This window comes from Tetrao urogallus (assembly GCF_951394365.1).
Source record: "Tetrao urogallus genome assembly, chromosome: 21".
Classification (NCBI taxonomy): Eukaryota; Metazoa; Chordata; class Aves; order Galliformes; family Phasianidae; genus Tetrao; species Tetrao urogallus.
In genome coordinates this window covers 4,140,020-4,282,080 of record NC_136834.1, presented here as the reverse complement: position 1 = coordinate 4,282,080, position 142,061 = coordinate 4,140,020, and the positions used below count along the sequence as shown (strand labels likewise).

The 142,061-nt window shown below is 52.9% G+C and overlaps 3 protein-coding genes across 3 annotated transcripts; 1 reads left to right on the top strand and 2 right to left on the bottom strand.

The window, feature by feature from the left end:
* Positions 1-45,413: 45,413 nt before the first annotated feature.
* Positions 45,414-46,644, top strand: RNF223 (ring finger protein 223; the record flags this gene model as incomplete). The annotated part of the gene is made up of 2 exons (XM_079545617.1): positions 45,414-45,465; positions 45,797-46,644. The coding sequence occupies 2 exons, from the start codon at positions 45,414-45,416 to the stop codon at positions 46,642-46,644; spliced, it is 900 nt and encodes a 299-aa protein (XP_079401743.1).
* A 3,458-nt stretch (positions 46,645-50,102) lies between these two features.
* Positions 50,103-75,073, bottom strand: LOC306954464 (tyrosine-protein phosphatase non-receptor type 11-like; the record flags this gene model as incomplete). Its single annotated transcript, XM_079545556.1, has 15 exons — positions 50,103-50,187; positions 50,549-50,649; positions 50,864-51,015; positions 51,329-51,396; positions 51,558-51,712; positions 51,973-52,104; positions 52,568-52,723; positions 53,346-53,425; positions 53,944-54,040; positions 54,419-54,532; positions 54,681-54,800; positions 54,893-55,085; positions 56,059-56,253; positions 61,266-61,388; positions 75,060-75,073. The coding sequence occupies 15 exons, from the start codon at positions 75,071-75,073 to the stop codon at positions 50,103-50,105; spliced, it is 1,785 nt and encodes a 594-aa protein (XP_079401682.1).
* Positions 75,074-80,060: 4,987 nt separating this feature from the next.
* Positions 80,061-141,036, bottom strand: AGRN (agrin; the record flags this gene model as incomplete). The annotated part of the gene is made up of 39 exons (XM_079545478.1): positions 80,061-80,218; positions 80,731-80,834; positions 81,213-81,437; positions 82,244-82,276; positions 83,775-83,862; positions 84,216-84,405; positions 84,556-84,672; positions 85,130-85,141; positions 85,446-85,557; positions 85,796-85,960; positions 86,293-86,389; positions 86,512-86,646; positions 87,076-87,305; positions 87,414-87,629; positions 88,017-88,209; positions 89,017-89,376; positions 89,567-89,686; positions 89,924-90,038; positions 91,525-91,652; positions 92,395-92,529; positions 92,642-93,025; positions 93,147-93,252; positions 93,528-93,652; positions 93,819-93,962; positions 94,102-94,266; positions 95,248-95,361; positions 95,556-95,661; positions 95,790-95,935; positions 97,228-97,428; positions 97,940-98,134; positions 98,851-99,072; positions 102,615-102,821; positions 102,947-103,171; positions 104,193-104,417; positions 105,300-105,515; positions 113,051-113,098; positions 119,514-119,534; positions 136,251-136,512; positions 140,851-141,036. 39 exons carry the CDS (start codon positions 141,034-141,036, stop codon positions 80,061-80,063), a joined length of 6,231 nt encoding a protein of 2,076 aa, XP_079401604.1.
* Positions 141,037-142,061: the final 1,025 nt, after the last annotated feature.

Sequence of the window (142,061 nt, the reverse complement as noted above, 5' to 3'; positions counted from 1 at the left end):
CAAGTGCTTCGCAGCGCTGTTATCTCCGCCTTGGCTAAGCGGAATGCTGGTGAAAATCTTTGCCTGGTACAGTGCGGAGCCTCTGGTTCACAGGCCAGGAATTCTACGCTGAATAATTTTTAACTTCGGCTCTGGGAGGAAAAGCAGAGTCTCGTACATTCTGCCCGCTTGAGTCGGCTTTGTCTTTTTATTGCACGGAAGGAGAGCTCCTAATTTTCGGGGGAGGTGGGGGACGGGGACGGACAGGCAGCGTGCCCTGAGCTGGGGGACACGGGGGGACAGGGGCAGAGCGAAGCCGGGGGGCTTTTCAGAGGAAATAAGAGGGCTGAGAGCGGCCTTTCGAGAGCCGTAGGCAGTGATTTCCCAGTTCTTTTTTCTCACTTAAAGACAACAATTTTACCGACGTGCAGCGAATACCATCTAACCCACCCGGAACCGCTGAGACAGCAGCAGTTAGCGATTCTGATGGACCGGTTTGTTCTCTGAGTTGTCTTCCCTCGTTAGAGGGCTGGCTGAAATTGGGGACGCCCCAAGAAGCAGGAGAGCCTGCCTGAAGCCACGGAGTCAATGTGCAAAGATCCGGGGCGAGAAATAAACGCAGGAGCGAGCCGCTTTGGCTCTGCAGGAATTACATCACCCACTGGGAGTGCCGGGAACGAACCGCATCTCCTGAGCTGCACCCAGGCACGCCGAGTTGGACTCAATGACCCTGACAGGTCCTTCCATCTCGGGTTATTCTGTGAAATAAGAGATCCGATTTCTGAGCAGAGCATTCCTCACGGCCTCTTCCCACCTGGAGACGCGGGCCAGGACGTTGGGAGCGAGGCGCCGCCCAGCGTCACCCCACGAGAGCCACCAAACCTACGTCTGCCGGGCTCCAGGCCCGCGCTCGTTCCTCGTGCCCACGGTGCTTCCATCCGTGGTATTTCCAAATGCTGCTTTTCTCCTTCAGGGTTGGTGGGATCCTCAGCCCGCAGCGACCACCGTGCGGAGCACAGCTGCCCCCTTCCACCACGAAAAGAGAAGGGGGAAGGCTCTCTGGAAGCAACACTTGGCTCCAGCGGCTGCGTGCGGAACCGGCTGTCGCATACATCTGTAGGATACGCAAACAGCCACGCGTGTGGCTGTAATGCAGATGCGTTCACCCACACCGAAAGCAAAAAGCGAGAACCGAGGCGAAGGAAAACCCCACGGAACCACACAGGTGGATGATGGGGCAGGTCTGGAAAGCGAGCAGCGAGGAACGCATTCAACACCATTCAAGAAGGGTTTTTGTGTGCGTGTCTCTACCGAAGTGTGACTTCAGAGACTCTCTCAGTGCACGTACAGGCGAAGGCTCCCCACCAGCAGTGCCCTCCTTGACAAACGCGTGCAAATCCTCCCATGCTCCTCAAGAGAAACCTTCCCCCGGACCCCCCTCCGTCAGCAGCAAGCCTCCCGGGGCTGCGTTGGTACAACACTGCTGCTTCCAAAGCAAACAGACACCCCCAAACCGCAGCGGCTATTCCATATTGAGATGCATCAATAAAATGTGATTTATGGCATTGTCACTGGAACGTTTTGTCCTTATCGAGCTCGAGATAAGATAGGAGGCATTGAGAAAGGCTCGTTAAAGCGCAGTCTGGCCGTCAGCACATTAACGAACTTGCTTTTCAAAGCTTATTAGCAAAGAGGCAACCGGTATAAAGGAACAGCTTGCAGGAGCGGGCGTGAGCTGGGAGAGGGAGAGCGGCGGTTACACCATCGCTTCTACCTTCAAGAAGCCCACTTGTTTCATGATCCTGAATTATTCCAGAGCTCCCGTGCGGACGAAGAGCTCGCTGGGCTCCTCCCATCCCTATCTTTCTCTGATTCAAAGTGCAACGGGAGTATTTCAGAAGCTGCCGGGAGTTTTTCCTCCTCTAGGAGCGCCCTGAAGCGGTACTTGTTTGTCAGGGGGAGGTTCGCAGGGCAGAAAGCCCGGCGATATCGATAGGGAAGGCCTTGTGCAAGGAAGCACCAAACCGTGCGGCGCAAGGAGACGGCTTTGCAGCACGCAGCCTCACAACCCTCGGTGCGCAGCAAAGTTTTCAGCCTCTGCGCCCCTCCGGCACCAACGCCGAGTTACATCCTTCAGGTTCGGGACGTCCCCTTTGGAGTGGCTTTGCCCTCATCCCCGTGCCCTCCGGCTTCTGCCCCCCGCCGTTTTCCCCACCTCGATGAGCCGTCCTTATCGTCCTCTTCCTATTTTTGAGTGTGTGTTAAGATAAGGCAAACAGATAAGCGATCTCTCCCACAGAGATTTACTTGCATAATCGGAACATTTACTCCAATTAGAGCACAAAAGACCTCAGTCTCTCCATCCCCTTTAACTCCATTGGTAAGGTCAATATTTGCCCGGCGGTCGCTCCCACCGCCCAGGCAGCGGGACAGACAGACAGAGCAGACATCAGGAGACAGATCGCTTTTCATCTCGCGGTCTGCAAACGGACAAGCATTGCAGAAGTCACCACGAGAGAAACGACAGCACGGGGGCCGTCGACCCAAGGGCACGGGGAATTCCCCCGCTTGAAATGTTAAACACCGAGGCCAGGCGTCTTCGAGGAAGGCACGTCTCCACGTACGGACGGCGGCTCTTTAGTCCCCAGCGCCCTGAGCGTGAGATGCGTTTTACACGCGCCGCTTCCCCTCTCCTTCCCCACATCCCCAGATCCCCCCCGTCCTCCCCACCAGCCTCCCGTGTCTCTCCATTCATCTGCCGCCAGCGGAGTTCTTAGAACCAGCTTTCCCCATCCCAGCAGGACGCGGTCAACAAAGCCCTCAGCTTCGCGTGGAGGGCACAACGCGAAAGGGCAAGGCGCTCCTACGGCCAAAGCCATCCCAAATGTTGGGTCTGAAGGAGAGCGCTCCGTAAAGGAGAGGGAGGCACGGCCTCCCGAGAGCCATTTTCCGCTCTCCACGGGCGTCGCAGGACCTCGGGCTCGTCGGCCGACCCAGATCAAAACCCCACAGGCTTGAGCGCGGCGAACGGCTGCTGACACCTGGCGGTGAGGTCCAGGGCCAAGCCGGACGCACCTGTAGGGGTTCTTACGGGCAACATCTGCAGAGAGATGGGGTACGGAGAAAGACCGCGGCTGCAAATCAGGAGTTCAGAACTGCCACACGAAGCGGCTCGGGGAGAAGTGACGCGACGGCTTTAGGAGTCGTCCGCACACTGAACGCCGCCGCAGCTGCTTGGGACGGGAGAAAGCATCCAGCAGCCAAAGCGCTTGGGGAAAAGGAGGCGGCTCCAGACAAAGCATCTCTTCTGAGGCTTTAAAGTCCATTTGATGTCTGCTTGCAAATGGGAGGAACCATTAGGAATGCATGCGAAGCGATTAGCGAACATCCACATCTATTAGGCAGAAAGGAAAAATAACCAGTCCCAAATAGCTGTCGGAATGGCTCCCTTTGCTCCTTTATGTCATTTGAGCTCATCGTTCGCAGAAACTCAATCTCGGCTCTTTAAACGAGCATATGGTGGGGAAACAAGAGGGAAAGGCAAAACGTTTCTGCCCGGCTTTAGGCGCAGAGCAGGCTTTGTGCGATCAGAGCAGGGAGGTTGCGGAACGTAAACACAGTAATTAAGGCACTCATTCTAATTGCAAGCAGTTTATTGTGCCGCACGCCGCATAACCGCGCCACCCTAGGCACCGCATCGTCGGAAATCCCCAAGCCCGACTTCGGAGGCCTTCCGTACCCACGCTGGCTTTTCATCCTTGCTCAGCTCTTCGGTCGTAGAATCGGGTCGTGGATCTTCGTTTTCTTACAGCGAAACGGATTCACATGAGGTGTACTTACGCTTTCCAACCCAACCTTCGGATCCATCCGAGCAGCTCTGCCCACCCGTCTCCCTTCGGCTGCAGGGTGAGATAAAAATCTCCCCGCCGAACACGAAGACAAGTCCAGGAATGACGAGCGCCCATCCCGCACTCGCGGCACCCGGCGGGGCTGCGCGGGTACCGCTAGGTGTCACCCCCCGCCCGCCGACGGTCCCGGCGCCGCCGCAGGGTCACCTCGCGGGGCGGTGACCGTCGCTTGCTTTCAAGCGCTGCCTCGCGTTGCCCCGAGGGAGGCTCAAGTCGGATATTAGGAAGAATTTCTTTTCCGACCGAGCGGCGACGCGTCGGCCGCCCGGGGAGGGGGGGCCGTTCCCATCCCCGGAGGCGTCCGACGCGGAGACGCGGCCCGGAGGGACGCGGGCAGCGTTGGCGGTAGGTGGGCTGGTGGACTGGATGACCCTCGAGGTCATTTCCTGCCTCCAGGATTCGACGGTGCCACGATTCTAAGCACGAGGGTTGGGTTTGTCTCCGAGCAGCGTGCTGGACTCTGCACCTCCCAGGGAAAGCAGAAGCTCCAGCGCGGGGCTGGGAATTAGAAAAGCCTCGTTACGTGCTGCAGAACAAAGGGAACATCGAGGAAAAAGCAGCCTCTGCTTCGCAGCGCTGCTGCTCCAGCTCCAGCTGCTCGGTGCCCGGGGGAGCGCCGGCACAGAGCCCTCCCTGGTCCTGCAGAGCTGTAAAAGAGCGAGAGCGACTGGTGTGGACAACGCGCAGACAGGGAGGAGGAGACACCAGAGCCGGACTGCAGGCTGTCAGACAGAGCCCCCATCCCATGACGTTACGGTCGCAGAGATGCTGATGCTGATGCCTCAGGTCTTCTGCCACCTCAGGCCGACGCTTTGCTCGGGCACACGAATCTAATAGATGCAACCCCCCCCCCCCCCTCCAACTCGTCGTGCTTTGAAACACACCCAGCAACACTTGTCCCCAGCAAAGCCAGCTGCCGCCCCGCGCCCGAGCTGGGTTCCATCAGACGAAGTCATGGGCGCTGGTTAGCATCCCCGCACGGCAGCGAGCCTGAGAAGCTAATTAGCGCCCGTTTGCTGCTTTCAGGGAGGAGATTCTGAGCGTCGCTGGTAAACTCATTTCGTGGAGTCGCACTTAATTTGCAGCGATGGCCGTTTGTAAGGGCTTTGTTCCGGCATCTCCAAAGAGCGGCGCTACAGAGGGGCTTTGATGATCCCTCTCGTTCTGACAGCCCGCGGAGAGCAGAACGCATGCAGGAATAGAAAGGCGCATCGGAGCCGCGCCGAGAGGCTGAGTGCCTTTAAGTGAGGGATGTGGGGGGTTTTCCCCTTAAGGCACGACTGGAAAGCGGAAGCTCTCCAAGAAATCTGCTTTGCGTCTTGAAGCAGTGACACGCGAAGTCCTGCCTGCATTGTGCAACCTGCATCGTGCATCGTGCAACCTGCATCGTGCAACCTGCACACCACGGCTCTCGGGAGCCCGACGTAGGGTTGCTTGTTCTGCTGCTGGGCTCCTCCAGCCCTTTGGGGTCAGCGTGGCATCGCACACGCACAGGGACAGGGTTGTCAGGGCGAGCCAAGCACAGCGTTGTTAGCATAGCTGTCAGAGCCCAGGCCGGCCCTAACGAGGCCCCCAGGTGCCACAGGGCTGGGCCGCCCCAGCACAGCTGCACCTCGTTGGCAGCTTAGGGCAGGGCCCACCCTCAACGCCTTTTAAACCCCTCCGGAGGCTACTGGGAGCTACTGGGGGCTGCTGGGAGGTCCTGAGTTCATTCAGAGCCTGCTCAGCATGCTGCAGGGCTGTGGTGCTGCTCTCTCTTTTTGGGAGGTGGTGCTGGGCTTCTGCTGGGCTCCTTTTCATTTGGGGCGCTGCTTTCTGCTGGGCTCCTTTTCTTTTCATTTGGGGCACTGCTTTCTGCTGGGCTCCTTTTCTTTTCATTTTGGGCGCTGCTTTCTGCTGGGCTCCTTTTCTTTTCATTTTGGGCGCTGCTTTCTGCTGGGCTCCTCTTCATTTGGGGCGCTGCTTTTTGCTGGGCTCCTTTTCTTTTCATTTTGGGTTTTCTTTTCTTTTTGGGCGCTGTTTTCTGCTGGGCTCTGACCATGTTTCCTTCTTTTCAGAGTGGCAAGGCATTGCTGTTGCTGCCCCTGCCTGCTTTGGATCCAGCTCTTTGGATTGCTGCTGCTGGATTCTCTCTGCTCCTTAAAGCCTATGCAGGGCTTTTGTAAAGAGGCTCTCACGGTGCCTTTGTGGGGGGGAGCCGAGGGCATTTTGCAGGGGGGGAAGGGAGCAGGATGGGAGGAGGTGAGCGGGGTGGAGCCGCGCCCCTCAGCCTGGAGGTGAGAAGCATCGCGAGGGGCTGCTTTCAAAAAAGGCAACGCAGGAGATATCCATTAACTTTGTTTGTTCTGTCTCTGTTTTGTCTGGTCTTGCAGGGCGAAGCTCCAGTGAGGATCAGCCCAAAGAACTGAGGGGCTGCGGAAGCGACGGGACCAGCAGAGGCGAGCTCCGGGGGTCCGGGCCAGCAAGCTCCCTCAACCCCAGGCCCCAGGGGCTCCTGGCCTGCAGCAGGAGGATCCTTCTGCTCTTCTCTTGGGGTCAACGCGATGCTGCTGCTGGACACCCCATCTTCTTTTTCTGGGCGCTAGAACAGGGCTGCTCCCTAAGAGCAGGCACAGCCCTGGGGGTGCCCACAGCCCCCCGTGGGTTTGTAGGGACCTCATCCCCTCCGGGTTGCAGCAGCAGGGTTGAGCAAGATGGGACCACGGTCCCCCCCCCAGCCCTACTGCTGCTGGGGGTGAGGAGCAACACCAGGGGCAGCTAAGATGAAAGCAGTGCCCGAGGTGTGTGTGTGTGCTTTATTGCACTTGATCTGCTTTTTTCTTTCCAGTTCCCAGCTGCAGGATGAGGCGCTTTGCAGGAGGGATCAGCCTGGAGCTGCGAGGTTCCCTCAGCACTGGGACGGCAGAGGTGAGCGCCGTGGGGTGGTGGTGGGATATTTCCTTAAGTTTTGCACGCGGATTTTTATTTTTTGCAGAATCGCAGGACTGTAGGTGTGGGAAGTGACCTCTGGAGATCATTTAAGCCTAACCCCTCTGCAAAGCCTTTCGTCAGAAGAGATGCTCCAGGCCCTGTATCATCTTAGCGGCCTTCTGCTGGACTCCTTCCGGGAGATAGATATATATATATATATTTTAATGAGCCCAGAATGGGGCACAGTACTGCAGGTGAGACCCGAGGAGGGCAGAGCAGAGGGGGAGGATCAGCTCCCCACATTCCTTTTAATGCACTCCAGGATCCCCCTTGGCTCTTTCCGCCCCTCCAGCAGCTAATGCCTGACCCTGTACTGACACTGATGGTTATTTTTTTTCCCAGGTTCCCAGCTCTCCAGCCCATCCAGGTCCCGCCGGCGGGCAGCACAGCCTTCAGGTTCATCAGCAGTTCTTCCAGGCTTTGTACCATCGGCGTAGTTGCTGCACAGTCCCCTCATCAGGGTCACCGATGAAGATTTTGCATCAGCTCCAACCGGACTCCGTGCTGCCCATCAGCCAGTTGTCAGCCCACTGCCTCATCTACTCGTCTATTGGGATGTCGTGGGAGGAGAAAGTTCTGCAGGGCTTCTGATAAGAGATAGATGGCATCCACTGCTCTTTATCTATGCAGCTGGCGATGCCATCATAGAAGGCTGTGAGGTTGGTAGAGCACGAGTTCCCCTCGGGGAGCGCCTGCTGAGAACTGCCGCTAACCTTTTTGTTTTGTCTTTCTAAGGCCTCGATGCGGGGGTCCCTCACCAACAGCTCCTCAGAGGAGGTTTGAGGAGCCGTTCTTCCCGCAGGGGCAGGAAGCTCTCGGAGCTCCGCAGAGCGAGGTGAGCATTCCGCTAGAGTCCCCAAGCCGTTCACGGCACCCTCCGAGCGGAGTTCAGGGCTTCTTACAGCAGGGCAGCCTTAAGTTTGTTCTTCTTCCCCAAGTCCCAGCGCAGCCGGCGTCAGGGAGGAAGGCCAGCAGCTCCGTCCTCATCCCCCATCAGGGAGGTGGGGTGACAGAGCTGGGCGTTGCAGGCAGTTGCGGAAAGAGCACAGCCTCCACGAGGAGCTGAGAGGACCCAACTGCCATCTGTGGGATAATTTTCGGCGAGCGGTGTCGGTGGTGGGTAACCCCAGCTCCCCTGAGTCCCTGCGGAGTGTTTTACGCTTGTCCTCTTCCTTTCCAGACCATAATAGGAGCAGCAGAGGCAGCGCTGATGGGTGGCTTCGGCGACAGGCGCCGGTCTTCCAGGGCGGTCCCCGCACATCTCGGGCTGCGGAGCTGCAGCAGGACCGGTGAGTAGGTGCTTTTATTTTCCTCTCTCGGCGCACTTGGCGAGCATTGGGGCTGTGGCAGGTCGATAGCAGAGCGCAGCGTCCTGGAAGGGTCTCCCCCTTCCCAGGAAAGCGCTTTGGTGACAGGGCGATTGTAGGAAGTGTTTTTTGTGAGCTTTGTTGTTGGTGACGGTGAATAGAGGCGCTTGTGAGGGTAGCGGGCAGGCAACGTGTTGTTAGCTAGGCGTTGTTATCAAAGACTGGGTTGGAAGTTGTAGTTGGTAGCTTTGCTCTCGGAAGAGGTCTGTTTGGGTTTCAAGCGTTCTTGGTGCTGTCCGGAATGTTTTCCGAGTATTTATTTTTAATGGAAGCGGCTAGTTGGAGATAGCTTAGGAAAGCTGAGAGTTGGTGTTTGGGATGGTTTTGAAGCTGAGGAATTGTAAGCAGGCGTCGTTGCGAGAGGCCGGGTTGGAGTCGCAATGTAGCTGCGCGCTTTTTGTCTTGCGAGAGGTCTGGGTTTCAGGCGCGTTAAGCGTTCGGTTTTGGTGGCGTCTGGAACGTTCTCAGAGTATTTCGTTTAATCGAAGCGGCTAGTTGGAGATGGTTTTGAAGCTGAGCAATTGCAAGGGGGTAGTCATCCGCCTTGTTAAGTAGTTGCGTGCTTTTGTCTCGCAACGGGTCAGTTTGGGTTTGAAGCGTTTAGCGTTTTCTTGGTTTTTGGTGGCATCTGGATCGTTTTCAGAGTATTTCTCTTTGTAATGGAAGCGGCTAGTTAGAGGTTCGTTAGAGCAGAGAGTCGATGCGGTGATGTTACAATGTAGTTGCGCGCTTTTGTCTCGCAAGAGGCCCGTTTGGGTTTCAAGCGTTTTCGGTTTCGGTGGCGTCCGGGATGTTTTCAGAGTATCTTTTTAATGGAATCTTTTTAATGGAAGCGGCTAGTTGGAGACGTTTTTGAAGCTGAGCAATTGCGAGAGGGTGGTCATCGGCGTTAGTGACTCGGTTTGAATCGCAATGCAGTTGCGTGCTTTTTGCAAGGGGTCTGAGTTCTTGTTTGGTTTTGTTTTGGAGTTGTCTCGGTTGTTTTCGGAGTATATATATTTTTTTTTTTAATTGAAGCGGGTAGTTGGAGTCTCGATAGAGGCGAGCAATTGCGAGAGGGTGGTCATCTTTGCGTTGTTGCAATGTAGTTGCGCGCTTTTGTCTCGCAAGATGTCTGTTTGGATTTCAAGCGTGTTTTGTCGTCTGGAGTGTTTTTAGAGTATTTTTTTTTTTTGTCGAATTGGTTAGTTTGGCATTTTTTTTTGAGCTGGGTGGTTGTGTGGGGTTTGGAAAAAATTTGATTGCTAGAGTGCCGCGTGTGCACTATCTCTAAAGAGATTATTTTTTTTTTTTTGGTGGGTGGGTGGGTTTTGCTGACTGTCTGTTTCGCTGCCTGTGGCTGGCGGCCCTGCTGGGACCCTCCGCCGGGGGGGCGAGGAGGGGGCCCCACCTATTGGGGGGAGCCCTGGTGAGGGTCCTCCCCTCCCAGGGGAGGAGTCTCCCATGGGGGGGTTGAGGGGGGCTCCAGTCTGTGGGAGTCCCCCTGGGTGGGGGGTCAGCTCCTCCCAGGGGAGAGGTCTCCCCTGGGGGGGGCTGAGGGGGGCTCCCGCCAGTGGGGAGTCCCCCTGGGGGGAGGTCGGTCCCTCCCAGGGGAGAAGTCTCCCCTGGGGGGGCTGAGGGGGACTCCTGCCTGTGGGGAGTCCCCCGGAATTGGGGGTCAGCTCCTCTTTGAGGAGGGGGGTTCTGAGGAAGTACCTTTGAGCTGTGATGTTGCTCTTAGTCTGTGGCTGCGAGGCAGGAGTTGAGGCTTGGAGGAGTGGGGTCCGGTGTTCAGCCTGCGGAGAGAATTCGATTGGTTTTCAAGCATAAGTAAAATAAAACTGTCCTGAAAGGCGCCTTGGCGTCTCTTAGTTAAGAGGTCGCTGAGCTATTAAAGTTAGTGTTATGCTAGCAAGCTATGGGTGCTGACTTTTGCTGACAAACAACTTGCATCTCTATTTGCTCGGACTTAAGCGTTTGCTAATCTCCTTCTTGCAGGGGCTCCCTGCGTGAGTACGAGGACTTAAGCTGCTGCTGCTTGGAGTGGTGTGGTTCTCCTTCTGCTGCTGCCTCGAGCTTACCGTGGACGAGTGGTCGATTTTTTTGTCTGTGGGAAGATGTGCTTGTGAATACCTCCTGTCTCCAGTTGCTGGCGGTGTCTTAATGGTGGTTTGAGGCTTTCCGGTTCCTGGGGAAAGCTGCTCTGTTCCAGCTTGAAGTCGTGTTCTGGAATGGGAAGGTTTCTTTGCTCTATGGAGAGAAAGAAGCAAAAAACAGAATGGGCGAGTCAGTTTAAGGGGAAAAAATTAGAAGAAGGGCTTCAAAAGCTGATCTGAATGTAATGTATAAAGAATTGAGTGTATTTATCTGTATGTGCGAGATGTATAAAGAATTAAGTGTATTTATCTGTATGTGCCTCTGTAACAGTCAGCTATGACAAATGACACTGAGATTCTGCAGCAGAACTATGCTATGTGAGCGAGTGCTTCTTAACGAGCTAACTAGCTGTTTGTTAGTGTGGTCTTTACCTTTTGCTGAGCCCTGTTCCTTTACTTTGACTCTGTCTCTGAAAAATTTCACCTGAGGAGATGGGATGTTCTCTAATGGATGAAGCTGAGCTGCAACTTCTCATTTCATTGTGAAAATATATATATATATAGCTGCATTACCAGCTTGCTGTAACTGTTGCTTGCTAACTGCCAATAAAGTTTCTGCTAATCCTAAGTAAAAGTAGCAAGAGTCTATTCTGTGCCGTTAACATACAAATGCAGAAAGAACTTAGCTGCTCACAAAAACAAGCTATTGACAAAGATGTTGTATTACATACTAAGTATAACTAATTGTGTCTAAAATATCTAACAAAGCTAAACAAAGTTAATCGTTTGGTAAACAATACAATGCTTTAAGGCATCTTATGAGATTGGCCACATAGAGGAAGAAAGTCTGGTGCTTACCCTCTCACGCTTAGAAATCTGGTCTTCCTCCTCTTAGAAATCTGGTCTTCCTTCTCCTAGCTTCCTTGGAGCTGCTTTGTTTCAGGTCATCTGAAAGAAAAAGCGAGGAGCTGTGTTGGAAAAAGTTTTCTGTTATGTATGAGTTTGCGTTGATATTGATGGTTAAGCATTCACAATAAAGGTGAAAGAATAAATATTTGTTACAGTTTACTGCCACCATTGCAATCTGTCTTCAGTGTATGTCCTTCTGTTTCTTTCAGAAGAACGCAAGTAAATAACAAGCTGAATGCTGCTGAAGCTGCAGGTGGGCCTGGGAGCTCTGAAGAGTCCCTTCCACCACAAGCAATTCTAGAACTTGCAAACAGTTCTAGAACTGGCCTTGTTCAGCAGGGAGAAGAAAAAGCTCTGACGGGACCTTGGTGTGTCCTTCACTACCTGAAGGGAGTGTATAAAAAGGAGGGGGAACGGCTGTTTACATGGGGAGATAGGAGATGGGGGAAATAGTTTTAAACTAACACGGGGGAGATTGAGGTAGATAGTAGGGGAAGTTTTTCACCCAGAGGGTGGTGATGTTTTCACCCAGAGGGTGGTGATGCACCGGAACAGGGGCCCAAGGAGGGGCTGTGGATGCCCCATCCCTGGAGGCGTTCAAGGCCGGGCTGGATGTGGCTCTGGGTGGCCTGGACTGCTGGTCGGTGGCCCTGCATGTAGCGAGGAGCATTGCAGTCCTTTTTGACCCAGGCCATTCTATCCTTCTATTCTACAACTCTTTCTTCAGTGGTATTTCAACATTCCTTTGCTACAGCAGTACTCAGCTATGTCAAGGAGAGCGGGAGCTCACAAACAGAGCTCTCAGAAGATGCACGAACGGCTGAAGTAGCTCCCATTCACTTCTCCCTCCCTGAGTTCTGAAGTAGCCCTGGAATGCTCTATTTGCAACGCACCTTCTAATGCTGTATAACTAAACTAGAAAGTCTCGATCCCACGCTTATGGCGCAGAGCCTGAGCACTTACAGCCCTCGGCGCGCTCTCTGTGAGCCTGAAGGTCGCTCTGCCTTTTTGTTCCAGCAGCTGGCCTGACCTCAACCAGCAAAGCCTGAAGGAAAGCCTCTCGCGTGGCAGCGCCGTCCCTCCCCTCCTCTCACTCATTCTGCAGAGCTCTAATGCTGAGGTGTGAAGGAGGGGATGTGAGAACACAAGGCTAAGATCGCAGGCCGCGTTTCCCAGCCCTGACCTGCGGGCATCCACTACAACACAACACTGGCATCAGCAGACGTGCAGGCTCTGATGGAAGCTGCTGGAAACTTGCACCGAGGCCGCACGAGCACAGCCTGATTTGGTGCTATTCATTACTTCCACGTTTCTCGCCCAACCTAAACCCTTGTTCATTGGGATGGTAAAACCATAACAATTAGCTGATAGCAACAGCAGCAACAGTAGTGTTCTGAGCACAGCTCAGCTGATGCCTGCTGGGAGATGCGACAAAAACTTTGCCCCGTTACTAAAGCAGAGCTGCAGAAGCTCTCTTAGGAGGCTGGAATGTCAGCTTCCATTGGGAAACTGCTGGTTTCCCTGGGAAAGCTGAATTCTTTACTATAAAATAAAAATAATAGCGCCTCTCTCACACTGTGTTAAAGTTTGCTTTATTCCATCTGAAGAAAAAAAAAAAGCTGACGATCCAAATGTTGTCAGCGGTGAAACACCCCGCGTGGTTCAGAGCTCGCCCTAATCTATCGTGCAATTAACTTCGTTAGGATCTTTGCCATCCTCCTCGGAAACTGATGGAAAAGTAATTAACAACGGATGCTCGCTTGCAGTTGCTAGAGGCTGCCAGAATGATTGACAGCCTGGAAAGAAGGGAGGGTTTGGGCCGGGACTTCGCACCATCCGTCGCTGCCTGCCGTTTGTCGGTGTAAAACGTGATGCAAAGCGCTCCTTTCTACCCCACGTCTCCAATTCCTTGCAGGGCGGGCAGAACCACCGGCCGACAAGCAAACGCCCCCATGGGAGAAGAAGTAATAACAGAATCCAGAATAACTAGAATTAGACAGCGTTAAATTAACTCCCCTTTCCCAGACACCTCGCCTTCATCCAATTTGAAGAGCGAGGATATCGACGGCTGCGGTGCTGGCTGACAGAAGCGCCGGCACCGGGGAGCAGGGCTGTTTTCTGCCTGACCGAAATGAGTTTGGGCAGTGAAAACGAAAAGCAACCTCTCCTGCAGTGGTATCTTTACAGGAGGAAATTCTCCTCTTGTAAGTTAAGACTCCTTGCTCTTTTCTCCACTTCCTGCCTCCAAGACGGAGAACGTTAAACCTGGAACCTCACCCTTCCACTCAGGCTCTGTTTCTACCAGAAGCGTAAGACAATCGTTGGCACTGAGTTGACTGCGTTTCCAAGGGTGTTCCTTAATAAAATAACCAACTATTTCCATCCGCTGAAAGCAACCTTCCTAATTCTGCGCACCAGAAAGGAAGTCTAAGCGAAAAACAGCAAGCCTTTCAGATTCGGGACCGCCAAAGTAAATAAAGAGGAAAAAGGGGTTATGCAAACCCAGAGCCCCTCCCGGCCTCACGCCGCGGCGTTCCCCACAAAGAATTCTCCACAAAGTCCTTCCGAGGCTCCGGTCAGCCCCTGGAAACTCGGGACAAAAGCTATTTGTCTGGTTTATCTTGCTCGGGGATCTAAGAGACAATGGCCCGAAGCGTCAAAACAAAACAAAACCTCTCCACGACAAAATTCAGAAACCTGCTGAAGTTCACACCTCGTCAATAAATAACGCTGACAAACACCTACGGGGAGATCAGCGCTTGGCCCGCGGCACCAGCCGCTGAAAGAAGGGAACCCTGCTGGAGATCGGGGCAAAAGCAGAGCCGAGAAACGACGTTTCATCTCATTCCGAACTGCAGCGTGTGATGCCAGACTCCGCCTAGATAACTCTCTTTATCACTGCAGCGACAGAAGCCTAGCTAACTACGTGGCCTGAGCAAAAGCCTGACCTCTCCTGCTTCTGTAGAATCACAGAATGGCCTGGGTTGAAAAGGACCACAACGATCATCCGGCTTCAACCCCCCTGCTGCGTGCAGGGCCGCCAACCACCAGACCGGGCTGCCCAGAGCCGCATCCAGCCTGGCCTCGAGCGACTGCTTTCGCTGCTTCTTCTCTTAAGATGCAGCCCTTCGGCTCTCCTCAGCTTAGCTCCCAGCAGCTCCCAGCCGGCTGGACCAAAGTCTGCTCTGACGGAGGAGTTGTTTACACACAGAGCTCAGAAGGGCTCTCGCCTCTCCGGTGGATGCGTGACCGTGGGCACGCTGCCACGCCACCAAGGCCGCAGGGTTTTCTGAAGGAGAATCGAGTCCTGCTAACTTAGAACAAGGACAAAGGCAAAGCTGCCGAAGGACTGTTTGCACCTAACTGTGTAAACCTGCTTTATCAGACAAGGTCGGGCTAAAAATAATTCTGTGCTGATAGGGGTCCCTCGAACTGAAGAATCTTCTGTCTCGTCTGTAATTTCCTGTGCCGCCACGGCCGATTCGTGGTTTGGTTCTAATGTTAAAGGTCACAGCCCGCCACCAAAATCAGACTGAAGGGCGTTTTTAGCTTTTCCTACCTTCTTTTGCCTCGTCTGCCAGCTGTGATGCGCGCTCAGTTTTCACGTAGAAACCTGGGGACGCTGATGGGGAACGCAAGTCGTATCTTCTGGGATGCGAGACGCAGATCTCGTGCGAGGCCAGCGGCGTGCTAAAGAAAAGGTACAGAAAGCAAACAGGTGGATTGCAGGCATCTGTCACCCCAGATCTCTCTCTTGGTGATGCTGTGTTAGCCCACACCAGTATGCTACCCGGCACAAACAGTAAGCGTATAGCCAAAGGATATTAGGACGTTATAATCACAAAACAAACAAGAGAGTTAGGCACAGCAGACCGTGACAACAAAAGACAACAAATAGAAGGCTTACCCCTATCCTGGGCTCACTCACAAAACACCAGCGGAGGCCATCTGCAGAAGAGCTCCTTCCCCTCTGGTAGCCAGCTCTTAAATAGGCCTAGGAGGGGGGGAGCCAGGCTCCACCCCTTCCGGCAGCACAGGTGAATTGCCTTCACCTGTGCTCCTCTGGCTGGCTCATGGCTCCACTCAGGTGATCCATCAGAGCTTCAGGCCGTGACGCAGCAGTTCCCATACAGCAAGCACGACTCTTTGTAAGAAATCAAACCAACTGAAGCTGCTGTCACATCCCTGCTGGCACCACCTCGCCACGGCACAGCCACGCTTTCCTGCTGCGCTCAGCCCTTCGGAGCAGGCAGCGTTTCCACACTGCCATACGCAGCTGGATCTCACCACCCAGCACCTACAGAGCTCAAGGTGAGGACAGCAGTTGTCCTCGCAACAGCAACATCCCTGAGCTTTGATTAATGCCTAAACGAAGGCGGGTCGGGCTTTGGTCATTCTGGTTGCACAAAGCAAAACCACGCAGTTTGTACCTATCAGCCATTCAGCAAAACACTTCAGTGTGCCTGCATGCAACATCATTCCTGCTTTGTTCTTTGTACACATGACACCAGCCTGCTGAAGTGCCTGTAACTGCTATAATGCTGTAACACAATGCAGAGCACAGCGATGACAGCAGAGCAGCAAAGCTCCAGGCTACGGCAGTCGAGGACTCGACTGACAACTGAGGCCCAAATGCAACAGCCATAGGCGCAGAAACAAAGGAAAAGAAGCTGCTTGCCTTCAGAAGGCCTCAGGTACGCAGGGATCTCGAGGGAGATGTTCTCCCCTTCGCTGCCAGCCCTTCAATGAGGGCTGGGAAGGGGTGGATCCTGGCTCCAGCCCTTCCTGCCACTCAGGTACATTGCATGCACCTGAGCTCCCCTGGCCCTGCCTTCCCACCAGGTGCTCAATCACTGGTGCAAGCTGTGACTTAGCATTTCTGCTATGACTGCATGTCAGATTGTAACGGAACACGAGGTTTGAGGCTTACAAGGAGTGATGGTCGTTGCCTTTCATCTACGGTGCACTCACCTTCAGACAGTGTCACATCACTAAGGGAGACGGCTCCTCTGGGGCTGCAAAATGCATCTCCGATTGTTCCCAGTTGTTACGACGTCCCCGCTTACAGTCCTCCCCCCTTCGCCTGCTGCCAGTTTTGTCTGAATTCAGTCAGACGGTTGATGGCAAGGAGGAAAGGATGCTGGGCACTTTCTCCTCCTGAAACCTGCTGTATTTTGGGCTCGCCGGCGGTCGGAGTCCATTTAACTGACAAAGCCACTTTGAAGTCTTCTTCCACGGGGATAATTTTCCAGGTCAGTTTCTCCTTAGATGTTACGCTGTCACCTTGGCTTTGACAGCCGAGCTTTGACTCTTCACAGCACACGTGTGGCAGACGTTAAGGCGTTTGGCTTCGCCTTCCTTGTCAGCATACTTAACTAAAGGCAGCATCTCACACGTGAGGCCGTGCAGCCTCATAGGACTCCAGGCTCCGCGGCTCAGCACCTCAATTTCTTTCGGCTCAGCTCTTGTTATTACAGGTGATTTTGGCAGCTGCGGCTGAGAACACAAAGTGGTTGCTACAAAAAGCGAGGTTTGCGCAAAGAAGGAAGTCAGAAAGAGAAGCACAGTGAGAGCATCAAATTCCCAGGGAGGAAAGGGACGGGAAGAACGCTTTCTCCGAGGGGACGATTCCAAAAGTCCCCACATCCAAGTTCGTAACCCCCTGTGAAACAGGTAGCGCCGTTTGGACTTTACTTTCCTTCCAGCACCAGTTTTAGAGGAGGTAACGAGACACATGAGCTGACACGTGGCTCTGCTTTGGGTGCTCTTTTGGGCGCCCCCTTCGTTCTCTGCTTGAAAAGGAACGTATGAACGACCTCCGGAGTCATTAGAAAAGCTCAGAGACGTTTATTTTGGCACAGTTGAAAAAATACACAAATACATTAAATATCATGGTTTGTTAAAGCCCATTCTACATATTATATCCGGTATTACGGTGGAGGGAGACCGAAACCAAACCACATTCTATGCTTAAACTGACAGTGCAAATGAATAAAGAACCGTTTGGATCAGGAGCCCACTGCGTCGGAGAGCAATTACAAAAGGTGAAGAGATCCTGAAACAGACAGGAACAAGCATTCACTGCACTTGGACAGCGTGCTGGGGAGAAGCAGCAGAAAGGAGGAGAGATGCTGTGGTTGAGGAAGGACTTGGCGGCGCAGAGGTTGGACGCAACCGAAGTCACAGTGCGCACTTGAGGATAAGACAACGCTGCGACACGAACGATCCCTCAATAATTTATGTGCAGAAACAGTACATCTTGCAACTAAGCAACGCATGGATGCGCTATCACTGACAGGCTTGCAAGCAGAAGCTCCCTGCTTTCAAAAGGTGCCTTTTCTTGGCGTTCTGGTATTTGCATAGTTACTCCTTTTCCTCAAAAGGTTAAGAAAATATTCAGCAACTGAGGTCAGGGAAACACCTATAAGCTCCCAACGATTTCTCAGTGTGGGGAAAAAAGAAATAAAAGTTGGTTGCAGCGGCACAAACATAAAAAACCATGGAAATCACAGCCAAAACTGCCGCTTCCTGAACAGGGAAGGTAAGAACTGTAAGCGTATTTCGGATTGAAAGCCGAAGTGTCTCAAATGGCATCCTCTGCTGTCCTTAGTTTTGTCTGCCAGAACAAAAGCGTTTTACACCCTTTTGACAGAAAGACGATCTGCTGTTTCTATGTCAGCAAGTCAAGGGTGGTGTGGGGTTGTTTTTTGGTTTTGTTTTTCCCCTCACTCGGGGGCAGGCTGCTTCTTTGAGGGTTTTTCTTTATCCCCAGCCTTCGCCCTCGCTTGTTTGGATGCTAGAGGAGATCTTGTTTGCCTCGTAAGGAGAGAGATGCGAGGACATGCAGCTGCACTGAAACTTGCATAAAAAGAGGCCTATTCAGTAAGATATCCCTGCCCAGCTCTGTGCCTACCACTCTGGATAAGCTCTTAACCTCAGGGAGAAGGAATCCGGATAAAAAGGTCTGCGCTCTCCATACGGGCATGGCATCAGCTCATGACACTTACGTTCCCATTTTTTGAAGAGAACTGACTGTTCCAGTTCCCGACCATTATGTTCATGGCAGTGGCTGATGATAAAAAGCTTCAAAGTAATTTATTTTAGGAGCACAGACCCGTAACCGAGCTCCAGCTAAACTAAGACAGGCAATAGCAGCACAGGTAGGTGGGAATGCACAGGCTGCTTAGAGATAATTTCACATATGGTGACAGTGACGCTTCCACCAATTTAGCAACCTCAAGTCTTCCAGTCATTTCCCTGTCACCCACTCTCACGCCCGTACCGTTGTGCCCACCGTGCCAATCCCAACGTTCGCATGGCAACAGTCAGCCGTGCCAGGAACCAATTTGATGCAAGGTAGCCTAGCCTAAGCAAGGAAGATTTTTCAGCTACTTCAATTTCCAGAGTGGCTACTCATCTGGCATCAGATGGGCAAAAGCGGGCCTCTGAGGTGCTATTTAGGCTGGTGCTTTCAACAAGGACTCTGCCCTAAGGTGCTGGCCTGCACAAGTCAGGCACGTTAAGGAAAGGCTTGAGAAAAGAAACCGTTTATTGCATCCATGAAAATTCACCCGACCCCTCAAGTTCATCTTGACACTCATTGGCACGTCTAACAGGTGCAAAGAGCCCCTGCAGGAATTTTGGTTTCTTTTCACCTGCTGTGTACAAGGAAGATACTAGAGACTGTCTTTGCGGGACAGGCGTAGCAGCCTACCAACTGCAAAGCCAGAGCGAATGGTTCTTCACTCAAGGACTGAGCTGAAGCTAGCTGAGAAGCTGCCAAAGCGTACGAATCCGTTGGGATCCAACCCCTACCAGCCAGTTGTCAAAAGTACTAGCAGTATTTGAACGGTGGGCCTGTAATTAGAGTTAAAAACCAGGGTCAGCTACTTCAGAAGCGGAAGGGGACGTTTCAGGAGGTGTTTTTGTGTTCGTTTGCTTTTTAATATCACAATTTAAGTATTGTTACATTGTCCTAGAACATTAAAGCAGTGGCACTTAGTGTTTGCTGTTACAAACGGGCCCTTCAAACAACCCCGCATCCTTGGTTTCCCCCAGTTCCGCTCTGGGGCCACAGAACGTATCGCGACACAGGAAGAACTTGCCGAAACTGAAAGCGTACCAAAGAAAGGCAGATACTGTCAAGATTAAACGCGGCCTCTGTGGGAGACAAAGGAAACCACAGAGCTGGAATAGTGCATTTCGAGATGACGAAAGCAGTTCACAGAACTGGACGCGGCCCGCCGCTCAGCATCTTTACGCGAGCTCATTGCCCCGGTCGCTTTTGGCACAAACTCTTTCGACGCAGTAATTTGGCTCCCATTTAGGTCAGCCCTGGCACTTCAGTGGATTCAGAAGAAGTTTCTTCAACGCTGCGTACAGTTACAGAGTCCTCGGGCGGGAGCGAAGGCTAAACATTGCTGACCCTGGTTTCGGAAGATGATATCATAGCAGCGGATGCAGATGTCACTAGTGACCGTTCTCGTCTGACGTATCGCGGCTTCCGAACTGAAACGGTGGGCACAGAAACATCATCATTAGCACCTGCTGCTTTGTCATTCATTCATAGCAACATGCGCCCCCCAGCAACCCCCGGGCTGCCAAACTCATTCTGCCCTTTAAATAAGCCAGAAAACCCCGCGCCCCTGCGCAGAGCTGAGGAAACAAAGGCCACAAATACAGTATGCGTGTCCTATTGCCCTATTTAATATGTTTGGTGAGAGTCATGCTTAGACACTTCAAGCTTTATTAGGTTCTCATTGACTCGCTGATCGCATAAGAACAGTATGTACTATTTCCCACAAGTAGCACAAATTTGGATGTCCACCAAAAAGCAAGTTTGGATTCCAAAGATTTGGCCTAAACCGGTGCATTACAGTGCGAATCTCAAACAGCCATGTTCATCGGCTGAAACGTGGAAGAACTGTGGAGAAAACTGAGATGAGAACTGTATTTCTGATCGATTTTCACGCCAATTAAAATCCCACCTTGTCAAAACAGCCAACGTACAAACAACCCACTCGCCACACGCACGCCAAACGCTACATCCCAAACAGTCTGTGTCACTTGATTCAAGAAACTGATGTGCTTCAGATCAGCGAGCCTGAAAACCAGCCAGCCTGCCACTGGAAAGAAGATTCCAGTCCTGAAACTGGGCTCCAGACTGCACTGTTCTTCAAAACCCATTTCTTCCACCTACTTTCCTCTCAATTAGAATAAAAATAGATCTTTGATTTCTCTACAGCACAGTGCTGCATCAATACTGCATGGCGGCGTTAATTAAAGCAATAAATCCCACCCAAAAGGGCTTCTGGACATCAGATTTCTGTGCTCTTGACAGATTCCACAGTTCTATTCCACTAGGCCTAAAAGTAATTGTTTTCACTTGCTGAGTATCCTTAGCGTAACTGCTTTGAGACATTGCTTTCCAGCAATGAAACGTGCAAGAGGGAAGCTAACATTGTGTTTGTAGCAGCGTGCCCCATAGCACAGTCTCTCACCTGAAGTAGCTGGGGGAGGTATCATGGATGCCTGTGTAACAGGAGAAGAACAATTGTGTCAAAGAAAGCACCTTGTTTCTTCAGTCTTATTAAAACAAACACAGGAACCTTGCGGGGTTCCAATTCTGTTTACTGCGAGCGCCGTCTTAGAGAAAGCAACCCATAATCCACACGGCCAGTATTCAGCTGTCACATTTTTTCTAGCTCAAAGAACCCAAACCATTTCGTTTTGTCTTGTTTCTCATAACAGATCAAGCAGCTCGCAAATGACTTGTTACTGTTTACTTGATGTTTTAGGCATGCTTACTCTCAGTGGAAAAACAAATCTTACTTACTGTTTCACTAGGCTGGAGAACTGACGCTAAAAGAGAGAAAAACCATCATTAATCTAGACCTGCTAGTGGTTTTATGTTAAATACATGTGTGCAGCAGAATAGTTCCACTGATAAAAATTTCTGTCACAAAGACCCCCAGAACAGATCAGGACATCAGCAGACCACCCACGAGTAGGACATATTGCAGTACTCTTTTCAAGGTTACAGGGTTGCAAAGGTTTCCCAGAACGGCTCATTTTCCTCTCTTAGAAGGCAGCCCCGGCTGCATCTCTTTATGCTACAGAAGCTCCAACAGCAGAACAGCACCTTCAGCCAGCTACCAGAAGAGCCTGGCACAGTGACACGCCGTTGACTCGCCACGGCTACGTGAGACATTCTGAGCCAAATAACTGAACCAATTGCTCCAGTCACCCCTCTCTTTTCTCCTCTTTTGAAAAATAAGAGGAAGCCTACTTGCTTAGTTGACCTAAACCAGAAACCGGCTTTCTGTTCAACAGAAGGAGCTCTAACATAGCAAACGCAGAGCTGGAGTTTGTCGTAAGGAAGATTCAAAGAGTTTGTGCCAAACAGGCGAGACGGAGGCGGCCCTTTTGAGTCCCACCAGATCCTGCATTCAGAGGGCAAACAGGTGACTGAGAAGCACAATACCGAGAAACCTCTCACACTGTTCCCTTTCTCCTGCTGCTGACACATCCTCGGTAAACAGGATACCTTCAGCGCTACGGCTCAAGAACAAACAACTGCTTTTTGCACGGCTTGAAGCACCTGACATTGTGCATACTGAAATACACACGCTGTGCTAAAATGCTCTGTGTGCAAAAAGTCCCCACTGGACGCCTAACATTCAGTGACAGCTAACGCCTAGTACAACACTGAGTCTTTGCACGCTACAGAAAGCAACAGCTAGGTTAGTGAGACACTGTGTAATGTGCACCTAAGCACGCTCAGACTGAAGAGCTGTGAGCACACACCCTCTGCTCTGCAGTGAAAAACACGATGCTGTAAGCACACAGCAGGGAAAAGTTGTTATTCTGCATTGTCTCGGAGGAGCAAACCTTTTGAGATGTTTCTGGAGACAATTACTTAGAAGTATTTTTTACCTTTGTTCCTTCTGTAGAAAACATCAGGAAGTTTATTGGCACGTTTGAGGTAGAAGAAAGAAGCGACAGACAGAATCAGGAATAAGCTGATGAAAAACGTCCCTAAGATGAGAGAAGCTGCCACTTCCGGACCCCCTGTAAAACACAAAGACAACACCAAAACAAGTGCTCAGAGGAAAGCCCAATATCCACTACAAATCTCTTCTAACAGAAGGGTTAAACGAAGATAGGGCAAGATGAAAGAACCATTCAGTGAGATACAGTTACCTCAAAATTCAGCTCTGAGGCTTACAAAAGATTCCCGATGAAAGCTAGGCAGAACAAGTAAAAGGAGCTGCCACCTTTGGGATTAAATCTGTCTTCCAGGGGAAAAAAAAGTACCACTTGCTCCAAATGCCACGTTTTGAAGGGCTTCGTATACAGCAAGGAGTCGTGAGGCCTACATCCCATCATCATTCTCAAGTACTCACCTATGTTCTGTATGAAAGGAGTTACAGTGCTTATATTCATCTGGAAATTCATCCCTCTGATACCAGCTGTAATTAAAAAAAAAAGCTGTTCAAATGAAATCTGACGATGCATTCGTTGAAAAACTTTGGGAGAACGTATTTATCAGCACTTATTTGAAATTATACAAGAATCCCAGTTTCTCCAATAAGTAAATCAGTTTTGAAAGCATTCTTACGACCACCTTGAGGAACTCCCAGAAAGGAAGCAAAAACCATTCGCCAGCGCATTTCTCATACCTTAGATCAAGTTTCTTATCTCCTTCACTACAATATTTGCAAGGGATCGGATGAATCTCACCTCTCAAAAGCCACAGGCACAAAACGAATCTGTCCTTCACAGTACAGACTTTCAGGAGCTCGAGCAGTGCCTGAGCTGTTTTGTCCCCTGGAAAAGCCCCCAGCGAGTGTCTTTTTTGACAGGAGAGATTAAAGCAAGCACAAAACTCAGTATCAAACAAGCATAGTCGATACAGGTCCTAGCCTGTAGGATTAATCATTTTCATGTTTCAAACTTAATTTTAAGATCTTACATCGGGCCAAATTATCTTTTTTCTTCCTCTAAGCGTTGCGTTTTGTTTGACAAATTAGGTATTCCAATACAACATTTTGCATTCTTTTCCCTTCTAGGTTCTGGAACGGTTCCACAGCACTGCATAGTTTCTGTCAACTCAATTCCAAAGCTTCTGCAGCTTTTACTGCATGTTCAAAACCCCTGAGGTGCGTTAGGGCTTCGGAAAAGGATCAAGTTTTACAAATGGTGCAAGAGACTTGGCAACACCTGATGTCTTCCTGAACGGTCTTCGTGGGACCGCATAAGCAAGGAGAAATCTTGTTAGCTAGAATAGCAGTATGAGAAGTGACTCACTGTTTCTGCAATCAGTCAGATTGTAAACAGTAGCAACAGGAAGAGTTTCATTTTTGCACTTAATGCAGCTGCTACTCCCATCCTCGTTCCATCGTCTGTAACAACCTGCAGAAGAATAAGATGCACAGCAATGTGAAAACAAGACAAACACACCAGAGACATTTCCTGATCTTCAGAAAGGGGCAGAGGTAACAAATCCCACACACCATGCAGGCTGCATTTCAGAGCACTTCTTCCAGAAAAGACACAACCCCTTAAGGAGCAAAAAAGAGAAAGTTACATTCCAGAAAAGCTCCAAGAAGGAAATTTCAACGTAGCTCAGTTCACTGCTTCATTAGCTTGAAGATAAAAGGGATCCATCTGACAGCCTGCAAGTACCTTCCACAACACTAAAAACGCAGCATCGTTCAGCCATTTCTTTTTAGAGGTCGTGCGCTGCTACAACAGAACTTAATGCCACTGTTGCATAGAGCACAGCAAACAGAAACCAGCAGGGGCAAAGATGCTAAGGACCTGGCTGTGCTTGGACGAAAGAAGATGCTGGAGTTTCCACAGTCAATCAACTGAAGAATGACAAGCTCAAGGTACGAGTGCTGCTGCGATCTAGCCCTTCTCCATGCCTCAGTGATCTCAGGTATTGCACTCTTTCACTTTTAGAAGAACCCCAGCCTGTTTCAACTCTCCCGCAGCAGATGGTGAGTGTTTTATATCCGTCACCCCGCCACGCGGGCTGGAAACTGATTAAACTTTCATCTTCTATGACTTCAGTGTTCCAGCCTCTCAATTTATGTTTAAACACACGTCCTGCTATCTCTTTCATAAGAGGAAAAAAAAAATACATAAAAAAATTTAGGGCGCATCTTCAATAACAACTTCATTTCATAAAATAAAGCTGCGGCGGTTTCACTTGAGGCTTAGACTCGAGACAGGAAGATTAGAAAGATATTCCTCCTGGATCATATTACAGTCTACATTTTAAAGCAAAAAACTTACTAGGCTGGCTAAAATCCAGCTCTCCAGAGCCTTGAGCCAAACTGGTATCAATTATCCCATAAAGCAAACCATTAGTACGGCGCTGATTTGAAAACAGCTTTGCTACTACGGTTTCCTTAGAGGGAAACAGCACATTTGATGCCCACAGCAATAAATTACATCTGACATTTAATCTAAATACAAACGGACCCAACGTAAGGGCAAAGCCTTTCCATAGTAATAGGAAGGAAACATCAAAGTCTTCATCTGACACCAAAGATTTTGGTAGGTTATCAGTTTACAGTAAGACTTCAGAGATTGCAATCCCATAGCTTGGAGACTATGCTCATACCACGTCTAAAATCATTTAGGAGCAGAAATGAAGGCAGCAATGAAGCAACAGTTTAAGAACCTAACGAGGCAGTGAAATGAGATAGGCTTATAGAGCTTTAACAACCATCTGAACAGCCCAGAAAGGCACCCCAATTTTTAAATCACCAATTCTCTCGTTGCTGTGGGCTCTGAAGCCGTTTTCTGTCTTTTACTCTGATTTTAAACACAGAGTATGCAGTATTAATAAAAAAAACAAAACTCAATTTAGGGAAAAACATTAACCTAAATGGGACGAGAAGAACGAGGCATTTTGTGCTAACAAGGCAACACCAAAACTGTTCTTAAACGCTACAACACACCGCAGCATTTTTGCTTTTCATGCCCCTTTTATGGACCTCTAAGTATCCAAAATAGCTCTTGCATAATCCAATTGCATGCTAAATAAAAAAGAAAGCATAAAACCTTCTAGTCGCCTATTCTACTTACCGTGCAAGGACATTTCGTGCTTCTTATGACTCATATCCTGTACACATAAGGAGAAAGTTCACCTCGTTGTTTATTCTCTTTCCATTCCCCACTAAATCGGACGCTGTATGTTCACTGTCAAAAATAATCTGGGATTTAATTAAGGAAAACCACACTGTACCTGGGCTGCACTGGTTGGCTACTGGGCAGGAACTGTTTGATTCCAACATATCCACACAACATTCCGTTTCTGAAACCTAAGAAAAAGAAAAATAATCGCAATGTATTTCCCCACGGTTTTCAAGTTTATACAAATACTGCAGTAAACATCCACAGAGAACACAGGGGACCAAACTTTTGCACGAAGAAGCCATTTCAAAGCCCTTTTTCTCAGGACGTAGCGCTTGTTACACAAGTCTCAAACCAGCCGTGAGGACACAGGGTTGGTGGGAAGCAGCAGAACAAGAGAAATATTCACAGTGACTGCTGCCATCGTAGCTGATCACATGGCACTGCTACAACTTCCTGTAACACAAGTGTTGAAGATCCACTTCTAGACAGTTCCCAGATCGCAACAGCCCACTGAGTTGCCCTTGTGCTGAAAGCAGAGGGAACGAGGCTGCTAAAAGTTGAGACAACAGGACACATTTTGAGCGACAGTTCTTAAGTCCCCTCGTCCCGCTTTGTTGGCCAGAGACCCACACAAAGTCCGAGCAGCCATGCTGTGCCTCCTCTCCCTCGATCTTGGAGAGTTTGATACTGAAACCCTTCACCAAAGTTCTTTAGGACGTTGCCAACATTTCTAACTACAACAGACCCATGGAAGAGAAATGCACCGTGTCAGCATTAGGCTGCCACTGCTGTTAGTAAAGCGGCAAAGGCGTTCTCGCACACATGGGAAATCCCAAAAAGAACTCAAAATAGAGACACGCTGTTAGCAACACGGCTGGCAAAAACCAGTTTTCACTGAACGCCCATATCGCAGCTGAAGATAACATCTACATATGGCAAAGCAATCAGCAGAGATGCAAAAGCTTCTTCCTTCAACATTTAGCGTAAGAGTAACTTCACATATCCCGAAGGCAAGAAGAGCTTATTTTTTTCCTGTTGCTTTATATAAAAGCCAATTTCAAAATGATTTACAAATTACAACAAGCTGTGACATAAGCTTAGAGATAGATGGCTGTTATCAGCTCTGCAGTTCTTTTGGCAGAACGTTACTGACACTCTGTATAGGCTTGGGCACATCCACTCTCCGAGTCTGCGCAAGGAAAATAAGTCCAGTGCCTCTTCAACTTGTGTGGATACATTCCCCTAAAGCATACAGCAAGGCTAATCGGTCTTAAGAAGAGATGAAGTATTCTTGGTCAAAAGTAACTGGATCCGATCTGTATTCACACATACAAATAATCTGGATGCACCTAACGTAGAACAGTCAGCATTATTCTGCTAATGGGCAAAAATCCATCAAATCCAGGGGTGGCAAAGATCAAAGCTGTCAGCAGAAACGTTCGGGACATGAAAGTGTAATTAGAAGGCTGACTTAAAACTGTCAGCGCATCACAAGGGAGGTGAAGAGCCAGAAAACCTACAGATAACCTCCTGGAGACCAGTTTCCTACAAGGCTCTGCTGATAAAAATTCCCCCAAAAGCAGAATTTTGTGTCTGACCTTTTTCTGTGAAACAGAACTGGCTTCACAGCTCCACAGTCATTAGAAAACTTCTTGGTATCCGTAGTTTGGAGTTTCTGCAGTGGAACTACCTACCGTGCAGCTTGAAAAGTGTTGTCTCAATCATGGAGGTGTTTTTTTTCCTCACAGTGCAAAGCTTTGCCAGTTGCATTCCTGTGAGCCTACGGGCACACGACTAGCATGAATTTAACAGGCACTCACAGCAAAGTCAACCCACTGTCAACGCTTCAGTTAATGACCGCCTGCATCACTCATTTCTGTTTAATTACAAAGCCTTCAATAAACCACAACAGGAAGGGAAAATACACTGTTTCTTCTCGGTTTGACAGTCCCCAGGATGACAAAAATGCAAAGTACCTACCGAACTTTCAGTCGATTTGCTGGCAACTTCTGCTACAAATCTGGTTAAGAGAAGGATGTACGGCACCTCCATGCCCAGGAAAGACAACAGTCTAAATAAGAACAAGGAAATGGATCGTTAATGACAGAAGTTAGGCTTTCCCTTTACTAAGGAACTTTTGCCAACACGCTCCTTTTATTCAAATACAAAGGCCTTTAAATTAAATATGCCAAGGGGAACGACTTACCTTGGTGCAAGACAGAGATTTGAGACATTCAGAATTTTCCCTCCAGCTGCAGAAGGGCAGGCTCCTGGCTATGGCAGATCGTGGTTGCTAAGAAACAAGGAGCCTTATCAGTCTGCTCCAAACTGGGCCACGCAGAGACTGTTCCACACCCAGCATCTGAAAATCAACGTGATTGCAATAGAACAGTTACTGCCTGGCACCACTGCTGATAAGCCTCCCCGCAGTCACAGGCTCCTCTGCCTGCAGCACTGAGCTGTGATGGATCTGTATCAGGGCAGAGAGCACACGCCACTCGAGAAGGCAACGCTGCAATTAATTTTTCCCATGACAGAGCAATCACGAAGCGTTACTGAAGTCTATCTGCTAATAAGTCTTATTTCTCAACTGCCTAAAATCAGACCTCCGTGAGCAGACTGTGCCATCGGCTATCAGCCTTCCTCCCTCCCCCCCCCTCCATCCTCCTCATCCAACTCCACACAGCCTAAGCAAAGTCCACACTTCTCAGGTTGGGTTGTTAGGCTGAACTGCTGAGCCCTACGCCATCCGCATTGCTCAGACACTTCCTCTGTCGGTGCTACAGTGTCTGCCTGGTTTTTGCTCAATAGTGTGGGAAGCCACACCTCACAGCCAGCCTACCTGCAGCCTGGTGCCTTCAGAGTCTTTCCTGTTATAAATAAAACATGGAAGCAGACGAGCTCCTCTAGCTAGAGCATAACACGAGGAAAGAAAGCCTTTGGCTGTAGGGAAAAGCTCTCCAGTGAGTCATTTCCCCAACTATTTTTGCTAAATAAAACTCCGGTGGATGAATTTCAAATTACTCTAAAATACATTATCACAACCCTTGGCAAGCTGCTTCTCTGAAAAACAAAATCACTGAATGGTTCCTACGATTAACTTCCACTCTGCTCCCGGAAAAAAGCGTGTGCACAGAACCTGCTGCCTCAAATTCACAGCAAAAACAGTTCAGCTTAGTGGGAAAACGTATGGCTACCCTCTGTTATCAGCTCAAAGCTCCAAGACCAAGGGCTGACAATCCCAAAAACCACACTCCAGTGTTACTGCTACAAGTCATTTGTGTGGCTAATGAGGATTTGGACAGAGCAGGAAGAGCTCGCGCTGCCACGGATCCTTTTCCATTTAAGCATAACAAGGATGGAGATACGACTCCCAGATCAGTGCCCCGAAGCACAGATGTTACCTTTCTAAGCAGTTCCAGTGGTGACAAGACACCTCACACCAACACCTGCCTTAACAAAAAAGGTGAATTCACCTCGGAAGATGAAAGCAGAAGCTTTCCACAGCGCAGCACGTAGCTCTAGAAGCCAAGAACACCTTGCTCACAGCTCTGTAGGGAACACTCTCTTCCTCAGCGCATTTCAACTGAACAGAAGCTACTTGTGACCCAGCGAAGGTCTAACATCAAGGCAGTCTTGAGGACGTGCGTGTGGATGGACGTATTTTAAACAAGCACGCTCACAAAGCTTGCCTGACTGCCTCTCTTCAAAAATTAGACGTTGCTGCTTCTCTTCTGGGGAGGATCATCACAGTCAGTAAAGACATTTGTTGATGAATTTGTCATGCCTTTGGAAACTGCACGGATTTTTTTGTCAATACCTGATCTGTAAGCACTAGAGAAACAGAGATGAACAAGGCATTTGTTTAAACAAGTATATTCTTGTTATCTAGAAAAACACTTAACTTCAGGAACACCTTGTGCTAAACAAGAAAACATTTGGGAAACTGGCCACTGCTAAGAGCCTGATCCTCCTCTTCACAAAAGCTCGACACTGCATCTCCACTCCTCCAATAAATTAAGATGATAATCAACAACACTGTTGCATTTACGGGCAGTCACTCCCAGCCACTACCGAATGTAACAAACTGGAACATATGTCCTGCAGCTGTTCCAGCAGAACTAGGTCACTGGATCTATTTGCTCTCAAATCATCAGCAACTTAATTTCTTTCATTACATGTCTGTGAGAGAGACACACGCTATGTGAACTTTATATACACACCACTGAACCAGCTTTGGAGGCGTGAAAGCAGATGAGCAAATTGCTTTCAAACTCCCAAACGCATCAGACTTCCATTGACTCAATTTACGTTTCGCTCCGAGCTCCAGAACCACTTGTTCACATCCTGCAGGGCTCTTTTTCTGCCAGCGAAATATTAAAGAACATCTGTCTGAATGTGGAGGGGTGGAAATCAAGCCACGAAGGCAATACTGGATATCTACTTGTTGGTTTAGGTTTGCGCCCATCGACGGTGCCAAGCATCCTTATTCTTCACTTGTAATAATGTGGAAAAAAAAGCATACAGCTTTTCTGAAGAACAAAGTAAGTGCAGTACTTCCAATCGAGACAGCAACGTTCAGCAGGGATTTGGACTGTTCATTGGTCTTCACCTGCAAAACTGCAGAACTAATAACTCATTTTCTTGCTTTCCAGCCACCAGTCAATCAGAACTGCTCCGTTAGCAACCTGAACAGCATCTTGTGCCACAACTTTATTCTTTTTAGAAAGGGAAAAGCCCTACAGATTTTAAGACTTCCAGCACACACTATGACTAACCGTGTCTCAGGATGAGGTAGCTGTGTATTTAAATTAAATGAGAGCTTGATCAGGACGTGACACCCACAGCAAAACAATTTACAAGCTCAAGGAATACGTTTTACGTTTGGCAGCGTTTTCTCTTTGGAGTAAGGAAAAAAAAAAAGATAATGTCACGCACAAGCTGGAGCCCAAATTAGAATGTATTTATGCTTGAGACGCCAACACAGCTAGGAGAACACAGACATTTTAATTAAAACTAGTATTTCACACCAGAACTCCACGTTTGAAAGAAATCTCAAGTTGCTGTCAGCTCGGATCTCAAGTGACACAACACGCATAAGCAGAACGCGTCAACATTCACTGAGTAAATTCTTCCTCTCACTGCCTTTACAAAAAAAAAGGCAAGCAACTCACGATAAATACTACGCACTTGAATGCTTTCCTCCCACTCCTGGAATCGAGCGCCCTTTAATTGAACTTTAAGTCTACATTCTGCATACAGCTTTGCATCTCTCACCTCTGTTGCCCCGCCTGCTGCTGGAGCACTGCGTCAGGGTATTCCTTCAGCTACATGGAAAAAACCTGCAGCAACACATTGCTAAATTTCAGGTAGTTTTACAATTAGATCAACAGATGGGAGCGGAAAACAACATCACCCCCATTCCACCGCTTGTTACGCTCTGCCAGGACCTCGATTTGGCCGCAATCAAAGTGGTAACAGAGAGAAATTAAAAGGCAGACTCACGGAGCACAGCCTGCAGACTCCTGGGCTCCTCTCAGCAGCACTGCAGCTCCCCAGGGCCACGCTGGAGGCGGACGGTGTGCAGCTGACTGCTAATTTCCCATTGACACCGTCTCACAAAGGATCTGAGCAGTAGAACAGCTGCCAGTTAGGGTTAGAAAATACCTCGTGGAAACGAGAGCTGAAGTGGGACTTGTTTTTCCAGCTCTCTTAGCATACACCTGCAAAGAGACCCACCACCCCTGCCCAAGTAAATGACTTTACAGCAATTAACGCCACACGCTGCACGAGGCAGCGAGGCTCTCCGCTCCAGCCTCGGCTCCCTTACACCTCTACGAGCACCCGGAGCACGCCGACACCGTTGTTTACGGCCGTTCGGCCAGCAGACAGGATCGCAGCCTGTTATTATAGCGGGCTTTACGGTCTCCCCGCGTAAAGAAACGACGACAGGAGCAATTCGGCCCCGCGGCCCGCAGCACGCAGCGCACACAGGCAGGGCCGGGCCTGGGCCGCGCCCCGGGGCCTCTCCCCCCACACCTGCCCGAGCAACGCGGCTCCTCCCGCGGGCTCCCCTCGCCCTCAGCCGCCGATCCCGCGCCCTCCCGCCCCAGAGGAACCCCGTCACCCCCTGCAGATCTCTCCCCACCTGAGGAAGCGTCCTCCGGCAGCACCGCCGGCAGGTTCCCGTTCGTACCCCCCGCCCTCAGGCGGCGCCCTGCCCGCTCCTTCCCGCGGCGCCCTGGGACTTGTAGTTCTCCCGACTCTCGCCGGCCCTAGGGGTGCGGCGAACGCACCGCCGCTCCGAACTACAGGTCCCAGCATGCACCGCGCCGCGCCCTACCTGAGCCCTCCTCCCCTCAGGTAAATCCCCTCCCTCAGCCCGCTCCCGCAGCGCCTTCGCCGGCGCCGCTCTGCTGCGCGCGGTGCCTCATGGGAAAGGGAGTCCCGCGCCTCCCGTCACGCCGAGGAAAGGGCGGGTTCCGGCACTACAACTCCCAGCGTGCACCGCGCGGGCGCCGCCATTTTGGGCGTTGCTGGGCGACGCGGACGCCCCAGGAGGAATGGCGGGGGGAGGGGACTGAGGCGCTGAGAGGGGAGTTGGTCACCGAGGGAGCCTTCGTCCACGTCCACCTGAGCCTTCTGCTCTACGGGAGTTACTGTGACAAAACGACTGAATGAAGTAGATCTAGTCCCTACTTGTTGCCATTGCAGTCCTCCCAAATGAGTTTCTGCTCACGAGCACCTATTTCTCCGGCAAGAATGAGGACATAAATGTGGCTCAGGCACATGTGGCTCAGGCAGATTTCTGTACTGACTCTTCCAATCTGACAGCAGGGAAAAAGTGGGAGATTGTGGAAACTTTCATTGCTTGCGTGAGAAAATGTGAGCTACCGTGACAATTAACGACATCCAGACACACGATTCATAAATTCTTCTCAGATGCTGTCTCCTGTACCTCAGTACTGCTTTTAATTCAACACAGTGGGAATTAATTCAGTGCAGTAAGAATTATTTTAATCCAATGTCGCTAGTGATTGCCTGGCTTTCAGCTGTCGGTTGAGGCAGCCACCAAGATTTCCCCTATTGGGCGAAGAAGCAAGCTGGCCCAGCTGCTCGACGAAGGATGCTTTGGTAGCTTTGGTGATGGGGACGAGGCCAAAGGTTACTGTAGAAAGCTTCAGTCCTTGGAGCACAGTCTATTTCTTATTGACCAGCGACATTCCTCAGTGAATATCCTATCCTTAAGGAGGAGCTTGAAAAATGGAATCGTATGGAGCAAACACAGTCTGTGCCCATACTGACAAGTTTCCCCAGATCTGCACTATTCTACTTCTAGTAAATTAAAGCATTGCTTCTTATGTGTACTCGATTCTATTCAAACTTCCCCACATTAGTTGTAATCTTTAATCTCCTTCTCTGGAATGGCACTTTTCAGCTGCCTGAAAACTTTTCAGCTTGCCTCTGTCCCACATATCAGGGTTTCTCTTTACTAAGCAAGAAGTGCTCATTTCACAGTGATGGTTTTGAAGGTCTGGTTCTGATCAAAGCAGTAACAGGATGGCTTAAGCATTTTCTCTTTCACGTCAGCTTTAAAGCGTAGAAGTCTACTGCTAGATTTGCATTAATATTAAGGACAAGCCTAAAAGCTTTCTGCCTTTAAGAAGAATATACATGTTCTTTGTAAAAAATTTAACAGGATTCAAACAATTCGTACCAGATGGTAAACAATACTCCATTCCACAAATACATTTGCTCATCTGTACTTTTCCTGGAAGATTACCTGGGTGAGACACAGCAAGGCACTCAAGCAGAAGCTTATAGCTGCGGAGCGGATCTGACCTACATAACAGAAGTAGAAACATCAGTTGGCTTGTCGGGAGAATCACAGCCAGCAATTGACACGATTTCATGGTCTGCTAATCCAGTGGCAATATTTCTGTTAAGTGGGAAAACAGCTTGATGTATCACCGATATATATGGCAGCCCTTTGGGAGAGCTGTGTTACCAATGGTATCGGATGGATCGGGCAGGTTTTACAGTTAGCACCCTGGGCATACCCAGCCGTTCTTTAAGCAAGAAATACAAAAAGGACTCCCTTCTCATCGTCTGGGTCGTGGGAGGAAAGACCTTTTGAGAAACACCTCTCAGCCAAGCCAAGAGATATTCAAATGTTGGCCATCTGAACTAAAATACATGGGGGTATCTGCTGCCATGCGTGGTGCTCCTATCCAGCAAAAGTCTTTGAGTGGGTAAATTGAAAGGGGGTTATTCCAGGGCAGTTTTCATGGATAGCTTGAATTGAATGTACTACCACCAAAACAGCGTGTTCTACTTTTAAGGAGGGATTTCAATACCACCAGAACAAACACGTGCAGCGCTTCACTTACCAGCTTTGTTTTAATTGTAAATTCCCTTTCCACGTTTTTTCCCCTCGAGGTTGTGCTCTGGGATGGAAACTGAAATCGCTTTTTATGAAAAACCCTGAAAGTCCATGCAGGAGATTGTGGGAATACAAGAAAAACTGTTCAGAGCGGAAGCTGTGGAGCAAGATAAACAGCAGGAGATGTTCCAGATTTCAGAACAGCAGAACAGATGGGCACGATGGCTCTTTGGTTTAGAGCAGGGGATAAGAGAAATGCTTCACACACAGCCTGATGATGATCAGAAGACATTACAGATGATGGGATGGTTCTTCTGGCCAAGCTTGCTACCGATTCTGATAGAAGAACTCGCATCCAAATTCACCCCATATTATTTTCCTGCCTATGCTGTCTTAAAAGTACTTTAGATGTGCAATTGAAAAGAGAATTGGGATGATTTCTGACGTTTCTATTAGCTAAACCTTTCAGTGCTCTGCAAATTGCATTTGTGCAATTGTAGATGTGGTTCTTCTCTCCCTAGGTGTTCGTCCTTTGTAATGTAACAAAGCCTTCCTTTGCAAGAAGTGGGAAGTGGAAAAACATAAATATTCATCATTCTTAATGAACCATTTATTTCCTCACGCTTAGTGGAAGGTAAATTTACCAAATATGCATAGCTAAATGAATTAGTCCTAATAAGGTTTAAATCTTGTTCAATTTCTGAGGCTTAGTCAACATTTTCCATACATTTCTCAGCCGAGAGCAACGGAGGGAGGGCAAAGAGGTTGAAGAGGGAGAAACCAAAATGACTCCCGAGGCTGTTGGTGTGAGAACAAAGATCCAGCATCGACTGTATAAATAAACATGAGAGCATATGAAAGTGGTAATGATTCTCGTAATATACAGCTTTAATTACTACCACATTGGGAAGAAATCCTCAGCAATGGATTCTTCTTCTCGGGCTTTATTAAAAAGTGAATTGCATTCCGCAGTGCAGAGCTCGTATTCCTGAGCAATCCTCCCTTTTTGAACACACAGCGTCGTAAAAACACATCTACAAAAAGCAGGAAAAAATCGGTCCTTCCAGTTGGTGAAGTGTGTGGTCACACACACGGAGAAACTCATCTTTCCTTTTGCACCGCGGAATGAGATGCTGGGCAGCCCAGGCACATCTGAGCCCTTATCACAGCAGCACAACCTAAGAAGTGCTGGGGGAAATCCGCTCTCCTCACCTGGAGAGCTTCATTATCTGGGAGATGCGAGCGGCTGCGTTTCCTCGCTGCCGTGTGCGTGGGCACAGCTCAGTGCAGTCCTCCTTTATCGGGGCCTTTTTCAGGTTTTCCGTTCACAGAAGGATTGCTGAGCCACGGAATTATCAGCTCCCAGCTCAGTACTTACAGAGCGTGCAAGGACAGCACCGAGCAAGCGTGGCTGTGGCGTTCATCGCCAGAGCCCAAGAGAAAAGCCAAGCAAAGGATAAACCAAGAAACAACAAAACCCCCGCTTCCTCAGTGTTCAAGAGATGGATTGTTTCTGAGAGAAGGAAAAAAAAAATAAGTTACAGCAAAGGAAGCAACAAGGAAACAGCTTTGCGCAACAGGATTTCCTGCCAGGACCTTTGGGTCACAGCCACTGGATGGGGTGGTCCTGGGGCTCCCTGCTCGCTGACTGTGGGGTTTCTTGCCATTTATGGGGCTGTCCCTGGGGGCTCAGGTTGGCAATTTAGTAAATATCTTTCTCATACTCAGGAAATTCACGGCATACTTCAAAAGGCACGCACGGATCTGCAGGAGGAGGAAGGAGCCTGGTGTGGTTTTTTATTGCTTTTATGAAAGTAAATAGCTGCCATAGTTTGGGGGACTGGCAGCGCATGACCCACAGCCTCATGTCTCTATCTCTGGATCTCTCCATGAACGCCGAGGGCAATTTTCTCTTGGCTGTTCTCACAGCTGAAAGCTTAGCAGAACTCGCCTAGTAAAAGCTATTACCACTTTGCACAAAGCCTTGCTTTTGTGTTCCCTACAAATTCAACTTCAAGCTGTCATCTTGAATAACAGGGGAAATCCATTGGCTACTGTAAAACTTATATTTTGATTTTAAATGAGTCCAGCTTGTGGCAAGAAAGGCTCAGAGAGAACGACCAGCTCGCCAGGTCCAGCCGCACAACACACATGCCAGCCTGTCAGGTAACACGTCCACGGGTACCTAAATTGTAATTCCAACTGTCCTTCTCCCAGCTTCCACAATATCAATGGCATATCTCCATCTCACCAAGGAAAAAGCATGAAGAAAGAAGAAAAAGAAACCCTTGCTAGCATTGGGCTTGCCTATTTATACTGCAGTCCTCCCAAATTAACACCTACTCAGCGGGCAGGGCTCCAGCAGCACGCTGATCAGAGCTCTGATCTGGAGTGGGTTTAACTCTATGCTTCCCTTATATTAAGCAGAAGATAGAACAACTTCTTTCCTTTTCCCTCCTTCACTTTTATTTAGCAGCTATTTCACGTCATTCCGTGCCTCCAGTTTTCTGGGTCCAGAAGCAATGTGTCATCCAACACAGAGGCATCCAAGGCCAGGTTGGATGGGATCCTGGGCAGCTTGATTTAGTGGTTGGCAAACCTGCCCGTGGCAGTGAGGTTGGAACTGGGTGATCTTTAAGGACCCCTCCAACCTAAGCTACCCTGTGATGCTATGATCCTTTCAGAGTCCAGAAGCAGTGTGCCATCGTTAATGGGTTGATGGCTGGACTGACGGGTTAATGGTCAGACTGGATGATCTTAGTGATCTTTTCCAACCTTAACGATTCTCTGATTCAATCCTCGAATGTAGCAGTGTTTAAATTGGATTTAGTTCACAGTAAAGACAAATGAACAAGGGAAAGAAACTAAAAAGGTCATACAGTAAAAAGAGGAACACCAGACCCAGTCAAAAGCATCAACAAGAAGATGGCACATCGGCATAAAGCAACAAAAATTTAAGGAATTCATCTGCCTGCTTACAAAAACAGGTTTTAACCCTTCGGTCAATGAGCAGAATGCTTACCATGGTGTAATTGTCAGCATTCTGCATTCGGTGTATGAGTGACCTGGAATGCAAGCTCTAATCACAGCTGTGCCCAAAGTTCTTCTGTGCCCAAGGCCATCAGATTCCCAGGTGGACCTCAGCACCTCCTGGACCTTCTGGACCTCGGCACCTCCTGGACCTCCTGTTGTGCCACTGTGCCTGATGTGCTCCTGGCACCCTGCTCCATCAATGCCTGGGAACAGGGTGGGGTGAGGCCCTGTGTTTACCCAGGGCTTCATAATGCACAGGAAGTCAGCAGAGGAACCAGCAATTTTCCCAACGTCCACTCATGGCTGTAAAATCTCCACTGCATAAGCCTGGAGGGCGGTGTTTGCGAGCTCCCGCTTGCTGGAGGCACATCTCGAGCAGTGGCATGGTGCCTCAACGCTGGCTCACTGGGACCTCTTGCAGTGGGGTTTACTTTGCTCTCAGGATGAAGTGAGCTCGGTTTTCGTTTCTTGGGGGTGGGTGTTTGGGGGAGAGTGAGCACAGGATCGAAATCTCCAGACCTATGATCTCACGCAAAAAGGAATTTCCTAAACAGAAGATGCACGGAGCCATCGTGTTTGATCTCTCTGTTTATACCCTGGATGGTACTTCTCTTTTCCTTTCTCCTTTGGTGCAAATACTGCAGGGACAAACCAAGACTTTCTGCGTGTTGCACAGACCAACAGACCACCTCTCTGAGCACTACAAAAGTGAAGCTACTGCGCTTTCTCCCTGTTACTAATAATAAGACTAAGTAGGATGTTCTGTAGTTTAAAGAGAAACCATGGAGATGACCTGCCTCTTCTGTCAGATCCTCATCCCTCCTTTCTTAAGCAATGCAGCCAGGCAGTGGGATCTCATCTTTATGACATGGCAGCCTGTTTCCAGGACTGTAGTTCTCCAGGGCTGTGATAGCACAGCGTTGAAGTGCGAAGGAGGAGGTGAGGAGTGCCAGTGTCTGTCATCTGCACTGTGTCGAGAACACTTAAATATAAACGATGCAGGAAGTAAGAAGTACATCACAAACATTTGTCCCAGTAAGTTTTGTTGTAGCTTTCTTTGGTGGCAGAAGAAAGCAAAGAAGCAAGGCTGGAGGCACAGGCTCAATCAGCATCCCTGTGCCCAGAGTTGCTGTGCATGAAAGGTCCTCGGAAGAGTTCAAATATATTCACTGACGTCTTTCAGAGAGACAGAGCAGCGATGGGAGGAATCTCTGGGGCACTCAGTTCCACTGGTATATTCAGCAACCAGCGTCCACACGACGTCCCTGCAAACTGAGCGCTGCCCATGAATTCAGAATCAGGTCTCTGGGGGCCGCTACCTAAACTAGAACTCAATCTTTCATCCCGCTAACTAGCTGGAGGTTTTCTATGGAGAATACGCAGCAATTATATTCCTTTACTTCCTAACTTTAAAAGATTTCATTCTTCTGTTGGAGTGCAGTTTGCTTTGAAAGAGAGGCAGGGCATGAGATGTTGAATTTTTCACGGAGCTAAAGGTCTGCTCCTGGAAGCTGCAGAGCATCCTCGGTTTCTTCTGAAGTCAGTGTAAGTAGTGCTGTGTAGCACAGGATTAGGCTTGAAGGAAGCGAGTGTCAAAAAAAACAATTTGCATTTTCTATGTAAACTAGAGGCAATATCTGTATTGACAGATGGAAAGCGGTCTGCACTGAGAATACAAATACTGTAATGCACTCTGTGTTTTTGCAAGCATAAAAGATTCTGCAATTCCACTCTGTGGAGAGGGACAAATCCTACAATGCTTGTCAGAGTTCCTTCTCACACTGCGCTGGGACAAAGCTCCTGTCCACAGAAGCACAGGGACATCACACACTGAAGGCAGGAGAGCTGCTAACCCCCAGGGATTTTGGATCCTCATTGATAGGAATGGTGAAACCAACTTGTGTCCACTGCACATCTGGGGAGATTCTGCCCAGGTTTGGTCTTTCTGGATGCGCTATTATGAAACAGCAGCCCTTGTGTTCTACCCGTCCCCGGAGGGAACATCAACAGACTCCGGGCCTGAGGACAGAGATGCTCAGATGTCCTACTTTGCTAAAATAGGATAATGAATACATATGTGGAAAGTGGTGGCAGTGTATTAAAGGACATCCCTCGTGATGGCCCCTTCCCTTCAGATCACAAGCTGAACTGGTGCCTCTCATTGGAGTGCAAAACACAGGAGTGTCTCTGCAGCTCAAATCCACGTGTCAGAAAGGATTTGGGGGCAGTCAGGCCTAGAGATGAAACTGTAAATTAAAGTTCTACGAAGTCATAAAAAGCACCCTGATGTTCTTTTTATATCTCCATATGCAGGTAATGGTGATAACATGCCTGATGCATCAGAAGGGCGTTTTACCCCCGTGCCAACTTTGCCTTATCGCATCGGGCCTCGGCACACATCTCCACGTCTACTGAGGGCACGTTTTGCATTCTTGCCCCACCACATTCTTTGGGATCAAAGTACAAATCATTCTCTTCAGCCCGGGCAAACACAGTTATTTTGTTTACAATATTTCCAATCACACCTGGGAGACGGTCCTACACCCCTCCTATACTCCCTTAAGCAGTGGAATGATTAACTGCATACAGTAGCAAGACAAATAAATATCCAACTGGAAATACCATTGTGAGAACTAAACCTACGGATCCTCCTGAGTTACATGCTGGCTGTCGTTGATGTGCAAAAAAGCACTCAGCCACCACGTGGAGCTATCAAACCTCCATCAATACTTGAGATACTAAAGGAGTGCAAAGGAAATACAGACCCCATCTCTAAAATACGGATACAAAATGATCACTCTTTAAAAAGGACAGCTGTGATATCACGTCTTAAGTGCGTCCATTGCACTCGTCATCTCTACGTTGGGTGGGAAGGTGGAAGATAAGGAACTATTTCTTTCTAGGGCTTTACAGATATTTCACTTCTGCTGTTGCAGGATTACGATAAAGCTCAGGGAGGTGTAATTAAGCTTCTGGGATGGGAAAGGGGACGGTAGGTGGAGTCCTACGGCTGTTCAGTGCAGAAGAATAGAGTGTCATTGAGGCCAAAGAGCACTAGCGCCCAACCCCAGTGGGGAGTGACAGATTGCCATGTCTGTCGTTCTGTTTGCCTTGCTGAGCCCTATGGAGAAGCTCTATTGACTTCTGAGGTTATAAAAAGGGACTGCAGGATTTCATCTGTGAAGATATCAGCACAGATCTCCGAGGGCATCAGCATTCACCGCCTGTCCCTCACCACCATCGGCCCCTTCCTGCAGTGGCCTGTTGGGGTCCAACATGCTGAAACTCAGCTCTGGCATGGCGGGACGTCCCTGATCAGGTGCATCAGCCATCTGACAGCTTCTCCTGCTCTGATGGGCACCCGTAGCCCGATGCAGGGTGAGGCATCTCTTCTGCTGTGTGTGTGCAAGTCTGAGCGCAGCTGCGGTGCGGAAAGGAAGGATCCAGGCAGCAGAGGGCAGGAGGTTTATTACATAAGCAAAAGTCATCAGGGAATCGAGATATCCCCGCAAACACTCTGACGTCACACCCTGTTTCCCAAATTCAGCACGTCCCCGTGCAGGGTGGGAAGTGAGTAACCGCAGCACCATCACCTGTGTGGGACAACATGGGGGTGACTCATGGTGCAGCACTGAGAGCACACTGCAGCTGCTCCTCACCTTGTTCCCCCTGGCACCTCTCTCGTCCTGCAGTGGTCCCTCTTCTCTGCTACACGGGGACTGTGGCTGCCTCTAGGCTTGCGACAGCAGCCACAACCCTGGGTTGATCCCTTTCATCTTCTCCAACAGCATGCCCCCCCTGGCAGCAGGCTGAAACCTGGAGCAGCTCAGCCAGACTTTCCATGCAAATTTCTGTAGGAGGACACAGACATTTGGGACAGCCACAGACTTTGCAGCACGGCATCATGGATCACTAGTGATCCTCAAACCACAGTTTATCCATTGATCCCAGTCACTTACCCCTTTAGAATTAAGGGGTGGAACAGAGGACCTGACGTTATGTGCAGGGAATGGTTGCTATTCCTGCTATTCGAGAGTGGCCATGAGTGCCTGAATCACACAGCCCCGAGCTGCTGATCAGCAATGGTCACATGAGGTGTGGGCTATCAGGAAAATTACCACGTTGCCTGTGTGCCTTGTAATGATTATCTAATCGTGGCGCTTTCCTGGTGACTACAGGAAGTGAAGGACGGTGCTAGGGTAGGTGCCAGGTGGATCCAGTGTTTGAGTGTTTGAGTGAGATAAACTATGGGGCAGCTGGTTCCAGAGCTGGGCAACTCGAGAAGGGCACTGCTTATAGAACTCTGATGGTGTTTCCTATTCCAGCTCCTGTTTAAAGGCTTCTCCCTGTGCTCTGCCATGCTAAGGTGCATGGCTTCCCCCCGGAGATGCTTCCAATGCATTTCTCAATGCCTTCCGGGCTCCTGTGCACCAGAAAGCTTCCCCTGCAGATAACATCCCTGATAACCATAGTTGCTGGAAGGCTTAGTTACATCCCTAAAGCATCTTGAGACAGCTTGATAGAAGCAGTTACAGAAGGACAAAATATAATCACATCAGAACTATCCCACGGTGAGGTCCTGTCTCATTTATCTGATGATTCACCAAGCTTGTTCCCGACGGGATGGATGACATGCTTTGGAATTCCAATAGCCACAGGTACAACCTGCTGCTGCTGAGGCTCCATCGAATGCCTGGCCAGGCAGCTGGCTACACGTTGATCCAGGGAAACAGCGCTTCTTCAAGCTGTTTACCACTCTGCAGCAATAATTGTAGGAACACTGTAGGATCACAGAGCGAACCTCACAGGGATGGGTTTTCAGGCAGGAATAATGCTGCACACCTTGGAGCTGTGTCCTGCAAGGTTAAGTCCAATAATTTCTCAGCCATAATTATTGAGTGGCTTTGATTTATCTAAAGCACTGATAACAAGCCAAGGAAACCAGCTGAAGCCACGCTCAGCAGCCTCTTTTCACCAATCTATGCTATGATTGCTTCTTTTTGCAGCAAGGAGCCCAGCTTGCAAGTCTCTCAAAGGCCACATCCCCATCTAGCTGGCTTCTTACATCCCCTGGAAAGAGTACACCCTCAGCACTTCACCTGGCATGAGAAGGGCTGGTGAATGGAGGAGAGCCAACAACAGAAAGCTGCAGTGTTTCGATCAGTACTATTGGGGTGCTGCATGGGTAGGCTTCTGGCTGTGGACACGGTGATGCTGTGTGACAAGGCACACGGTGTGTCCCAGCCCAGGGAGGGGCTGCAGGGCTGGATTGCTGCACATCACGCACACAGAGGGTGATGGGAAAGCAAAGGCAGAGAAAATGAGGCTGTGACACAGTCAGAAGGATAAAGGGCTTAAAGTGGGCTTGGGGCTGCCTTGAGAGCATGAAAGAGCATTGATCTCCCTCCTGATGATCAAAGAGGGAATTGCTGTAGCTGCACCGAGTGCATAAGGAGAGATCTTGGCTGTATCCAACCCAGAGGGCTGAATGCAAAGCACCTCTGTGCGTACAGCAGGCCTGAACATCACTAACCTCGAGCCCAGTGCACCGAAATGCCTGTGCAGGTGACTCAGTGGGCAAGACCTCCATGAGCCTGACACACAGCCCTGCTGCTGCATCCTGCCAGGCAGCCACACGCCGTGCTGCCAGCACAGCAGCAATACAAACAGGGGGGCACCACGAGGGGCTGCGACCCTCCTGCTGTGCAGACCCCCTTGCGGATCTGGGAAAGCCCCATCTTCACCCGCTCTCTATTTCTCAACCATTTTTTAAGGGACTCCCTAAATACCTCCCCGAAAAAATCCAGTCTTTTTTTTTTTTTAAGGAATTGAGCCGAGCAAATAATTATTTGCAACAAATGAGAACTAAACCAAACCGTGAAGGTTTTCCCATCCCTCCTTTCCCCATCTGTTTCCTTATCTGCATGCGAATTTAAAGTTGTTGGCTTGTTTCTCCGAGCCACAAATCAGTGCCCTTTGAACCACAAAGGCTCTGCACTCTGAACAGCATTTCTCTGTGTTAATTACTGCCAAAAGCTGCAAAGAATGAAATCCCTCCTCTTGCATCCCATGCAGTATTATTTCAAAAATCTCTATAGGAAGCAGAGTTATACAGTGCACTGAAAACAAGGTGGCATTGCAAAGAATTATTTTAAAAGGTCCAATCTGGGCAAAAAAAACTATCAGGACTAACTGGAAAAGGAAGGTGTTCCCCCCTACAGGGGAGATGACCAAAGCAACACCTCCCACCCGCCCTCGGCGTGCCGTCACCACTTATCAGGGCTTCCCAAGAGCTGGCTGCAGTGGAAGAGTGCTGGGAGCCAATGGGTGACGCATGGCTGTGGGCAGGACGGGCGGAGCAGGGAACTCACCTGCAGCCAGGAAGGTATAAGAGGCTGCGGCGTGCGGCCGCGCGGCCACTGATGCGGAGCTGCTCAAACCCAAAGGGAGCCAACGCAACAGGAGAAGGCTGGGAGATACAGAGCCCAGCTGGAGAGAAGACTCGTTGGGGTAGCAAGCAAGAGCCCAGAACATGCTTTTCTCCTTCTACGCTGCTCTTTGAACAGGTATTTATAGCGTTTGACCTGCTGTTCACCTCCTTGATGTCTGCTGCAAGGCACAGCTACGTTGGGAACGGTGTAGTAGGGCTGGCACTGAGCTGTACGGACTCTCAAGTCTGGTTTTATGGGGTGGGAGGAAGCTTTTCTAGAAGCATAAAATACTTGGTGGATTTGAGGGAAGCAAAAAGCACTTATCTTGGTAGATTTGAGGCTGGGTGGATGGCTGCCAGTGGGACGGCTGAGCTCAGCTATGGAACGGTTTAGTTGTGGTGCTCCAAAGTTCTGGTTGGCAGTGGTGGAAACAGCTGCAAGGGCTGAGGAAGAGCGCTGTGACCGCAGAGGTCTGAATTGTTTGTGTTAAAATGACCACACGTAGTGAGAGAAATTTGCTGCCAAAACAAAAGCAAGGTTGGGCAGTGCAGCGGTGGCATCCAGGAGAAACTTGGTGCTGGCTTCCCCACAAAGCAAACCCAGCAAGCATCACCATCACCTCGAGCAAAGGGAAGATGGGGGCACAGAAGCTCGTATGGTCATCTAAAAGTACCCATTGCAAGCAAACTTCCTCAAGTTTACTCTCAAGACACTGCTGCTCTGCTATGGCTGCGTTAGAGAAAAGTACCAAGCAGCATCTGCCAGCTTCAGTCAGTCTGTCATTCTGTGATCTTTTTCAGATAGGTTATGGAACAGATATTTGTGGAAGTGTAGGGGAGGGGATCTGCAAAACAGAGGATTTGGTAAAAGCAAAAAGAGAAAAGAAAAAAAAAAAAAGAAAAAAGAAAAAAAAAGCACCAAAAAGAAAACAACAGAGCGAGGGCTTTCCTGTCTTTGTGCCAGCTGGGTTTGGATTTGTAGTTCTGCAATTCATCAGCATCTGCCAGATAGTGCTAAAATATGCAGGCTGAGCTGCAGCCAGGGAAAGACAGACAACAAATATTACAACTTGCTGAAAAGCTCAGATAAAAAAAGCAGACTGAAGATTAACTTGCGGAGAGGCTCCGGTGAGCACCAGAGAAGCAATAGAGGAAGTATTTAAGCCAACACACTGCATCGAAGGCAAAGTTTCCTCCCGTAGGTGCAGCCTGGCAACTTAAGATTGCTTTTGGTTATGGCAATCAAAAGCTAACCATGATGGGAGATGATGTTCATGCATCACGGAGATACTTCTGTGCAACGTTAGGAAAAGGCAGGTCTTTCCTATCCCTTACATCAGCCTTCTTGCTAAGACACGGAGTCTGCAGCCCGCGTTGTCGAACCACTGCAGGACAGACTGCAGGCCTATAATTACCGTTTCTGACTTGTCACTGGTAAATCTCCCAGCACAAAGAATCAAGCCCAGCCAGTTCAGTGATACGCCCTCAAAAAATGCTCCCCAGGCACACAGCAGTGCGGCCGGCGCTGAGAACTTCCTCCAGCCAAACACTTGCTTTCAGGGATAAGCACTCCGTATCTGGAAAGCCATACACCTGGTATCAGAGTGTGCTCAGAGCCGCGTTCCCAGCCCCAGATAACTGGGATTCAAGGTAATACCCAGATTGCTGGAAGGCTGGGGGAGCTCGGTTGTAAATCAATTTGCTGGAGCTGCCGTATCAGCCGCTTAGCTCAGGGCTCTGCTTGCACAAGGAGAGAAAGCAGAAAGCAGATGGCAGCACACAGCAAGGCTTGGGCTGCGCTGGCGCTCCTCCAGCGCTGAGAATAGGGAAGAGCTGCACTTCCCTGGGGAAAGCAGAGCAATAAGGAAACAGTGGCGAATTCCCCCTTGTTCTGGCACAAAAGCCATTTCCTCCAACGATTCGTTTCTTGCTGTGTCACGGTGACAGGATCGAACAGACTTTGTGAGATAACAGTGTTTCCTCACTCCCTCGGTCCCGCTGCCGCATGGAAGCGTTCAGCTCCCACTGTGCACCCACAGCCCCATTGGTGCCACCTGGCAGCCCCAGCGCACAGAGCACCCCGAAGAGCTTCACCCTGCTTGCTGCTCCACCACTGAACAGTGTTATCTGTCTCTTAGGCCTCACCATAGTATCTGAGCATACCTCCCAGCCCAATAGACTGCTTTAGGGAGGTCCCTGCTTGACCCCATGGAGTCCTCTGCTCTGCTCCCTGCTCAGGTATTGGGCAGCACCACCCAGGGTAGGTCCTTTATGTTTTCTCTGCCCAGAGCGAGGTTTGGGGAAAGGCTGCAGCCATCTTTAGTGCCAGGGTGACTGTGGTGGAAAGGCTTTGGCTGGATGGCGGATCTCTGGATGGTGGATCTCTGGTGGCTGCTCGCTTTGCAGGTTGGTTACCTTCATCTTCATCGTGCGGCTTCGAACAGGCAGCTCTAGCAGCGGTTTTCCAGCCTCTGGAGGCACTGCAAGCCATGAGCTTGCTCTTCAGTCCTCTTGTGGGGTTAAAGATAGGCCTGGTGATGGGTATCTTCGCACTCTTTAAAGCTAAAGCTGTGGTTGCCCTTCTCTTGCAGAGTCTCCCAGGGCTCTATTCATCTCCTCGAGCTCCGTCATGTCGTGCTTCACCCAGCTGTGGCACTCCAGCACACCGGACTCTCCCACCAGCCCGGTCCCTGCATCTCCACATGAAATCCCCATTCCCATCAGCCCTATCGTTATCACCTCTCCGGTGGAGAGCAAGAGGAAAGCAAGGTCCCCCACTGACAAACCAGGCTCTCCAAACCCAACATCCCCAAAGCCAGCCTCCCCCGTTGAATGCTCCATCTGCTTCAACACATACGACAACACCTTTAAGACCCCCAAGCTGCTCCAATGCTCGCATGTTTTCTGCCTGGAGTGTGTGGCCCGTCTGAGCAAAGGGCTGCCCCCCAACCACCCCGAGGACCAGCTCCCCTGCCCCTTCTGCAGGCAGCTGACCAGCATCCCGCTGGAAGGTGCCCCAGCCCTGGAGACCAGCAAGGAGCTGCTGGCCACTCTGCCCCCCGAGCTCCAGCAGGAGAAGGTGCTCTGGATGGAAGGCACCAAGCTGTGCTGCCGGCAGGCCTCTGACGACCCCGAGAACCCAGACTCGTGCATCTCCATCGACGTTGCCATGAGCAAACCCGAAAGCCCAGAGGTCCCCCCGACGGGGCTGGCAGGGAGGCTGTCCCGCTGTGACGTGTGCGACGACTGGAAGCGCATCGTCCTGCTCTCTGCTCTCATCATCATCCTCTTCTGCATCATCCTATGGCCGGTGCAGTGCGCGCTGAAGACGGGGAACCTCCGCTGCTTCACCAGGACTGTTGCAATGAGCAGGCCAGAATATCTCCCCTCGAAACACACCACAGCAGCCACGCCTGTGACACAGCTCCCATTCCTGTAGCACCAGGCATAACGTGGCACACCCCCCAAGAGCATCCCTCGGTGTGCTTGCAGACCCCACGGTCCCCCCTCCCGTTCTGTGCCCACACCTGGACGCACGCACTCACCTCCAGCAGCCCAGGAATGCTCCCAGGAGCTGCCTCAGTTTCCTGCTGCCAAACTCCATGGAAACCTGAGTCTTCAAAGCTGCTGCAAAGGTGTGACGGGCGACAGATGAGCTTCTGGGACTGTTTGCCCACAGGCTGATACCAGGTGACGGTGGCTGTAGCTCCTTCCAGCTCCTTTGGGGAATAAAGGGCTATCCTCGTGGCTATTCCTAAGAGGAGCTGAGCTTAGGAAGGTAAGGACATGTTGAAGCTGCAGAAGCAGATGAGAATTAACCTTATTCCACATGCTCAAAACGTTTCCGTTGTGGATTCAGCACAGGAGGTGTGAAATTCTGCCTCCTGCTGACAACACATCGATCCACCCCTGCTCCTCAGCTGAGCCGAGCGCTGCTGAATTTCCAACGGAAAATAAAAGCCACCCTATTGCCGCTTTGTTTTTCTCTCTAAGAAGGTGCTTAAAAAAGAGTAAGCACTCATCCTTAACCTGGAAAGGAGAGCAAACTCGCCCTGAGCACGGCATCACACTGTCCTCCGTGAGCTTCCTTCCCACTGCTCCCAGGCCAACTGTTACTGAAGCGGCAGAAGTTCCACTTTCTGACAGCTCTACCCTCCTCATCTTCCAAGGTGTCAGTATTAAGACACAGGCCAGTTGCTTACACTCTCTTTTTATTTAACCCAGTGATCTTCTGACAGTGGTTAATAATGGTCTTCGTGAAGAAGGCGGCTTACAATTAAATCTTGTTTATTCAAGCACATGGATGTGAGACAGGATTGTACACAAGTACCATGGATGTATTAAATTATGTTTTATACAATGCAAGGTGTCAGTGTGTAACATTTACTCCCTGTTTCCCCCCTTAAAGGACGCAGCAGCAGCACAGCTGTACTCTTTATCCACTGCCTTCATACTTACTGCCATCCCAGTGATGCTGTCCCAAGCACAACCACCCCTGAAAAAGGAGAAGCTGCAAAGACTGCTCATCTTTTGCTTCTTCTCAGCTGGGTCAAAGATGTTTTCAGTCTCCCTTTGCAGCAAATCTGATCTGAAATACAAAAGGCTGAAGCAACAGCAGAAGTACCCCAAGTCCGTTGCTATGCAAAACTTCTGTAAAGCTTCTGAGTGTGTTCTGTATCCGCACCACCTTTGTTGTTGAGCTGCAGGCTGCTATTATCTGTGCCAGCCACATGGCTGCAGAAATTAGTCCAGAAACTGCAACAGCTTCTGCCAAAGGCCCTGGGCTCGACAGGGATTCTCCCTTGCAGCATCCCATCGCTTGCTGCTGTGAAGGATATCTTCACAGCACCAGCTTAAGTGCGTTCTTGGAAAAAGTGGCTCACTGAGACTTAGGGCAGAGAAGGCACTTTCATCCTAAAAGGTGCATTTGAGATTAAGCCCAGCAAACTGGCACTAGCAGGGATGAAGTGTTCTGTCACGTGCAACTCCATGACTGCTCAATCCCACTGATGAGACCTAAGGGCAGGGGGGAGGGAAACAGCATCTTCAGCCTCATCACACCCATTGTTATGGCTGCTAAACAGTGAGCACAGAGGTCTCACAGCTCACAGATGCTCAGGAGGCCCCTTGTCCACCCTGATTGTCAGTCACTTTCCCAAACTACTTAAAAAGAGAGGGGGGAAAAGAATAAGAAAAGCTTTGAGAATATTCAACGTTTATTAAAAGTGCAATAAAAATAAAACAGTTTTCCTGTCCTGTGAGAAGGGACCAGGAAGACCAGTCAGGAAATACAGCCAAGGGATGCCATCGTGCTTTCATTCAGCCCCTCCTGCTCATTGCTGGCTCTTGGGCACCAAGGTCCCTGACCAGGCAGAGGGGCAGCGACCCAGGAGCACATCAGCACCCTGCATGCTCCAGAAGTCAACACTGGCACTCTGACCCCAATGAATCCTGCAAAAAGGGGGGGGTTCTATTTGCAGACCGAAGGGCTGGAACAGCAGGAAGCCCCAAACAGTCACAAGTCAAGATTCGTCAACAGAGCTGGAACACTCCACTCAGTAACACACTCATCTTCGTGGCACTGGTCAAATCCTAAGTGCTCCTACAGCACCCAATGCAGCACACACAGCACTTGTCATATAGTTGTGGGGGGAAGGAGAGGTCATACAGCAAGGAAACAGCAGAGCTGCATCAAGCTTAGAGGGACCCAGCTCTACAAGTTCAGCTCAGCCCAGCATCCTAGGGTGTGTTATTCACCCAGGGGGGCTGAAAGCACAGTGCACAGTCAAAGCTGCTTTCCTGCTCGTCAGCACACTCCAGCTAGATGGGCTTTCAGGGCTCAATACTCACACCAAAGTGAGGGTGCTCACCTCTGCCTCCCAGCCCTGCCATGACGCTCACACGCAGCTCCAAGCACACGCACACACACACACACCTCACCTGTTGTACAGCAGGGTTGCATAGAAAGCTATAACTGCAACAGCCAGAAGTGTGAGGAGAAGAATCAACAGAGGCACAGATACCTGGGTTCCAGGCAGTGCTACTTCCCACCTTCAAGGCAGCAAAGTTAGCCTGGAAATTAGCCTAGAAGCAAACACTTCTAGCTCGGAAATGATTGACCTAACGAATAGACTGAAGTGCACTAATACTTGACTAATGCCCTCCGTGGGCAACCCTGGGAAAGCTCCTAAGCAAATAGGCGTTTCCATTCTTAACCATTTACATGTAAAAAATAACAATCTTAAATTAAAAAAGAAAACACAAACACCAACAACAATTAAAACAGCTTCGATGCCCAACGAATGTCCAGAGGCACTTCCACATAAATATCAACCTACTGATACAGGGGAGAGCAGGAGAAGGTCCTTCTTGAGAATAAGTTAGCTCCAGGCGTGTTCTTAAGGCTCTGCTTGCTTCTTAGCTCCTCGCTGAATCCAAGGTGCTCGGGGAAGGCAAAATGGGCAAAAAGCACTGTCCGCAGTTGCAGCATGTGAAAAGGGTGGACGTAAACACTGTAAGTCCAGCAGTCCTAAGCAAGAGGGACAAAAGGGCATGGCTTACGACTGGGAGAAAAGTGCACTGATGGGACACAGAGCTGAGCTACTCCCAGCATCCAAAATCTCTCCTGGTTTATGTAGTTTCTTCCCTACAGCACCGGGCGCACTTTAAAACAAGCATGATCCCATTAACACAGTTCTCCCCGTTCTGCCACACAGCCACATCTTTAGGCTCTGCCCCGTTTCATTACAGCCTATTTGGCTTCCCTGATGCAAGCAGAGCCGTGGAGATCTGCATGCACTGAAGCACACAGGATAAACGCAACGTAAACAGACAGTGGTGACACTCAGCCTAACCGAAGGAAGCATTCCTACCTGCACAGCCTCACCTCCAGCTCCTCTATCGCCCCGTGTTACTCATCCCTGAAACCTTTGGGCTTTTGATGTTGAGGTTCTCATAGACGGAAGCTGACTCATCATCAGCCCTGTCAAGAAACAAAGCCTTGTTGTGAACAGCCTCGCTGCTCTGGATGTGCTCCCAGAGGCAGCTGGCCGGTCGGAAGCAGGCAGTGGCCTGGCCAAGTTTCCTTTACCCTTCCCCATAGCCTGTAGGGCTCGAGATACCGCAGGCCAGGATCTATTTGCCCTTCCCACAAGAGGAAGGTGGGCTACCGTCACAGTGCTGGCAGCGTGGTGGGATCACCTGCTTATTTTGAGCCATTCCCATCCAACAGCCAGGAACTGGTGAGGTTTCGGGAATGGGAGAGGAAGGATAAGTGCTGGGGACCAGGCTCCAGCCGTCCTCCTGCTGCTACAGAAAGTCCTGTTCCCAGCAGACAGACTTACACAGGCTGGGCTCGTGGCGAAGGGGGCTGCCCTTTGGCTCTGCCTTTTTCCACAGGAGGGTATCCAATATTCAAGTAGTCTCGCTCTTTCCTTTTACTTCTCTGAAATAGGAAGCAAATACATTAAAACCCCACTCAGGGCTGACGCAGAAGGAAGCCTTGCAGGACCCCGTATGCCAGCAGGGAGCAGTGGCTGTGGGTTCATTCCCATATGTTCAGGGCAGCATTTGGGTTCCAGAATAAAGGAAGTGGTTGCGGCGCCTGGTGTGGGGCAAGATGCGCCCTTGCTCCTCCAACCAAGCTGAACAGGACTCACCTGCTCCTCCTCCAACCTCTTCTGCTCCGCTTCAATGAACTGCTGGACAGCCATGTAAACGAATTTGTACTGGGCCTCTGTCTGCACCATGCCAGAGCGCTGCCTGCGTACCATCTGGATCGTTTTGGGGATGTCAATGTCGCAGTCCAAACCTGCTCGAAAGCCAGAAAGTGGGAAGTGGCGATGAGGTTGAGAAATTATTCTTGCTTATCACTCCTTCTGCGGCTTGAGAAATAAACACAACCACTGCTGAAAAGGGTCCGCCTGCCTAAATGCTCCCACTAAGAGAACTGAGGGTCCAGACATGCTACAAAAGTCACTCTAACCCCAGGTTTAGGATCAAGCCTGAACCCAAAATGAGATGAACCCACTGCTGGGAGATCATGGACCACTGCTTGCACCTGAGCAGGCTTATCTCATAACAAGGCAAACAGTGAGAGTCACAAGACTGACATGGAGACATACCTTGCCTGTGAATAATATCCACCAGAATGTCTATCACTATGATGGTGCCTGTGCGTCCTATTCCAGCACTGGAGAAAGAGAAGGAAGGCTATATTTCCCTATGTGCATACCTGTATCACCTCTGTTTCCCAATTGCCCTCCACCAGACCGTGTGATGAGCCAGTTGTAGGTAACAAAGGGAAGAGACTCCGTTTTTGTTCCCCGTCCCCACGGCAGAGCTGGTTCCTACCTGCAGTGCACTATGATCGGCCCCGTGTCTGGAATGCTTCGCTGCGTGCGGTTCACTTGGTCCAGAAAGCTGAGAACCCCTCCTGGTTCATTGGGCACCCCGTGGTCTGGCCAGCTGAAATACTGGTAGTGCTTCACCACCCTGGGACGCTCATCCTACGTGGAGCAGAGACCCAGCACCCATCAGAAGGAGCACCAGGCTTCCCCTTCGTATATAAAACCATTAAGGTTGGAAAAGACCACTAAGACCAAGTCCAACTGCCAACCCATCACCCGGCGTACCACATCTCCATTCCTTTCCCATCAACAAAACTGGAACAAAACAGCCCAGAACTTCAGCAATGGAACCACGAGGTAAAAAGCAAGAGATGCTCCAGATCCCATTCCCCAGGGCCGCGGAACCACCATCAGCTCACCCTGTCTACGTGCAGAATCTCCAGCTCCCGGAGGTAGTAGCCCTGCGCCTCGCGCTCGCTGATGTTTCGCACGCAGATGCACCCATACTCCTTGGCACAGCCCTTGTCTGGCCAGTAGCGGAAACACTTGTTCTGTAGCAACACAGGAGAGCTGCTGTGAGCCAAGAGAGGGGAGCTGGGGGACGGACGCCAGATGTATTCAGCCAGGGATGCTCTGTGGTCAAAGGACGAGCAGCAATAGTGCAAAAAATTTAAGGAGAACCACACATGCAGAGCGTTTCCTTGAGCTGGGGCTTGGATAGGTTCTGCAATTACTTTCCTGCTTCCCAGCAGCTTGCAACCTCCTGCTCTGCTTCCCAGCTTGCTGCAAGAAGCCCCTGCCATCGTGGGCAAGGACCTGCAGTTGTCCAAGCAGGGTAACACAGTTAGGTTGGTTGCCCAGATTAATTCATCACTGATTCCACTTCACATTTTAACACAAGCCCCTACCGACTACCCAGCCTTTCACTTCTGAAGGCTTTAAAACCGGTTTGCATCCAGCCTCCCAGGTTGGCACAGGATGCAGGGGACACTGGGGCTTGGCAGCAGCTCTCACCCTGCCCCGCTCCACTTCCTTGGTCGTCATGACAATGACGTGACTGTTCTCCTGGTACACCATGGTCCAGAAGTCATTCACTGTTGTCTGCAGGCAGCCCTGGGTGGCTATGTAGATCTTGCAGTGCTCCGAGTTCCTTCCATCCTCAGGGATGCTCTGAGGAGAGCAAGGGATTGAGAATTGCTTTAGTGCACCCTAAAAGTCTCGCTGTGCAGTGTTTGGGAGCCAGCCGATTTTCCCCTGCTCATCACCCATGGACATGAACTGCTCCCATCACCAGCTTCAACAGAAGCCAACACCACCAGCAAAATCTGCTTGCTTCCAGGGACCTCTGTAGCACACAGTACTGAGTACAGGCCATGAGGTACCTGCAGAAGTTGCCTGTAAGAAAGCAAGCTTGAAGGTTTTTCTAGAGGTTGGTGTGTAAATGCCAGAGTAGCACTGATGGAAACGCAGCTTTGGGCAGCTCTCAGCTTACAGATGGCAATTATAATTTGACCCCTGTGATAATGGGCAATGACAGAGAGACCAGGTCAGTCCCCTGGGACTCCCTGAACAGCTGAGAAAAGCAGGAGATTGAGATAAACTCTTAGATCAAGGCAAACAGAACGTGTCAGAATGATGAGATTCCTGAGGATACAGCAGAAAAAGCCAGTGCTTGGTCTGCAGACGGAGAAACAGAATGGCTCCTGAACTGCTGTTCCCTCAGGGCTGGTCCCATTACTGCACACCCCCACCACAAACACAGCCCCACGTGCCGCCTTCCCTTCCCAAGTACCTTGATGTAGTTGGCATTGATGTAGTCTGAGCCAGGCACGCTCTCATCCACATCTCGGAGTGCCACCCGCGTGGTGTCAACTGAGGGAGAGGAACACAGAGTGAGCCCAGAAGGGCAGTGCCGTGCACAGGGCCACCCGTGGGCTCCCACGAGGCTCTCAGAGGGAAGAGACACGAGGAGGTACTGCAGAAAAGGGGGCACGATGCTCTCCTAGTGACACATTCTGCCTGGTTCACAGCCACGTTGCCACTCCGGTCACTTGGGTGGATGTTGGTGATAGGCAGCGCTACAGACTGAGCTCACCAATATTTCCTTTGGAGTTGTGGCTCCGTGTCAGTTCTAAACTACGCTTGAGCATATGTGGATTTTCAGCACAAGGAGAGGATAGCAGTGAACCCGTTTGCTAAGCAAAGGGGAAGGACCAGGTTAAAAAGGGAACAGAGGAGGGCATGAATGAACTGGATCATTCCAACAGGACAGAGTACTCCTCCCTCCAGTTAAGCTGTGATCAGAGAGCTCTTCAAGGTTACCCAGCCTCACACAAGGCTGTAAAAGTCACAGTGAGAAAAAAAGCCCACGATATTCAGCATCTCCTTACAGGGAAGGATGTTCTTGTAGCGATTCTTCGCCTTGTTCTCAGGTCGCTGCCCCTCCTTCCTGGGGTACAGGAGCTTGCACTCCTGCTGTTGCAGCATCTGTGGGCAAAGCACACAAAAACAAACTGTTCTGGGCACACAAGAGGACGTGGAGGCTCTTACAACAAATTGCTTGGCTTCCCAAGGCTGAAGGAGTGCTGGCAGGATGGGAAGGTGGCAGAGATACAGTTTGGTGAGGGACCTAATTGGTTCCTAATTGGGGGAGAAGGCAAAGAGCCCTGCAGGGAACAACAGGCACAAAACAGGCTGGAGGATGAAGGAGAAATACAAGAAAAGACAATGAAAGACGACCAACACAGAAAGCAGGGAAAGGAACGACAGCATTGCAAGGAGATGGAAAACCATGGTGCTCTCATGCAGGGATGATATTGTTCACTTGCAGACACAAGTGGGACAGAGCAGGGCGGCCTCCCATACCTCAAACTCTTCCCAGAACCCTTGCTTGGCCTTCTCGCTGTGATCTGCCATTTTGTTCAGCTCCCTCACTCTGTTCTCAATGTTGGCTGCGTTGATGCGCGTGGCGTTGAACGGCTGAAGGGCAGAGACAGAGCAGAAATCACTTTCAACAGCAGAGAGGCTTCCTTTTCCCTTGAAAAATGTGTTCTCTGGGGGTACTGGCAGAAGTTGGATCCGCTTTGGAGGGCCGAACCGATCAGCTGTGCTCAACAGCGGATCCTACCTGCTTCAGGTGAACCACAGCTCCAGATTTCTCCACCATGGGGTTTTTCTTGTAGTGCTCCACCAGGTCTGTGAGCGTGTCAAACCTCTCTCCTCCCCCCACGTCGTACTTCCCATCTGGCTGCAGGAGAGCGACAGAGGCACGGTGAGGCTCAATGCACAGCTCCCAGCTGGGGCAGCATGGCAGGTGAGCAGGGGCAGCACGTTGCCCACCTGGTAGTGGATCATCACGTGGGTCACGTGCGGTTTGCGGTCCCCCGTCTCCATCTTATCCTCGTTTGTCAGCACTGACAACACGAAATCTCCCGGTTTGCTCTGGCTCTCCCTCACCAAAAAGCTGCCTGGCTTCCCCTTCTCCGTCAGGAGCTTCTCTGCCTCCTTGCCAGTGAGGTGCCCATGGTACCATCTGCAGAAGAAGGCGCAGAGCATCACGTTTCGACAAGAGCTGCACTTCCTGCTTGGGATGATGCTCACAGAGCACTCATCTTTGGGTTCCCAAAACGAGAGGCTTTGGGAATCATTTTTGGAAAGGACTTTGATTTTGGACCTTGCTGTGGTCACTGCTGCCCACTTCCCAGGTCACCTGGAGAGAGCAGGGGGCTGTTCTCAGCTCTTCCAAGCCCTTCTGTGAACAGGAACAAGCTGTTCCACCTTCCATGGTAGCATATGGCTTGCACTCACACACTCGTGTCCTCCATCTCATCTCTCCTAATCCATCCCCTTACACTTACACCGCAGCCTTAGAGAAATGTAGGCTGCCTTTGAAGATGCTGGCCTGCCAGCCAGGAGCTCAAAACACTTTTCTAGGGGCAGTGAGGTGGCATCTCAGATACTCTGGCCTAGAGAACCAAGCCGAGGCTTTTAAATCCCCCTCCCAGCCACTCCAAGCCATACTGGGAAGACGTCTAAAGAGCAAAATCCCTTCCTCCAGGCTGGAGAAGAAACCAGCATCACAGGTCTGTGTGAGCTACAGTGGAAAGCAGGACAGGGCAGCACGGAGAAGCTCAGCACTGCTTACAGCACTGCTGCTCAAGGCCGGGTCCCAGAAATGCTGCGATCCTGACGCACCCTGCTATATTCTGACACCACCGTCATTTCTTATATTTAGAGGACCTGGGCCCTTTTCCCTCTCCTCTCCCTGGTGCAGCTAGATGTGTGGTCTGGAACACAGGCTCTTGCAGAACTCCTCTGCCAAGCCAGACTGTTCTTGGCGGCAGAGCAGGGGGAAACCCAGCCGGAGGGGCTTTCCACTTCTCCAGAAATGCTAACAGGAGCGGCCGCTCATCCCGTGCTGCAATGTGGTACGAGTGGCAAAACCTCACTAGAGGGGCTTCCCAGAGCTGCAGCTGGCACAGCAGCACCCATTGGGCTCAGCTTACCTCTCCGAGGTCGGGTCCTGGCAGTTCAGGGGGTATTTCAGCTCGATGACATTGCTGTTCTTCTCCCGCAGCAGCCCCTGCTGCTCAGTGTAGTACTGCACCAGCTCTGCGAGGGTGGCAAACTTCTCCCCTCCATACAAGTCATAGTAATCCCCTGTGTTCTGGATCTTAATGTGCGTCACCTCATCGTTCCTCCTGGGGAAGAAAGGCAGATGGGACTGTCAGTGGGGCAGAATGGGCACTCAGCTAGCCTCCCTATCCAGGACGCCTGGATGGGTAATTGCATTTTAAATGCACTCAGCAGCAGCTCCACCAAGCCTAGCAGATGTGGCTGGAAGTCCAAGGCTTGGTAGACAGCTGGGTCAGAGAGATTTGTAAATCTGGGCAAATTTCTCTCTCTTTTTGTTTTTGTTTTTGTTTTTTACTGTGCTGAGCTGCTCCCAGCCTCTCTCAATTTGTTGCTAAAGCAACCACGACAGCGAGATGCAGGAGACCCAAGATGCTGCAAAGCTGCATATCAGGTCAGACAAAAAAGCCATTTCACGGAGCGTGAAATTAGAAATGCTACATTGCTCTGTGCATGAGGTTAAGTGGGAGGAAGAGCTCTCAGCTGCGGTGCTGCTCCATTCCCAAAGCAAGGTACAGCCCTAAGCAGGACAGGCAATCATAGAAAAACATTTCTGATTCATCAGGCTAGTCCCAGCTCCACAAAACTACCTCCTGATAGATAGCAGGACTGTGGGATGAATGGGGAGGGACACAGCAGCCCCTGGCAGTGATGGAATGGCCAAACCACCCCTGGGATACACTCACATCACCCAGAGCTGTGGTAACCTCTAGGTAAAACCTGCAGTTGTAGATACCTGCCTTGGGGATTTTAACAGCAACCACTTTGGGCTTTTGAGAGGTTTGGGGGGAGGACATGAGGACAAGCAGCCGGCCGTCCAATGAGGTGTGCTAGAGTAAAGCCATCAGTCTGTGGGTGTGGATGAGACAAGAGGAGGGCAGACCAGAGCTGGGCAATGAGGTCTACGTGTGCCACACCTCCAGGAGCCCCCAGAAGCTGGGCAGCAGTGGGCCAACAGCCTTGTGTACCCTCTTCTGGGCTTCCTTTAGCAGAGATTCTGCCTCAGTGCCCACATGCCGTGAGGTGCTGCCCAAAGCGCTGCCCTGACAGATGGCTGCAACCCTGCACGCTCCATCCCAGCTGCTGGCAGGGAGCTCGTCAAGGCAGAATCCATAATTGCAGGTTGTGCTCACACAGCTCTTCTCGGATGCTCCGCCTGGCTTGGGTCGGGCACTGAGCTGATTTCCAATTAGAGCCAACCCAGAGGAAACAACCACGGCATCCACTGCCATCCCCCTGCACCAACAGGGGAGCACGAGGCTGACTGCCAGGCCTGAGCCGTGGAAACCTGCTGCTGCCATTCCAGCCACCCCAAGGGCAGCGTTCATTTTGGGGGCACGAGCAGAGATGGAAATGAGAGCGGGGCTGTGAGCAAAGCTGGGCCCCGATGGCCGTGCCCCTGCAAGCTGGTGCCAGCAGCTGGACACGAGGAGCCCTCCCACCCCAGGGAAGGCAGAGGATGAAGCTGTGCTTTGGCCATTTGGCTCGAGGCTCCGCAGCTCCCTTCTCCCCGCACGTCTCAGTCTCTAAGCCTACAAAAGGCTCCGTTGACGGAGCCACTGCCATCCCATCGAGCTCTTTGGGGATGAAAAGCAGCGAAATAATGGGGATCATTCATCCCCTCGGCCCCCAAGGTCAGGCTGAACATAAAGGGCATTGATCCATTCCTTTCTCCCTTCTTTTCTTCTCACAGAGTTTGCGTCACCTCGGCAGCACATTGCTGGGGCAGGGCTGGGTTCCATGCGAGCCCATCCATGGAGCTGTGCCCTCAGCACGCTGGCTGCTGACATAAAGCACAAAGAGGCACCCAAAGAGGCTCTGTAGCCCCATGCCTGAGGGCTCAGCTTCACTCTTCATGCAAAAGGCAATCTCTGACCCCAGAGAGAGACAGGAGGGCTCGTGCGAGGTCCCAGTGAGCAGCAAGAAAAAATGGAACCTGGAAAAACCCAGGGACAACTTGAGTATTCAGGAGCGAGTTTGCATTGCATTCGGGATAATTCAGAAAAAGCAATTTGCTGCCAGGCAGCATCACGATTTCTGAAATGAATACTGATCCCCAACCCACCCAGAGCACAATTTAAATACAAAATGAGGATGTTTGTTGAATTGTTGCCTTTCGTTTACGGCAAGCATCGCAGCGGTTATTCCTGGCGCTGTGAAAAACAGTTCTTATTTCCACGAACAGCACGGCTGCCTCGCTGGATAGACAGCAGGGTTTCCTGATCCAAAATAACCCAACTTGTGAATCTCAGCCCCATGTTTTCAGTCCACACTGCACTGACAGCCAACGCGGATACAACCTGCTCTTCTTTGCAATGGAGATGAGAAGAGCATGCAAAAAAAACCCACCACACACACAGCAAAATAACCAAACCCAATAAAATCCAACTCAGCTCCAGAAAACAAGACAGACCCTTTCTTTTTTTTGTCATTGAAAGCAAAGATCTGCTTTAAACATCAGAAATACAGTTCTCCCTTGCATCCCATAGAGTCTTCTTAAGTTATGTGCTTTTCCTGCTTGCATCAGACAGAAAAAACCTGGAGTTTCACAGCGTGCATGTATGACCCCTCTGACAAGCTGCAAAAAGCAACCCCAAAAACCCCCAGAGGCTCTCGATGCAAAGCTGGAAGGTTTTCCCACGGGGCTTAGAAACTTTGCTGAACGTTTGATTTCAATCAGATGACAGCTTGGGCTCTCGGATGAAACTCACTACCCTCCAACAAGTGACATTTCCACGCTATCTCAGAGATGCAGCCAAGTGGATTTCAGGGATGAGGTACGGTTTTGAGCTCTGCACACCTGCATCAGCCCTGCTGAAGGTCTGCATTCCCTACAGCACAGCAGCAACATCCAGGCATCAAGCTTGGAAAAAGCAGGACTAGACCTATCCTTCACTACCAGCTTGTATTCAGGGCCTTACAAAGGCTGGGAGGTGTTATTACAGTGACCCAAGGTCTTGAAAAAGAGGCTGAAAGGATATGCAGAGGTAAAGAAAGGAATGGGGAGCAGAAATAGAATTTCATGGAAAACTTGTAACTTCTGCAGTGTTATTTCCTAGCTCCTCTTCAGGGAAATGGATCTGGATGCACACCAGCATGTAGGTCACCTGGTGTGTGGTCTGGTCAGCCAGAACTCCATCGCTTGCTTTCCTCGCATCCCACATCCTCTCTGTAATTAAACAGAGCTGCCTTTCCTTTCACTGTCTCTCAGAAACCCTAGAAGAAGCTGGAAGGAGGGCAAGAGAAGAGAAATAGGTTTCGCTTGTTCTAAAGGAACCTATTCATCGTGTGTTCTAATTCCCAAAAGCATTTATGGCCACGGTTTGGGGGGGACAAGAGCATGCTGTTCAGATAAAGTAGAAGCAGAACCCAACCAGGGACCACATCTGAGCAAATCTTCCATGCTCTGGAATCCTATAGAGACAGAGAGACGGGACGAAGCAGGCGGAGATGAGGACCGATAGATAAAAGCAGTCCATGCGGAGGATTCTTCCCCTGTCTTCAGTTCAAGATGCCTCTCTGCTGGTGTGTCATGGCTCATGTGCTTTCCTGGAAACACGGTACATGTCACAGCCTTGGTTTCCTTTTGGTCAGACTTTCCACTGAGTGGGCTGTGCGGTGCTGCTCGGCACCATCACACCAAGGCACGCCGTGCTGCTCTGCTCTTGACACACAGAGCACTGCTCATGATTGAAGGGCATTTCCAGACCTTACGAGCAAAATAATGCTTACTGCACTCGATGCTGGAGGCAGCGGTTCAGCCCCCTCCAATAAACTGCTGCAGAGAGGGGCACAGAGGTAACAGCAATGACAAAACTGCCCTGGGACCACGCAGGGCAGGCAGGGAACCAGGAGACAGCGAAGGCACCGAACTGCAAACAGCAGCAGAGCACAGGGCAGAGCCAAGGCAGGGAAACGACACCAAATCTCAGCGTGACTCCGCAGCCCGAGTGCAGTAATGCAGGTGTGGGCACGACTCTCATAGCAAAGCCATTCCCTGCTAATTCAGGGCGATGACACTGCAGGTTGGGCATCTTTCCACATCACGACACTGCTGCACAGACACGACCTGCGTCTGCTTGCACAGTGCCCGGCTCAGCAGGTGCTGCCAGGACTTTGCTGTACAACAGGCAACATCCTGACTCACAGCACTACGTGAGAAGAGACACTGAGCTCACGTGAAGCCCAACCCTGTCTCACATGCATCCCCTCGTTGTCATTGCTTGCTCCAGGCAGCTCTCTGGCTTTATTTCCCGTTCTAATTAGGCAGCACTTCCACCTCCCTCATTAACTCTCAGCCACTTCTTATTGCGAGAGGATGGATGAGCTAGTGGAGTTGGATCCCTGCCCTGCCAGAACACCATAAAAGCTGCAAAGCTCCGTGCCCCAATGGCCAGAGCTGGGAGAAACAGGCAGCATTCCCTGCCACAAAAGGCAGCATGTACAAAGCAAGGCAGCTGCAAATTCCTGCAGGAGGAGGAATGCAGGTTCAAGCACAGAGAGGTCTGCAAGGGGGGGAAGAAATAAAGAAATTCTCATTCCTTCTGTCATTTGCACAAAGTTTCTCTAAACACAGCGCTGGTGCGAGGATGTATAAAGTCACTGGAGTTTCCTAAACAAAATGAGAGTTGTTTAAACTGAACAGAAATCACTATTTCTACACTACAAGTGCCTGCAGGAAGCTCTGCTGAGCTCTCCCCCTGCAGGGCACCAGCTGGGTGGTTCTCATGGGAGGGGGTCACAGCACATCCTCCTCCCCTTTTCCTCTTATAAGGGGACTTTAAGGGGACTTGCTGGGTCAACGTCACTCTTTCCCTCTTCTTCCCCTATGGACCCAAACTGAATCCCTCCCACAGGCAGCTTCATGATGTTCCACTGAAGTAGGGATGAGATGACTCACATTCAGGCTGGGATGGAAGATGCTCTCCCTAGAAACTCACGTCATCTTCCTGCTCTGCACCAATGGCTCTGGCAGGATGTGCCATGAGTGGTACCCAGAGAGGTCAGCTCCGTGCAGAGCCACCTCCTGCCAACTGGAGCAGGACGGACAGCCCCCTCCTCACACCTTCTGCTTCCTTACCTGACAGAGAGAGTAAAGTCTCCAGGGTTGCTCTTGCTGGGGCGAGCCAGAAAGCTGCCATGGACCCCCCTGGTCAGGAGCAGCTTCTCTGCCTCGATGCCACTGATGTTGGGATGAAACCACCTGCAAAGTGCAAATGTGACATGTGAAAGGGCAACGACAGCCCCTGGGTGCCAGTTCTGACCCCCACCCAGCATGCTGCAGGGGCAGCTCTCGCTCAGAAGCCCCCACCTATATGTTACTGTGGCAAAAGGAAAGCTCCACTACCAAAGCACTAAGCCTCTCATTCTCTCAAGCAAGAATACAAGCCTCAGCCCTTCACCGTCTCCACTTAACTCCTCTCCCAAAGGAGGTCCTGCCCTGGCTGGATGGCAGAAAGATGTCCCTTTCAAACCCCATCAGGAGGGAAAGCCACGCTCTGGTTTGCAACATGAAGCAATTAGTGTACTGACGTAATGGGACGTATAAGGACAGGGAAAGAGAGGCAGCTGACCCACAGGGAAAGATGTTTCATCATATAGCACACTGCTTCAATGCAATCTTTGTGTTTTAAGTGACATCAAACTACCCATTGATCTCATTTCTGATGCTATCACTTTTTGATCAAGAGCTTTTGATGAAATCACAAGAACTGGTGTTTCTCCAGGCTTTACCATGTGCTAAATATGCATACCAGGCTAACAATTTCCCTCGTGGTGCCACTTCTATGGCTCAACGTTTCAGAAGCCACCGAAAAATCCACTTTCTAAATGCCAGGCTCTTTTGAGTAATCTCAGGCATCACACAAAGAGCATCCCTAGTGAGAGCCACGGTAAATGCTCTCCCATTTTAGCTCATGCACCAGCAGACATCACGGCACGAAACTGCACAAGCCAGCATCTCGCTGAGAGCCTGCCTTGGGAAACACAACCAAAGACCGAATCTACAAACATGAGAGCGTGTTTGTCTCAGAGATACACACTGAAAAGGTCAAGAAATGTCACCGTCTCCTCCACAATTCGAGATTTCCTCCCTCACACCACAACCCAAACAGTTTTGTTTAAAGTTCTGCAGGAAGGCGGCTCTATTAGGAAAGGGCCACGCAAACAAATGGTAAACAGGAATCCCAACGTTTCCAAGCCTCGTATTCCTGACATCACCAGTGACACCCTTTTATAAACCCACCCTGTGCAGGGCCAGCACTTAGCTGTTGTGCAGAACTCCTCCTGGCATGAGGACCGAGCCTCTAATGGAGCTTAATGGAGCTCAGGGACAAGGCGAAGCCGCCAAGGGCCACGCATCGTGGTTTGTTCTGAATGCCTAATAGTGGCAATAAAAACAGCCGAGAACGCAGCAGGAGAAAACAAAGACAACATCTTGGGGACCAGGAGCAGTGGGCTGTGCGTCCCACGTCTCTCCAAATTGATGGTTGGGTGGATGGCAACAGAGGGAAGTGACCCACAGCACTCTTCCTTCTTTCGCGCAGCTGCTCTGAGCAGAGCTGCTAAATCAACTCGCGCCAACCCCACCCAGCATCTTTTTCTCTGCAAAGCACTGCATGGGAATAAGCAGGATTCCCCCTGCAGACAACAAGGAGTGGGACAGCACAGCCCGACGAGAGGCAGGGAAAGAGCCTACAGGATCACATCTGAGGGCCCATCGACTCTGCTGCTCTGTTTGTGCCACCCAACAGAAAGCCAAACGCTAAGTGCCTTTTCCCTCATCACTCCCACTGCTTGGACACGAACCAATTCACACAAGCACACACAGGCTGCTTGTTATTTCGCTTGCAAAAAAGCACAGACAACGAGCTGGGGAGGAAACCTCCACAGCCCTCACAAGCAGGAGAAAGCAGGCAGGCAACTGCCAAACTCAGAAGTGAAATAAGAAAGGGGGGGAGAGGGGGGAAGAGAAAAAGCCCTTTGCAAACAGAAGTTTGCACCTCTCCCATGGATTCCTACACCAAAACAAACCTCACCACATTGGGCTTGGACTGCAAGGGAGGTCACAGCCATCACTGCTGGAGGACCTTCACCAACACAACTGACTTCACTCCAACCTGGAACAAGTTGTGCTTGCACAAGGCATCTTCAGAGCTGTTTTTCACGCTAGGCTTTTACTGAAGTACGTTTGTTGGTAAGCAGAACCAACCCACAACACAGCAGGGGAGAAGAAAGCACCCACCCACACATCCCTCACTGCACCAGGGCATCACAGCCTGCAAACTGCCTCCCACAAACCAGCCTGGAGGAGCAGCACTGTGTGCTCACAGCTGTTTATTGGGAGGTCTGCAGTATTTACAGGAGGAAAGCAAATAAAGAGAATCCAGACTAGATCTCTAGCCTAGGAGAGAGGGAAAAAAAAACCCAATCATTATTGAAATCATGCTGTTGTTTCATGCTCATTCCCATGTACTGCTATGCTTTTTCTGCTGGAAATGCATCCTCGTGCCTTGGGATAAAAATGAAATGTGGCAGTTGGGATGCTGGCACCCAGCATCCTGCCCCATCAGCAGATGGGCCACTGGAAATGCCTGAGGGACCTGAGGGACAGAGCTCTGCCCCGGCACTGCTCACCACCTTAAAGCCATTGCTGTGAGCTGGGATGTGCTCTTCCACTGCACTCATTTTGGGGCATCCCCAGGGAAAGCACCTCCTGTCTGCGATGTCCATTGGGTCTGAAGGGCAGTTATGCCACTGCGAGTAGGAGAAAGTGGAGTGTTTTAATGGTAACTTGCCTCTGTCAGGCTTGGAGAGGATCAGAGCTGATCTGGCTCAAGAGACAACGCCTACACACATGGTGTGCGGCGAGGTTCAAGGAGATGGAGAAGGGGGACAAAGGGACAAAGGCCACCAACCCTGGGCACCTGCCAAAGCCACCCACCTCCCGGCCCGCATCCAGGGCAGGATGCACTCTGCTCTCAGGAGCCAAGCGAATAAACAGAGGCTTCTTACAGAAGAGAAATAAGCGAGGTGTGTGTTAACTCTACAGCAAAACTGCTTTTGTTTCCATGATGCTTCCATGCTAAAATCATTAGTGTTTACATCTTCGTTGAAGGCTGTTCTACACAGGCACGCCTGCACGTACAGCATCTCAAACCCACAGCAGCATCCTTTGTTGTCTCTAGCCTGGTTCGATGCAAATCCCATCAGAAGAGTCATTACAGCAGGCACAGCCCCAAGGGAATGTTCTAAATAAACACCCCCTGCAAACCTCCTCAGCTCCACATACAGGTAAACATTTTCATTTTCCCAAAGCAATTAGCACCATGACAGCTCGCCCCCACCGTGCCCAACATCTAATATCCCCCAGGACTTCTGTTAACAACTGGAAAACAACTCCCAAAAACTTACTGCGTTCTAAAAATCAGCATAACCATTCCCATAGAAGGTACACAACCTGCCTTGTGTTCTCTGGGGTGCAACTCCTATAGAAACCTGCTTGCTGTCAATCTCACGCTCAGGTGAGAATCACAGAATGGTTGGGTTCACCCATTCCCAACCCCTAATGGTTTCTTACTCTCTCTGAGTGAGTACACACACAGACTTTGCCAAATTCCACCCCTCGCATGGGCAGGACAGGGCACTTTTGGGCTCTTCCATGCCCCTTTGCCAACAGCCATCCCAAAGAAAGCCTCCAGTAGACGTGGGATGGAGAAGCGCAGAAGCAACCACACTTCTTCACGGGATATCACTGAGGTTCCTAATGAACCCTTCAGCACCAGCAGCAGAGGAACTGCTGGACCTTTGGGCAATTGGATAAGCAAGATAAAATGGCTTTGGCATGGATACCCAGCTCCTTGCACCATAGCTGGAGAGTGGTTGAATGACCAAAAAAGCAAAACACAAAGCAGGCAAGAGGACAAGACACGCTGCTTTGGAAGAAGACAAACAGCCTTCTGCTGCAAAGCAGAAGTCAAGCTGTGTTTCAGAAGGAGCAGATCACGAACCACCAGCAACCCCAGCTTCTAGCAGGCGGCCAGGCTGAGGATGCACATCTCCAGCTAAAACCTCCTCGAGAAAGGCCAGCTTTCCACCAACGCCCTGCACAAAGAGCTTGGCTTTTGTTCAACGTTTTGTCGCTTTTTCTTTTTTTCCATTCAGTTTTAAGGCACACAGTCAGTGAGAGTGTGCACACACAGGGACTTCCCCAGAGAAAACCCCAGCAGAACAACGCAGACACTGTGCCAGAAGAGGAGAGAGGGGGCAAAGCAACCCAGCAGGGGCTCAGCAATTGGACACAGATGGCTTTGCACCGTAAGGATGGGGTGCTGATTGCTCTGACCACCTGCAGCTCACAGGGGGTCTCATCCTGCCCCTGTGCAGCAGCCCAGCAATGAACCCACAGCGCTGTGCTGGGCGCTGCAACAAAAGCCTGGCAGTGGTTTCCATAGACGTCATCACAAGACAGAGCACAGGGCAGAGCGGTTTCAGGCAAAGAAATTGACTGGCGCTGGAGCCTCATTAAGTGTTAATTAATATAAATCCACATCTGTCCTATCTCCCTGACACATGCAGGAGTCTGTGCTCATCTACTCTGTCTGATTCAATCCCTTTATCTGCATTATTCAGTCCCCATTATTCCAGTCCATGCTTGCTGTTGGCACATCCTCCTTCCCTCCCCCCCAAACCCCACACACACCATCCCATTCTTTCTCCTTCCATACCACCTCCTAAAAGCAGCATCACAGCTCACCAGCTGCAACAGCCTCTCAACAGAGAGTTTCAAGTCGGTTAGGTTGGTTTAGGTGCCTGAAGCAACCCAGCAGCTCCTTGAATCTGCCCAAACACCAGGACACAGAGACATCACACCGTGCAGCTGAGGCACAGATGTCACAGGAAGGTCCCAGAGGGGCGAGCCCTGCACCAAGAGCTCATGATGTGACGTCTGGAAAGGAGAATGTGGGAGAGGACCCAGGGCAGTGTGGGCTGCTGACGTCCGCCCAGCGCTTTGCTCTCTTTTCAAATGCTATCTTCAAAGATGAGAAGGGTCCAAATGCAATTATGTGGTCACCTGTTCACTCCCTGAGGGAAATCCAAGGCTGTTGCTCAGCTCAGCAGCTCAGAAATAGCGGTTTCCAGAAGGAAAGCCAGAAGAGAAATTAAAAAAGAAGCAGAAAAGCCTGCAAATGCAGACCCTCCTTTTGTGATGGATGCGTTTTTCATCACTGGGTGATCCTTATGGACCAAAGGCCTTGCTCTGCTCCTAGAAGCAAAGTGTGACAGCATTGCTATGGGGACTGAGAATGAAAAGGAAGAGTCACGCTCACGCTCTGCCCTTTGACCCAAGCAGAGGATGGGACACGGAGCAGCACAGCCCCTCCCACACATGGAAAACATCCTTCAGCATCCAGCCTGGCACCCTGCAGATAAAGGCTGACAGCGAGCAGGAGAGGAAACCACGGATAAAATTAAGACCCGTGGCACAACAATACATCCTCTGCAGACGAAGATGAGGGTCTGCTCTGCAGGGTGAGAGTGCATGAGCCCGTGACAGGGCCTTCCCCTGCAGCCAGAAGCAGGGTTGCCTCAGCACTGCATGGCTGCGTAGGGGATGTGAGAGAGACCAGCACCTGCTGCCTTCTCCTCGCCTCACTGCAGCGAGCAGCTCTGACCATGAGCACAGCAGCTTGCACAGACCTGAGCGCATGCATTGCTTGAGCTCAGGGATATTTATTGCACAGTGAGCATCGGGTCAAAGCAGGGGGGTATAGGGGATAAGTAGTGTGCACCAAGCATCTTCCCATCTTGCCATCCCCTTCCCAGCATTCCACTGATCTCACTGTGGGATGAGGGCCCAATGCCCCGAGGACACTTGAGATAGTTTGGGTTTGCCTTTAAAGAAAGCAGAAAAACCCCTTACGGGATCCACACAGCAAGAGAGGAATCACAACACGGGACCGAAACTGCTGGGAAAAAAAAGGTACAAATTGTGCTTCTTCCCCATTTCCAGAGTGGGAGAGGCAGACCTGGCTCCATCTGGCCAGCACGCATTCCCACACCCAGCTCTGCTCCCCGCAGGAAGCTGGGGCTCTTCCAACTTGCCCAGAGGACTTTTACACCCATGTTCCCTTAATTAAAAAAGGTGTAGCGAGTGCCTGGAGCTCCTTTGAATCCATCAGTCCCAAAGGTGTGGGAGGGTATTATTCTCAGCTGCAGTTTCCACTCTTTCTGAATTAACTCTCCAAACTGAACTTACGGTTGGATCAGCCTCAGTGTGCATTCTGCTGTTGGGACCACCAGAAACTGCACAGTTTAACCACGGCCAGGCACTGCCTGTTGGTCTCCAAGAGTTCATGAGAGCTTTCTGCTGTCTATTGCAGATGTTTCTGTTCTCATTAAACAAGCTAAAATTACACCGCTGCCCACCTGCCAGACTGCTGGGGCATTACAAATAAATACGTCGCAGCAGGCAGGAAAGAAAGCAGCCCAGCTGCTGTCTGAGCAATGGGTTTCCTCCTGGAGCAGCAGAGCCATTGGTTAGGTCTGTGCCACGATCCCACAAAGCACAACACATCGAGGGCAGAGGCAAGGGAAGGAGAAACCATCACTCCTATAAGATGGGATGGAGCAACGTTGGAAGGAGAGTGAGCAGAAAGGCCTTGGGATGCTCGTTATCAGCATGGCAAAGCGTGCTCTGCTAAGCAAACGGGGAGATAAGCAGCCATTAATGCAGCACTGCTAACAAAGTAATGCGAGATACAGATCTAATAACAAGCCATAAATAACATTCTGTTCCCAGCAGGGATAACCCCTCCTGGGCTGTGCTCAGCACTGCCAGCCTCACCGTAGCCACTTTAATAATCACATTAATGAAACTGCCAACACAGTGTTTCCCAGCGCAAGGAGAAAGTCACCGTCATCACTGCAGAGGCAGGTGAGGGCTAATTTCCACTGGAGAATGTTACACTTCTGCAGAAATACTGCTAATAAGCATTGCTAATCACTATTCCCACTCCAACAGCACCCACACCTTTGTAGCTCACATCTCCCATCGCAGCAACAGAACCTTTCTTGGCCTCTGTGCCTTCTCCCCTTTGTCAAAGGCAGAGCAGACGTCCTACCTCACCATCACTTCTCGGTGCTCCTGGGTGTGCAGAGAGGTTCGTTAGTCCACGGAAACCACAGGAGAGCTCGAAGGCAGCAAGGTCTGTAGGATGCAGGAGGTGGGAGCTTGTTCTAGGACGTGGCAGGCAGCGTGGTGCCCAGTAGGAACATCCCTACCCAAAGTGGTGGAGCATGGGACGCTCCGAGCGGAGAGGTGACAGCTGGTTCTGTACCAAAAAGCACAGTTATTGTGGACGGGAGAGGGGGTGGAGAGAAGAAAAGGAAGTCATCTCATCCTCTTATCGACACAGCCCCAGCAGCTGTGAGCTGGGTGTAGAGAAGGGGACCAGCAGGGTAAGCACGGCGCAGTGTGCGCTGCCAGGGACAGAGCAGCCATCCGGCTCATGGCAACGTTACATGCCACGGGGCTCCTGCATCCCAACCATGCTCCCCATTAAGTCTTCCTCCTCCAGAATTCTGCTCCAGAGCTGAGTGAGGGCTGAAGCAGCGATTGCCCTTGGGAAGAACGAGGTTTTCAAGTGCTCCAAAGCATCTCTTGCTTTTGGGGTTTTCTAAGGTATCCTTAAGCAGTCATCCCCAAGTTGGTTCTGCAATCGAAAGTGGGATTCACAATGCTGGTGTGCCCCATTTCTGCCCTGGTCCCTCGCCAAGCAACACATCCTGCTTGGAACCAAAGGTGGCTGAGCCTCCACGAGGAGCACAACCCAAGCCAACCCTTGGACAGCTGGAAGGACATGGAAACCCCATCCCTGCACATCAGCTGGAGTCCTGCATCCTTACCCATGGAGAGAAACAGGCACTTCCTGAGGGCGGTGCAGAGCAGAGCCTAATTCTCCCCACTGACTGCAGGAAGAAGAGCACAAACCCAATCCCAGCAAACCCAAGACCACGACAGCCCTGCAGCTGGACAGCTGGCCACAGCATCCCTGCACAAGCAGCCTCCTACAGCAGGAGGAGCGAAACCTCAGAAGGCTGTGGGCTGGCACAAAGCTGCACACACATCAATCAAGGCATTAAATGGCTGGGAATGCGGCTGCTGCTGCAATCCGGAGTATTTAGTCCATTACCCCGCAGACACTCAGCACAATTATGGTTGCTTTGTGGCTAGCCCTTAATGTGCCAGCAGAGCAGCTGAGGCACAGAGGAGATTAGGGATCAGCAACAGGCTCAGTGTGGAGCACTGCCTTCTTTAACCCAGTTCAATCCTGGCCCCATCTGTTGTAACGGCCAACACGAGGCACCCAGGCCGGGGAATCGTGGAGGCATCATTCCATGGCTGAAGGCAACGTTGGAAATCCAACCACACCGCCAGGAAAGGGCTGAACTGTTGGCTAACAACCCAGAGCACCTCCATCTCCAGTACAGGGCTTTCCTTCGGTTGCTACCAGCACTTCTGTGCAAACCTGTGCTTTGTAATAACCACCACTTCCCTACTTGCACTCAATGCTCCGTGCTCAGTGCTGCAGGTGGGCGGACAGCAGCATGGGTGAGAACTAGAGATGCTGGAGATAAAAGCTGTGATGACACAGCAAAAAAGAGGGCAACAGGAGGTTGTGTCAGCCCTCCTTGGAGCTGTGCCTTCCCTTCCCCCAGGACCATCCCTGAACGTGGTTAGGAACATCAACCAAACTTGAGGTCTAAGATTTGGAGAAGCCTCTTCAAATCGTAGATGTACCACATCCCTCTTCTTCCTTTCTTCAGGAGGGACACCGAAACCTGCTGATTTCCAACCTGAACGCTTCAAAGTCATGACTTCCTCACTAATTGTGATTCTCAAAGCGTGCCAGTTTCTATTATCGTTGAATACCGAGGCGACAACACCGAAAGTTTCCACTGCTGCAACAGCAACAAGCTCTGGCCCCAACCCCCATGGGAGCACAACTGAAACTCCTTGCTGAGCTACAGGTGCAGCTCAAACCCCACTGCTGGTGCAGCACAAGTTGGAGAAAGCTCCAATTAAAAACACTCCACAGGGTAGGAAAACTGCAATCTGTTGGGAACTCAATGGCCAATGGGTGAGGAGTGGGTTCATGGCGAATGCATGCTTGCAGCCCCCTCTCACCACGCCACACCAGGACAACCCCATGCTCTGCCCTGCAGGGGGAGGTTGGGGGAAGGAAGCAACACAGTGTGAGGCATAGGGACTGCACAACAGTGGTGGCCCAATAGCACACCCTGGCCAAAGTGTTGGCCAAGTTGTTCAGAGGTCCTTTGCTCCATCTGGTGGCAAGAAGGTTTTCAGAAGCTTTATGATGCACTGCCTCTGTGTGCTGCGTGTTTGGGGTCCAGCACCCACTGCTCGATGGGAGGAAGTTGATGCTTTCCTAAGCTTAAGCATCCAAACCCAAACAGTGGGAAAACCAACATGCTCCATTCACCCAGGAGTGAGAAAAGGCTCCTTGTTCGGATCATCATAATTAAAAAAGACCTCTCAGATCCCCCCATGACCAACCCACCCACCTATGCCCACTGACCACGTCCCTCAGTGCCACATCTACATGGCTCTGTTCAACCTCCAAGGCAACCCAGACGGCCAAGGAGTTCTCACTCAACAGGTTCCTCCCCAGGTACCAAAAAAAAAAGTCAAGGCAATGAGGAAGAAAGGCAAGAGCAGAGCCCAGGGAAGAAGAACCAGGTGATGGCCTCATCTTGTCTTCCCCACTTGGCACCAAGGCTGCTCCGTCCCCACCGCGACATCACGCGTGCTTCTGCTGAGCCCTGAAATCCTCAGCTTTCAGGATTATATAACCTGGCGAGCTAATTAAAAACGAGGAGGTCTATTTTGGACCCGGGCAGGGTGTCAAGATGAAAATATAGCCCATAACAGGCCCACGTCCCCTTTGAAGAGTCGCCAGGGCTATTTTTTACCTTGATACATCATGAAGAATTGGAGGGAGAAAAAATACCAGGGCTATATTTAGAATTTAATCAGTGGCGGGGCTCGTTACACTTCTTAGAGAGGAGAGAGATGGAAATAGTTCAGGAGGGTGGGAGGAAGGATGGGGGAGAACAACGACAACAAAAAAACACCCCCGCTTCCAAGTAAACCAAACAAAAAACCACGAAAGCAAATAAATTAATAAACAAACCAAGGCCAAAACCAGCCTTGGAATCCCCCTTACATAGAAAGGATGTGGCTCAGAGGTATGAAGGGGCTCGGTCTGTTCAGTCCCCATCAGCTCACAGCTCTTCCACCAGCTCAGGGCCAGGAGGAGAAGAAGGGGGATACGAGCAGGGACCAAAGCCGTGTGTCACCCTGCACAGAAAGGGAACCAACCACCTCCACCAGCCCTCAGCCCAGAGATGGAAGGAGCAGCAGTTCTCTTGATAGCCAACTGGAACCTCCAGCTGACCAAAAAGGGAACTTTCAAACCTATCTTTTCGCAGAGAGGAAGGAGAAAAACAAACGAAAAACCCCAACACTGTGGCACTGCAGGCAAGAGCTGCAGCACTGAAAGGAAACCCCATGGGCAGCATGGGCACGGTGATGGCAGCAGCTCTGGTCCTGTTCAGGCTGTGCAGGAGCTGTGCACCAGGCTGTGTGCATCTCTCCTCATCGCTTGGTGCCTTTTTTCTCCCAGGCCAGCCAGTAGCCTGTGGATCAGCTTGCATTTCACTGGGGAAGATGAAGAGCAGAGGCCAAGCAGCACGCAGCCAGCTGGTGTGCAGGAAGCCTCGGGCAGACACTTGCCATGACATGGGCTCTTTGCCTGATAATGCAATCAGGGCAGTCACAGCGAGCCCCAGCCCAGCACAAAGCTCAGCTCACCTCTTCCTCCCCCACTGTTGCTTTCACCACTGAGATAAGCAGTGCTGCTTGCTGAGCTGCTCCAGCTCCTGCGTATGGATAGCAGGGATCACTGCTGCCCTGTGCGTGCACACTGCTGCACCAGGGGCCATTCTGCTCCAGGATGGAGGCACCAAGCCCATCCTATCCGCACCTCAAAGATGCAGCAGGTGCCTGGGAACATCTGCAAGTGGATGCAGAAAACCTCCTCCAGCAGATCCCAAACTCACAGTCACCCCCTGGCAGACCACCTGCTGCAGCTGGAGCAGCACCTGCACATGGGGACATGTGTGCAGCACCAGCTGAGGAGGAGATGCTGAAGTGCACATCTCCGCCAGCTACACCCACTGCGAGCAACCGAGACCTTTGGAAAGCACTATGGATACAACAGCAGCAGGAGCTATTTGCACGAACAGAACACATATACAGGAAAGGCACAGTTCCTGCTTTCCAGCTTGGGTTAATGTGAAGAATTTCCTCCTTCCCCTCAGCCCTGTGCAGGAAGCCTGCAAGCACAGCAGCCCCATCATCTGATTAGGCCCCGTCCTATGCATGCTTCCTGAAGCACAGCACAGGGCTATAGGGGCTGTGCTCATCCCTCCCAGTGCATCCCACGGGGCAGAGGTGCCCAAGCACTGCTTCTGCCCAGGGTGCTGCCAAAGCAATGGGACAACTCCATGCTGACTGCAGGGAGAGGACTGAAGCAGTGCTTGCAGAGCCACTCGTGTGCACACCTGGAATGCCCAGCAGCTCCTGGAGCACAAAGCTGCCATTCATCCCATCCCTGGAAGAAACACCTCCTAGGAGCCCAGTAATTCGAACCTCATAGAAGGAGCTGCGAGCAGCTCCAGAACCGCAGAGGAAGCTCACCCTGAGCCTGCAGGAGCTGGAACACTGGCTTCCCCACTGCAGACGGCGAGGAATTCTGCTTGGCAGCCCACAGGAGATACAGCTGCATCCCGGGAACGTGTTTCAGGGCTGAGAGCACCACATTTGTCTTGGGACCATAACAAGAACAGCTCGCTGCCCTGGGGAAGCCATGGGATGCTGGAAAATCACCCAGGGCCCAATCCAAAGCCCTCTGCTTGGCAACGGCAGCTCTGCTTCTCTGAGCTGGGCCATTAACTGTTCTTATTCCCTTGCTGGAAAAGGCATAGGAATCAGAATGTTTGTGCTTCCTGCACCAGGAATCACCACCTCCCTCCTGCATGCAAAGGCCAAAGTAAGCAGCTCTTGCAAATACTTCAGCTTAATATTGACATTTGCAGTCGGGGCAGGAAGCATGCGTTTTCTCACTGGTAATGGCAGCAGATGAAGGAGGCTGGGCAGCATGAAAGCTTTCGGGATGCAGCTGATGCACAACGCTGAAACCACAGCATCAGGACTGAGGAGCAGGGACCTCTGCAGCTCACAGCATAGGTACCACCAAGCAGCCAGTCCTGCAGACCCAGGGCAAGCCCTACTCTGGAAGAAGACGCCAGAAAGTGACATTTCCTCATTTCCTCCAGACTTTTCCTTCCTCCCAGCCACAGCATCTCAGGAAACATGGCCCTGCAGACAAGGGCAAGGCACCAGCTGCCATTCAGCCCATGCTCCAGATGCCGCGTTGCTGATGGCACTGCTGCAGCAGGGCTTGGTTCTCCCTCCCTCACTCACCAACACCGATACAAGGCCCTAAGAAGGCCATAAGGATGGGACAGTCATAGCAAACGGGGCACCCAGGCTCACAGCAGCTCCACGCCATCCATCAGCCTATAATGCCAAAGCGCCCTTAATTCCAAGGGATCCCACATGAGCCTGGAGGAAAGGATGGAGGTGCAATGCTGACAGTGCACAAAGGATTGATGCCAGCACTTTGGCTGGGCCTTGTAGAGAGCATTCCTTTCCAGGAGCCGCTCCCAACTGCCCAGCAGCACAGGTGGAAGCTCAGAGGGTGCACCTGGGTTCAACCAGAGGGAGAAGGGCATTGTCCAAATGCAAAAAGAGAACGATTCCATCCCACTAGGGCTGGTACACGATGTGATGCTGCTGGGAGAAAGGACCCGAGCGGGGCTGCAGGCCCAGGAGCAACACATTCAGCATGTGGGTGGGAGGAACAGGGGCAAAAGATGATGGCAACAGCACAAGAGCTGCTCCACACAGCTCCAAGCCCTTGACAGAGCAGGGATGCTCACAAAACACCACTCAGCACCTGTTGCATCCAAAGCTGGATGGCAGAGAGACCCAAAAATCCCATAAATCAGCCAAGACCCTGAATCACAGCGCTGTATAAATATGCCCAAGGAGGACCCGGGGTTATCAGATGTTCCAGAGACCCCCAGCTCATGTCCTGCCCAAATCCCATCCCCAAACAAGCACTCCCTGCCTGTAAGCGACCCTCACTGCGAGGCGCCCATCAGCTCTACTCCCATCCCAGGGCTCTCCAAACCACAGTTGACTTCTGACAGCAGAATCGGTCCCTGCAGGTCACCCTGTGCCACGAGAGCTAACGAGAAGGACCGGCCCCATGGCAGCAATAGGGAACCACGTCCTGCTGCTCTCAGCTCCTATGGCAAAGGGACAATAGAGCAGACGACGCATCGGGTGGGTGGGTGCCCTTCCCGGAGGCAGAGCAGGGAGGGAGAAACCGGGGACTGATGCCCTCGTGCTGTATGGGCTCCTGCTGCCACCGCAGAAAAGAGAGCAAAGCTATGAAACAGAAACGCCGGCACCGTTCCGGATGCCCCAAGTGCCTCATTGCAAACTAACACCCCTCCCAAAGCAAGTCACTAAGTTTGCTCCCACCACCGCACAGCACCACGCGCTACAAGGCAACGGCACGCGGGACAGGAGCAGGAAAAGGGAGAAAACACTTCATATGGGGCATCGGGGCAGCAAAGCCTCACTCCCAACACCGACCCCCAAACTGCCCGGCAACGAAGGGGGAGAAAAGGAGGGCCGGGGGCAGCCGTCAGCCCTTACCTGCGGGAGGTCATGGCTCCGCACGGCTCCGCACCGACTGCCGCGCTGCCACCGCACCCGGCGGGCGGGAGCCCCGCGAGCGGGGAAACCCCTCCCAGTGACATCCCGCTGGCCACGCCCCCCCCTTTAGCCACGCCCCCTTTAGCCACGCCCGCGCGTTGACCACGCCCCCTCATCTGACCACGCCCCCTCATCTGACCACGCCCCCCCCCAGCTTCCCCCTACGGGCAGCGATCTCAGCTCGGCGCTGCTTTGGGGCTGAAGCCATCGAGATGAAGAGCTGCTGGGCAGACTTTAACACCGCCCAGTGCCAGCACTGAGCTGCTCCCCAACCCCAATTCCAGGGGTCTCTTCCCCCCTCCCACCCCGTGTCCGTGGTGATGGATGCACACAAAACCACGACGTCCGAATTTTCGGCTGGGCTGACCCAGGTGTGCCGTGGGATTTGTGCCCGTTTCGCCGTCGGAAGCGTCAGTTTGGGTCTTTGAGGAGCTCGTGTCAAATAATTGGCATCACTTCTCACAAAAGGCAGCGACCAACCCGAACGAATGATCTGAATCTGGCACCTCCCATGAATGCAGGGTGAGGAAACAAAGCCAGCTGTCCCCTCCCGCTCCCCCCCCCCCCTTCCTCCCCCCAAACCCAGCCCGCTCACGGTGGCAAAAATAGCACTTTTATAACTATAATAAGACTCAGCGAATTCCGTGTCTATTCGGGGAATACCCGGCAGCTGGTGGAGCAGCAGCTCATGGCTCAGTGGGGTCACACAGATGCGCTGCGGGGCAATGGGGGCCAAGCAGCAACCCCAGTAACAGTGCGCCCTGTGCTCTCCTTCCTCGTTCCTCCCCCTTTGCCCAGGATGTAGTGGCTGCCACAGCACTGAGACTGCACTGTGAGGGACCACATTGTGGCTTCTGTGTGTGTGAGATGGCTGTGACCCCCCTGCTCCGTCCCGTGCTCTGTCTCAGTTGGAGTTTTTCGTGCCCTGTGTCATAGAAACATAGAATGTGGCTCAGGCTGTCCAGAGCAGCATGGGTCACTCATCCCTGGAGGTGCCCAAGCCCGGGCTGGATGGGGCCCTGAGCAGCATGGTGTGATGGGGTGCACTCAGCCCACAGCAGGGGTTGGGACTGGGTGGGCTGTAAGGTCCCTTCCAACCCCAGCCATCCTGTGATTCTATGGAAGGGACCTTAAAAATCACACAGTGCCCGGGTTGCCCTCTGGGTTAGGGCACTGATTCTGCAGCAAGCATCTCTGGGTTTGTCCTGAGAACCAAAGCCCCTTTCCAAGCACGACAGTTAACTAGAGGAGCACTGAGTGCTGCTCAAAGCCATCTGAGCTTCACTCCTGACTCCAGGTGCCACCGGCTGGACACAGTGGCACCCAAGTCCCCTCACTCCCACTACAGGCTGGGTGTTGGCTAGGGGGCTGCCAGAAGCACAGCCAAGCCCTTCCCTGAATCACGCCTGCTGCCTGCCCAAGCGTGCCCCCAACTCGGCTCTTCCCCTTCTTTCCTTCCTCTTTCCACTCCCAAAGAGTTTTTCCAGCATGCAGTTAAAAAAAAAAAACAAAAAAAACAGAACAGAAAACCAACACATCCAGCTGTCAGAGCTCAGCTTTTCATTCTGGCCAAGACAATGACAGCTTTTTCTCCTATTGCTTTGCAGCGAGCTGGCAGAGAGCCCGCGAAAGAGGTACTGACTTTGCAAGCCCGTGCCTGTTGTAGCATAATAAGGTCATTGTCAAGAAGACGCGGCACCGGGAGGCTGATCTTGAGCAAAACATGGCCCCGGTTGTGCGTTGTGCAACCCCTGTGGCTGCTCCAACAGTGGCCCCATTGTTTCCCATTGTGGGGCCACGGCGTCTCGTTATCCAGCGCAGAGCCGGCTCACGCTGGGCTGGCGCAGACGCTGCTCCATCGTGCATCACTGCTGAGTGTCAGAAGGACGGCGTGTGCTGAATTAGCTGCCTCCCGAACGGCACGACGCGATGTTCTCACTTTGCACCACCCATGTGAGCTCTTGGCTGAATAGATTTCTTCCCTACCAGCCGCCTTATCTTGCAGAACAGCTCAACGTGGAAAGGCTTTGGGAGGAAAACCCGTTTGGAGCAGGAAATCAGGCTGTGGAACGTCTCCCCGACCACATCCACGGCTCCCATGTTGGAGAAGATGAACTGCTGCCCCTGGTGAGATGCAGGGCATGGGGTATCACGTAGGTTGTGCTGATATGGTGCCAATGGGATGCAGAGCTGCTGCTGAAAGCCAGGAGGAAGTGATGGCAAGGAAGGAAAAGAAATGGATCGTCCTGAGAAGAGGGGAAGCAAAGACACCAAGTCTTCCATGTACGAGGTTGGCATCCATAGGAAAATATAACACCCGCATGAGCCACTATGGGAGAGCTTGGTTGGATTCCACCCAGGAGGCAAATGGAAACCAGTGGGCAAGTGAGGCACGCAGCAGCAGAAAGAATAAAGAAAGCAACAGGCCCCTTAAAAACATACTTAATCGTTTCCAAACTTTATTTCATGGTGATTGACGAAAGACACAAGTTAGTAATGGTTATATCATGCTGCTCCTCTACTGTGCATTGCCCTTCAGAATTCATACAGCAGTTCACAACAGTCATTAATTTACCCTATAAATGAAGCCACATGGACGTTATTTAAAAAAAAAAAAAAGAAAAAAAAAAGAAAAAAAAAAGAAAACCCAAACCTCAATGTCATTATTTTTTGTTGTTGTACACACATGTTATAAATGCTATTAAAAATAAAGCCGAGGTTGAGTGCACGGCCCCTAGGGAGCACTGCAGGATCCGACCCAGGCTCGACAATGAGGACACAGCGTCCTGTTTTAAGGCATTTCCAAGCCCCAGCAAAAGCAGACAGAGTTCTTGTTGCGTTTTTTTTTTTCCTCTTTTTTTTTTTTTTTCCTTTTTTTTTCTTTTTCTTTTTTTTTGCAGTGACCCTGGCTTCATTTCAGTGGCATTCTGGAAATTGAGCAGCTTCCTCCATGGTGCCCTTTTCCCACTGGAGCTGGCACACTCCCTGTTGGTCTCCGTGGGGTGGCCGTGTCATCCAGCTGAAAGCCCCAACGCAGTCATCATCCCAGGACCCACACTTTATATACAGCAGCCACTCAACACGTGCTGTTGCCACACACACAAACACTGGAGCCTCCAATTCTCAACAGTCTTCCCTGAAATGTGTAACCATTGGGATTTTAGGTTCATGACAATAGATCAAGCATCGACTTGCATGGGTGGAGGTGGGCAATGGGGCTCTTCTTGGCTTGGCAAGAAGCAAAAAGCAGCCCGAGTGGTTTGCCACGGTGCTCTCCCCATTATTAGGTCTGCATTCAGGGCTTGCTCTCAGAAAAGCCCTCTGACTTCTCTGAAAGCATCTTGGAAGGGAAGGGTACACCAGAAGGTGAGATAGGAATCGGGGCAAAACCACCAACCGACAGCCCCTGGGATACCAGGGAACCTTCCAACCCATTCTGCATGCTCCGTAAGGCAGCTGGCCACAAAGCACTGCCAGCTGCCTTCACAGGGTGGGATGGGGACACTGCGGTGGCCCAGTGGTGACAGATGCCACGTGGCAGCAGGGAGCTCTTCCCATGGAGAAGGAACCTGAGTCACGGCGCTCAGAGCTGCGATCCCTTTGTTTTTGCTTCGGGGAGCCCCAGTGTTTGCACACATCCACACACACACACACACACGCACACAGTGGCTGCACAGCTGGCACTTTGCTTTCAAGACTCAAATGGAGGAAGACGAGACTTCAAAGACGGTAAAGACAACACTTTAAAAAACCCCCCTCCCCAGCTCTCCCATCTGGCCACTTGGTTCCCAGCCCAGCCCATCCTGCTGGAGCCATTGCTGATGGCACTGGAGGAGCTCTGATTGTGGCATGGAAGACCCTGCGTTGCACCGGGTGCTGCAAAAGCTTGAAGACAAAGGTAAAACGGTGAGCACTTGCCATGGCATGGGTTCTAACATCAGCTTACAGAGATGCGCTGCAACCGTCCTCACGGTAGGCAGAGGGCAGGTCGTGCCAGGAGGCTGGAAAACGGATGTGGGTCAAGGCAGGACAGGTCCAAGAGGTTTCTTTAAAGCAGAAGAAGACCCAATCCCATGCCCTTGTAGCCAGTGCTGGAAGGAGGGGACCCCCAGCTCCCGAGGACGTGTTGCAAGTTGTCAGTGGTGCACGGTTTGGGGCACAGAAGCTCTCACAAGAGCAGCCAGGGTAAGCAGGTGGTGAGGACAAGTCTGGGTCAACACAAAGCATGGAAATGAGGTTTCACAGCTGCTTCTGCATGTGTCCAAGAGGAGGAGGAGGAGGAGAGCCAACACAGAAACCGACACTTCTCCCCTCCCCTCCTGCCCCTCTCAGTCCAGCAAACAGGCATAAGACAACCAAAGAGCAATGCTTTTCTGCCTGCTCAGAGCAGACCTTGGTCTCTCTTCCAGTGCATGGCATCCCTGATTTAACAGAGCACAAAGGAGAAAAGCACTTGAGATCCTTACACACATAAATTATAGTGAGAGGAAGGGGGGAGGAGGGAGACGGGGTGAACACAGGGGCCTGAGATAGGCGAGTGGTGAACCCACAAAGGCCACAGGGCTTGCCAGCACCAGCATCCTTTATCCCCCCACAGTGTGAATGGCAACCCAAGAACACAAGTAAGGAGGGGAAAATAAACAAACCCCAAAAGAAGCTTCAAGTATGAGTGAGATTTACAACACGGGTGCAATGGGGAAGTTCTTCTGTCACTTCTTGGAGACTTGGTTCAAGGTTTGTTCTTTGTTGCTGCTGCTCGATTAGAGTCTGACTGACCTGGATATACTGCAACCGAACAAAATAACCCAACAGAAACGGTGGTTCCTCCCCTCCCTTTCCCCCCTCCCCCCAAAATATAAAAAGCAATAAGTTTACAAAAATAGAAAATAATTACAGCAATAGGCAGGAGGAAGGGAAGGAGAAGGAAGGGTCCCTGGGGGTCTATTTGGCTGAGCAGTGTAATATCGTGGGGTTGTTTAAAGCGTCCTCCACCAGATGCAGTTCCTGGCGGTCGACAATCACGTCCCTTATACAGCCAATAAAGCCAGTGCTGTAGGCCTTGGGCAGCTTGTGAGCCACGCTGAGCCGCTCCATTCCCCCTGCAACAGAGAACAGGGATGTCAAAAGACACATTGCCGTGCTCCGGCACCCTGCCCGCCAGCATTGCGCACACATCCTTACTCAGAAACCTCTTTCCTGGCCAGAATTGGTGTTAGATGTTTGCAATTAATTTACACAGAGGGTACAGAGGCAGCAGAACAGGTTGCCTGAAGAAGTCGTGGCTGCCCCGTCCTTGGAAGTGTTCAAGGATGGGGCATTGGGCAGCCTGACCTGGTGGGTGGCAACCCACTCCATGGCATGGGGTTGGAACCTGATGGTCTTTAAGATCCCTTCCAACCTAAGCCATACTGCGATTCTTTGTCTTCTCAGAGGCAAAATGACGTTACTTGGATGTGAAGTCTTTGTAAGATGGGTTAGACCTGAAGCTACCAGCTTAGAGAAGGAAGAGATGCTTCTGGGAGGCCAAACTTGTCCGAAGCACTTGCATGCAAAGGCATTGCACATCCCCAGCCACGGGTGCATGAGGTTTTCACTCTGCCCAAGCCCTTACCCAGCCACAGGGCCCCGTCCGTGTCCAGCTGTGTGGCACCCAGCGGCGAGGAGCCAGTGATGGGAGCTTCGTTGCCGACCTGGAGGGAGCCTTCTCTCTGTACTCTGCTCCATCGGGGAAGGAGGAAGGGATAGAATTAAAACCCTTGGAGGAGACGCCCAGGGCTGCCCCCACGGCAATCCACGGCACGCCAACCACGCCGCTCTCGCCGCTCCCTGACCGCCCAAACGCGGGGACAGCAGAATGTCAAACCTTCTGCTGGCCAAACTAAAAGGCATGAACCTTTCCTTTAGCCTTTCCCTTTGGCATTTCCCAGAATGGAGGACAGGCGTGTCGCAGAACGCACCCCATTGCCCACATGCCTCTCCTCTATTCTTATCCAAGGACGGGAGTGACCCCTGGGGGCCTCGCTCTTGACCCCGTGTCACCGCTTGCCCATCCCAAAGTAGTCCAGCCCAACCCCACTCTTGCCCCCTTCCCACCTGTAAGCTTTGATGTGGGTCCAGTGGTTGGTGTTGATGGGGACTGTGGACCGCAGGACGACTGGCTTGGAGCCCAGGTCATACATCATCTGGACAAAGCCATCCACGATGGCGAGGGCGATGTAGTCGGATCGCTCCAGCCCCTTCCCACTCCACAGGATCAGGCCCTGGGTGGCTTCTGTTTTGATGCTCAGCTCAAAGTGGTTGGATTGCAAAGCCTTCTCGCTACGTCAGGAGAGCACAGAGCAGTGTTAAAACACGGCTGCGAAAGCAACAGGTCCCCAACCCAGCTCCTGCTCCCAGCAAGGCCATCACCAGAGATAGATAGGGTCATCTGGGCTCTGGCACCTGAGCTTGCCCATAGAGGCAGCAAAACTATCTCCATCCCAGACACAGCCGTTTTTCCAGGGGAGGAATGCTTCCAGGACAGTGTTTTCCCCACATTGCTGTTTCCATCTTTCTCATACAGAGCCACCATCCACCCTCCTGGGATGCTCCAAGACACGTGCACACAGACAGGACAACACAGACAGCTTTTTGTTTCCAAAGGACACCACACTCAGAGGGCTGGACAGGAGCAAAACGCCCACTGTGCTCCCAGGGTAGAACCACAGAATCTCTGAAGTTGGGAAAGACCTCTAAGATCCCCAACTCCAGCCCTCACCATGCCTGCTGACCGTGTCCCTCAGTACCACATCTCCATGTTCTCAACAGGGACAGAGACTCTCTCACCCCCCTGGACAGCTTGTGCCCGTGCCTCACCACTCTCTGGGAGAAGTTTTTCCTAATATCCAACCTTTAGCTCTGTTTCCCTTTCACCCACTGCCAAAAAAAAGGCCCCAAGGAGCAAGGGACAGAGCTGCTGCTCATCTGCTGGAGCTTCCTTTGTGTGTTTGCCCTCACCACCTGCAGAGCTGCATCCTTTACAGACAAAAAGCCCAGAGTACAGCATACAGAAGGAGCATGGAGACGCGGACACGCAGAGGCAGGGAGAGCAGAGCACGGAGCACGAGAAGCCTGGCACGACTCACCTGGGCTCAGCAGGGTAGTCCAGTGCGTCAGGACTTAGATGCAGGAAGAAAGGGGAGCATGCAGTAAGCACAAGGCAGCAGAGGAGACCCTGCCCTCCCACCCTGCCCAGCCTCAGCAGTTCTTGGGCTGAGCTTCCTCAAGCCAACAAGACAAGTGTGCACGTTGCTGCTGTCCCAGAGCCCTGTCCCAGGGTTGGGATTCCTCGTGTTCCTGCTGATCCCTCATGCTAAAATGTTGGGGTGTGCAGCCAGGCAGCTAGGATGGGCACTGCTGGGGAAGGGGCGTTTTGGGGAAGGGACCTTCTGGGGAAGGCCCCATGCAAAGAGCACTTCATGGCCAGCCACCTGCCAGCCTTTGGGATGGGGAATGGGAGCTGCACGGTCACGTAAGGCTGCTCTGAGTCAGCCTCAGGGCACTTGGGCGTGCACAGAGAAGGGGAAACCCAGGAGTACAGCTGTCTTGCTGGCACTGCTGGGTGCATTAGGGGCTCCAGCTCCAGAGATATGTACGTATCACAAGGTATGTTCAAAACAAAATGTACGGGCATGTCGTGGCCAGCAGAGCCATGCAGAGAAGCAACTGGAGTGCCGGTCCTGCCCCAGGCACACCCGATATCTGTCTGCAGGAAGGAGAAGTGACTTTTTATGGGCAACCCAACGAGCCCTTGAGGCCTGCTGAGAGCCGCTGCCAAATCCCAGCTGAGGGATTTGGGGAGAAGTGCTAAGCTCCCTTTGCAGGATGGGGCACGCACAGCCCAAACGGGCACGGGCTGGCTCAGGTGGGGAGGTGGCTGGGGAGGGTGACCTTCTCCTTGCGGGTGCTGGCAGAGGCAAGACATGAAGGCAGCAGCTTTCTGCTCCTCCGCAGGGATGTGGTTCATCAGTGCTGCTTGTCCACTTACTTTACTTCCGTGTTTAATACTTTGCTGCTGATGGGAGAGACTCATACTGGGACCTTTCCTGCTCTGCGCTCGTCCCTTTGAACTAAAGCTAAGTTGCAGCAAGCAACATCTGCCTGCAGCAAAGCCAAACAGCAGCCCTGGCGAGTCACCAGAGCTGTGCCATCCTTGCCATGGGCTGGAAGTGCCACCCGTGGAAGCCCCAGGCAAATGTCCCCATGCCTGTCCCCATCCTGTCCCACGGGTGGGCTGCAGGGAGGGCTGTACTTACGCAGGGATCTCATTGCTCAGGTGGCTTGAAAACAAAGAAACAACGACACTGAGAAGAGACGGACAGACAGAGAGACAGACAACAAACAGAAGGCAGACGCTCTCCTCAGGCAGGAATTTAGTGCAAGAGGGGTCAGAGGAAAGTGCAAAGAGGAAATGGATGGAGCGTAACATCAGTGTCACCCCACCCCAGCACCCAGACCTGGCACTGTGGGGAACCCCTCCATCAAGAAGGCAGTTTTTGAGGTATGGGCTGGAAGTGAAGGTTCACAGCCTCTCTTTGGACACTGGTTTTAGGCTTCTTTGCCCCTGTCTCTCCAACTCCTCGTTTTGATCTCGGCTCAACTCCACAGCCAAGTTACCTCTTTGTCACGGCGTTGTGGTACTCCATGTACGTCCTACCATCAAATGCAATGGCCTCTGCATCTCCAGCTGCCTTCTCAATGATCACTGAAGGTGGGAAAAGGAAGAGCTGTCAGGCAACACAGCACAGCCTGTCTGTCCTTGGGGATCAGGAAGATCCTCCTTTATCCACGAAGGAGGGAGGCAGGCACAGACATGGCAGCACAGCAACCCTGAGCCCTGACTTTTCAGGCAGAGCATGGGCCAGCTTCCACTTTTGCAACCAACCGACATGAAATCTGCAGCTTTTGTGGTTTCTTGGCTAAAGTCAGGGAGGAACCCGAGCTTGGTGATGGTCCTGAGCACCCATCTGCAGGAGACTGCCAACCAGCCAACACCCTGTGCTTCCCCAGCATAACAAGAAGATGGAATGGTGGGGGTTCCTGCCATGACAGCCTCACCTTTCTCGCAGTGAGCCCCAGAGAAGCCCCTCTGGCACACGCACTCGTAGCTCTCCATCCGAGGGCTGCAGGTGCCTCCGTTCTGGCATGGGTTGGGCTTTTGGGTGCAGGGGTGGGCACGGAATGGGGAGATTTCAACGGCGCTGCGGATGTGCTGCTCCTTCAGCAAGGGAACCCCTTTGATGGAGATCTGGAAGGTGGGGAAGGACAAGAGTCAACCTTTGTGTCCCGTAACTATGAGCCCTGAGCCCCACATGTCCTCGTGACACGTCCTTGTGCACAGGGACCCATGTGCTGGGAATGTCCTCATGGAGACCGGCACCTCTGGCACCAGGCTTACCCTCTGCACAGCTCCATAGAAGCTGGTGGAGATGGCTGCAGCTCGAGCCAGCTTGCTGAAATCGGGGGCTCCCCCCACGTAGAATGGCTCCTTCAGGTTCAGGAAGGCATGAGGCACCTGGCAAGGAGGGGAGATGGAAGGAGAGCAGCATTCAGATGCTGCAGCAAACCTGATCTAGCGAGTGGCATCCTTGCCCTGCCAACCCAAGCCATTCCATGACTCTATCGGCCATTTCAATGATAAAAAGGAGGTTCTCCTCTAACTCCAATGATTTGGGAACCTGGGTCATGGCAGCAGGACCAGGATGCAGCTACATGAGTCACTAGCTAATGCTTTGTGGAGTTAACACAAGAAAAATGACCAGATTAATTGTAATGCTTCCGAAACAAAAATGCAACAACTGGCTGGAAATTAATGAAGAGGAAACGAGTGTCTCTAATCTACAGAGATCCTAAAGCTGCTTGGTCAGATGGGAAGGGGAGCAGGTGAGACACTGAGATCTGGATGGAAAACAGAAGAACAACGTGCCAATGGCAGATGAGATGGAGGTGCAGTGGGTCATACTTATCTGTACCTTACGGGATTTCTGGGATCCAGACAGCAGGGGAGGGAAAAATACAAATGCAAATCAAAGGGAGAGAGAAAGAGAGAGAGAAATGGAAGATCAGTGGGTAACATCTCAACATGCAGGGTTGCAAGAGCAAGGAGCGTGCAGCGGCTGTCCCACAGCATCCTCAGCTCCCAGGTCTCGCCCACTCCTCCTCCACCCTCCATGCACCTCCAGGATTAAAAGCCCACAAGTCTGGTGTCTCAGCTGGTTTCACACAGGAGGGGAGCAAGGTTGGAAGCCCAGAGAGCTCTGGGCAGCTTGCTTTGGCCTGTCAACGTACCGGTGACTCTCCCATCACCCTCTCGCCGTTGTTGATCCTCATTACCCCTTTGCGCCCACTCCTCTCCAACAAAACGCTTATCCAGGTGTTGAGGGGAATTGGCTCTTTGCTCCTGGTGGTGGGAAGGGAGGTGAAGACGTACGGTGAGAGCTCTGCAATGAGCCCCTGTGAATACCCACTCCACCCGTACAGGCACAGCCCACAGGACAGGCCCCAATCACAGCCAACAGGAGCCACTGCTGCCAGCATGGGACCTCCCCTGCATCCGTCCTGGGGATGGAGCTCCAGCCAGTGCTGGGCAATGGAGTAGTAGTCCCCTGTAGTCACCACCATCATGCTTCCAGCCCTACCTGAGCACGGCTGCCCCTTTGCCCAGGTCGTATCGATACTCCAGGTAGCCATCGTGCAAAGCCAGAGACACAAAGTCTCCTTTGCCATCTGTCTTCTGCCCATTGTAAAAGATCATGCCGCTGGGACTCTTGGCCAGGAACACCACTTCCATGGACATTTTGTCCCTGAAGAGAGAAGGATGACAAATACCCTTCAAACCAGCTGCCCACAGCCTCTTCTACCACCCTTGTGCAAAGGGCCCCGAAGACAACTGCCTGCCTGATCCCACAGATCTCTTAGGGATGCCACCCACTGACCCGACAGGCAGAACTGCCGTGTAGGAGAGACATATGCCACCTTCAGGATGCCAGCCTGCAGTGCTCACACAGCCCACTGCAGCACAAGGCACCTTGGCACATCGCTGCCGCAGCCTGGCAACAGCAATTCCAGCAATCCCAGTCCCTCTAGATAAAATCTCCAAGGTTTTGCCATTGGCAACATGCTCTTGAGCACTTACTGCAGGTCAGGAACGAAGGTCTGCAGCCCGTTCAGCTCCAGGTAGGAAAAGCCATTGAACTCTGGGAGGAAGGGCATGGTGTGGTCCTGCTCCGTCACTGGGGACAAACGAGGGAACGGTGAGGAAGAGGAGGCAGAGCAGCTTCAACATCAAACAGGGGCTCCTAGTCATGCAAGCTGAGGACACTTGCAGCTCCAGCCCTCCCCAGCCCCAACACACCTCGCTCACAGAACTCTCCTTCCCGTCCCATGGGACAGGCACACATGGCACCTCCCTCTGGCAGCACCAGGCAGGTGGCAGAGATGTGGCACGGCGTCGGGTCGCATGGGTTCCTCTCATCAGCACACGTTGGACCTGCAGCAGAAGAGCAAGATGGTCACATAGGCGTTCTAACAGCCAGCAGGCACGATTTGGTCAGACACAACCCTGCTCTGGGATGGGCAGAGGATGGCATGTCCCCTAATGGCCCTGCAAGCCCTTCTGTCCCACCTCAGGTTGGGCTCACATGGCCCAAGGACTCCCTGCAATGGACCCCACAAAAGGACAGGTGATGCCCACACATGGCTCTGCCCTCAAATACACAGATCCTGTCCGTTGTCTCATGCACGTATGGTGAGATCTGAAATTGGTTCCGTCTCCAATGGGCACGGCTTCATCCTACACTTCTTGGAGGCGCTATCAAAGCTCCCCACTGCATCTTCCCCTCTGCCACCCCAAAGGCTTTCGGACCCCTCAGGACCACCCAGCAGGACCAGGAGCCCCAGCAAATGCCCTGCCCCGTACCGGTGTAGGAATGAAGACACTCGCAGTGGAACATCTCTGCCTCCTTGACGTGGCAGATGCCCCCATGGTGGCAGGGGTTGGGGTGGCAGGGGTCGTTGCCGCACTCTCCCACCCCACTGCCGTACAGCACATCGCTGCCTTTCTCCCGCAGGTCGTACATCTGGTTGTTCACATCCAGGAGGCGGATGCAGCCCTTCAGGCCAGCCGTAGCCGCGGTACGCTCTGCCACTCTGAAGGGACAAAGGACACGGTGGGCGGGGGAGAAAAACACCAGCGCATGGAAATCTTGTTTTCACGGCCACTCCATCGGGACGCCGCGGCGCGGCGCCTTTACTCACACAGCCATTTGGTCCTCGGGAGCTCCTCCAACAAAGAGGTCGGTGTCGAGGTTGAGCCCGTCGGTGCCCGTGGGGCTCTCCCCGCTGACGTGGGGCTCCCCATCCACAGCCAGCATGCCGCTGCGGCGGTTGCGGTTCACCACCAGCTGGTGCCATTTGCCAGGCTCCACGCGCACCTTGCTGGTGATGACGCCCGTGCCGGAGCCCGTGTTAAACCTGGAGCAGAAGATGGGGAGGCTGACAGCCGTGCCGCCTCGCAGAGAGGTTGCATGCACTGTAAGGGCAGCTGCGCCCCAGGCTGAAGCTGGGAACTTGAATCTCTGCCTTTTTGGAAAGGTAAAAATAATTCCACCTTGGGTTTCTGGGGCTTTTCTCTCCCTCTACTCCCCCCTACGCTTCTTTTTACAGTGTAAGAACAGCGCCAAAAAAAGAGCTCAGAAAAAAAAAATCAACTTCCCACACCTTCTAGCTTTTTAAAATTCAAACCGAGCGACACGAATTAATCAAAGTGCCACAGGGAAATACGCTGCAAAAACTGCTCCCCCTCTTCTCCATTTGCTCCTACCACTCCCTCATGTAGGAGCCTGCACCTAGGGCGCCCACCTGAGCTCCACGAAGCCGCCCACCAGCGCCAGGGAGATGAAGTCCTTGCCACGATTCTGCCCGTTGTAGAGCAGCAGCCCACTGAGCTCCGTGGCCCTGAATTCCATGGCGATGCGCACGGTGTGGTACGCCTTCATCATCTTGAAGGCCAGGTAGGACTTGCCACCGAAGCTGGGGATGAAGTACCTGATGGCTGCAAGAGGCAGGGAGGGAGAAGAGCAAGCCCCGTTAGAAGGAACAGGATTCAGCATCCACATCCAGAAGCAGCTTCAGCTTAGAGCTTCAGGGACACCGCTTTCCAGGAATCAGCACTGAGAGCCACCCAGAGCTCTGCTGTGACAGTGGGAGCTCACAGTGCGTAACAGCAGCTCTGGGTGAGCATGATGTGCACGAGGCTGTTTGCTAAGCAGCTCTGAGCATGGGGGAATAGCACCTGAATCATCAGCAAAAGACAGCACCGGTCTCTCTGTGCTCAGTAACTTCAGGAGCCGCAGGCAATGCCGTGAGATACAAAAGCAGAAGCTCACAATCCCCTTGCTCTAGGGCACTGATGTAGCACAGCCAGCAAGAAATTGCTGCTGCCACCTTCTTCCCCTGCAGCTTTGCCTCTTACTACTTACAGTGCTTGCACAGCCTGCTGACGGCTGGAGTACAGAGGTTACACTGACCCTTGCAGCACTAGCATTCAGTACAGGGCCGGGTTTGCTCCCTATCCCCATTCAGCCAGTGCACATCACGGTGCTTGGGGAGAGCATGCAGCAGAATGGATGACTGGAGATCACTTTCCCACTTGTATCCTCTCAGCATCCGTGGTTGGAACATGAGTTTGGAACCAAAAGCCCCAAGAGATCCCCTTCCCATGACTCTGCTGTCCCCAGTTTTCATAGAATCACAGAACCGTTTGAATTGGAAGGGACCTTTAAAGGTTCTAACTCCCTTGTCCCTTGCTATCCAATGGCCACGAGCTCCATCACCTCTAGGCAAACCAGAGGCCACCTACGTTTCTCACACACAGCTCCTCCTTTGCCCGCTGGGCAGCTGCAGGTGAACTCTTTCCCATCGTCCTCACAGGTGCCACCGTGCAGGCAGGGGTGTGAGTCGCAGGGTCGCGAGGGCTTCTTGGTGGTGCTGGGGGGCTGGCGAGTGGGCTTGCGCCGGGCGGTGGTGGGCAGGGTGGATGTGGGCCTCCTGGTGCTCACGGGTGCTGCCAGCTTGGCACTGGGGTGGCCGGCGACGTCCTGGTGCAGGACGTGGGCTGTGGTGGCAGCAGAAGCCGTGGTGTGCCTCCGTGTGGTTGCAGGTGCCATGGTGGTGGCTGTGGTGGTGGTGACGGTGGTGGTGAAGAGCCTGGGGATCCAGTCTGGAAGGCAGCAATGCGCGGGGTGAGGCTGGTGCTTTGCAGGTGTCTTTGCAAAGAGGAAAGGAGCTCGGGTTTTGGAGGGAGGCTCAGCGAGACTGCTGCGTGCACCAAAGCATGAGAGCCCTCTCCCCTAACCCAAATGCCCAACCCAAGGGACTGGGGTTTGGCCATAGACAGACAGAGCGCTCACCAAAGTCCATGAATTTGACGTGCTCCTGTTGGGGCTTCTTCACCAGGATGGTCCTCTTCTTGGAGGCTCTGATCTGCTTCAGCAGAGCTGCCTGGACGTCAGCTGCCGTGTAGGAAGTGGCTGATCACAGCCAGGAGAAAGACAAGTGTGAAACACAGCCCCAGCAAGCAGTTTTCCCTTCACAACCTCCCTCTGATGCATCTCAATCACTCCCTGCCCCACCAGAACGCTTCCAGCCTTCCATGCACCAGCTCAGGTTGCAGCTCCTCCCAGCAGTTCCTGATTTTGTCAGACAAAGGGCAAATCCCTGACAAATTCCAAGGTTTGCTGGTTTCTCAGCACTGGAACAGCTCTTACCTGGGTCAAAGTGGGACTCCACAATGACACGGACAGCACTGCTCTGCCCCAGGTCTCGGACACGGATGCTCTTGAAATCTTTCTTAACGTCGGAATTTCGGAAAAGCTCATCCAGCTAACGGATTGGAGGTGGAGGAGGAAAGGCAAACTGGTTAATGGGGACATCGGGGGCATGGGGTCAGGTTCCTTCAGCAAAAGGTGTTAGGTCTCAGCGAGTCTCTTGGTTTCAACCCAGTTAGGTTTGCTTCAAAACCTCTGCAAGAAATCCCACCGACGCACGCAGAGCACAGTGCTCCTTTGGGTAGGGATAATTTGGGAAGGTCCCTATTCGTTATGGCCTGAATTCAAAGGTTAGAACAGGACCAAGGCAACGTGGGGAAAGTGCAGAGGAGATCTCCATGGAGGAGATGTGTGCAGACCAGAGACACCTTGCAGTTCATATAAGGATTTGCTATTGTGTGGCGTCTAAGTCTTACTGATCTCTTCTAAATCTGGATAAACCTGCTTATGCGCTTTGGAAAATCCCGTAAGGCTCCATTCTGCATCTCTAAGCACATGAATGCCTTCTAAAAGCTGCCTCTCAGACGCTGCAGGATTTGTCTGAAGTCACACGAAAGAGACAGTGATAGTCCAACCACTTAGACACAGTCAGGGCTTCATCACCCTGCTAGCAGCCTGCCAGCCTCGTGTGGGACCAGCACCATCACAGCTGGAGGGCACCACTTCCTTCCCTTGGCTTCAAGGCAAAGACAGAAGAAATAACTTAAAACTGGACCCGTGTCACAGTCACCCCCATGAATTTGGGCACCGTCGTCTTAGAGGAGCAAAGGAGAGCACATCAGGTATGTGATGTCCTACGGGCCAATGCTGTGTTGTCGTTTCCCCATCCCTGGGAGAACAGAACCTAATCAAGCCTTCTGTGTCCTCAGTGGGAAGAACAGAAGAACCAGTGAATGAAGCCTCATGTGTGTGGGTTTGGATCCTCAGCTAAAAGCCACTATTGTATTGGGAAATATTGCTTTTGTGATGCAGAACTGAATGAACCATACGGTCCATATGCCAGGCACACATCTGCTTATATGACTGTACCGAGGGCTTGCCAGCTTCTAAGTGCAGCTTGGAAGCAGCTCTAAATATGCTAATCTCCTTGCAAAGATGCTTTGTGTTTGCTGTGCCACACTGCGGGCTGTGTTACAGTGCTCTTACCCCACCAATATTTCCTTGGCACGTCTTTATGTACACATTACTACGAAAGCCCACCTGCTCCAAGAGCTGGCAATACAGGGGGCTTATCTTTAAGTGTGGGAGAGTGGATTTCCAAAAGCTGCATAGCTGAACAGGAGGAGCAAAGGGATCTGGGACACGTTTTTGCCTACGGGCTTTTCAAGGAGACGCAGGCGCTTTGGGAAATCCAAGAAATTAAAGAAGACTCTCTCATCTGAATAGCCCCATCACCAAAAAGGTCTTTTGAATCTTCATGATTCTGTGATTCTAGGAAAGCACCTGGCCCCTGTCCTAGTGGGGTGAGTGTATGGGGTCCTTTTTTCTTCCAAAGCAAGAAATGCACTAGCTGGACTTCCAATCAAGTGCGAAGGACTCACCGCGCTCTCAATGCTCCTGGCCGTCTCCCCGAAGAGCTCTGACTTGGGGTCAGCCATCTCAGGTGTGTAAAACAGCTCCTGGCCTTCCACCTCCTCCAAGATGAGGACTCCTTGGAAGACTTTGGTAGCTGCAGGAGGGAGGGCAGACAAGACAAACTCCTTGAGTTGGCTCACAGGGATGGGGGGGCAGGCATCTGGCTGACCCGTGAGGAGCGTTCGATTCCCTAGGGGGGGAAAGGGTGATGGCAGTGTGCGGGTAGTGCCAGTGTTGGGGTTAGTCTGGATGGGTCTGGGAGAGCGCCATGGAGGATTAGTATCAGAGGGTGCTGGAGCAGATGGCAAAGACCAGGCTGAAGATGGCAGCTTTTACCATACAGTTTCCTCTGAGCTCCGGCCCGGAGAGCAGCCCCCCTGCACCGGCTGAGTAACAAGAGAAAGACGTTAGCCAGAGCAGCACAGTCAACACGGTCGGATCAGACATGGGCATGCAACAGGGGCACAGCAGGGCCACGTGTGGCTGTGGGCAAGGAGAAAAACCTGTGCTGGGAGAACTGAGTAAAGATGCTGTGAGGAGGCTGGGATCAGCCTGGCAAAACTGCAGCGGGAACCCAAAGCGTGGTTCCCTTCCAGGAAAGCTTTGGGAGCTATGGAGATCCCTGCTGTTGGTAACCATATGGAGAATCCATAACTTATATTCTTTTTGTGTGTTAAAAAGGGGAATGTGGTGTCCAGAACAAAGAGGGGGTGACACACTGAGGGTGACCCAGGCCCAGGCTGGGATCAAGGCAGGGCTCACTGCCAACACTTGCCCTGCTCTGTGCCCTGCAAGGACTCTGTCCATCTCCTGGCCACCAAAACAGATGGACTCACCCGGACAGTTGCTCCCTTCTGCATCAGCAGCCGCAGTCTTGCCATCAGAGCAGCACCCGAGCGGGGTGTTGTAGCACGTTGCCCTCTCGATGGCTGGAGTTGGGGTTACCTGGCTTTCCTCCACCTCCTCTTCCCCTGCAAGGAAGTATTAACAGGGGTAGGACCTCATTCCTGTTAGACCATGAGGCTGGGACACAGCCTCATCTCTTTCATTAAGACCCCAGGTGACCTCCCAAGCAATGCTCACCAGCAGAGCCTGCCCCGCTGGATTCCTGGTCCCCACTGATGCTCATCTCCTGGTCCCCACTGCCTTCTGCGCTGCCCGATTCAGCGAAGGCAGGCTGAGTGGTGGCCAGGACCACTGGAGAGGTGGAGAGCGGGCGGACGGTGGTCTTCAGCACCCCATGGGTCATCCATGGTGTGGTGGCAGGTCGGGTTGTCGTGACACGCCTTGTTGTAGGGTGACTTCTTGCAGTGGGGCTGGCTTCCATCAGCAGAGAGCTAGTGGCCAGCTCGGTGGTTTCTGTAGCCCGGGTGGTCAGCTGCAGTGGTGGGGGTAGGATGAGCTTGTCCAAGGGCAAGGTGGGCAGAGGGGTGGGTGGCATCGCGTGGCTCGTGTGAGTGATGGACTCTACAAGGAGCAGCAAGGGAGGGAAGTTAAGAAGGGTCTGGTCTGGGAAAGGGTGCCCATGGTGCTGGGAAGCACAGTGCAAGCCATGGGCAGGGCATGAGGAGGTGCAGGAGGCACTCACCGTGGCATTGCCCCACATGCTTCACTGTGATGAGCTGTCCCTGCCGGCACGCAATGGTCTTCAGCTGGCACTGGTCCCCATAGGTGACACCATCAGAGCCACACACCTGGGAGAAGAAATGATACAAGATATGAGCTGTATCTGTCCTCCTAAACAAGCCTCAGGCAAAATAAACCTGTCCTCAAACTGAGCAGAGCAGCTCAGAGGCATCAGTGATGCACAACGCTCTGTGTTGGGGACACTCATGGCAGGCACATTCCTGCCCCATGCACCAAAGACAGTGACCTGGGAGCAGGAGCTGAACTCCAAGCCTGGCAGGACCAAGCTGGCCACATGTACCTGTGCCCAAAGCCCAGCTCAGTCCCTAGTGCTCCCCCAGACCTTGGTCATGTTGGCCTCTGAGCAGAGCGGGGACGGGCACTCGCAGTGGGCAAAGCCGTTGACCTCCACGCATGAGGCCCCGAACTCGCAGCTCATTTCCTCACAGGATTTTGGAGCTGATGGGTCTAGGGTAGGGAGAGAAGGGGGAAGAGATGAGCAAAACACATACCAAGCATAAAAAATAACAAAACCCAAGAGCCAACGTCAAATCCAAATCCCCCTCCTCAGGTCTCAGCTCTCCCAGGGACTTGGTAGAGCAGCATTTCTGTGTGCCACACACCTCCCCCTCACCTTTTTCACAGCCAGCCATGCCCATCTTGCTGCCATTGGGACACTGGTTGCACTTCATGCCAGTGATACCAGTCTTGCAGGAGCAGAGCCCAGTCATCTGCTCACAGTCATCACGCACTGAGCCCACCGGGTCGCAGTTACAAGCTGAGCAAGGAGGGGGAAAAAAGAAATCATTCAATTGGTGCAGTAGTGCAAATTTTGCAGCAACAGCCACCGAATTTGGCTCACAACAGGAGCAGCATTGGGGTTCCTAGCTGGAAATGGCACAGCAACCAGCACTCACGTGTGCAGCCGCTCTTGCTGTCGGTGACGATGCCACGGAAGTTCCAGAAGCCAGGCTCACAGCGGTCACACTTGAGCCCCCCAACGCCTGGCTTGCAGGAGCACTGCCCCGTGGCAGGGTCGCAGGCTCCTCCGTAGGAGCCATAGGGGTTGCACTGGCAGGTGCCTGCGAACCAACAAAGAGCACAGGGTGAGTCCTGGCCGAGTAGGATGAATCATAAAGGTTGGAAACGACCTCTAAGGTCATCAAATCCAACCATCAGCCCATCACCACTGTGCCCACCACCTCCTCCAGCTACAAGGCAGGGCTGATCTCCAGGGATTAACCCGCTTGCTCTGCTCTCATCTACAGCTCCTCACTCACTGACATCAAAGAGAGAGGAAGCTATTAGGAGTTTATTATTAATTCATTAATTAGGAAGTTGATGGAGGGAAGTGATCCAAAGATAGATGGTGAAATGCTCCCTTAGCCCCTGGGGAGCAGTGGGAAGGGGATGTGGGTCAGAGCTGGAGAGCAAAGGAGACCCTGGGAGCAGATAGAGGCAGGGAGATGGTGTGTCCAGGGCAGGAGGCAAGAGAGAAATCTGCACTAGGGGTTCAAGTGGGGATTATCTCCTGGTGTATGCTTGTTGCCAGCACATACAGGACAGAAACCAGTGGGATACAGGATTCCATAGTGAGGAAGAAGCTCTTCCCGTGGCTGGATGATCTGTGGAACATCACTTTGACCATCACCATCAGGGTGATGCTAAAGCAAGATGCTCCACCTACTTCCTAGAGTCCCCTGACCAACTCCTGCCATCTCAGCCAGCTCCAGGAAGAGACGCTGGCTGAATACTGCTGCTTTTTAAATTATATGGTACATTAAGCAGCACTACATCCTCATCACACAGGCATTAGCCAGGCCCAAGTATGGCGTGAGGTGTGTCTCCATGGGGTGATGGGTTTCCCTAATAGGCAGTCACAGCCTCAGCTGTTAACAGCGTGCTAATGCCTTTCAAAATGCGCCTTCTGCTGAAGTGCTGACTCTGACAATGATTTAGTAAATATTAATGAAACTAGCTAGCTAACTGAGGAACTGGGACCGTCCTTTCTCTCCCCAGAGCGCAACCCCAAGCATCCCCCCCAGATGGAGACCATCACTCACTCGGGCACCCTGCTGCACCCACTCCAAGTGCCAGGGTCATGTTGTCCGGGCAGCACCCATAGATGGTTTGACTGCAGTGCACAACTGGGAGAGGCGGTGGGGTCGTGGTGAGGGCTGTGGAGCAAGGCAGAGAGGCACAGGGGCGTTATGGCCAACACAGAGACTGAGCAGCATTTCTCAAAACCACGCGGGTCCTTGCAGAGATGCTGGGGTAGGTGATGGAGTGAGGCCCTAGCTTTGGCCAGGCATGAAACAGGAATGTCAGGGCACCAGGATGGGGATGGCACGTGCCGCAGGGTCTCGCTCACCACGGCAGGCTCCTTGGCTGGTGACAAAGAGGTCCTGGCGTTTTTCACACCTCGTCTTCTTCAGCTCACACTCATTGGCGTAGGTCACATCATCAGAGCCACAGACCTGTCAAGACGGCGAGGGGAGCTCTCAGAGCAGGCTTCCTGCCGATGGGATGCCCCAGGAAGAGTGTGGCAAGGCCACCAGGCTGAAGGGAGCAAGGACAGCAGCCCAGGAATGCTTCATGTGCTTACCGGGCTGCGTGGCACTGCCAGGCAGGTGAAGTCACACACACAACGGTCGTCCTCTGCGTCCTCATCCCACCAGCCCCCGTAGTGCCGGCATCGGTCCTGCTCACACTCACTGCCATCACCAGAGCCTGAGCCTCCTGAGCCACATTCTGGATGGAGGAGAAGCGTGGTGAGAGGGGGGTCCTGGCAGGACCAGGCAAAAGCAGATGGCTCAAGCAGGGCCACCTTGCCCAGGAGCATATCCAGACAGCTCCTGAATATCTCCAGCATGAATATCTCCTGGGCCGACATGCCATAGAATCACAGAATGGCGTGGGTTGGAAGAGACCTTAAAGATCATCCAGTTCCATCCCCCCTGCTGTGGGCAGGGTTGTTAACCATCGGATCAGATTGCCCATATGTTAGGATGCTCCTGCCTGTACCGCAGAGAAGATCCCCTCCCCTGCAGAAAGCAAGTTCTCCCATCACTACAATAATAAGTTAAGCAATGCAAAAGGCATAGGGATGCCTTAGGAGCTGACTGGAGGCCTTCTTGCCCAACCTATAAATGCTGTGCTCTGCCTGGCTGCCTCTCTATAAGGTGCCCAGAGCTCCAGCAGCAAGAATAGAGATGTTGCTGATTTCAAAGGCTCCTTTAATTAAAAGGATAAAAAAAAAAAAAAAAAAAAAAGGGGGAGAAAAAAAAGAGAAGCAAAAAAGGAAAACCTGCCCCTTTTTATTGAGTGATCAAAGGCTGGGAGTTGGCATTACACAGAGAATTATTTAAGATCTTTTCCCAGAGGGACATCAACCTGAAATTCCCAAAGGAGGGCTGTGATCAAACACCATGTTCTGCCTTGCCCTATCCCCGAGCTCTGCCACATACTGACATCCTTCCCAGCGCAGCAAGCTGGGGAATGGCAGCATCACAGCAGTGAGGTTTGGGGGAGGTCTGTGCTCTCAGCCTGCATTAAGCCATGGCTTCACCCCATAGAGAGGGGAGCTCAGGAGGCTCTTGGTGTCTGACCACCAGCAAGGCAAAGCTGAGAGGTCCCAGCCTGCTTCCAGAGGGATGCTGAGCTGCTTTACCTAAAATACCTAAAGATAATTAAAAGATGCTATTGAGGAGAGTGGGATCATGGCTAGCAATGGGGGATGCTGCATCCTACAGATGAGCACCCCCCTCCCCAACACTCTGGAAAGGGTCAGGAAGAGCAGCCTCGTGCTGCCCAGACCCATTGGCGCTGTTCCTGCAGACAGAGCCAAGTGGGAACCATCAGGGAGCAGCACCATGGAACAACCCTGGGCATCCTCACGGAGCATCTCCACTCAGAGCAACCCCCGGGCACCACAACCACTCCCCTTCCTCCAGAATAAGTGGAACATAAGGCATGCAATTCACGCAGCAATGCAACTCCCTGCCCAGGTGGCATCAGCCAAGGGAAGAGCAACAACAACCCACCGTCCTCACACGGCCCCATCTTGGCCACCTCGATGCTCTTCTGCTGCTGGCAGGAGGCTGCTCGGAGCTCGCAGCGGTTGTCATAGGTGAGGCCATCGGTGCCACAAACCTGGGCCAGGGGCTGCTGCTCACAGCGGGGACACACGCACTGCCCACCCATACAGGTGCTGCCGAAGGAGCACACCGTGCTGCCGCAGGACTCTGCAGGGACACCAGCAAGAAATTCCATTTACTCTCATTCCGGCTCCTGAGAGTCGCTCCCCATTAATCTTTTCTCCCAGTTTTAGAGAGGATACCCATGCACTGCTCAGCCCTGGAACACCAGACCAGCTGGACTGGTTTTATGGGGCTAAACGTGCTGCTTTTGCTCAAGTGTCATTTGTTCTAACGACAAAAAAAAAAAAAAAGAAAGAGGCAAGGCTTTTAATTCATTGAGAAATCAGCACAGAGGGTTTCCTGTGCTGAGAACACACACAAGCAGGGAGGAATCACCCCCTGGGGATGGAACCCCTCCCATTTTGATGGCAGCCCACTTCCTTCGCTCGGCCCCACACATCCCCACCCTCAGGTTACTCCGGTGCCTCCCCCAGCACACAAACACCCCCAGGGCCTCGAAGGGCCCCGGGTGAGCAGGGGGATGCTGAGCATCCGCTCCTCAAAACGCCACTGAAAGGAGCAAGAAGAGGGAAGAAGGGGACCTTGCCAGACTCACTGCAGTCGCCTTGGGCAGCCACCAAAATGTTCTTCTGCTGCGTGCACGCTCGGACGTGGAGCTCACACTCGCTGCTGTAGGTGTTGCCATCTGTGCCACAGACGGGCTGGGAGGAGGGCACACACTCCGTGGGGCACACGCACCGCCCCGTCTCTGCTTCACAGATGGCCCCAAACTGACACTTGCCACAGCGGTCTGCAGGGGCGAGGAACAAAAAAGCAGTGGGTTAAATCAGCAGGGCGAGCATTGCTTTGTATGGAAGTGCCAGAGGTGAAATCTAACCCTGCTGCAACCTCATCCCTTGTGCTAAGCCCTGCAGGACCGGAGCTCCAGCAGAGGCGAGGCTGCAGGAGGGAGGAGAGAGACTGCATGGCAATAACTGCTTGTAAAAGCCATCAGGGCCAAGAGTAATTGCAATGAAATGTCACTGGAGCTGTGAGCTGTTACAGCTAAATGGGATGCAGAGAGTATGAGGCTGAGTGTCGTTATGGGGAGCAATAAATCAGTGCCGGCCACGAGAGGATGAGCGCAGCACTGGGTGCAAAGCACCTGCTGCCCAGCCTGAAGATTTAAGGGCAGAACAGCAGCATTTGGACAAAACTGCAAGAGCCCAGCACAAAGGAGCACGAGCAACCAGCTTGGGCTCTGCCTGTGTGCAAACACTTCCCACCTGGCAAAGCTGTGCTGGCACAAGCAGTGAGCCTGCAGATGGGAGAGCTGCACACGGCTCTGAGTTGCGTTTGCACTGAGGGCTCACGTTAAGAAAGAAAACCTCCGCAGGAGAGATCACCGCATCCATGCCAGGCAGCGTCCCCCCGGGGTAAGGATGCACAACGGTGCCACGCTCCCCTCCCTCCCTTTGCACAGCACGTGAGCAGCACCACAACCCACCAGGCTGGCTGTCTCCTTACCGCAGGGCCCCTTGTGCTTCACCCTGATCTCCCTCTTGAGGACGCAGGCCATGGCGTTGAGCTCGCAGGGGTTGCCATAGGTGCGGTTGTCGCTGCCGCAGACGGGGTCATAGCGGCCCTGGCACACCTGCTGGCATTCGCACACGGGCTCCCGGTTCTTCACCACGCAGGTGGCCCCAAAAGTACACTCCACGCTCAGGCAGGGGCTGGGAGTACCCAGGTCTGCAGAGGGGGCATAGGAAATGGGTGGCAGGGTGAGCTCGCTGCCTGCTGAGCATCCCCAGGCACGGTGCACAGCGAGGCATGCCGGCGGCTGCAGCCTGCCTCCCCCAAGCTGTGGCAATGCACAGAGCTCCTGGCCTTGCATCATCATAGCATCTCCCCCATGCTCAGCGGAGGTTTGGGTTGGGTTGGGAAGCAGGCACGAGATCTCCTCCCTGCACGCTTGTTCCTCTGTCCCGTGCACCTCATGGGACTCTGATCAGCCCATAGTTTTTGTACAGATGTCTGCAAAAAGCCCCGTTTGGGTTCCCAGCCAACACCACAAGGCATCGTACTGATGGAGGACAACTTTCCTTTGCCAGAAGCCCACACCTCTCATCCCATGCAGCAGCGATGCCACCAGCCTCTGACAATGGAAATGATGCCTGGCTTCACCACACCCTGTGACTTCCCCTCCTGCTGGGGCAGGATGAGGAGCCACTGTCCTTACTTCATCCCAGTCCTCCAGCACCTGGCTCGGGGAGCAGAGCCCTGAGGATGCCCCACTGCATGGGCTGCGGGCTGAGAGGCAGCCATGCCCTCTGCTCTCTTAATGGAGCTACTCCATCAAAGTCAGCCGAGCAGCTGGCATCCTTCCCCACAAGATGCCCAGTAGTGAGAAGGTGAGCAGCCAACCCTTCTGGTGGCTGGCAGCAAAAAGGCAATGCTGAGCCTCCTGGCAGAGTTCTGCAAGGCTCTGGGGGAAATCCCCCATGTCCCATTACCCTTCATCCACCGTGGGCAGCCAAAAGCCAGCAGTGCCCCAGCACTGCACAGAGACCCGTTCCTGTGATTCATCACAAAAGCCCCGAGGACCCAGAGCAAGGAAAGGACATCAATGTAACACATGCTGGACACGGACAAGGACATATCAACAAGAAGGATGTGGGAACAGACAGGGTGGCTAAGGTGAGATGGATGCAGCAGAAGATGCAGCACAGCCCCAGTGGGCAGCACAGGGGGTGGGAAGGGGCAATGCTCTGCCTTCCTCCTCTGCAAGGACCAATGTGATGCAGCTGCAGAACGGGATCAAAGCTTGAGCCCTCAGGAGCTTGGCTGCATGCTGTGAACCAACGAGAGAACAGTCCAAAACTTGGGCATAAACAGGTCTGAATTTGGGGTCTGGCCCTTTGGGAAGTCCCTGCCAACTCAAAGCTCAGAGCCAAGAGGCTGCAAAGGAACAGGAGAGCAATTGAGACACGTGGTTACTGCTCTCACCCGGCCCTTCCCTGCCTCTCCTCAATTTCCCTGTGGCTGAAGGGTTTACAAGCAGCTCCCAAGGAGCAGGAACTGCTCCCCACGGTGCTTCGCCCTGTGGTGCTGCTCACATCTCCTGCTTGTGTTCAACACAAAACACAACACACGTACCATAACCATATCCCCAAACACACAGAGGCAGCATGCTTGTATGGAGAGAGAAACCCAAAATGCAGCCCTGGGCACCTGCAGAAGTCAGTGGGGGGTTTTGGCACCAATTTTGATGAGTGGATATAATGAGGAGAGAGCAAGCAAGGACCTTTGGCTATGCTATAATCAAGCCCTGCTGTCATCCCTTCTCCATCCTGCAGGCAGGGAAACTGAGGCATGGAAGAAGCGCACTGCTTGTTACGCATCCTGGCTGATGCAAGGGCTGGGGAAGCAGGAGGCAGGGAAGGGAGCAGGTTAGTCAGGGTGAAAGGAGAGGTGAGAGCAACTGGGAGCAGTCCAGAGGTATCGGCTCACAGAGGAGTGGGGTCTCGTACCACCCACCTCTGCTCCCACTCTCATCTGCCTCTAAGGATCAAGGCACAGTCAGCATCCTCCATTCCGGCAGGAAGCGTGCGGGTCAAGGGGATGGGAGCAGAACAGGGGAAACCTCTCTGTTCCAGGACTCTTAAGGAAAACTGGAGAGGAAGGGAGCAATGGGGAGAGGCCAGGGCTGGCACTGGCTATGGAGAAGGGGAGAAAGCCGACCTCCTAGCAGAGATGTCCAGGTAGGGAGTAGAAGGGTGCTGCGAGGACACAACTCCTTCCTCCAAACAGGCAACACTGTAAAACACAAGACAGACGAAAAAGGAAAGAGAGAGAGAGAGCGGAGGGGGAGAGAAAGAGAGCAAAAAGAGGCAGGGAGGAAAAGACAGATGCAACTACAGCCACCTTCCCTCCACCTCCTGGCATGTCATCCCAGCCCTCCTTTCTCAGCTGTCCCATCGAGGTATGAAAGCAGAGAAAGATTAAAAACAGGGTCTGAGCTGTTTTGTTTGGCTTTGCCTCCTTTGCCCTGCTGCTGGAAAAGAGCTGTGTGTGAGGTTAAAATGTTGCTGCTGTGTTCACAGCCTGCCCTCTGGAAAGCACTGACCCAGAGGGAGAGGAGCTGAGAGGGGGGATGAAATAACAGAGAATACGACGGAGAGGGGATGGACAGGTGCACAGGGAGCATACCCCACTGTGCTCACTTCATGGGTGCAGTGGGAAGGATGGCAGCCTGGCAGCAGGGCAGCTCCCAGCAATAGCTCTCCGCTTGCCCTGGAAATTTGGGATGCCATGGGAAATTTGGTCCTTGATTGTCCCCATCCTCCTCTCCCTCCCACATCCAGGGCAGCTGGCATCCCCAGCAGCTTCCAGGGACACAGGAGGTGAAGGACTGAGAAGTGCTTTTCCTGCCCAGAAAGGACTTGGGGATCTGACTCGTTATCATCCAGCAGCCAGAAGCACACTGAAGTGGGTGATTAAAAATAACAGTTGTCATTATATTAAGTGTGATTTTGGGAGCCTGACAAATGATTTTCCAGCAGCTGAGCCTGGCAGGATTAAAACCTACCGCAGGAGCACAAAACCAACCCAACAAACCCAATGCACCAGGCTGAATTTCCAAGCATTTCAGAAGGTCCGAAGCACCCAACACCTTATAAAACATCAGCTTAAAACAGGACACAGTTCTGTGCCTCCAGTAAAAACAAATCCAAGCTGAAACAACCGGTCCTCCAACTCAGTTCAATGACTGCGTTCAACTTCCTTCAGGTGCCATGCAGTCATTTTAAGACGGAATGTTCCCAACATCCCAAGGACCCCTTCTGGCACATACAAAAGCTTCTCCCAGAGATGAGACAAAGCCACGGCGAGTCCTCTGGAGAGCGTTCCTGCTGGAGGACCTGGAGCTGAGAGCGGTGGGCATGGAAGGGAAGCATGGCAGGAGCAGGGGCTGGCACTACCCTGGGAGGGGAATGAGTGGTGATGGAGAGGAGCTGATGGGCACCACAGCTATGTCACGTGCTCAACACACATGGTTGCTCCCCACTGTAGCGAGAACATCAGACAGAGACAAGACACAGACATACATAAGACTGTTGACTGCTGGAAGGAGAAAGAGCACGAGGAGCAGGCACTGGGTTGGCTGTAAAATTGAGATCCTGGGGCTCGCTGCGAGGTGGGAACCCAACCACCACTTACCTGCGGGCTTCCCAGCTGAGCCTGCGTGGGACGGACGCAGGCTGGGTGCAAGAGGAGGAGAGGTGCAGGCTTACCACAGGGTCCGCTGTGCTTCACTGGGATGGCAGTTTTCTGGTGGCACTCGGCTTTCTGCCGCTCGCAGTCGTTGCTGTAGGTGCGGCTGTCGCGGGCGCAGACGGGCCGGTAGCTGCCATCGCAAGTGATGCGGTCGCAGGAGCAGCGCGCCGCGCCACGGCGGTTCAGGCAGACAGCATTGAACTTGCATTCATCTTTGCATTTGTCTGGGAAAGGAACAGAGAGACGCGTCGCATCCCCGGCGATGCGTCCCTCAGAAAAAGGGACGCTCTCCTTTCTGTGAGCGTAGAGGGAAAAAAAAAACAAAACCAGGAGGTTTTTCAAAACTCACCCTGGTGCTGGCACTGCCCGGAGCGAACCTTTTGGATCTCTAGCCCCCGGATGGCCCCCGTGCGCCCCATCACACACTCGCTGGCGTACGTCACCCCGTCGTCACCGCACACCGGCTCCCGCTTCGAGGGACAGTTCTCGGGGCGGGAGAGCAGCTCCACCCGGCGCGTGCGGGGATTCACCCGGCACACGCGGTTCATGTCGTTGAGGATGCCCTTACAGGGGTCTAATAGAGCAATGGGAGGAGGAGAGAGGAGTCAGCGAACATCCTGCCTAGGCAGCGCTTGCAAATCACACTGTCCCACTCTTTGTGTCCCCGTCAGGGCTCAGGGGGTGCTGGGCCCCCCTTTAGGACTGACTCGTATCGCAGAGCTGCTTGCCCTTTCCAAGGCAACCATCAGATAGGAGGAGCACTTTATTTTTCCGAGTGTTTCCACTCTTTAATCCTGCTATCTGAAATCCCTGCATTTACCAGAGAGTCGGGCTGACAAAGAGAAGCAGAGATGCCATCCCTTCCTGGAAGAGGGAGGAGGCTGCAGTGGACAGGGTTGCAGATGAAGCCTTTTGCTTTGCCTATCTCAGCACGTGCAGCAATCATGGAAATGAAGGAGCTCCCGCAGGACCTGCCCTATCCATCTCCTGTTTCCCTTCTGGCAAATGCTGCCAGGGCTCACTGCTGTTCTGAATCGCAGCAGGGATGTGTAACCCCTGCTGAGACCTCTACAAACCCAACAAAAACACCAGAATGCTTTGTGTAGGGCCAAAACGCTGCAGGTAAGTGAGGGATGTGGTCTGGCTGAGGAGATGAGACAACACGGTGGGGTGAGGAGCTGCACAGACATCATCCTGGGGACTGCACAGCATTTCAGATATTTCTGAGTGCTGCCCAAAGCCTCCCCTCTGCCCTAGAAAAGAGGAGCACCCAACATGACGCTCCTGACCTGTGCCCATCTCACCCTACTTGGGGCTGAATGGCGAACGCACAACTCATGCTCTTCCAGCTCTGCAGCCTTCCCAAGCACGCTCTCACACACCTTCCCCCAGGGACAAACAGGGGCCTGGCACGTGTCCTGGCTGATCTCATGGCTTTCCTAATGAATACAGTTGCTTTTAATTACAAGCATCCACAGTCATCACAAGACATCCTTGGAGTGGCTGAGCTTTTCCCCCCAGCCCTTCCCATTTCCACTTGTCCCGACGCAAGAAACACTTGCCATGCGACACCCACTGGGGACCAGGGCACTCACCACAGGCTCCATCAAACTTCTTGAAGACGTTCTCCTGCTTGTCACACGCGTGCTTGTTGAGGTCACACTCGCTGCGGTAGTCCTTGCCGTCGCTGCCGCAGACGATGCTCTCTGCCACCCCGCTGCAGGATGCAGGGCACACGCACCTGGCCGTCTGGCCGTCTGCAGAACGGACGCATGTGCTGCCAAAGCTGCACGTCACCTCTGCACAGGGGTCCTTGGAGCCTGAGGAGAGGGTGCATAGTGAAAGCGTTGCCTCCAGCAGCAGCGGTGACCCAGCACCATCCTGCCCTTGGCTTCGGCGGGTGCTGCCGTCCACTGCTGATGCTGAAGCAGCCAGTTGCATCCACCCCAAAGTGTGCAAAACTCAGCCTTAACCACAGTGCGTGGGGAAGGGGAGCTCCCCCCACCCTGGCTGCACCCCCCGGCTCCTCACTGCCAGCATCTCTTTAAGCAGAACGAGGGTCCTTAAGGCACCTCCTGCAAACTGTAATTAGAGGAAGAGCTTAAGGAGCAATTTCCTCTCTGACAGGGCAGGGCTATGGTGTATTTGCCAGCTTTTTTTTTTTTTTTTTTTTTTTTTTCCCCCTTCTTAATTTGTCACTTTTTTATGATGATTATTTTAAATAAGTCACTCGGCGCTCTGCCCTCTCTGCTGAAAGCCCCAGCAGGGAAGCCGGGTGCAGATTTATTGCGAGCCAGCGCACTGCATGCGAGAAAGGTCAAGTTAATTTACTCTGAGACGAGGAGACTGGGTCTCATTTACACAGCTCCTTGCTCCCAGCTGGTGAATGCCAGGCTGGGGAAGGGCTTTCATCAGCCCATCCTGCCTGTGCTTGCAGCCGCAGGGCTGAGTCACGGTGGGGAAGTGGAGATGGATGAGAGGGGGCTGCTCCCCCGAGTCTGCCCTGCATCTCCGCAAAGCCCTCAGGCCATCAGCCTGCCTGCTTATTATTAAGCACTGCTGGTGGTTCTCTCCTTGTCCCTTCCCGTCAGCTTTGTCCTCGGAGCATCGCCAGCCCCAGACGATGCTGCGGGATCTGGAGGAGCACCCCCAGCCTTGCACATCCATCTGCAAGAGGGGACGCAGCCCCGGTTTGTGCTCACCGCATGGTCCCTTGCTGATGACCTTGATCCGCCTCTGCTGGTTGCACTGGGCTTTCTCCAGCTCACACTCGTTGCTGTAGGTGGAATAGTCGGAGCCACAGACAGGAGCCACCACCACAGGGCAAGCTGTCTTCTTGCAGACACAAGAGGCTTGGGAGGGGTCGGTGGGGCTGCGCTCGCACACCGCCCCGAACCCACACAGCATCCCTCGGCAGGCTGGGGACAGAGATAGGGGACACCTGAGCCACGGGACACCCAAGACAGGGGGCAGAGCCCGGCTCGGGGGGCTGCAGCTCACAAAGTTTCAGTCGTAGAGGACGATGGCACAGGGAGGAGGAGGGTGCCATCTTCAGATGTCACCTTGTCAACTGGTAGGAGAAAGGAGAACCGAGGAACGGTCCCCGCGTGGGACAGGTCGTCCCGCACACGCCGCTTTATTCGTTGTCATTTATGCAAAGCAACTGAATCACGTGGCTGGAGGCCCTCCAGGAGGAGATGCTCGAATCTCTTTATCGCATCCACTAATCAGAGCAGCCAGCACAGACCAGTTCAGCATCTGAATTGCTAATGCAGGAAGGAATGCAAATTTTACATTCAGGGGAGGAATGGACAGGATGGATGTCCCCAAACTCAGCTGACGCAGGTGAGACAGAGGGAGCAAGAGATGCTGGAGCTTTCTGCCAGTACCGGGCAGCCTGTGTGTCTCACCACCGCGTACACAGCGTACATTAGAGATAGAGATTGACCTACATAATGGCAGAACAAGAAATCATAAAAGGCAAAATAAAATGAGCTCGACAGTGGCTCATTTACACTTCAATTCCCGGGCGTTTGCCTTGGACTGCCTTGAGATTTCGAGCTCATATGCACAGCAACAATGTGCCACTAAGAGACTAATATCATCAAATAAAAAAGAACTCTCTTTCTCTCCTGCCCAATATCTAAAAGCATTATATCATTTTTACGAAGCGCTCTGGATAGTCTCTCCTGCTCTTTCATTGCTGCTCTTTCTCTCCCTCTTCCGTTCTTACAACTGCTGATAAGCCTGTTGAGCTTTGAGATTAGAGGATGCAGGGGAGGATGGTAAGCAAGGAATGGGAACAGCAGGACAAGTGGTGACTCCTCCGTCCCCTTCCCGTGGCGCTGGGTGTGCAGAGCAGGAAAACACCAGAGGGCAAAGAGGCCCCTTCCCATAGACCCAGGCCACGAGTTTTGCACAGCAAGTCACAGAACTGTAGAATTATTCGAGTTGGAAGGGGCCTTTAAAGGTCCCCTAGTCCAGCCCATGCATCCGTCTCGTTTGCCCTCCATGCCTGCAGCCAACTGGACAACAACGCCAGTTAAGCCAAAACTCCACGAGTGGTCTTGACCCATCTCCAAGGGAATTTTTAACATGGTTGTTCAGATCTGGTGCCACGCTTGGTTGGACCACTTTTAAAGCAACCTGCTTTGTACTCTTGTTGCCCGCTGTATTTGAGAACGTCTCAATTTGAAGTGGTAAAAGAAATGGCAAATGACAAAAAGGCAACAAGGCATTGCAAAGTTAAATGAGTCAGGCTACATAATGAACACTGGTATTTTATCAGAATTGAAGTCTGTCTGTTCTTCTGTCTAGAACTCTGTAAACACACCAGGAATATCAGAGGCCACCATACAAACAAAAGACATAGTGAAGAACATCCATTTATCTCCAGGCACAAAGAGGAAGGTAAATATCCCAGCAAACTCCATCAGTGCACAGCATGGGCAGCCAGGCACACAGGGGATAAGGACCCTGCATCACTGATCAGTCCAAGAAGCAAAGCAAGATGCACAAACACTTCAAACCAGAAACAAACTGTGACAGGCAAATTGCCTGTTTAAGTTCCTTTCACTTCTAATCACCACCATTGCTACCAGTGAGGAAGCCTATTTGTTTCCAGCAGATGGATTTAAACCTCACCCACCCCACGCTGGGGTGCGTTTGGATGATATAAGCTCAGAACCCATCAGAATAAAACCAACTGCCTTAATTCCCCTGCCAGACGCGGGAGGTGGAACAGACTGAGATTCAGAGGCAGCCTCCTCCTTCCCAAGCACCTCTCTAATTTTATCTGGGAGGATGCAAGAAGCGTGACCATAACTGATGTGAGAGGAGGAAGAGTGGGAAATCAAGCACCCCGTGCCTGCTCCCCAGCTCACTAAAAGAAATGCCTTGGCTCATTGATATGCAAAAGAATCTAAATGATAACAATCACCAGGTCCCTGGTGTCAATAGGTAAACAGCTCAACAAAAGCAGTAGGGATAAGTAACAAGCTGGCTTTGTCAAACGCTTCGTAAAAAGCTCTACCTAATAAGCCCAAAGCATTCATGTTGTAGTTATGATCATTGCCATTACAGAGAAGAAACGTCCCAATACCCAAATCCCAAACTAAATAAATAAAAAACAACACTGGAGCTGCATCATGAAGCAGATTGCCTCTTCACCTCGGGGCCACAGGGGGCTGCGTCTCACCTACCACCATTCCCACCTTCTCCCCAAGGATGGGGAGCTCACCGGTGGGCCACAGTGGTGGTTTGTCACGTCCCAAATACAGCCGTCACAGCTGGATCCCTCCATGAAAGTGGTGAAGCCAGCACCATGGGGCAGTCAGGAAGCTGGTTGTGGTGGGCAGCACTCCTGGGAGGAAGGGCAAATTTCTTCATGGAGAGGGTATGGATGAACTAATTTCTTCATGGAAAAGGCGAAGGTGAGTGAATTTCTTCATGGAAAAGGCAAGGATGGGGGAATTTCTTCATGGAAAAGGCAAGGATGGGGGAATTTCTTCATGGAAAAGGCAAGGATGGGGGAATTTCTTCATGGAAAAGGCAAGGATGGGGGAATTTCTTCATGGAAAAGGCAAGGATGGGGGAATTTCTTCATGTAAAGGGTATGGATGAGCAAATTTCTTCTTGAAAGGGGTAAGGATAAGTTACTTTTTTCATGGAAGGGGTAAGGATGAGCAAATTTCATCATGGAAAGGGTAACAATGAGCAAATTTCTTCATGGAGAGAATAAAGATGGGCAAATCACTTCATGCCAAGGGTGAGGAGTGAATTTCTTCCACGGAAAGGGAGCAGGCGTGTAAATTTCTTCAAGAAATAGTACAGATGAGCAAATTTCTTCATGGAAAGGTTAAGGATGAGCACAAGAGGATGGCTGAGCCTTGCAATGTCTACCCGAGGCAGCGGTACCCCAGCCCTGAGGCATTTCGGACACATGGATGCGGCACAAACGGATGCAGCTCAGTGATGACATTCAGCAAACCAGGCTGGCAGTAGGGCTTGGTGATCCTGGAGGCTTTTCTCAACCTCAACCATCAGGCCGAGGAGCAGCGGTGCATCAGGACAGCGCGGCTGACATGAATTCTGCATGAGCCTGATGCGCGTTGCCATGGAGACGCGCGAGGCCTGCGCTCCCGCCGAGGCCCGTCTGAGCGCATCGCCTGCTCCGGGCCCACCCTCCTTGCCATCAATATTAATTACTTGCTTGTCGAGACAGCGGAGCCGCCTGCCCCATCACCACAGCACGACAACATTCACACCGCCCAGAATTGGCAGGGCCGCGCTTAACCCAGCAGATCTGGGCTCTGAGATGGGGCTGGCAGGCAGCATCACCCAACCCTGCTTGGGAACACCTATGCTGAATGCCTATGATGCTCTGGGGCACAACCCTACCGGCTCCAGCCTTCCCCGGCCACAGCCATGGGAAGCCCCTTGAAGCTCCCCATCCTAAAACCCATCCCATCCCTTCCTAAAACCACCAGGACCCGAATCTGAGCAAAGCACCTCAGCCCCAGCTCCCACCTGGAGCACACAGCCCGGCCCCTGCAGCAGAGCAGGGCTGCCTTCGTGTTTCTGTAATTAAGACGAGCGAAAGCCGATCGTTTGGAAGATCTGAAAGCAAAATCTTGTGCTGGAGGCGGTGGTGAGCAAGGTGAAGGTGGTGCCGGGGGCGGACAGGGCAGAGGGAGGTGAAAGCATCACCTCCTTGGGCTCTGAGACATCAAAGCTGCTCTTGTGAATCAAACACCATCTTAAAAGGCTCCCTCATTAATCTGTCAGAGCCCCGCTGTGAGCGCAGCTCGCAGCAAGATGTCGTGGCTCCGAATCACTGGGAGGATTCATCAGGAAGGGGAGCGTGATGGGAAGGAGCCCCAGCAGCGGGGTTCTGCCTGACCCAGTGCACTGAGAGCACACAGGCTCCCCTGGGGAGCAGGCTCTGCCCCAGCACAGCAGCAAAACCCAAAGCTCGATGGCAGCCGGCGCCCGCCCAGCTGGGATGCAGCCTGCACCAAGAGGCGAGGGGAAAACACCCATGCATCATTCCAAGCTTCTCCCACCAGCTCTGTACTGCAGAGCGGGGTGTTTACAAAGCAGGAAGATGAGGAGCAGCCAGCTGGGTGCCCGCAGGGAACACAGCTCCTCCCCAGCTGCAGCGGGTCCGTAGCCCATCCCCATCTGTGTTGACAGGCCAACACAGCACGCTGCCCTTTGCTGCCCTTTCCCAAGGCTGCAGGCTCCGGCAGAGCCTTTCTGCAAGGTTTGCTCATGCTGGCTGCAAGGATCTCACCCAAACCTCAAGTGTGGCACCCAGCTGGCTGCCCACAAGCATCCCCCTGCACACCTACAGCTTCTGCTCTTGACAAACACCTCTCCATCACCAAAACAGTGACGCTGTGCCACCGTGACACTGGGACACACTCCTACAAAAGCAGCATTCACTGGTCAGCACAACCTCTTGCAAAGCACAGAGCCTGGCAGTGTTTCCTAATTTGGGAGCTTGCAGTGATGCAAGCTTCATGCAACAACTTCAGTACAGCACGGCCAAGGGGAAGAAAAGATGAAGCCCTTTTTGATGCTGCTGCTTTGTCACAAGGCTCCAATGCTAAATGCCTTGTCCTGAGAGACATGGGGCACAGATGTGGGGGCAACAAGGTAAGGCTCAAAGACTGCAATCTCATCAAGGACTTTATGCACGGAAAAGCAGGAACACCTTTGCAGGTCCCCCATCTGCTTCTCCTCTAACACTTAAGCCACATAACATGAAAGAACATAAATTGATCCCCAAGAGAAAGCTCAAGCCTCACTGTAAATGGAGAGGAAAATGCTCTCAAGAGATCAAAAGTGGTGTCTAATAACTGCTGCTACCTTATCTACTGCTCAGCTTTTTTTGAAGAGCTATGTTTAGCTTCTCTCCTCTCTCCAGAGCAACCCTGCGCCACTCCAAACTGGCTCAGCCACCAGCAGAGCCCTGCTGTTCCAAAGGGATGGTTCAGCTCTTCTCTTCCCGTCCCCTCCCTCTCCTCCACACTGAGCAGGTAAAGAACACCAGTGCTCCAACATGGGGCACGAATCTCCCCCTGCTCCCCATCATACCAAGGATGGAAGACCTTCCCCTGCTCCCAGCTGGGATCAGCCCCTCTGCCAATTCATTCTGTGGGATCCAAGTCTCACATTGGCTCCTGTCAAGAGAGGACTAGGCTAGGATTAGCAGCCAAAACCAGCAGGGTGTTCCAGTGCTGCCAGGCACAAAGGGAATAGGATTGAAGAGACCGTTTTATTTTAAGTTATATTTGTATGGCTTGTCTCCCAGGCTAGCTGAGCATTTCCTTTCCTGTCCCCTTGAGCAGGTGCAGAACTGCCTGGAGAGCCACCTGCCTCTGAGAAAAGAGGAGTTCAAGGCTTTATCCCCACGCCTGACCATACCTTAGGGCAAGGCAAAGCCAGCCCACAGCCAAGGCTCTCCCCACCTCCCCTCCTTTTACAGCCTCCCACCAGCCAAGGGCCCTGCACCTGCACCAGTGAGTTCCAGTGCAAGTGGAGGTGACACTAGGTGACAAGTGATAGGACACGAGGAAGCAGTCTCAGGCTGCACCAGGGGAGTTTAGACAGAACATGAGGAAGGACCTCATGGAGACAATGGCTGAGCATTGCAAAGGGTTCCAGTGGCCGGGGCAGTGATGAAGACCCTGTGCATGGAGGAACTGCAGAGCAACCAAGGGGAGGTGAGCATCTGATGTGACTTCCAAGCCCAAAGCAATTATTTCCCAACATCTGTTCTCCAGAGCCAGAAGAAGACAATATCCAGGATTGAGAGCACTAACCAGCTGATTGCCTAAGCCAGTACAGAAAGCCACCTGCACCAGCATTTCCCTGCCTAGTTCCATGTCTGGGACCAGTCAAGTTCCGCTCTGCAAACCCTGTAGTTATGTCCCCATCTCATGTGTCACTGCTGCTTTTATGCATCCATAAATAAGCATCAAGAGCTGCTCCCAGGCCTGGCACGTTGGGCCAACATCACTCCATTCTCAGACGCCAAAACAAAATGGGTGTTCAACCCTCTCTGCCTTCTGGGATGTATCCAAGCCTAAGAGGGATGGGACCTGAGCCTTTCCCACAGCTGGTCGGTACCATAAGCAAACTACCAGCAAGAGATGGCACCCCAAGCAAGCCATCACAGCTTTCCCATCCACAAGGGCTGCTCAGTAGAACAGCTCCATCATATTCCTCACTGGAACAGGAGCAGAGCGTGCACAGGCATGGTGCGAGCACAGCAAACACAAACCTCCACATCTCCTGCATGCGGCTCCACCGAGGGATGCTGCAAACAAACAGAGCTCCAACCACTCATCACAGACGCTGGAAGAACACCCACTGAATCCTCCCTCTCGGTTCATCTCGCTCCAGGGGGTGCAGAAAGGTGCAGCCCACCCTGCCCTGCACCTGCCCAAGCAGTGCTGCCCTGGGGGGGGGCATGGGAGGTGTTTGCAGCACCTGGAGGAGGCACCTTGCCTGGCGCAGCACCAACCGTGGTACTTTTCCATCTCCCATGGGGACCAGAGATCTTTGGGAGTATGTCATCTGGATGGGCAGGGCTGCTCATATTTTGGAGCCCTAAGCTAGGAGTTACACCTACGTTCGTTTTTATTTTTGCTTTAGATATCTTCTCTGGTCCAATTATAGATTAATCACATTTTATCTAGCATCCGTTTCTCCCCCGCCTCCTTCCCCACCCCCATCAGAGAAGGCAAGAAAGAAACAAACGTGTTATTAATTGGCTGCAGTTTTTCTGCTGGGTTCTTCTCTGTGCACATGAGATGAGGGAGGATGGGGAAGGTGGCTGGGGAAGGAGCCTGCCAGCAGAGAGCAGGGCAGTAGAAGCCTGATTTTCAAAGAAAACACAGCTCATCTGATGACATTATCTGAGCACATGCTTGCCTGCCAGCAGCTTTTAAACCCATTGGCTGCCAGAAAGCGAAGTTCTACAAATGTGTGGATCTGGCATGGCCACATGCCACAGGTACATGTGCCACTTGCTTTGCTTTTTGCTCCCTGCCTGCAGAACTTCTGCACCTCCATCTTCCCAGTTCCTTTTCCCAAAATCCACACGGCACAGCCACTGAGCTCAGCGCTGCTGCTTTCTAAGGTCCCTTTCTTTCTCCAGCCCCCACAACCTCAGCAGACGAATCAGCAACGCTGCCAGAGCACAGCAGAGGCCCCATCTGCTCCTCCAGCCTTTCCCCACTTCCAGAACGCATCACACAAGCAGCAGAAGGGCAGAGGCTCTGCCCTCCCTCCTTACGCAGGGATAAATGCATCCCCAGGGAGGGCGAGCGGCGAGCTGCTCTGCTCTGAGCACAGACAGATCACAAAATAGATCACTGGGTCAGGGAGGCTCCAGCAATTCGCCTTCATGGGAGCAAGCTGCAGGAAGCAGGGGTGTACTTACCATCTCGAGGGGTCGGCGGAGTCTGGGTAAAATAACTATTGGGCTTATCTGCAAAGAAAAACAAAACAAGGAGCTATCAGCAGTGTTATTGCACACACTCCTCCTCCCCCACAGCTTCTCTCCCTGGTGGATTTGGGGCCATGGAGCACCTGCAGTGAGCAGGGAACAGCAGGAGCAGCCCCAGGAGCCTGGCTCTCCTGCTGGCATCACTGAGCATCTCTGGCTGCAGCCCTCCTCTGCACCATTTGGCCACGCCGCAGTGCAAATCCCACTGTGGGGCCCATTGCTTGGGACAGGGACAGCACCGGGGGAGCCCAGAAAAGGAGAGGGGACAAAGAAGCACAGGCAGACAGAATATCCCGAGCATAGGACTGTGAGGCACAGCCCTGCTGTCAGCCAGCTCTTTGCATTTGGAAAAGCAGAAGAGTTTCACTCAGGAGCAGCCCATAGCCGGTGTCAAGCTGCCACCTAGTAAGCAATGCACCCATGGCAGCAGAGGGGACATGCTGCTTCCTTACCACCCCTCCATTCCCCTCCCATTGCCTCTGCCCTGCTCTGGGCAGTACTTTTGCAATGTATTCACACCTTTTACCAGTTGTCCAAGCACACACACCCAGGGAAGCTGTGCACCCCAAAACTGGAGGACCCACCCATCCCCTGAAGGCTTTCCTCCCTGCAGGTGCATTCCAGCATCAAAGAGGTCAGTGACACCATTGCAAGGAGTGTGCCTGGAGAAAAGCTGGTGCAAGGATGAGGCCACAGAGCAGCCAGCAACACGTGGCTACGTGCAATATGCTCAGCCACACCAGAAGCAGACTGGCAGCCCGAGCACTGAAGAAGGACTTCCACCTCTCCCCAGCCTTCTCCTCCTTCCCCTTCCCTACCCTGCTCCTCCCACGGCCCCGGGGGGCACCTACAGTTATTGAGGAAGAGCAGCACAGCAAATCCCAGCGTGGAGGTGGCCAGGAGGATGAGACAAATGTTGCACGGGATCATGAAGTAGCGCACCACCAAGGAGACCTTGTGCTGGTACAGCCGGTCCCGTTCCAAGGCCCCCGGTGCCATGGGGTACTGGCAAGCCGTCATGCTGTGCTTAAAGTTCAACCTGCTGGTGATCCATCCAAGGCAGAGCGGCCACGAGGCTCACACAGATGCCCTCTGTTCCCCTTTTTTTGGCAGCAGCAAGATCCCAGTTTTCCCAGAGGTTCCCATCCTCTAGGGAACAAGAGGGCAGCGCAGGTTGGTGGCACCTTCAGGACCAAGAGTTTATCTCCACGTCTGCCATCATGGGTCTGAGCATTTTCTGGAGAGACCCCCACAGCCCTGTGCTCAGCAATGCCCCTTCCAGCCAGGGAGACGTCAATCCGTGCGTGCCAGCAGAGAGCGGGCAAAGAAACCACGAGCAAAAGTGCTGAGAGCTCAACTCCTGCCTCCAAGCCCACCGGAATGGTGACAAGTATGCTGGGGGGCCACCGCAGCACCCCCACACCCCGGTGCCTGCGAGCAGAGCTGGCAGAGGGGCAGCAGGAAGGGGACCAGCATGAGACCCCTCTCTCAGCCTCCACGTCCTCTCAATGGCTCCGGGGATGCCGCTGCTCCCTCCACGCTCCTCGCACCTCCTGCAGCCGCGGCTCCTTGGGATGAGTTCTCCCAATCCCGTACCCCTCAGGCAGGGCTGGGGAGGACCCCCACAAACCGCAGCCCCTCTCACAGCGACCGCAAATCCAAATCCATCCCCGCTCTGCTGGTGCTCAGCTCCTCTCCCCCGCCGCCTCGCCAGCTCTCCGGCACCCTCCCAGCCCTCGGGCCAGCAGCAAGGGGCCACCGCCTCGCTCGACCCCCTTTGCGAGCTGTCACCTCGCCGGCAGGGAGCACGCTGCCAGCTGTCACCTGCGTGGTGGCTGGGATGGGCCAGCTCCCCTTCTCACACTGCTGTGACATGCCAGTCCGTCCCAAAGCGGTCCCCGTCCCTCGCCGAGCCGGGCATCAAGAGAGCGACGGTGGGAGCGATGCGTGCGATGTGACAGCGCTCAGCCCTCATCCACCCGCGTGCGGTCAGAGGGCTGAGCGGCACCAGACAATAAAATGACAAGGGAAAAGGAAGAAAAAAGCCAAGCAACCGCGTGTCCCCGCCTGCCCCACGCCCCGAAGTTTCTCCGCCTCGTTCAGCTCCGGTGTCCCGGTCCCTCCGGAGAGGAACGGCAGCCGACAATAGGGATGAGAAAAGAAGATGAGGAAGGACGCCGGGTCGTTCGCTTCGCCCGCGCCCGTGATGGGAGCAGGAACGGCTGTGAACAAAGGCAGCGGGCAGCGCTCTGCCCCAACGCTCGAGGAGCACAAAGGCAGCGGGAGCTCAGCTCGGCTCCTCGCCCCTCGTCCCCACGCCGCAGCCACCTGCGAGCATCCCCGCCAGCATCCCGCTGCTCCCGGCGAGACGGAGCGCGGGGTCCTCCTCGCCCTGCTCCCTCGGGAGAGCACGGGAAGGGGAAAAAAAAAAAATCCCTCTCCTCCGCCTCTTCCCCCCACCCCCTTCGCCTTTTCATTCGTGAACTAAAGATGTTGGGAGAGGCGGGGACTGCACTGTCAAAACTCATTATGCCTCCCCCGGCAGCGCCTCTGCCCGTGCCCCCTCCCCGCTCCGCCCGCCCGGGCCGGGACCCCCAGGAGCCAAACGGAGCGGAGCATGAAAACCAGCGATAAAAAAACATACCAACCTTTTTTAAGATACGTATTAGAGAGAGAGCGAGGTGTAATGACACCTTCTGGTACGCTCGGAGCTGGGGAGGTAAGGAAGAAACCCATGCCTAGGCAAAATGCTGCCCTACGGGAGCAGAGAATTCTCCCTGGGAATTTCGGGAGCATCATAAAAAGGTGCGGAGTGCTCCGGCCCTCTCCTCCTCTTGGTCACCACCACGCAGGTGACAAAATCCTTCACCCAGGCTTGGAATCCTTCTGCATCTCCCACACATGCAGGTGCCCGGAGCCTGCAGCACGGCAATGCCCAGCCCATGGCCTCAATGCTCCCTTCGGGTCAGGGTCTCACTGGAAACTCAGTTCCCCCCCCCCCCACCCCAGCAAGGCTTGGCTTCCCATAAAGAAGGAAAAAAAAATCCCAAAGCAAAGCGAGGCCATTTGCATCCCCCGGTGCATGTTTACACATGCAAATCAGCCTGGCACAGTCTTCCCTTTCTTCTCGGGGCTGCAGGACTTGCACCCCCCCCTTTCCTCCCCCCCCAACCCCGGCCATTGGGGGCCACTTGTAGGGGCAGCTCTGCAGGAGCTCCCTATGCACGTCCTGGGGGAGGTGGGTTCCAGCTCCAGCCCACTGCACCCTCAAAGAGCACCACATCCACACCTTTGCCCCCTGTGTATTTCAGATGAGGTTTTACAGTCAGAGGAGCCACTTGCATTGGGGATATATCACATTTGCCAGATCCACGTGGACCATCAGTTTGTTATCCCCAGCACACACTCTTCACGCTTTGGGCACCGTGAAACACCAGACAGAAGAATATAACAGAGCCACCGTGGTGACAAACCACCTCAGGCTTTCCAAACCTGGCTCACAAGAGCTGCCCAGCCTCAGGCACAGCTGCTACTCCTCTATGACGGGGAAGAAAACATTATCTTTGTGTACATCCATCCTTCCCCGCCCATTTCTCCGAATGAAAGCGTTCGACCCATTAAGGCCTCCGTGTGGTCACCAGCCACTGGAAAAGCTGGTGCTGTTAATGGGTTTATCGCTGGGATTTCACAGCCAGGAGGTCACAGCTGCTGGCAGCACGCAGCCGATGGGCAGAAGGGGCTGGGTGAGGTGGGGTCCCCAAGCCCATAGCTGCAGATGAGGGCTCCATCTCGGGTCCACGCACATCCCACAGATGGGGGAACGCTCGCGTGCGTTTTTTGCAGGACGCCAACCTCAAACTGGGAAGAAAACACCAACCAGCAGACGCCCATTTCGTTCCCTTCGCCCCTTCGTTTCTCCTCACCAAATGCCACGTACCAACCTGAGCCCAAAACGCAGTGATGCTCGGGGGTGGGACTGACAGCTGTCAATCTGTCCCTCCTTGCAGAGCCCCTGCAGAATCCCCCCCTCAGCTCCTACTGCTGCCAGGCTGATTCCCCACCTGGCTCCCTTCTCGCTAATCCTGTTTGGCAGGGAGCTAATTGGGATTTATGTGACAGCACCCAGTGCCTGGAGAGCCATTTCGCACTCCCTCCTGGGGAGGAGGAGGAGGAGGGAGCCCGCAGAAGGTGCTTACACGTTCTCCCTTCCCCATCCCCTCCTGCAGTTTTACAGGCTAATTACCAGCATTACAGCAGAGAGGAGAGGGAGGGGGAGAAAGTGGGGATTTTAATTATTTCATTTAACACTTGGCAGGACCCAGCTCGACTCCTGCTGAGCACTGCCTAGAAATAAAGAGCTTTAAAACCCTGCCAATGGGAGATGGGGGAGAGAGGGTCACAGCCACTCTCCGTGGGCAAGTCCCATCCGTGCACACCCTGCATGTAGGCAGGAACCTGCTCCTCTGCTATCCCAAAGTCACAGCGTGGAGCCCACACCTCGTCTACCTTGTCCCACTATGCAGCAGTGAATGGGTTTTATGCCTGCTACCCCTCTTAATTAAAAAAAAAAATACATATAAAGGCAATTCTTTAGAACAAGAGTAGCACACAGCAATCCGTGTGCTGCTATAAGGATGAGGCTGCTGCCCCAAAGTGGTCACACAGCAAACCAAAATCAACCCAGGGAGGGAGGTGGTGCAGTTTGATGCTAAATCCATGCTGATGCCCAGTGCTGTGCCCAGGGACCCGTGGCAGCCCCTGGTCACACTGCTGTCCTTTGGCTTGTTGGGCTGCCAGGACAATTCCCTGTTGCAGGACAAGGGCTGCAGAGCAGGGCTGAGGCCAAGCTGATGAGACAGAGACCCTCAAAGCTCATCCCTCTCTTGTGATCCCCATTACTCCAGGTAGGCAGCACTCCTGCCTTAACCCTAATGCAGGACAAAGGTCTGGAAGCTCACCCCAAAACCAGCATCGTTCACAGCCAGCCAACAGCCCCGACACAGCACAGCACAGCCTGCTCCTCCTGTGGTCTCACACTGCCATCTGCTGCTCTCACTGCAAACGTTCAGATGCGAGGAGCTCCAGCCAGGCTGGGAGCATTGCACTGGGGCCACTCGCTGCATTATGGCATGAGTATGGATGAGTGGGACTCGCTGCATTATGGCAGCATGGAGGGGATCACAGAACCTGTCAGGTTGGAAAAGACCTCTGAGATTACCCACCTTGCCCACTAACCACGACCCTCAGCCCAGCAGTGCAGCCTGCCCAGGTCCCTCTGCAGAGCCTTCCTTATCCTCAGGCAGGTCAACACAGCCTCCCAACTTGCTGTCCTCAGCAAACTTACTAAGGGTGCACTCAGTCCCCTCAACCAGACTGTCACAAAGCTATTAATCAGAGCTGAGCCTGCTACCAATCCTGGGCAACACCACTAGAGACCAGACTGCAGCTGGATGCAACTCCATTCATCACCACTCTCCGGTCCAGACAGTTTTTATACCCAACAAACCCATCTGCACAAGCCGTAGGCTGCCAGGATGATCCTACAGCAACACAGCAGGGTGAACAACCAGCTCAACAACCTCACGGATCGACCAGTGGGGAAATCCATCCTGCTAGCAAGAAGCAGCCACGCAAAGCAAAGCCATCAGAGCTGGACTCGATGATCCTTCATGGGTCATTTTCAACTTGGGATGTTCTAAGCCCTGCTCAGGAGCTTGAAGGGAGCACCAAAGGAAGCCCTTTATCCCCTCACCACCAGCAGCATCTTACAGCTAAGGAGCAGGATGCCAGCAGGGGATGCTGTCGGCTCAGCTAGCACTGCTCCCAGCTATGCTGCTCCCAGAGAGGCCCAGGGTCCAAGCCAGGAGCAAGCAGCTCTCAATAAAACTTTTATATCCCTCCGTTCCCCATTCAGCATGTTTTATAGTGAAAGCACGTGGCCAAGCCAGCCTGTGCTCCATGCTCCATCCCACCCCACATCCCACCCCAACACCACTTGGAGCAATGCTGCTCTCCTCCCCACCCCTCCCCAGGAAGGCAATGAAGGGCTGAGGATGGAGAGGGACATGAGACAGGTGAGAGGTGGCCTTAGATCACAGTTTGCACGTTTTGCAAGGACAGTGGCAATCCAGCTGAGCCCACCGACGTCAGGCTGAGAGGATACTGGCAGAAAGAACAGGCAGCTCTTCAAACTGTGATCTAAAGGCAATAGATGCCCCTGAGGTGAGTGCAGCCAGCAGGCCATGGGGATGGGCGTGCTGTCCCCACCTCTGGAAGGGCCCTATTGCTCCAGCATGTCCTGGGTGGATGGAAACATGAGGGAGACTAACCAGTGAGTTTGACAGTGGATGGGAAAAAGAATACATGGTATTTTTTTGCATGACACACCACCACTTACCAGCAAGAAGCTTCCTATGTTCTTTAGAAAGCGAGGGGAAGAGAAAAAGGAGAGAACAACAGTTAGAACAAGAGAACAGGCAGCTCACCCAGCTCTCTCCTGCCCCCAGATCCCTCCTCCTGCCCCCCTCGCAGGGGCACCCCTGGCCCTGCAGCCCCACATTGCACAGAAGAAGCAGACAGAGGAGATGCCATGCAGCAGTGGCATTTTCCCATGGGTTGCAGAAGTCCCACCTTGTCCTGCAGCACGGGAAGATGTCAGCTCTGACCGATAACCACTGGCACTGCAGCACACAATGGCTAACAAAGGCCCTGCAGAGGGCAACGAGTGCAGCCAAAGAGCCAGAAGGCAGCAAGCAGCAGTAGGATTGCCTTGTCAATATTCCAAAATGTTTTCCGAAACCAAGCTCATGCTTTGGAAGCATTCAGGAGCTCAGCCTGGAGGCCGCCCCAATTTCCCCATGCATCTCCCAAGGACCAGCTGCTTCCCATTCACTTTGAAGGAGCACATCCTGCACTGATTCCTCCTACCCAAAAGCATCACCTGGGCAGGAAACCAGAGCACAAGAGGTCCCCTGCCAGCTCTGCATCCCGCCAGGACGAGGAGATGCAACTTCAACACAACTCCAAAGCTCTGCTCCTCCACTTTGACACCCGACCTGTGGGGGCACAGAGGGCTCCCCAATGCAGCGTCAGCATCAGCTCCCACAATGAGCTGTGGGACATGAGTAATGTGACCCTGCAAAGAGCCCTGACAGCTCACCCAGACTATGAGGGGAAAAAAACAAAGTGAGCATTGAGGGCTGGAGAAGGCCCCATGCCAAGGAAGTGACGTGTAGCTTTCTCCATTGGCAACCGGGAGCCCGCTCGGCTCGGAGCTGCTGGGAGATGCAGGGAAGAAAGGAAGAGGGGGGAAAAACAGCTTAAAAATATCCCAGAGCAGCACGGTTATTTTGGGATTTTGATTTATTAAAGACAAAAAAAAAAGGCAGAAATGAAAGCCAAAGTACTATGGCTGGCTCTGGCGGAGATGAAACATCAGCGTCTGGCTGCTGTGCTCCTTCCCTGGCTTCCCATTCAAATGACATGGGCTGTGCCATCCTCAGCACTTGGCAGCTCTTCTGTGCTCCTGGACAGAGTGGCCTGGAGTTGGTGGAAGGAACAGACCCAGGAGCATTTGGGTCTAGGAGCCTCGGGATGAGCTGGGCTGGGGTTGCCACAGTGCTGTGTACCTGCTGTATTTTAGGGGATTCAAGTTGGCCGCTGTCATTGCCAAGGGAAAGAAGGGTTGACAGCACAGATGGCTGTTGAGTGTTGCACATTCTGGGATGCTTCTGATGAGCAGGGATTTGCCTGAGATGACTGGGAGAGAAAATGTGGAAGAGGTCCATTGGGGCACCAGGACCAGAGGTGCAGGGGCTGCTCTGGGTCTGAATCCCAGCCCAAGGCACACATCTTTCCCTCAGTTAGAACCAAAGTGTGATTGAAACAAGGAGCCCCAGAGCCCAGGCTGCCTTCCAACTCAACAAAATCCACCGTGCTTTGATTTCCCCTTCATCATTTTGCAGCAAAGCGAAGCAGCTGTTAGCATCAAAAGGGGAAAACAAGTTTGTTTCACTAGATATTAAACAAACCAGAAAGGAAGGGAGGGCCAGAGGATGTGTTCCAAGGTCAGGCACTTAGCTCTGGAAAGTTTCCCCATGCAAAATGAGCAGGGGAATGCACCCAAATTCTGCAAAGGGGCAACACCGAGTGCTGATGCTGCACCCGAGGAGCACAGATCAGCGTGCAGCCAGACCTGGAGCAAAGCAGAGCCAATTTCCAAGAGCGCTCCAACAACTCATCTCCTGATGCTCAACCAAGGCCCATCCCAGAGCATTGCCATGCCACTGGTGGATCCCAGGAAGCCACCAACGTGGTGCTGGCTCTGGTGAGCCCACGTCGTGCTGCCTCATTCCCAAGGAAACCAGCCAAGGGTTCCCACGCCACCTTCCTGCTGCTCAGTGCATAAAAGCGACACAGACTTCCTGAAATCCCTCTCTCCCTGACCCTCCCTACTGTTCCTCTGCATCCTGCTCCAAGGCCACACTCTGCAGTGAGATAACAAGGCGCTCTGCTGCCAAAAACAGCAGCCAGAGGGGCCCATGATCCACACAAATCTGCATCCAAACAAAGACCCGATTTGAATGGTCAGCCAGTGGAGATGAAGCCTTTTCTCTTGGCTTCCCCCCATTGATGTAAGGCCAGCGTGGGATCTCTGGATGAGCTCCAGGGCTGGTACCAAGCCCAAACCCAGCAGTGGGGCAGGGGACGGGCAGGACAGGTGCCACCTAGACTGGAGAACACCCAGAAGCATTAATTGTCCCTGCTTGGCATTGGAAATAAGAGTGGCACCTGGGCAGGAGGGCAGCAGGAGCTTTCTCACCTTCCCCACTGCCGAGCTGGGAAGAACAGTCCCCGACACACAGCCAGAATTGAAACCAGATGTGTAGGAAGTGTCTCATTAGCAGTAATTGCTTTGCAAGGATTTGAGGTTTCCCCTTCGTGCCACCACTGAGCACACTTTTCAGAAGCAGCCGTGTGTCGGGCACCGGAGGGAGAGGGGAGAGGAAAAAACAGTGAGGGCAGAGCCTTGGCTACACTAACATTTTCATTGAAGCCAGGAGAAGTTTACTCAGGCCAGGCTGGCTGTAGAGGATCGCTGCTGCAGCGGATTAGGCTGAAAAAACTCAGCCTAATCTAACAAGGCCCCTTGTGGCCAAACGGTTTGGGAAGCAGCACCCAGGAAGGAGAGTGGCCATCCTTCCTTCCTCACCCCTAACATTACCCAGGGAGTGCTTTTGCCCGGGTCACAGGGCTGAACACACAATGACACAAAGCCAAGGGCAGCATCCCTGCATGCTCTCGCACTTCTTCTGTTTGTTCTTCCATCCCAGTGAGGATTACAGAGCTGTGCACAGGGGGATGCTGCAGGCGCGCAGCTCCCAGCTGGCTGCCGCTGCTCTGTCCCCTGCAGTCCCAATGGGCACACCTGGAGGAGACCCTCGCTGCAGGACCACTCTTCCAGCTGCTTTCCATCCTCTGCAACACAAAGGATCTGCTTTACGCAGGAGTGAAACCAACCCTGGCATCCCAGTGACAGGGATTCAAAGGAGCTGTGCCTTATTCAGGGGGAGATGAGCACACCAGACCCTACGAACCTCTCTCCCTCCCTCCTTGGGCTCTTTTCCTGCAGCCTGGCTCCCTCCCGGCCCCAGCAGAGCTCGGATCGCCGTCTCCAGGGCTGAGACAATAGCTGCTTATGTTCTGAAGCAGCGCAGCTTTCTGGGCCGGCAGCCAGGGCTGGCAGCTCTCAGCAGCGGGGAATAAAAGGCGCATTTGTGCCGCGCAGCCCCTCTGCACCAGTGGGGCACCCTCAAAGGGAGGAAGGCAAGGCATCAGCCTGCTGGGGAGCAGGCACAGAAAGACAGACAGATGCCCTGGGCTTAGCGAGAGGGAGAAAGGCAGCAGGGCAGAGAGCTTGTTCCAAGCTGCTCGCTCAGAGATGCTCAGCATCCCCTGCCAAGAGAGCATCGGGAGCTGGGGATGCTCTGGGCACCCCGTGCAGGATTTAAGGCTGTGGCTCAGCACCCTGTGCCAGCAGCCAGAGCTGGGGACATCTGCACCGATGTCCCCAAGCAGAGGGATGCTTGCTGGATGCCACCTGTCCTCCTGCTGCCAGCAGAGGCATGGCCCCCAGTTGGTGCAATCTCCCCAATTTGCTGGTGCAGCAGCCAGCTTGCAGCACCCCATGCAGCCCAGCAGGTGCAACACCCCACAGGCTGCAAACACAGCACTGCGCCCCACTGGGCTGTTATTACAGCTGTAGGCAGTATATCATTCATTCTGGTACCCCTCCTCCTCAGCACTGCTGTCAGGTGCAATAGCCAACAGCACAGCCTTTAAGATGCCTGCGTTCTACTACAAAGTGCCAATCAATTAATCTAAAAAATATATATTTATGCATCAAACTGGCCACTTTTTTTTTTTTTTTTCCTCCCCTTTTCTTTTTGTGAAGCTTTAAAGTCACTTTCCAACTGTCCTGAATAATTGAAGTTAACATGAAAATTTAAAGTCTTTCAAGATGTCATTAAAATTCATTCCCTCTCCCCTTGGAGAATTGTCATTGCTGGAGTCCCACGTCGGGCAGACAGCACACACAGCTGCCTCCGGTCTCAGCATTTAACTCCCTTCTCTCTGGCTAAAGAAAACTCACTTGAATGGAGATGCTGAAATAGCATCCTGCATTGCACCAGAGGATATCTCCCCCTGCCACCACCTCCCAGACCAGGAGGAGCAAACCATGGGGACCTGTCTTTTGCAAGCACATCATCACACAAAGCATCCCCGTGTGCCCCAGCCTCCCTTGCCCCACTTTCAGTCCAAGAACAGAGATAAATGCTGTTCTTACCTAGTAATGAATAATCCAGAAGCCACGGGGGAGAGGGCAGCACATGCAAAAGAAAACAGAGCAAAAGCAGTTGGTGAGAGCAAAGCAAAACCCTGCTGCTGGTGGGAGGCTGGAGCACTTCTGTACCCATTTCCCAGGGAGAAGCCCACCACAACCCAAGCAAACAACACATCTGGTGGCAGGGAGGCAATCAGGATGTAACACGAAGCTGCAAAAGGAAAGGAAGGATTCATCTGCCCAAGAAAACCTCAGAAGCATTTAGGAGGAGCCCTGCCAGGACTGAAGGGCAATGCCTTTCACCCTCCTCTTCCCCTGCGAACCCCACGGCATCAGATCTCTTCTCTGCCAGAAGGGATGCACCCACAATTCCCCATGGAGAGAAGTAAGACTGTGGCAAGAATCCCACGCTGAGGGCTGGGATCAGGTAAGAGAGCTCAGGAGATCCAAGGGAGGGTCAGCCCTGCAGCCAGCCAGAGGGGCTGGCAGCCAGCAAGCAGCCCATGCTGCAGCACTCTCATTTCCTAATGGCATGCTTTAATCTCCTAATTGGGCTGCAGCACCACTCCCAGCACGGGGTTAAGTCACCTGGATGGTTCAGGAAGGGGTTGGGCGAGCGGCCAGGGCTGGAAAATCCCAACACCTCCACCAGGGTCTCCAGCACACAGCCCTGAGATCGCACTGCTTAAACCAGGGGAGAAATCACAGCGGGGCACTGAGAGCCTGAGGATGCTGAGAGACACCCAAGCGGGGAGAAACAAAGGGATTCGGGGCAGCAGGCTGCAGGAAAAGGGGTGCGTGCCACGGTGGGGACAAAACGGGCACGGCAAAAGGGCAGCGAGTGCCCAACGGAGCCACAGCAGGCAGCTGCTGCCACCCGCCCGGGGTTGCCAAGGCGGCTGGGCTCTGTATATGTAGCAACAAGCTTTGAAGTCAGGGCAGAGGAATGCATCCCTATCCGTTCGGCCAAGGCAGGGCACACGGCCACCGCCGTGCTGGGTGAGCTGCAGGCACGGAGCATCCCGCCGAGCCAAGAGCTGCAGGACCGCAAGGCTCGGCACCACCAGATCCCTCGATTTGAGCCGGCCCCTCTGCTCACATCCCCGCGTTGCTGATGGATGCCCTGCACTCCGCCTGTACAAACTCGGGCGAATTTTGGGTGTTGATTCGCACGTAGGCAGCTTGCTGCCTGCAAACAATGAGTTCTGTGTGCTGACACCCCCGGCGCGTTGCCGACCATCTGTCCCAACTGGGGGCTGCCATGAGCTCAGCAGCAGAGTTGGCACCAGGATGGGTGTGAAGCTGCCACCCCCCCCCCCCCTTCTCCCCCTACGAGGCACCCACAGGGTTGAAGACGCGGTCAAAACGGACTCACAGAGCCAATTATCCATCCTCTATGCTCATTAAGCACTGTGCAGAGCCCACGTATTCAGCAGGCAGCTCCCAAACTTCCACACTGCGGAACCAAGAGATGCCCACGTCTCCCATCCCATCACGCTTCTATGGCACTAATCATCGATTCAATGATTCTGTGGTGTCTACGGGCACAGCTCCTCTCACAGGACAGCATTCCTGTTTCCAGCCCTGCTCCAGAGCAAAAATGCACCATGCTAACACATAAGACACGCCAGATTCAGCGTGAAAGGAAAGCCTTTAATCTGAGGCAGGCTTCAAGCAAGTGCCAGTTCCTTTCAACCCTGTCCTCCTGTAAACATCAGCTGTGATGGGGTCACCAAGCAGGACGGGGTAGGGAGCATCTGAGTGCATAGGCGTGAAGGAGCCGGACCCTGCTAGGGCAGTAGGAGAAGGCCAGAGCAATACTTTCCCTTACTGAGAAAGTGGCTGAGGGCTCCCCAGGGCCTGCACTCACTGCTTGGGTTCACAGGGCAGAGCTGCAGCCCACGCTGCCGCTTCCCATCATCCGCCTGCAGGAGAATATGGGATTTCCGGGGACTGTTCCAAGGGTTCCCACGCCTGGGCTGGGCATGGCACAGCTTCTGCCACCATCCTGCCCTGTTCCTTCTGCATCTCAGTGCAGATGTTGTAAGCAGAGCCCCCAGCTGCATCCCCGCTACCAACATGCAGATCTGCAGGGCGTCTGCAGAAGCACCGCTTGCAGCAGCGCTGTGCAGTTTAGAAGAGATTCCCTTGAGCAAAGAAAGTGCAAGTCCAGCTGGCTAGGAGTCTAACAGAGCTGTCTGGGAGGAATTATCAGTCTAGAAAAACAATCCCAGCCCGGGTTTCTTTAGATTCCCTCCTGTTTCGGTGCCTGGGAACTGGGTTCCAGCCAACAGCCCTGAGCGCGGCTAGCGAGGTTTCTCATGAGCATGAGGCACATCAACCAGCAGTGAGGGTGTTTGGAACAGGGCAGAGAGGCTGTGAGCACCCAATGCAGCCCCAGAGCTCTGCACATCACACTCTGAGCATCGCCAGACCTCCAGCACTGCAGTTACCCGCCAGCTGCTGAGCTGTGCTGCACGTAGGCAGCCTGCAAACACACTTCTACAACGAGAGGTCCCAGTGCTGTTATTTAAACAGAACACCCCAGGCTCACACCAATGGCACTGCCAGCAAAGCAGCACTGAGCAGGCAGCACATCTTGGTGCTGTATCCAAGAGCAGGGTGCCCCTGCCATGATATGCATGGGTGCAGCCCCTGGGCTCAGCTCTGATGTGTACATCCCCATCTAAAAATGGGTGGGAGAAGCTTTGATGTTCCACTGCGCAGCTCCACAGCAAAGATGGACTATGGGAGATAAAAGAAAACCAACAAACTTCACAACAGGATACATCCTGGAGATAAAGAGGGAAAGAATTTCATTTCCACGGAAGGGATGGCATGTGGTCCATGGAATCACCACGCAGATGATGTTTTCCACTGCTGCCCTTTATGGCACCACACCAGCACGTTACAGATGGGTGGGACAGGCTGCCCCAGTTTGAAAATGCCATCTGGAATCCAGCACCACTGCTCACATGGTTTCCAAAAAGCAGAAACAACAACAAACCAGCACAGGAGCTGAAAAAGCTGGGCTCCATCTCCCAGCAGCAACCACAACACTCAGGGAAGCCACCAGCACTGCATCCATCCCAAGGCAAGCACCTGAGCTGCCAAACCTCCAAGATTCAGTCCCAGCAGTGCATCCCCAGAGGATGAGCTGTGAGCAGAGCTGGCATCAGAAAACTGCTTGCGTGGAAATGCCCCTGGGGACATGCAGCATCCCTTGGCATCCTCCAAGGGAAAACATCCCAGCTGTACTGCTTGCTTCCCCTCAGCAACACAGGGCTTGTTTGAGGGTCTAGGTGCCCAGGGTGTGCTGGGGAACCCCAGCAATAGGGCTGCAAGAAGCCAAATGGTATCCCAGCATCTGTCCTCTAAGAATAACTTTGCTGCCCAGGAGCGCATCACGGGAATTAGCTCCTGATGCTGCACAAGAGCCAGCAACATGCAGGCATGAAGCGAGCACGGATTTACAGGGTAGCCCAGCACTCCCTCAAGTGGAAAAAAACTTTTTTGGATGGGATGAGGCATTTTATCTGGGCAGGAAGCTGGGGTGCAGAGAAGTGCTGTGCCTGGTGCTATCTCACCTGGTTACCAGTGGAAAATAACACTAGAAAGAGATTAAAACCCTTTCACGTGAACAACAAGCTGCAAGGGGAGGGAACAGGAACTCTAAACCAGCAGAATCAGGACGGCAGAGTTGAATTTTCCACGGCACTGCTGCAATCCTGCTCAAGAACCCTCATCCTATCCTTCTCCACTGCAAAGCCCGAACGCTTCGCAACCCCAGCGCAAGTTCCCACAAGCAGCACAGCGGGGCGGGCAGCTGCTCCCCAGCAGCCTTCCCCACACCCTCACGGAGAGGTGCTGCCTTCGTGGCCCTTCCCCACCCTCCCAGACGTGCTCCGGCGGTGTCCGAGCGCTCCTGCTGCACGCGGGGATGCATTGCTGGCATTCCAGCCTGGCAGCGCTCCGCCACACGGCAGACACCTGACCACGGCGCGTGCCATGGCAGGTTGCAAAATGGGAGAGCATACAGCACACGGAGGAGGAGGAGGAGCTGCACTTGCCCTGGGTGCATTCCTCATACCCCCCCCCCCCCTTCCCCTCTGTGAGTTGGGGTCCAAGCAATCCATCCTCCTGCTGCATTCTGCTTTGTCCTCCTTGGCAGGACGGCTCTGCACCTACCTGAGCACCCAACAGCCCTGGGGCACTCCGCACCTATCAAGGAGAATGCAAACCAACAGCTGGCAGTGAGGGGTTTGGTTCTGATCCATGGCTCTGCACCATGCGTTGGTAGCTCCTATCTTGGCCAAAAAGGAGTGTTGCAATCAAGCTACAGCTCAAGGTGCAGCCCATGCTTCTGGGGGGAACAGATTGGCAGAGGCAGAGCGGGGCTGGCAGTGCTCAGCAGGAGACCAGGCACAGATGCACGTTTGCTATTTGGCCCTTCCCTCCCCATTTCCTCTGCAGGGATGAAGCTTCCCAACATCTCCCCATCTGCTTTGACAAAGGCTCTTGCAGCCAGCCTCATCCTGCCCAACCGCTGTGCCTACAGCCAGCAACACCAGGCAGCATAGGCACAACTGAAAGGGGGAAAAGGAAGAAAGAAAAAAGAAAAAAAAAAAAAGGAAAAAGAATAAAAATAATAATAATAATAATAATAAAAGCAGCTTCTCAGGCAAGTTGGTGCAGCACAGCAGCCTGCCCAGCCCCGTGCTGGGGAAGCCATGCACCCACCCTGCAAAGAAGGAAGCATGCAAGCACAGGCGGGCGTGCAGCCGTCGCACTCCCCACTGCACACCAGCATATCCCAAAAGGATGAGAATGGGGATATTTGCAAGAACCCAGCTTTGTGCCCACCTCCCACCACGCACGGAGCACCCAAATGCGGGTGCTGCTGCTTAATTTCCCCCTGCAAGCCTTAGGGAACGAGGCTGGAAGACCAAAGTCTGCCTGGGTTGCATCCTGCTGCCCGCAGCAGATGTTTAAGGAGTGTCAGAGCTGATCAAGGGCTGAGCTCGCCTCCAACACAAGCACACCTCCCCCGGGTCTGGACACCAGCTCTCCAAACTTCAGTGTCTCCATACAGCAAGCAGACATTTCCCTCCCCCATCCCATGCATCCCCCATGCAGGAATTTGGCACCCAGGATGGGGACTTACCCAAAGGGCACAGGAACACGCCCCGGAGAACCGATGCAACCTATGGGGAGAGGTCTCTCCCTGGCCAGGGCTACGTCACCGGGTGACAAAGTGTCCCCGTGCCATTGCTTTCAGGCAACCTCACTGCCCAGGAATGCAGCGGTGCTGGGAATAGCGGGGACGGGATGCTCACCTTCATGGGGCTGGAGCTGCTCCCCAGGGCCGAGCCTCCCTGCACTGCTGCCAGGCGCTGCCGCTGATCCCACTTTATCTCTTAGATAAACAGCATCAGTTCAAACAATTTGCTCAGGGATTTTATTGCTGCATAAACAGGCAGCCCAGCGCTACAAGGGAGGCTGCGAGAAGCAGGAGATGGATACATTAAACAGAGAAATAACTCCCCGAGAGCATGGCTGCCCCAAATGCAGCCTCTCACCAAACCCAAATTGCTCCTACAGCCCAACCGACACCATTTGCACGGGCAACAACCAAGAACTCAGTTCTGACCCTACAGTGTCAGAAGCCACTACAGGGTCAAGCCACCCTCTTACCCCCAGCACCCAAAGGTCAGGGTAGTGGTTTTGCCCCAAGACCCCCACCATAAAGACTGAGCTCTGGAGGGACCCAGCGGAGGACTCACAGCCACCACCCCACTCTGCCACTGTCCCCCAGCACCACAGGCCCATGGCACTGACCCCACACGCTCCCAAGCCCCCATCCCTATGCTGCTCCCCCCGCACCCAGCAGCTTATCCGGGCGTACCTGGCTGAGCTATGAGCGGAATGCCGGCCCTGGCCGCCCGCCCAGGGCTGGGAGAGGATTAAGGTTTATTGAGCAGAAAGGTGTAAGGGGGGGGGAGGGCGGGGAGGCACCCAGGGGACAGCTTTGGGACAGAGGTGCCACAGGAAGGGGCACAGAAAGCCCCATTCCCCACACGCCGCAGTGCCCTGAGGCAGCTCCCAGGCTTTGCCATCCTTGGGACAGCACAAAGCTGGCAGCTCCAGAGCACCGATTCAATTTCAGTGCCCATCCCTGCCAGCTGCTCCCTGAGCCATGCGAATAGGGGCTGTTTGTTAAATGGGGGACGGGGAGATTGCTCACCTGGGGAAGCACAGTTACCAACTCCGAAAGGTAACCCTGGGACACCTTTTGCAAAGTGCAGCTCTGGAGGTGTTTTGACAACAGTGGTTGGTAGAAACGCTCTCTGCAGCCCGTGATCAACTGGCTGTGCTGCAGCCTGCAGGATCAGCCCAATGGATTGCAAGCAGCCCACAGCAGGGTGAGGTGCTGCAAGCAGGAAGGCATTCAGGGTGCCCATCCAGATCTCTTCTATCCCGTCCCACACACCAGTGCTTCCCCAGTGGAGCAGCCATCCCTTGATTTTACAGAGGTACCTGCACTCCAGGCCCCAGAGCATGGATTTTATCCCAGAAACAGAGGGAGATAGGGCACTTCTTGGCTGCAGAGTGCAGTGCCAAAGCCAAGGCAATCACAGCTTGGCAGGAGGATGGAGCTGGCAGGCAGCGCTGTGCCTAAACCCACACCCCCAGGGATGCTGCTCTGCAGGCTAGGGGTTCAGAGTGCTGGGGGTACCAGGATGCTGCAGGACATCCTGGCCCATAAGGGGCTGAGAACCAGAAGGGATGAACTGCACTGCAGGATTGATGCTAGGTGGTGTGAACTCGCTCTAGCCATGCTCTGACTGAGAGAAATCTGCCCCTCAGCATCTCTGTTCCCCTTGCTTTAATTGGTTATCACCCACAAATCAACGAGGCTTTGGCACAGCCAGCCCTCCACTCACTTCAGCTAATTGACATCCCTGCAAACCAGAGAGCAGCCCTCCAACATCAGAGAGAAAGCACACTCAGAGCCCATCAGGACAGCATTGCATCCTCTGGGGAGTGCAGTTCATTCCCAACCTCCACATCCAGGGAGAAAAATGGGGAGAAAGAGTAGAAGCATCGAAAAGGTGGGAAGAGGAAATGGGTTCAGGCTGTGCCCACCTCACCGTGCTGGTAAGGTTTGCCATGGTCTGCAAGGTGGGTGAGCAGGAGCCAGGCAGCTACAGGACACACAGGGAGTAAGAATTAGGAGCAAATTAAAAGAATTGCTTCTGTAGGCTGCGCTGCAGCCAGACTGAAATCAGCTGAATTAGGTATAAATTATTGAAAGCACTCTGGCCCCGTTTCTTTTACTAATCAAAGAAAGAGATTCCAGGGGGCTGGAAGTGCAGGAAGGGGTGATTTGCCTGGACCCCAAGGGAACTGCTCCCAGCTGTAGGAAGCAGCAAACCACTCCGAAGCATGGCACAGCACCAGGAGCACACAGCCAGGGCCCAAAGCGCAGAAGGAAGATGCTGCTGCCCAGACACCCGCAGAGCAATGCAGCAGGACGTGCTCAGAGCAGGGCCGGAGCCTTCCCAGAGCAGTAGCCTCCCACACCAGATTAAAATTCCATTGGAATTTGCTAAACAAATGGACTCCCTTGGCTACTGCCATAAACCCAAGGGATGTTTCGCCTTACTATCACGCAGCGCCCTGTTCTTAGGCATTGGGACAGCATCGTGCTCCATATGTTCCCATCACCAGGACTCAGCCCATCCTGCTGTCCCCTCTCCAGGGGTCAGCAGGAGCCCCACTGTTTTGCAGCGCTGTGTTCTCCCCTCTCTGTTTCCTGCACTCTTAACAGCTGCTGGAGAACTTCCTCGCCCCGAGATGGAGGTGTTGATGCTGTTCTCGTTATCTTCAATTCAAAACAAAGCCAAGAAGAGAGGAAAAAAAAAAAAAAAGAACACAAACCCACACACCGAGCCTCCCTGCTCCCTCCTTGCACAAACAGTGCCAGGGATGGATTGAAAAGAAATAGGCACAGGGTGGGGAAGTGCTGCAATGAGACCAGAGCATGGGAAGAGACCACAGCCCGCATCACCTAACGCAGAGCCGTGCCAACAGTTCCCCACTGTGCACTGCTTACAGCCCCTGGAAGGATCCTGAAAAGGGAATTTTGCATGGGCTGCTTTACAAGAACAAAACGTCTCAGTTCTGCGGAGCTAAAAAAGAAAGGGAGGGCAGAATAGGAGGGAGCAGAAAGATGACAAAACGGAGTGGGCAATGTCGCTTTGAGAGGGGTTTTCCAAGCAGCCCTGCTCCCAAGCCCAGCAGAAACCTCTGAGCACAGAACAAAGTGGAGGAGAATCGCAGCAACTGTGGGATTTGCCATGGAGAGAAGAAGGCTGGAGAAGAGGAGAAGAAATCCATGCAGGCTGAGGGTCCCCCCAGCCCATGGTGGGATTCCAGCCCATAAAGCACATGGGGGAAAAAGTACATTACAGGAACACAGAGGGGAAGGAAAGCAAAAATGAGTTATCCCAGGGTGAAAACATGCGAGAGCTGAGTCTGGATGCAGTTCTTCAATGGGAGTAATTAATGGGGTTGCCACAGAGATGAAAAGTCGGGAGAGTTCTGGCCTGGCTATAATAAGAATTTTAATAAGAGCTAAGTGACATTTTTAAACATATGGAGCATCTGCAGCACGCTGCAATCTTGAACGTGTGCCAGAGCAGCCAGTGTGATTACAAGCATCTGCATGGGGGGGAAAAACAGAGGGATGCACCCATAGATACCACACAGCAGCACTGGGACACCCAGGTGGGATGTGGGATACACTGAGGGTCACCAGTGCTGGGATAACTCCTATTGGGAGGCCCAGCATCGCCCATCATTGGGATTTCTCCTATTGGGAGGCCCAGCATTGCCCATTGGTGAGATATCTCCCATTGTGAGGCCCAGCATCATCCACTGTTGGGATATCTCCTGTTGCAGCATTGCCCATCGCTGGGATATCTCCCATTGGGAGGCCCAGCATTGCCCATCACTGGGATATCTCCCATTGGGAGGCACAGCATTGCCCATCACTGGGATATCTCCCATTGGGAGGCACAGCATTGCCCATCACTGGGATATCTCCCATTGGGAGGCACAGCATTGCCCATCACTGGGATATCTCCCATTTGGAGGCACAGCATTGCCCATCACTGGGATATCTCCCATTTGGAGGCACAGCACTGCCCATCGCTGGGATATCTCCCATTGGGAGGCACAGCATTGCCCATCACTGGGATATCTCCCATTGGGAGGCACAGCATTGCCCATCGCTGGGATATCTCCCATTGGGAGGCACAGCATTGCCCATCACTGGGATATCTCCCATTGGGAGGCACAGCATCACCCATTGCTGGGATATCTCCTGCTGGGAGGCACAGCACTGCCCATCGCTGGGATATCTCCCATTGGGAGGCACAGCATTGCCCATCACTGGGATATCTCCCATTGGGAGGCACAGCATTGCCCATCGCTGGGATATCTCCCGTTGGGAGGCCCAGAATCACCAACAGGCTGCCTCACCACAAGGGATGGATCCACCCCAACCACGAGGCTCAAACAAAACCCCACTTTGTGGCCCCTTTTCTCACCTCTGAGGCTCAATGCAAGGAGTTTCTCACCCCATGTGCCGCCTGGAACCAGGGATGGGACGTCCTCCTGCAGCCACGTGGGCTCCAAGGCTATCAGCTTCCACCCCACACCGCGTCACACGTGGCTTTTCCCAGGAGGTTCAAGGTCCACCCAGCGCTCCGAACAAAACAATCCTCACCGGGGCAATTGCACCCAGGTTCATGCAAACCGCGCCGCGAGCAAGGCGCTGTTTAAAAAGCAGCCCTGGGTTCTCATTAACCAGGGCCCTAACACGGCTTTAATCTGCACTTCCTTCCACCCAGACAGCTCAGCGTGGAGTCAGCACCACCCCTCCCACACCGTGCACACCGATCTTCATTTTCTCAGCGCTGAGCTGCGATCAAAGCAACGCACGGCACGGCACTGCCTTAACTCCAACCTGAGCTGCAGCCCAGAGGTGCCCCGGTTTGAACTCCCCTTTTTAAGGCTTTAAGCAAGATTTTGATCTCGAGGATTTTTCCAGGCTGAAGCAACAGGAGATGAAGATTCTCAAAACATTTGTGTTTTTTCCGTTCAGCTGCCGCCATTCCTCCAATTCTTTCTGCAAAAGCACTCCCAGGTTTGTTTTTTTGACTCAGAGCAGCGTTGCTTTGAACCTTCCTGTGGGGAGCTGATGGGAAACAAGTCCCGGAGCTAAATCCTCAGCTTGAGAGCTCTGAGATGGTTCCAAGGGTGATGGGAACAGGTTCTCATGGCTGGTTTTGCACCTATCTAGTCAAGAAGAATTTTCACAGACCAAGAGAGGTCATAGGTTTGGGTACAGCTTGCAGAAAACCAAGTTTTTGCAAGGGTTGATCTGTCCTAGGCTGTCCACAGCCAAGCTGCTGGCACCCATGCAATGACCAAGACTTGGAGAATGGGTCTGACCAGAACAGTGGCTTCACTGAAGCACTGAAACACAAAAATTGCTGCGTCTCCTCTCATGCGACCCATCTCGACCAACCTGAGCCATCAGTAGCTCCAGGTTGCCTTGGGGTTGCCCCCTTCCCACCAGCACTTTGAGCAGATCTCCACCATGCTGGGTTCAACAGGCACAGTGAGATGCCCACAGCCCTCACCCATCCCCTTACCACAGCATCCCACTGAGCCATCATCCTTAATTAAAGGAAGCAAAATGTCGGGCCATCTTCAGAGAGAAGGGGATTCCCAGGAGGAATTTCGGCCTCTCAGCAGGACAGTTTGTCAGCATCACAGGGAGGAAGGACAAACCCACCTCTCACACCACGGACCGGTCATTTCAGCACACAGCAAGGAGAAAGTTCAAACAAGCAGCTCTGGCACCTTCAGCCCACTTGCACAACAGGTCATGGAGCAAATTCTTCCTGAGGTGTTGCATCAGAGGACATGGTGTAGACAGACAGATCAATCTGGGACACCTGCATGGCTGCAGGGAATGGGCAGCCCCGCATCCTATAAGAAAGGCTGAGGGATGTGCCTCCACGATGGGGATGCAACCAGCACCACGTCGATGAGGAGCAACTCAGAGCCTTCCCCCCACGGAAGGAGGAAGCAGGCACTGGTCCCAGATAAATTTGGCGTCGAATGTTAAGAGGAGAAATCAGATCATTCATCTCCCAGGGGCCTGAAGGGACAGCATCCTTCAGCAGAAATGGGAAGCACCGAGCTCAGCCAGCCCAGCACGGCGGCGCATGCAGTGTTTGCAAAGAGAGCGTGCCAAAGAACACAGACTGCTAGGTGAGGGCAAAATTCTTCCAAAAGTTTGCTCAGGTTTAACAAAAAAAAGAAACCAACAAAACACAACACACCACACACGCTCTTCTTTCTCCTCCCACCCCCTCCACTAGAGCTGATGCCTTTCAAGTGCAATACTAAACACATCTCTGGCTAGAAAGCCTCCAGCACATCAACCTCTTGCAAAAGCCACTTGAGACAGTGCCTCTTGGAGCCCCTCTGCTGAAACAGCTCCTTCCCAGCCTCAGCTCGGTCGTTCACCTCTGTGTGCATTCACAGCTGGAGGAAGGGGTTATGGCCTCTGCTCTGCACATCCCGAGAGGAGGAGGGAGACCGCCTGTGTTTATTTGTTGTCCGTGCAGAATTCCTGCATTCCTTCCCTTGTTTACTCATCTGCTCGCAGGACGTGCTCGGACCCCAAAGGGCTTTTGGGGCACTGTGTTCCCCCCAAGCCCGGAGCTCATTGCTGGAACAGGATGAGCACAAGGGGAGGAAACGAGAAGCCAGCAGATGAGACGTTGTAGAAGTGCTTTCATGCTGTTGGGCATGCCCTCTCGGTGGAAGCCTTATTCCACACCACAATACCAAAGCACAACTCATGCCCCAGATTGCTCAGCTTGGCCATGACTTGGCTTCACCATGGAGCGGCAAGGAGACCTTGCTTCAGCCCCAGGAGAACGCAGCTGGCTCCTCACATCCCTTTGCAAAGGGCACCAAGAACCGACATTCAATCTGGAGCAAAAGCAACGTGAATCGACCTTGTTTGGCCGCAGCACTTCTGGCAACAAGGCCAACACCACGCACGGCGACGAGTTGGACCCAATGACCTTTAAGGATCCCTTCCAACCCAACGATTCTACCATTCAACAAGAACAAGCACAGCCAATCCACGTGGCCACCAGCAGCACCGTGACCCATCGTTTGAGGGCTGCAGCAGAGCCTCACCTTCCACGCAGTGCTCCACCTCCTCCAGGTTGCGCAGCGTGATCCGCATCAGGCTGGAGTTGAGCATCAGCTCGTTGCGGTGGGCAGGCCACATGTACTGTGGGGCAGGGTTGACGAAGAAAATCCGTGTGTCCCCAGTTGACACTTGGTTGTCACAGATTAAGGGGTCCCCGAAGCCACCGATGACCACTTTGTTCCCACCATCCAGGAGGATCTCGTGGGTGACGATGTCTTTGCCTTTCAGGTAACGCCACACTCTCACCTTGAAGAAGAGGGAGAAAGAGCATTTGAGATCTTGCCCTGGGACTGCTGGCACCTTCTGGGTTGGTTTTTACCACGCCACCTTGGGATGCTCAGGGACAATTCAGGCTGGCTGAATCTTCCAGCAGAGCCAATGTCATCAACACGTGGATAAGGCTAAAGCACATCTTACTTCCGCCCAAATCACACCCAGCCCCCCAACCCATCACCCTTTCCATCATCCAATGGCTCCCTTATGGATTCTCCAGCTCCCTTCCACTTTCCCCACCCTCAATGCAAACACACCCGAGGACCCCAGCACAAAGGACACCATGGGCTGGCCCCTTCCCTTCCCTTAGGGCTGGCTGTATCAATATCCTCCCTTATCAGGGCTCCAGATAAGCTGCTGCTTCCCAGCAAACCCTTGAGGGTCATCACAGACAACCACTGAGATTGGAAAACACTACTAAGATCAAACAGTCCAACCTACCCCACCGTGCCCACTGACCACGTCCCTGCAGTGCCACATCTCCACACCTCTTGAACACCTCCAGGGACAGTAACTCCACCCCACCCTCAGACAGCCTGTGCTGATGCCTGACCACTCTTTCTGAGAAGAAATACTTCTTAATATCCAACCTGAACCTCCCCTGGTGCATCTTGAGGCCATTAAAGCCCTCACCCATAGGGATCAGCATAAGGAACGCCCGAGTGTTTTCCTTGCAGGAGCAGAAACCTGCAGTTTTGAGCAGGAAGAGGTTGATCTAACAACCAAGAGATGTGCCCCCATTCATTCCCAATGGGTAGGAAAGCTTCAGGTGCTCTAACAGCCACCACCTCCCTTCCATGCATCCCCGGGGCCCCACATTCCCCAGCTGCCCAGAGAGCACTTCAAGCCCAGCACGGCATGCCAGACACGGGGCAGGGGAGGCGCTGAGTGCTAAAGAGACTCTCCAGCCTCTTCAGAGGAGACACACAGGTATGCACTTGAGAGCAACTGTAGAAAGAAGGCGAGGAGCAGAAGGGTTGCTGCATTGCACGCCTCCAAGGAACCCATGCAGGGACAACTGCAGTGATGGCACCCCGGGTGATGCAGGGTGCTGGAAGCACAGCTTTCCTGCAGGCTTGCAAGCCACCTTCTCCCCTCCTGCCTGCCCGCAGCAGCTCGGCTCCCCGTGGTTGCTCTTCGCCCCACAGTCAAGTCAAGACACCTTCCTCCCAGCCCCACCTCCTCTTCCTCCGCAGCAGCCGCGGGGCACGCTCAGGCTGCAACAAGGCGAGGTGCAGAAAGAAGCAGCCGGGGCGAAAACCCGGGGAACACGAAGGAAACAAAAAGGGAAAGAAAGGAAGAAAAGAAAAGAAAAGAGAGGCAGGCGGAGAGCGCGCCCCGAGGCTCCTGCGTGCAGCCGGGAGCTTTCGCAGCTAGGTCTATGGGGAAGAAGGGCTGAAGCCGAGCCCCTCTTGTGAAGCAGATGGTAATTGGAGTTAATTAGCGAGGTTGTTGTAGTCAGAGCTCGCAGAGCCAGGCTGCAGCGTTCGCAAGCAACATCAGAGTCCACCAGCTCTCTCCGCACCCTCATCCTCTGTAATGAATGGATGTGAAGGCACCAAAGCCCGAGTGATTACCTGTAGGGCATCCCATTCATCATCACACGCAATTAAGACCTTGTTATACCGGTGACTCACTGGCTACATCAAGGATGGGGGAAGAAAAGGGAGAGAGAGGAGAGGAGGCTGGAGCCGGGTTCCAGAAGGTCCCTTCCCTGTGGCAGGCTGCTCACTCTTTCACCGAAGAGCACATAAAACAGTGGATTAAGGCTGTTTTACGAGACTCCTGGCAGCTGCAGGGAGGTGGAGTGAGAACAGGGAAGACTTTATTCAGGCAGATCTTTGCACAAGTGTGTTTTGAGCGTGGTACAGAACCAGGGAGTCAAAGGATTTTCTAATTTGCCACGGGGTCCATCCCCCAGCAGGGCAGGGGACCGCCTGCACAGGCGAGTGCAAGGTGAGAAATGCCAGCTAAGGGCTCCTAGGGAAGATAGGAAGGTGAGAAGTGCCCTTGGAAGAGAGCTTCCAGTCCTGGGTCGAAAGCAGAAAGGTCCACTGTGGGTCTCGAGCAGCTTTCTGCAGGAGCTAACAGAGCACTGAGGCTGCCAACCCCATCCGCATCCCTCCATCCTCCCCCAAAAGACAAGCTCCATTGTTCCAAACAGGATCCACATCCTCCCCAGCACTTCCAGTTATAGCAGGTGGAGGACCCGTGCTCACCCCATAAATGGGAGCAAACTTCACAGACATCACATCAAAGGCTGGAAGTGAGTGGCTGCAGCGAGGAGCAAAGCTCTGCTGCCGTGCCAAGCCCATCCCTGGGTGAAGGGGCACATTAGCGAGCTTCAGCTGGAGGAAGAGGAGACTAACAGAACTCCTAATTATTAATCTCCTCTGCTAGCAACTGAATGGCTGGTAGCTATTTTGGGGTGTTTATCTAACATTAGCCTCACATTTCTCCTCCGAGTTGTAATGTGCTTATCTTCATATATCAAAGGCTTCAGCTGGGAGGGTTTAGAGTTTAACTAGGAAGAACAAGGCACTAATGCAGCCTGACGGGGCTGTGCCTGCTGCTCACAGACCACCCAGCCCCAGTGGGATCCCAGCGCACGCCTGGCCCTCGTGTTTCCCGTGCAGATAAAGGAGAACCTGACAGCAGATAGCTGCGGTATTTGGAGGCAATCTGAGGGTCTGAAGAGCAGTCAGCAGCGTGACATCCTCCCCAGGCACACCGCTTGGAGAGATGGCCATTTATCCATTCGCCAGCTCCTCGTGCCACCCCGAATCCCATTTCAGAGCACTTGTAAGGAAAAGCTTCGTGAGCACACCATGAAAACACGACACGGGGATGAGCAACGCCGTCGCTAAGTGAGGAACCACTGCTTTAAGGAAATCACCAACGTCACAGCGCGACCGGCAGAGCGCTGCCACCGCGATGGGATGGGCACCTTCACAGATGGCAGGAGGCTTTTCTCCTTTCAGTTTCTTTTTCAGGAAAGGCATTTGGGGCTGAGCTCCAGCCTTCGGGCACTGCTGTGACCCCAACAAAACCCTAGGCTTAGCCTCGGGTTAACAGCACAGAGCTCAGCAGCATCCTGCAGGAAGATGGGCACACCACCTCTGCCCATGCTGAGCGCTGGGTTTCCCCACGCAGCCCCCGCCTGCCTTCTGCTTTTCCCCCATAAAGCAGAGCAGGAGCACAGACAGAACAATCTCCCCACACCCAGACCAAGCCCGGATTTCACACCAGACAGACACCTTGCTGGAGAGCAGGAGGAGGAGAGCAACCTCTCAGCTGAGCACCTCCTGCCTCCATGCATGGCAGCCCAGCATCAGGTGGCTGCAGCCAGCCGGCCATATGCGCCCCAAGCTGCTCACAGCAGCTTATTCATTTTCCACGTAGCACCCAGGATGTGCCAGACACTTTGCAAACATACGGTCCTGGGGGGGGGGGGGAAGGTTGTGAGCTAATTTACAGGAATACAGATTGTCCCCTGCAGCAGAGTGGCAAGGGGCAGAGCCGTGCAAGCAAAGCAGCGAGCAGCAGCAGGCACCAGCTGGACAGAGAGAAGCTTTTCAACTAGTTTCTAAAGCCGAGAGGTCCTCCAGAATAAAGGCTAATTCCGTGTTTTGAAGTTAACCCAGCCCGGAGCTCTCCCAGCAGCTGGGCATCGCCCCAAAGCTCCCCATAGGGTTGGCTGCGGGGTGGAACCGCAGCACGTTTTAGGATGGCAAAAAGGGAAAGGGAGGTGAGAGCAAAACCACGCAGCACAGCGGCAAGTCCTGCCCGGGGAAGGGTTAAACCACGCAGCACGTTTTCTGACAGGCAGGCGGATGGTATTTCAGGTTGTTCAGTACTTCATCGACTCTCGGCTTGGGGGGGGGGGGGGCGGTGGAAAAACCATAGCCAGAGGCCAGAGCCGTGGTTAAACAATAGCTGGAGCCGGAGGAACTCGGGATGCTGCAGCAGCAGCCGGGGAGCCGAGTTCCCAACGCCGGCACCTTCCCGCAGCACGAAGCTGGGAAAGGGCTCCGCATCGCTGAACTGAGGGAAATGCCCATAAAAAGCAACCCTGAGTGATTCCCCTCGAAACAGCTGGCGGGGCCGCGCCGGGGCGAGCCTCCCGCAGTCTAAAAATACCTAATTACACCCCAAAGCTCTCATTTAGACAATAAAAACCACATGCTCCCGCACGCGAACGAGCCCAAAGTTTTCCCCCGAGCTTCGTCGGAGGGGTTTGGGGGGGGGGGGGGGGAGGACGACGGACAAACCCCCTCACCACACGACCCCCCACCCCGCAAAACCCCTCACCTTGCACGAGTAGGTGTGGTGCACGGGATCCACGTTCATGATTTCCTCCACCGTTCCTGTAAGCACCACGTTGGCCTCCTCCTCCCGGCGTTGCAGCTCCCGTTCGGGGCAGTTCGCCCACCCTCCCAGGGCCAATCCCAGCGCCAAACCTAACGCCAGGATCGCGGCCGCCCCCGACCCCCCCATCGCCCGCAGCCCCCCGAGTCCCCGCTGCACAAAGCGGGTCGGGCCGAGCGCGGAGAGAAGGGCTACTTTTGTTCCAGGAGGTGAAAAGGAGGAAAGAAAGAGAGAGAGAGAGAGAGAGAGGGAGGCGGGGAGGAAAATCCCGAGAGGAGGAGGAGGAGGAGGTGGAGAAGAAGGAGGAGATATCTCTCCCTCTCTCTCTCTCTCTCTCTCTCCCCCTCTTCCCCCCCCCTCCGAAGCAGCGATCGGGGAGAAACGCTCTGTCCCCTGCCTTGCCCCTGTAAGAAAGCCCGGAGATTTGCATGCAATCTGAATTGCTGATAAGGGAGGCAGAAGGGGGGTAGGGGAGCGGAGCGGGGGGGGGAGCTGCCGCTGTGGGGCCGGGAGCTGCGCGCACGCCCTCCCCCGGCCCGGGGGCTCACGGCAGGTTAATGGCTAACCGGCCCGGCACGGAGGGGTGGGGGGCTGGGAAAGGTGCACGGAACCGGATCTGTCCTGGGAGGGTGCTGGGAGCAGCCTATGGAAGCTGCCCGCTCCGCCAGGCTCTCCCCACGGCACCGACCCCCCCACCCACCCCCCCTCACCCAGCGCTGCGATCCCATTCTGGTGACATTTCCTTTTTTTCCCATCTGAAGGCTGGCAGAGCCACCCCCCAACCCACCCCCCCCCCTTCCTCCCCATTCCCATCCAGCCCCCACAATGGCAGGCAGCGCTGTCCGGTGGAGGGGAGGGGGGCACCGCGCCGTGCTTTGCCCCAGCAGCTCTGTGACCCTCTGCCCTGCCCTCCCCCGGGGACCGCGGGGCAACCTTCCCAGATGTCGCCTGCAATTACGGCAAATATAAAATGAAAAGTTAAGTGGCACCGAGGGAGGGATATTGTTTCCCCCCTCCATAAATTAGCCGTCCCCTGGGGCATTTTACACGCCTGTTTTCCTTGCTGGACCTAAACAAGCGGTGTCCGTGAGTCCTGCAGGTGAAGTTTAACCGTGGTGCAGGGTTTGCATCCCGCACCATAGGGCTGTGCAAGC